This window comes from Equus przewalskii, chromosome 14 (genome assembly GCF_037783145.1).
Source record: "Equus przewalskii isolate Varuska chromosome 14, EquPr2, whole genome shotgun sequence".
Taxonomy (NCBI): Eukaryota; Metazoa; Chordata; class Mammalia; order Perissodactyla; family Equidae; genus Equus; species Equus przewalskii.
Genome location: NC_091844.1, coordinates 35144427 through 35288605, shown reverse-complemented (window position 1 = coordinate 35288605; position 144179 = coordinate 35144427). Strand labels below are relative to the sequence as shown.

The 144179-nt window shown below is 40.8% G+C and overlaps 2 long non-coding RNA genes across 2 annotated transcripts; both read right to left on the bottom strand.

The window, feature by feature from the left end:
- Positions 1–38602: 38602 nt before the first annotated feature.
- LOC139075750 (uncharacterized) lies at positions 38603–107436 on the bottom strand. The gene is made up of 7 exons (XR_011526505.1): positions 107339–107436; positions 46889–46961; positions 46480–46571; positions 44940–45054; positions 41604–41673; positions 40077–40219; positions 38603–38851 (listed from the first exon to the last, which is right to left on the bottom strand). It is a non-coding gene; the product is annotated as an uncharacterized lncRNA (long non-coding RNA).
- On the bottom strand, positions 81676–88122 carry LOC139075749 (uncharacterized). Its single transcript, XR_011526504.1, has 3 exons — positions 88028–88122; positions 86048–86151; positions 81676–81939 (listed from the first exon to the last, which is right to left on the bottom strand). It is a non-coding gene; the product is annotated as an uncharacterized lncRNA (long non-coding RNA).
- Positions 107437–144179: the final 36743 nt, after the last annotated feature.

The following is a 144179-nucleotide window of genomic DNA, read 5'->3' as shown; positions in this document are numbered from 1 at the left end:
GCAATCTCTGTACTTTCCACTCAATTTTGCTGTGATCCTAAAACTGCTCTAAAAAAAAGCCTGTTAAAAAAAACACATAAGTTCCATTGCATATTCAATAACATGGAGTGTTAAGATAGCATTTCACATTAAAGCATAACGTGGAAATATCACGAACAACTTTATGCCAATAAATCTAGAATTTAGGTGAAATAAACAGATTCCTTGAAAAGAAAAACACAATGTACCAAAACTTATACAAGAGGAAGTAAAAGATCTGGATAGCTTTACATCTATTTAATAAATTGAATTCCTTATCAAAAACCACCTCAATGAAAATTCAAAATTTGGATGTTTCACTGGTCAATTATAGCACACATTCAAGGAAGAAATAACACCACATATATGCAAACTCTTTCTGAAAACAGACTGGGGGGGAATACTTCTCAATTTCTCTAATACCAAGTCTGATAAAGACATTAAAATCACAGAAAATCACAGACCAATGTCTCTCACAATCATGGACAAAAAGACTTAACAAAGCATTACTAAATTGAATCCAGCAATATATAAGAAGGATAATACATCATGACCAAGTGTACTTTTTTCCAGGAAGGCAAGGTTATTTTAACCATTCTAAAGTCAATCAATGTAAAGAGTAATTTTAACAAACTAAAGAAGAAAAAAGCATATATCACAACAAATGCAGGAAAAAAAACTGATGAAATTTAGCAACCATTCATAATGAAAACTCTCAGCAAACCAGAAAAGAACTCCTAAAACATCTCATTTAAATTTACATACTGATTTGTAATACTGAGGTCATACTGAGGTTCTTTTATATGTTCATTAGCTTTTTGGATTTTCTCTTCTACAAGTTGCTTATTCAGGGTCTATTAGGAACTTAGTGTTTATTTTATCCATTTGTATTATTTAATATATGTCATAAAGGCTACTAATGTTCACCAATACCTAGTTCTGCTCTTTCCTGGGCACCCAGCTGTATTTCCAAGTCCCCTCCCTACCATCTTTGCATCTAGGTGAGACCATGTACCTGACTTCTGGTCAAAGGAAAGAGAGCAAAAATATGTAGCTCACTTGCAAGCCCGTCCTTGCAAACTTTCATGCAACAATTGTCTATCTGTCTCTATCTCCTGTTTGGTGCAAGTTAAGAATTCTGAGGATATAGATAATGATGGGTGGAAATAGCCTAGATCTCTGAGTTGTGACTTAGAGTAAGGCAGTTCCGAAGACCTGCCCAACTAGAAGCATCCACAATGGACTTTGTACAAATGAGAAATAAACTTTTACATGAAGGCATTGAGATTTGGAGAATTTTGTCCCAAAAGTTAACATTACTTGTAAACTGCCTTGCATAGCACCGATTTGCCATGTTTCTTTTTCTCCCAAATATCTAATCTTATGTGAATAAAAGTATATACACATGTTTTTCTCCTTCATTTTTTCGTTCACTCAACAAATATTTTTTGAGCATCTCCTAAGTTGCAGGCACTGTTCCAGGCACTGAGTATATAACAGCCTGAAATTGAGGCAAAAATCTCTTTCATTGTGCTTATATTTTACTGCAGAGAAACTGACAGCAAATAATTAAGTAAAGTTATAATTTCATATAGAATAAGTGCTATGGACAAAAACAAAGTAGAGAAATAAATAAGGGATATCAGGATGAGGGTTCCAATTTTAAATAGTGTGGTCTGTGAAGGGCTCACTGAGAAGGTGTCGTTAGGCAAAGACTTAAGGGAGATGAGGAACAATGATCCAGGCAAAAGGAAAAACAAATTTAAAAAATCTCCAAGGCAGAGGAGTGTCTGGTATGTTCAAAAACCCCATTCAAAGAGCCCAGTGTAGCTTGAGCAGAGTGAGTAAGACAGAGGTGACTACAAGATGGTGTGAAAGAGGGAAGGTATGGGGGTGGACCAGTTAGGTCTCCCAGCCATATGAGGATCTGAGCTTTCCCCCAAGAGACAAGAAGCCTTTGTTAAAAGTCTGACATGACAGACCCTGGCTGCTATGATGAGCACGGACTGTAGATGTCAAACGCAAAGTCAGGGAGGTCAGTTAGAGACCATTGCAATCATTGAGGTGATTGATCATAGGGGCATGGACCAGGGGAATTGCAATGTAAGTCGTGGGACGTGGTCAGATTATGAATATATTTTGAAGATAATGGCCAGCAGTACTTCCTGCCCAATCGGAGGTGGGGATGAGAAGAAGAGAGGACTGAGCAACTGGAAGAATGGAATTATCATTTTCTGAGATGGGACAGCAGTGCATGTATGAGATCAGGAATTCCATTTGGGACGTGAAAGTCTATGATGTTTATTAGACTTCCAAGTGGAGATGTCAAGTAGGCAGTTGGATATATGAGTCTAGGGTTCAGGGGAAAAGTCTGGGCTGGAGACATACATTTCCAAGTAGTCAGCACTTTCTGGTATTTAGAGCTATAATTCAGGATGAGATCACCAAGGGAGTGAGCAGAGATAGAGAAGAAGATGAAAGATTGGGCCTCCTCGGGCTTACAGCTAACAGTCCCCATGTTAATTTTGTCCCATATTCTGAGTGCTACTCTGTGGTCTTAGCCGATGGAAACTGGTGTGGTGGAATATACTGTATGCCCTGGGAGCCATAATGGGAGCTCTCCCAGTCAGCTCCTGCTCTGGAGTTCTCACTAAATCGAGGGAATTTGCAAAAGCATGGCTGTATCTGTTGTATCCTCTCTACCATTTATTGTGTTCTTCAGACTCTTTGATTTATAATGACCAAAAAAAAAGGGATGTAAGTACTGGCACTGGGCCTGCAGTAAAGAAACAAAGGCAGGATGTCATTTTGGGTATTAAATGCAAATTTTGAGGTCACTACAAATGTCTTCACTGAAGTGACTGAGGAAATGAAATGAAGATAAAAGTTAGCAGGCAAAAGTAGAAAGCCTCTGATATTATGAGATGTGCTATAAATATCATTGCGGGCTGTGAGGATCACCCAATAACTGTAATTGACAGTGGCTCACAGATACTGTAGGAGCACACATTTGTGACCCCAGGAGATTTAAAGAGCAATGAACAGCCATGACCAAAAACAAATTTCCACAGGGATTACGTATGGCTGTTGCAGCTGGTGCTACCACTTCTAAAAGCACGGAGTACCTTTCTTCCCACCCCAAACGAGGTGTTAAAACGTGTGCCTGTGATAGGGATGACAAATCTCTTTACCAGTTGCCTTTGATTTTGTTACATTTTTTCACATACAGATATTTGACATTTTATGTAATAGAATGCATGTTTTCTTTTTTATTTCGTTCCTTGTTCTTATGCTTAAAAATATTTCTCAATTCAATTTACTTCCAGTTTTTTTAATAATATATATATATATATATTTTTTTTTTTCTTTTTGAGGAAGATTAGCCCTGAGCTAACATCTGCTGCCAATCCTCCTCTTTTTGCTGAGGAAGACTGGCCCTGAGCTAACATCTGTGCCCATCTTCCTCTACTTTATATGTGGGACACCTGCCACAGCTGGCTTGACAAGCCATGCCATGTCCACACCCGGGATCTGAACTAACGAACCCCAGGCAGCCGAAGCAGAACGTGTGAACTTAACCGCTGCGCCACTGGGCTGGCCTCTACTTCCAGTTTTTTAAGAATCACCATTATTTTTAGTGATTGTATGATACTCCATGTTCCATCAAATAGATGCACCAGGAAGCACAAAGTTTGGCTGCTATGCTGTCATTTGCTTTTTAGTGTTGACTTCCCACTTTGGCTGTGCAGGGAGTCCTTGCCTTTGTGAGGGACTGGTTGGAGTCCCCACCCTGAACTCAGAATCCCCTATGCTGTGGACTCTCACGTTCTCCAACTGGAATGACTGCTGATATGTTACCACCGTGGAAGGGGACTTCTCACCTCAGGGACAAGTTTGTACACTCATACGCTCTGAAGGGACTGTGGCTCCACGACATACTGACTCACTCACCTTTCACCCAGTTTCCTGTTCTCTCCTAGGAGTCTCACAATTCCCCTGAGGACTTCCTGCTTGCTTGTTCTTCTCAGTGCTGTCAGTGTCCCTCTGAGTTTCAGGGTCCTAAGTGACCTACTTTTCTGAGGTGATAAACTCACCTGTCTGTGGCTAGGACTCATGAACGGGGCCTGCTATCTCCTCCCCTGCAGGGCCCTGGGTGATGGCAGAGCACAGAGTCTTGGCTGTAGCCCCCACAGAACACAGGGAGGTGACAGAACAAACTCCAGTCTTGAGTCGCAAGACCTGAGCTATAATCCTGCTTCAGTGTGTCACTCACAGCAGCTTGGGCCATCGCCCTGGGTCTTAACAGTCCTCACCTGTTAAAAGAGGGCGAGGAGCCACACTGTCTCTAGGCTCCCTCCCAGATTAGAAAGGTCCATCGTTCTTTGATTCAACATCATATGGCACTTTACGTTCTCCTTCAGGGAAGGTAAAGTAAAGTAAGAAAAGATAGTGCCAGAAAAATGGATTATTCTAAAAATATTGCCAGGGCATCAGTGTGCTCTGGTTCCAGGAAAGAATTATGCCCTAATGCCTTAAGGTGTTCATTGCGTGTAATGAATTAACTTCTCTCCTAGGCATCTAGAATTGTACTAAGTACCAGCCTTGAGACAATGAGAAAATTGTCACTCAAAACATTTTCTGGGGTCGGTGATTCACAGAAGGAACCTCAGTTGCAAAATTGTGTTAGACTTTGATGGACCTGGTGTGGCTGGGTTTGTGGGTGCATGTGTCTGTGTTCACGTGTGTGTGCCTGTGTGTATATGTAGTGTTGAAATGGGAGGAAATTGCCTTTGAAATAAGCTAAAGGATTCAGAAAATCTATCCATCCAGTGAAGTTGGCCTCTGTGCTCTCCAGCACCATCAGCTGTGGCCCTAATGTCCTTGTGTCCTGTCCATAGGCAAAGCCTACTCCAGCAATTCAATCTCACACACAGGAGTATGACCCAAAGTTGTTTTCCTGGTTACCGGACGCGAATGAGTGCTCCATTACAGAAAGGGTGGGAAGGAGTATTTTCAGTACTTAGATAAATCTGGAAAATGCAGAATTCAACAAATTTTTTTACTGAAGGACATCTCAGGACATTTACCATACTATATTCATTTCATTATTCAGGAAGGGGCGTTAGCGACATTTGCCAAATTTATACATCTTTGGAAGTCTTTTGTTCAGGGAACCCTCACTAGACTAATATTTCACAAAAAGTGAAAACCAGTACACTTAAGTTCCATGTGAAGTGTCTCTGGAAACTGTATTTTTAGTATGGATTGGAATCTTGAACTCATTCTGAGAGAGTAGGTTTGGAAAATTCTGTTCACCGGCAGAGGTTACCCTGGCTGAAATACCACTACATTAGGGGATTGTCTTCTCTACCTGTAGGTAAGATTGGCCCTGCCTTAGTCACTGAAGGTGCACATTGCCTGCCTTTTAAGGCATGCCCCACTCCTAGTTCCATACACCAACCAGAAGCCAATTTTTCTGTTTGGGCTGGAAGCAAACTCTATGGACAATGCTAAGTGCTTGCCTGCTATTTTCCAAAAGAGTCCTTGACCCTCTCTTCCCCAAAAGTACAAGCAGAAAACAAACATCCTACCAACATCCCAAGAGCTTACCTCTACCCAAGGACCAAAACTTTCTCTTACAGGATGCCTCTGTTAGCTCCAATCATATTGCATTACTCCCAAATCCAATAAAAAAATTACAAAAACAAAAATAATAATGACTACATAGATAAAGTGAGTGCAGACACACAAGCATTTCTATAAGCAAATCAATCAAAACCTTTAAAGAATTCCTTATAAATGCAAAAGCTGGATTTTCATGAATATTATTTCTTTAGGTACTTCCATGATTTTCAAGAAAGTTACAAATATACATCAAGGCCAAAATGAATAGAAAAATTTTACATGAGTGTCTTGAGTAAGAATTTAAAACCTTAATGGTCTTAACATTTTATTCATAAGGAGTTGTTCATACTTGCTTGATCTGTTGACTCAAGTTTCATCTTTGAAATTATTTTACAATAGATTATCAGATTTTTGTAGACCTGTGAGAGCTAAGGTTCAAGAAGCAAAGGGTACCAGTAAACAGAAGCATTTTTTAATAATCTAACACCCCCCTCCCCTGATCAGCCCTGAAGGAGACATTAAAGGGGTCTTTGATGAACAATTGGGGATCTGACCAAAAGGCCCAATTTCAGTTTCAACAAGTCATCAAATATTATATGAGTCAATTACATAAACAGTGGAATTTCCCAACATCTGATTCCAATAGAGGAGAGCAGCCCAGGTTCACAATGGAGATTTCTCAATAGGCAATGCCGTTTTCCAGGTAATTAAAACTGTTTGTATAGGAGAGTAGATTTATCTTCTGAAACCATTTTAGCACTAGTGCTCTCCTGAGTGGTATCAGTTGACACACTGCATAATCTAGAACAGACTAATTGCTGCATGATTTCTAATTTTTCTGCAGCCATGTAAATGAGCTGAAGTCTGCACAGGTGGAGCCCATTAGAGTGAATGATTTCCCTCTCATGTTGTTATCTTCATTTGCCGTTGTCTTATCAACTCCAAGTAGGAAATCCGCTGTCATGAAAAGCAGGCGAGGGAACAATGTCTGGCTGAAAAGTCTTGTTTCATTATTTTTTAATTCATATAGTCCTACCTGCTTAATGCAGTTTTCTGATTAGCATGCTAGGCAGCCAGTAATGCAGTTTTATTTAAATAAGGAGGCAGGGCTTTAATTTAAACTAAGAAATCATCTCCATTTCTTATCAGGGAACAAGGATTCATGATTCAATAATACATGAATTTAATAATGCATAATGGTAGACTTCACAGGTACTAAAGAGCAATACCAGAGTGGGTTAGTATGCCCTATGGGTCATCCTCTCAAAGGCCCAATCTGGTTTATCCACACCCCTTTCCTTCATCTCTTCCATTATTTCCTTTTGGCAAAAGAGTTGCGCCATTTGCCATCCTCTGACGCTGCCAAGAGTCCAAATCAAGAGCTGCATCTTCACTTTACGACCATGTTTAATAGCTGTTAAACTGCTGGACTCTAGCCTTTGCAAGAATTCCAAAATTGGACCCAAAGGAGACTTGAAAGGATTGGGAGGGAGAGAATGAGGAAAGAAAAGTAAGGGGCTTCATTCCCTACCACGAATTGCTTTTTCCACTGAGGTATTTCTCCATCGCCTCATTTTAGCCAGGGGAAACAGTCTATAGTGCATTTGCAGTATCCAGGGCCACATAATCTCTTTATAATTCTGCTTGTGTTTCACAGTTCACAGATACCTAAGCCTGGCACACCAACGATAGTTGAACTCAGCATTCCTTCGTTTTACTGTCTGAGTGGCTCTCTCTGCTGTGGGCTGCCCAGTGGGCGGCATGCCATTCTGCCTGATCGTGAAAGTTAAATGTGCAAGGAATTTCATCCTGCCCAACAGAATTACCTGAGCAGTTTCACCAACAGGAAAGCCAAGTCAATCAGACATGCATTGCTTTTCATCATCCATTGATTTGTTTTTCATTTTATTCAATTTGGAAAATTAGATAAAGCTGGTCCACTCCATTCTCTACTTCTTTCATCTGAATATAGTGGGTTAAGGTCTTTTGGTTTTCTTTGAAGAATTCGGAAAATTTTATTTAGGGAAAAATCAAAATATACATGTGGAATCTTGTTGGCACAAGTACATGAGCAGAAAATGTGCTAAGTTTGTAAGAATGATTAATTAAGCATTTAGAGGGGTTTTTTTTAAGATTTTATTTTTTTCCTTTTTTCCCCAAAGCCCCCCCAGTTCATAGTTGTATATTCTTCGTTGTGGGTCCTTCTAGTTGTGGCATGTGGGATGCTGCCCTAGCGTGGCTTGATGAGCAGTGCCATGTCCGCGCCCAGGATTCGAACCAATGAAACACTGGGCCACCTGCAGTGGAGTGTGCGAACTTAACCACTCGGCCACGGGGCCAGCCCCTAGATGGTTTTTTTTTTTAATATGCTACAAAATGTTTCTTAATAGCACAAATATGTGTTATTGGGTGGCCTAAAGAAAACTACCTAGCTGGCTTCAGTGAATTTGTGAAACCAAATGTATAATGTGATCAGTAATACTATGAATTAAGTCCATTCTGCTTGTTCCAGGTAAGTAAGTACAAACACCACAAGAATATTATAACTTTCTTGCATTCAGGATGGTACCTAAGACCTTGTTTGTAAATCTTACAGAATTATTGATCTACAAAAATATGTTCTGAGGCCTATCACATGTCAGTCATTGCTTGAAACGTTGGGTGTTAAAAAGATAAATGAGATACAGGACTACCCTCTGGAAGCTCACAGTTTGTCAGGACAAATGAGGACAGAGAAAATACACACAAATACTATACAATGCGGTACAGAGACTTGTATGTACAGAGTGTTACAAGAGCACAGAGAAGGAATACTCCAAGAACTAGGCACTGGATAATTCCTCCAGAAAGACTTGTGAAATTGTAATTTCAAGGGCCTGCTCCCTAAGGCGTGATTGAATTGGTGGTGCTCTGTTTGAGTCAAAAATTTTTACTTTCTAGTCAGTTATGCAGCCAGCAGTTGATCTGGTTTTGACATATTTTTTATGGTTCCTTTCGCCAAAATAGCTGAGTACACTGGGCAAAGAAAAGCCCAGCAACAGTAGTTCTCAATGTTTTTAAAATCCAATTCACTGTTCCATAGAGTTTATGGGTTTGTAAATATATGCATGAAAGGAGATTATTCTATGTTTACTTTTATGTCTTTATAATTTATATTCCACAAGAAGCCTTTAAGGTGAATTATAATAAACACACACATACACAAGCACACAAGCACTAGGGTAGTTAAAATAGAAATAAAAAAAGAAAATAGAACCGATAGAGAGAAGGGGAGATTGTATCAGGATCAATGTGTGAGATAATTACGATAACGAAGCTTGAAGCTTCCTGGAAGTTGAATACATTTCTATGTAAATACTTAAGGAAATATAGTTAAAAGTGTAGATCTTTTCGCTGGTTTTTTGCCTGTTTCTCCTGCCTGGGTGAGGTGGGGGAGGGGGCAGTAACAGTACACAACAATCATAAATCAATTCTAACCTCTAATGGCATTTTCCATGCACGGTCTTATAGAAGATCATAGAACGAAATTTCTGCCCTGAACAGAATTTTCCGTCCTCTAATTCCCCCACCTAAGAAGACTGTATCCTGGGAATTTTTCCCAGGGAGTCAAAATGGGATGTCAAATTCATTACCCTGCACCCCGCTTGGAGCACTAATCCAGACTCCTTAGCTACAGAAACTTGCTTCACAGGTGGTTACTGAAGTTATAGTATTTTTCTTTATATTTAGGGTTAATCCAGTTCAGTATCAATAGCAAATCCTCTTAAAACATGTACATAGGAGGCCAAGCCAGTATTTTGACATTCCTGGCTGGGAACTATGCCATTAACACCTTCAATTAATCTCCATGCAAGGTCATTAGGTGGCCCAGATTCAAGACCATATGTTAGGATGTTATTAGTTTTCCTGCAAAGGGAGTGTTTGGCCAGTTACAAGTAGAAACAGATGCCCACCAATAGGATCAGAAGAGAATTGTTGCCTTAGTTGTGACACCTCACATCTCACCTGTCACCAGGATGGGGCAGGGAGCTCCCTAACTAATCACTGAAGTGGGGATTTACCAATTTTAGGCCCTTTATGAAGTTTATCACTGTCAATTATGAGCAACAGAAGAGAGGGAAAAGAATGAAACTCTGTGAAGGAAACTGATCTGGTTGTAAATCTGCATCTTAGGAATTTGTCTAATGTATTTCCTGGAACAGCAGAAAAAACAATGGACTAGGTGTCAGGAGAACGGGATCCCAATGCTCATGCTACTGCTGTCAAGGTGCGTGGCCTAGGAAAACTCAACTAACTTCTCTGGGCTCCACTCTTTCACCCCCGGAAAATGGGAAGGGGGAAGTTGTAGAGTGTCAGGAGAGGGCGCTATCAAGTGAGACGGTGTATGGGAAATGTGTTTTGAAAACTAAAAATCATTTCTTTAAATTCAAAGCATGCTCTATTTTTGTAACTGACAAATTATAATCTCTGTGGAATAGCATATATTTGGGTGTAATCCCATTGTAATGGTTTGGGCTACTGGCCAAATACACTTAAAATAGTCTATTATAGGGATCAAAATCTTTTCATTATAAGCCATTTGTCTAAAACAACCACCGTTTGAATTGTTTCCAAAGTTTGATAGACCTAGAGTTCTCTGCAGTGCTACAGAAGTGTATGGGGTAGAAGAGACCCACGCCCCAGACAGGCCGCGTGCCCTAGAATCTCATGAGATTTGCAGAGGGCAGCCTTGCCATCTACCAAAGCCGAATTTTATTAAGTGAGCCTGCGGTATTCACTGAAAGGCTCTTCAAGGACTGGTTCTTGAGTGAGTATGCATCAGAATCATCTAGAAGGATTTGTGTTAAGGCACAAATGCCTCAACTCCACCACCAGTAGGTGTGGGGTAGACCTGAGAACTTAAATTACTAACTAGCTCCCAGTGAGACTGATGCTGTACTCAGAACACCAGGCTGTAAGAGCGCACCGCCTTATAGTCCTCTCCTATTGGGTGAAAATTAAATTAGACAGATGTGGTTTTCAAAGGTGTTTCAGATCCCAGAGTTTCTCAGAGGGGAATTCTCTTCTCCTCCTCTGATAAAAGTAACTACACTTCTATTGGTTGCATTTATTGGTATCCTGCACAAGAATTTATTTGATAAAACCTGTTCTGCATCCACCCCAGATAAGTTTGAAAGCCAAGATACTAAGAGGATTTCTAAGATCCTTTGGACTCTAACCTTCTACAAATGTCCGTGACTTCTTGGCCCAAAAGAACCGGAACATCTTTTCATCCTGATACCCTGGTATTGTGCAGGCCCAACTGAATGTCAAGGATAATCCAAAAATTGTCAATGTGCCTTAAGTTTAAGCCTGCCTCAGAAGTAAGGGAGCTTTCATAAGTGTAAAGCACCCAAACTCAGCATCATGTGTCATTTCAAAAAGTTGAACAGGAACAGTGCTCTCCGGAAGGAAAAGTCTTGCTTCCAGGAGGGGAGCTGATGTTTTTTGAAATTTAAGTAGCCTCAGCCAGCCTTTCCCCTGGTACTTTGAAGTTAGTTAAGCATTTGCTGCTTCAGGGTCTCCATGCATTTCCTCCTTATTATCCTCCTCAGGTCTAGGTGTTGGACCTGCATTCAATAAACACCAGCAAAACAATCCCTTTGTGATTGTTAATACCATAGGCTCGCAAGAAGCATAAGAGAGTTTTGGGAGGTAGTGAGCCTAAAGCCCATGGCAGTAGAGGTGAGCGGGAGGTGACCTAGTAGACTTCAGATGCCCTCCAGAGCATAGTTTAGGTGTCTGAAGCCCTCACAGCCTTTCCCTGAGAAAATTGCTAGTGGCCTGAATTTGGGGACCTTGTTGAATAGCAATAAATGTTACTATTATTGATATCATTGTCCATCAGGTATTGGTACCAAGCACTCTGCTAGCATCGTGTATCATTTTCCTAAGACACATTTCCTCACATACATTTTCCTAGTTCTCTTCATAATACCCAAGGTAGACTGTTTTTCGCCAGAACAAGAAACTGAGGCTCAGAGTGGTTAAGTGCTATTCCTGAGGACTCTCAGCTAGGAGAAGCATATCTAATTGGGATTTGCACCCCCGTGAGCCTTACTCAAGGATCAGCTCACCATAATGGTTATCAGCTTGCAAACTGCCCACTGGTCCCTCCCTTCTGTAATGGCAATGGTCCCCTTATCTCCTGGGAGTCTGAAGATTTACACTATGAAGACTGGCGGCAGTACTTCACATTTTGAAATCACTCCCTCAGGTTTCTTTTAGCCCTGTCCTAATTTCTCTTAGACTTCAGGCCCAGGGTCCTCGGGCTGCGCCCGGCTGTGGCAGCCTTTCCAAGTGAGTCCAGCTGGACCTCGTCTGATAGACTGCTGCCCGGCAAAGACATAGCTCTTCATAGTCCACAGCACTCAGAAGCAGGAATCAATTAACTTTTAGGACAGGAAAATAGATCACTTGGATTGCTGAAGCAGGAATCGCGTCTGTAGCAGCTAAGAGAAACGAGTCCAGAGAGCGAACTGCTGCATCCACGGCTCAGGAAGGCAGTGGGTTTGCTGAGTAGAGAGTGCTCTTAATGACCAAGGCCTGGGATGTGTATCGACAGGCCTAGCCCATGCAGAACACCATTCAGAACACAGGGCATTGTTCACAATGACTGAAAAAGATGAGCTAGAAAACATCAGGAGATACTCATTTGATTCGGGGCAACTTCCTAATGGCATTAAAAATGCAAAAGAATGCTCTCTGTGAGCTGTCTCTGTGTATTCTTAAGATACCTCAAATACTGCTAATACTGGGGAGCAAAAGAGACACTGATGTAGGACAATTGGTGTTGTTCCCTGAAGATGCCAAAGGAAAGCATCCTGGGACTTCATTTTTAATTAGTTGTGAATGAGGTTAGATCCATGAGGTAGATGGTGTAAGCGGTGTTTACCAATGTGTTACTGAATATGCTAAAACTCCAATAGACATCTGACTTTAGGTGCAGAAGTCAGAAATGCCCTTGCCTATCAAGATGACAGGCTGACGCACTGACGCGTTCCCTGAAGACAGATGGCACATTCTGGGCAACAGAGAAATCAAGGACTGTTTACTGTAAAATACTATTTACTATAGCTGTAAATTGTGGGACGCAGTACGCATTTCCATCTTGCTATAAATCCTCACAAGCTGCTACTTCATTCTAAATAGCCGCCCTAGTTCCCAGGCTGGAATTTTGCAATCATTTCCAAGTAGAAAGCTTACCATACAGCATTGCCAGGCCAGGCAGCTCTAAACTGTTAAAAATGATCATAGATAGCAATGGAAAACGATCAGGTAGCTCTCTAGGTGCAAACAGGGAAACATCTCTGAGTTATAGTACTAAATGAAAAACATACGGTGCGTATATATGTAGATATACTGTTTACATTTTCTGGAAGGCTATACTACAAGCTATTACAATCACTGCCTTTGGGGAGAAGGACTAGAGACAGAGGCTGAAACAGAGAAGAGACTTCTGTTTTTCATTTCACACATTTTCATAGACTTCGAATATTTTGCCCCACGTGTATACTACTTTTACTTTCAAACTTTTTCAGTAAAAATTGCTCTCATTTACTATCAACAATTAATAATAGAAAAGATATTTTAAAACAAAAAAGTAGGAAGGATAGTCTCGTAATAAGGGTTGTCCGTACAATTAAGTTTTAATTAGCAGAAACAAAACAAAAGAGAAAACAAATGTAAATGAATCAGCGTTTTTCCAGAAAAAGTTATCTTAGTGATTGCTTGCATAACCCCAAAATGTCCACTCCAAGATGGCAATGGTTTCGGAGCCTGTCTGGGTATTGGTACAGGTGACAGATGTGGATAGAGTGCAGTGCTGGAATATGGCTTCCATTGGCTGGCATTCCCCCAAGGGAAAGAGGTGGTCCTTCGTCTCCACCAGAGGCAGTGCCCCACCAGAGGGCCTCCTGAGAAGGACAGTTCCCCTCCTATCTGTTTTAGTAAGATTCTGCACCTTCCTTAACACATCACTGCTGGGATGGGATCTTGCATATGTGTGTGTTCATGCACCCACTCATTTCAGAATCCTGCCTGAAAAAGAGCATCAAAGGATGACAAGGGATATGGAGATGCAGAATCAGAGATAAAAGGGATCAAATTTGACTAGCAATCACGGCAAATATCTAACTTGCATAAGTGAAGCCAATTACTGTATTATTGCCTCCTTTTGCACTGTGCACAGTAGGGATGTCACTGGATAATGGTTTGCATGTAGAGTTAATCACTTTGATGCATTTCTGACTGATCCCAGCAAATTATGTTTTGGTTCCACTATATTAAACACAAGAGCCGGGGATTATCATTAATAAATCTAAGGCACAGCATGCATAAATCTTGAATAAATCAAATATCAATTACATAGGCAGTATCTGCTGACATCTGCTTTCATCAAATAATATATTTGAAATAGGTGTTACTCCAATTTGTTGAAGTCAAAAGGATCTTCATTCAGGGAGTGCAGACCCTGGACCCCAAAGAGGAAGGCAGCTGAGCCGTCGCTGGGAGAGCCCCTCTGTGGCACTCAATTTTAATCTGTGAAGACTGCATTTGGATGGCTGCACAGAGATCCAGAGGAAAGCCATCTTGCTGAGGAAAGCACTTCCAGCTATCTGCCATTTCATCCAGATATTTTTAAGTGAAGCCGGAGAGATTGAGGGGAGAAAGGAGGAAAACTTCCTAAGAATCTCGCTCTCAGGTCTGGCCTGAAACAGGCGTTCGAGGCAGGGTAGGGTGACCGTTACAGTCTGAGAAGGCAAGCTCCTTCAGATGTGAGGAAAGAAGGACGGTTTATGAACGTGAAGGCATCTGAAACGGAGAAGTTTTGAGGACAGCATTTAGGATTCCCTCCAGGAGCAACAAAGGTGGGGGGGTGCCGGGGAAGGTGGACTGACGTTTACCTTTACAGAGGGACAGGTATTCCGCGAGATTCTGCGTGAGGAACTTCATCTCCTCTCTTAACCCCACAGTCTCCCATGTGAGGGAACTGTTAGTATTTCTTCTCATCACCTGAGGAAACTGAGGCAGGTGAAGTCAAACAACATTTCTAAGGCCACGCAACTCTCAAATAGCACACCAGGAGTTAAGAGTGGATCTATTCAGTGATGCTGCATGGTGCTGGTGGTGGTGGTCCCGGTAGTAGGGTGTGTGTGTCTGTGTGTGTGTAAACCAGAAAAAAAGCTGTGCATGTGTGGCAGGGGCCAGCAAAGGAGGCATTGAGAATATGTACTTATTTTTAAAAGGCATCTAATGTATTTAAGTCATCCATCAAGATAGAGGAGGGAGTGTCTCTCCTGCTTCACATTCCTTCCTTGTGGCCTTCCATCCACAGGTCAGAATCCCTTCCCTCTGTGGTGGTTTCTCAGGACTCCTTTGGGGCCTCTTCACGGAACTTTCTAGAGTTAAACTCATTCTCAGGGAGGGTGGAGCTGGGTTAGGAAATATTCTCTAGGGCACTGGCTCATCGTAACAGGTAGCAACGATTGCCTCACATAGACTCTCCGGGGCAAAAAAGGAGTTGAGACCAGAAATGAGAGGAGCCAAAGTTGTTCAGCCAAAGCAGTCCTGAGGCCTCTGTGCAGGGTGGGGATGGTGCCTCAGAGGGGCGGGTGGAGGATTTCACAAACTGCTTGTCCCAACCTGAATGTGCCAGCCTATCAAAGAACCCAGAGCTCTTTTATTATTTCTTTTATCATGCTTGGCATCAAAAGAAAGTCAGAAAACCAAAAAGCAGGCAAAGCCCGGCCATCCAGGATCCCTTAGGTTTACATTTTCAAAGCAGAGATAGGTGGGAGTCAAGGCCATCTTTTTTGGTCCACGGATCAGGTGAGATGATTCAGAGGAAGCACTTCAAGCAAGCTGAGTAGAAACAGCTCTCAGATTTCATCGGGCCTCAGCTCCCCTGCATACCGAGCTGCGCCACATCAGACCTGCTGGGCCCCTCGCCACATATTTCCCCTCTCTGCGCTCTGCTTTCTGCATCAGAACCTGCGCTGGGGTATTGAGAACACTGGGTTGTCGACAGATGAGTAAAACCTGATGTGATGTCGCCACAGAGATGAGCATCTATGTTCAGATTTGCAGACACACTTGTATTCCTATGATACATTACGTATAGGAGCAGACACTGAGTCATTTCGTTTGAAATATTTTTAGCATTTCAAATCTAACTCTTGGGGAATGTTTCTTGGTATCCATAGGGATTGTGGGTTTTATTTTGTTCTGGTTTTTTTTCTGTTAGATTTTCTAATTGTCATCGTAGAGGACCACAGGGCATCCCCACACAGTGTGTCTGACACAGATCGTGTAAAAGGCACTCTCTTGGTAAAGAGGCTTTCAGGCTACACAAGCTCAAGTCTACCTCCCTTTTGTTTCAATGTCCCTCCTCAAACACACACATGCACACACGCACGCACACACACATTCTACAAACACTGGGGAGCACGTGGGCTAAGGGGAGGAGGGGCGACTGGAAACCTTCCTCTCCATGGGGCCCACTCTCCCTGCAGTTTTCTCCTCACAGTTTTATTTTACTCTGTTGGAAGCAGCCCATCCCATGCCCTGGACCAATAGGAGACCAAAAGAGAGTTACCAGGGGCAGCTAAAGACTTTCCAGTTCAATTCAGAACAAGTTAGATTCACCGGGGAGTGAGGGAGCTTGGCTCCCTCTCCTTTGACCCCAGCTCCACAGTGCCGAGGGTGCTTCTCCGAGCTCGAAGGGAAAAAAACGGCATTCCTCAGCTTTCTGTCTTAAAACCAGGCCTTTGCAAGTCCACTAGAGAGGAAAGTAAGGCAGGCCCTGGATTCCGGGGTAGCCAGCAGTGGCAGATAATAGTCAGGAGCATCAGAAAGGCAACAGAAGAAGAAGCAGGAAACAATCATGAACTGTTAAAATAACGCAGGGGTTTTAAGGAGAAGAAGAGAAACTGAAAATGGAAGAAGGATTAGAAAACACACTGGCATGTTTTATGCAGTGTGAGACGTGTGTGTGTGTACGGTGTGAGAAGGATAGAAAAGTTCACATAATCTGTGGTGATTCATTTTAGCCACAGCCACAAATAGTAATCCAATCAGAAAGACTACCTTTGGAGAAAATGGATTCTAAGGTCTCCATATGCATGGTACCCAATGAGGCATTATTCGCCGTTTGTAATTGGGCCTCCTGAGAAGCTCACCCTTAGGGGCTGGCCCAGTGGTGCAGCGGTTAAGTTCGCATGTTCTGATTTGGCGGCCCGGTTCAGATCCCAGTGTGGACATGGCACCTCTTGGCACGCCATGCTGTGGTAGGCGTCCCACGTATAAAGTGGAGGAAGATGGGCATGGATGTTAGCTCAGGGTCAGTCTTCCTCTGCGAAAAGAGGAGGATTGGCAGCAGTTAGCTCAGGGCTACTCTTCCTCAAAAAAAAAAAAAAAAAAAGCTGACCCTTAGAATGTAAAACTGAATGTGAATGGCTTAGAATGTAGACTCTGGGGGTGTTAAGGATGAGTCATCATGAGGGTGCCATTGGTGGTGCTATTGCTGATTGCAGTGTGTGTAGAAAATGGAAATTTAAATGGCAGTTTATATTTTTTTAAAATAACAGTTTATATTGAAAAAGAATACAGTGGTGTAAAAAATAGACAGCAAATCTGAAAAGATAATTGACATACAAGACTCATTCATTCATTCATTCATTCCTCAAATATTGTTAGAAATGTTTTCTGACTATTTGCTTTCTTCCAGACCAGGGACTGAGGATGTACGAGACACAAGTTAGAAATATCGTCATCCATGTAAATGTGTCAAGGTTGAATAACCAGGGTGACACAAATCCTGCATAGATGACAAGCAGGGCAAGAGCCAAAGTCGAAAGTGTCAGTCCAGAGCCTTATTCTCAACTTTCTGATTCTGCAATCAACTCACTGCATGTGATTTTTGAACAGGCCACTTTTAGCAATCTTAACCATAGGGTTTGGACTATATGGTCCCCAAATGTCAATAATATGGAAATCCTTTCTTAAGAAGCCTACGGATTCTCAGAAGACCAAGAAATATCAGTTAGTTAGGGAAAAAAAGGATGAAGCCTGCACTAATCAAGGGGGCAAAGTTGGGCACGTTTTTGGTTGTTTACATCTGTGTCTTGTTACAAAAGTCTCCACGTCACCGTATGTTGTTATGTCTCCGTGCAACCCTGAGTGTTTGTCTGCTTTGGAAAGGTCAGAGGATGGCCATCCTGAAAACCCCTTTGATCCCCTATCACCGTATCCAATCAGCCTGCCTCGTCGGCGGGAACTTGGGAGTGGAAAGAGCACAAATTCTGCTGATGTGTGTGGATGTGCATATCATTTACCAAGGATTCCCATATGCAAATCTGTGTTTTGCAATAATTTTCCAGCAATTTTATTTTTCAAAATGTTATTGGCACATTGCCAGTTATCCCGATAGCAAAAGTCATATTGTTCCATCCCATTGTCAACACAAAAATGCACACACACACAATTCACATTTAAAATTTGTGCTTCCTTAGTGTTTTCCCCCTAGGCAGCACAGATTTCATTTCACCATCTTACCACAACCTTAGCAAGCTTTCAATGCAACAGGGTCATTTAAGAATAATTATATAAGCATGTGTGAATGCGCCAAGGGCTCTGGTGATACACACATGGTATGAGAATGAGGATATTCACATTCCACTCATTAGCTTTACTTAGTATATGCTTGAGCTTAGTGGCATTTTGCCTGTTTGAGAAGGAAGCAAATTGGATTCTTGGTTTCCTAAGAAATATTTATGGCAGAAATCCTACCTACCTCCCAGCATCTCAAGAAATCAACTTGGAAGTTTCCGTGGTCTTAGCTCTGTTATGCAGAGATCACATATCTCACCAATTCTTCCTTCCCAATGCTCCCTGCTTCTTACTGGTCTCCCCTGGACAGTTTATTTCCAGGGCTTAGTGAAGATCGCTGACCTCACTTACTTGTTTCCTGCACATCCTCTGGGAAGAAAACAGATTGGAAAACCAGAGCTGTGAGTTCGTAGTCTTGGGTATTTTCAATTGTGGCTAATTTTCTTCTGGGCCCTGTGGGAGCTGGATGATTTTCTAACAATCCAGATTAAAACAAGAATGCCACTGAGAGGCCTTGTAGCACCATTTCATTTTATGAAGATGCCATTTGTTAAGAGGCAGAACCCAGACAAATGGCACCTTGGCCTAGCTAATTCAATAATAAATGGTATCCATATGTCCACTACATCATTTGCTCTCTGAATGGTATTGTTTATTGACGTTTTCCTGTAACAAAAGTATGTGGACTGGATTCTGCAGCCAGGGAGGTGTTCGCCGGGCATGTCCTTGTGGCTGTGAGAGTGTAGTTTGACCAAACAGTGTGACTCTGGGCTTTCATTACCAACCCCTGCAAAATATGGTCACCATTTTGTTGGCATCCTTTACTCTGATGATTAAGAATGATGAGCTACATAGAAACCAATGTTTCCTCTTAACTTACTCATTCCAGGCAGCGCTTCCTGAAGCCTGAGCTAAAGGCTATCTGCGTCAGAATCACATGTGGGGGACACACTTGGTGAAAAATTCAGATTTCCTGCCCCATTCTAAATCTACCAAATTAGAATATCTGGAAAGGACCAAAAATCTGCATTTTAAAAGAATTCTCCCACATAATTCTTTATACTCATTAACGTTTGAGAAATCTTACTGTCAGGAGAATGGACAAACTAGAGTTCTTAAACAAGCAGAGGTCCTAATTTAATGGAAAATGCCAAGAACAGGAGAATTATTGCAAATGCAGTCTCACGTCTTCATAAGTTCTGATTCTTTGCTACTTAAAGTCTGGTCCCTGTACCCGCTGCGTTGTCGTCAACTGGGAACTTAATAGAAATATGGAATCTCAGGCCCTACATAGAACTACTGAATCTGAACCTACAAATTTCAAGATCCCCAGGAGATTTGTGCGCATGTTAGATTTTGACAAGCATCATTCTAAGTGACTTACAGATCCTTGCCATATTCGGGGTTTTTTTTAGAAGTCTCATTCCCCTCTTTTCTAGGTTCCCAAAACCCAACAAAATGAAACAATGCTACACAATAAGATACAGGTACAACAAGTAAAATCTAAGTGATTAATTCCTTTCTGACAGAGGGATTAATGTTTAACAACTTGGAAATATACAGAGAAAAGGGAGCCAAAGATGTCTTCTGGCTCAGCACCTTGCCTTCTAATAAAATCAGCGGGCAGATGCTACAGGAAACGAGCAGAGTTACAATTACACTCAATATGTTGTACTGAAAGGTAGTGAGTCTCCCATCTCTGGAGGAGTTCAATCCAAGGCTAGATAATCATTATTAACGATACTCTGTAGAGGGGACACAAACACAAGATTGGTGATTGATGTAGATGACTTTTATAACTGAGATTATTTGATTCAATACTCATTTCAGTTCCAAATGTTAAATACACACACACACACACACACATGCACACATGCCAGTATGTTTATATATAACTAAGTAGTATTTATTTTTACATTTCTCTAAGATTGTTCATATTAAGAAATTCATTAATCAAGAAATCAATCTTTTGTTGGACTAAGAGTTTGAGAAGAAGAGATGGTCTCTATGTATCTCATAGACAAAACAAAATCATTTAAGCCATTCTTAGGTCGCATTTGTTTCAGGTTCCTTTCCCAGTCCATTCATTCATGGAAAAATCATGTGCAGACTCCCTACTATGTGCTCCAGTAACAGGGAAGACAGACAGAATGCTGAGTTTGTCTGCCAGCAGGCCCAACACTCAGAAGCTGTGTCTCCCTGTTTCTTAATCTTTAAGGAGCTCTTTCACCAGTCTACGTCTCAGTTTTGTCATTTGTAAAACAAGTGGAATAATAGAAGCTGCCTCATAGGGTTGTGAAGATTAACGGGTGAAAATATGTGAACCATTCAGAACCATGGCCCGCTCATAGTAAGTGCTATATCAGTGCTAGCTTTCATCATCATCATCATCATCATCGGTACCATTATTACTCCAGATTTGGGGAACATAGAAATAAGACAAGACCTCTTCCTCTAAATGTGCACAGCCTGGCTAGAGAAAGCATGCAGGTGAACAGCGAAGGAGGAGGCGAGAACTGCTGTAGTGGGAAAGCGCCACGCACTCTGACTGGGAGAGTCTGGAGGGGGCTCCTGGGGAAGGAGGATTTGGAGCTGGGTTTCAGCAACGGAGGGGGTGTTTTCCAGGTGGAGAAGAGAGAAAGTGGTCTCCGGCTGCAGGAAGAGCCCTCTCTGGTTAGCAATCCTGATGCTGCCTTCCTTTAGTTGGCCTCACTCCCTTCTGTTCAGTTGAAACCTGTTCTTTCTGCTCTGCCCTGGCTCTTGGCTGCATGCTAGGGACTCTTCTAGTGAACTCTGTAGTCCTTGAGAGCTCTCCTGGGGGCATCCTGGGGCCATGCAGAGCTCAGAGAGCAGAGCCACATTCCCAGGGAGGGTGGTGCAGCCAAGGGAGGAGGAGAGGCAACTGTGTTTTTCCAAGAAGTGGTGAGACCGATTGCATTAGAGGGTGGGTAAGCTGCTTCCCAGAAAGCAAATGGAAAAAAGCAAACAAACATTTTTCTTTCTCTTATGTCTGCATACCCAGCTCTGCCACCCATGAGCAAAGTGGCTCGTCCTGGTCCTGCTGCCAGGCTTCCTACCAATACTCAGATCTCTCTGAAAATGCTGCCACTTGGTAACTATTGCTTGTCTGAACCTCCTGTGTTTCCGACCATTTTAGTATGGTATATTGCCTATTCATAATTGGCTATTTAGTATAGTTTATTACCTATTCATAACATCTCTGTCTCCACTACCCTTTTCATCATGCCCTCCTGTGGAAAGCAAAAGCAAAGACCTTGCACTGGTTTTACTTGAGGAGGCTCTGTTTAGAAATTGCTGGGGGTTTATATCCCAAATTCTACCTCCAGCCTGCCTCATTTGGTGAGGGTGGAAAATGAGACATTTGGACCAGAGGAGAAGTAGAAGCAAGGGGATGAGTGACAGCACCAAGAACATCCTTGGCTGTCAGTGTGATACCACTAAAACCCTCACTGGAGCCAAGAGACAACAGGTTCCCTTGACCTCCTCATCCACACTTTCTCAACTTCTGTGTCTCCAGTGTCCTAAATAAAACAGGACAGGGGTGTTGGGAAGTGGCAGGTTATTTCCATTTCGATCCATGCGCACAGCAAATCTTTTACTTCCTAACGTTTACAATCATTGTCACAAACTCTTATTTTTGTTAAATATTTGTTGGATTCATTTTTCACTTTCCCCTAGGAGTTAGTTTGGGTTTAATCATGAGTGTCTCTCCACTCTCTCTTCGCTCTGGAGAGGAGTGAGCACTCATTTCATCCAAGATGTTATACAGATGAGAGACTCCCCATTAACATTGCTCTCAAGAAAGTTCCAAACTGAAGCATAAAAAACGTGATGAGTTTGGGCAAAAAGCCCATCCACAGCTATCTGACTACCGTATCTGGGCATATGAGATACCTGATTTTCAGTCCAAGGAAACACCATCTGAGAAACATACAGTATCACAATCTGTCTGTATTTTATGCTCCTGTTCCATCAGTCTGGGATAAATTGTGTGTGTCAAGTTTAGCAAGCGTGGGAGAGCTAAATGGAGCTATTAGTTGTCTTTTCAACATATTTATCTGTTTCATTGCCTGCTCTAGGATGTCTCTGTGATCATTATATAGGGATCACAGATAATAGACCATTTGAAATCTTACTTCAATTAAAACTTAATCCTCTGATGTCAATATAGTGTTTTATACAGAAAGTTATAATGAAAGCAGTATCTTTTGTGTATATCATTACAACAAAAAAAGCAAGAATACAAATGGCCTGAATAGTTTCCATAACAAGATGCTCGACACTGTCTCATGAACCTTTGTCACTGTGATAAAATTATGGTTATATTTCAATATCTTATGCAAATCCACAAAAACGTCACATAAAATGTATTACCTTTCCATTTTAAATTCACTCACTATTATTAGTTTTATTTTATATAAGAGAATTAACTGCAAAAGATGTTTTTATTTTATAAAATTAAGAATATAATCCTAGATTATAAGGGAGTTAGTCTTCTCATCCCTATTGTACACAGGACATCCAAAGATTCCAGAAAATATAAAATAAAAGAATGTGTTTGTTGGTGGAGGGACTGTTGAAGAGGGAGAGATTGGAGTGAAAAAAATTTTTTTTTAGCAGGCCGTGAGCTTGGAGGAACACTCTGTCCATTGCAGCACGTTGGGTAAACCATTTCACCAAAATGAATGTTTGTGAAGGTGATGGTGGTGTTGATGAAATTTCCTCTCTTTCTGCCCATTTTACAGCGTCAATGGGATTGAAGAAGTTCTCTATAGTTTATTCATGAATAGAATACTTTTGCTATTTTTGACATCCATTTTCTCTTCCTCTTGTTAATAGTGCCCCAATTTTGGTCTGGGTTTCTATTCCTCCACCACAAAGTCCAAGCGCTTCAATGCAAGCTGACTCCATCTCCAGGCCAAGAGGTTATACGTGATTAGCATCTGACAATCAATATATCTAATTGCAGAGGCTACAGTGATTGGATCAAGATGGGCATGTGATACAGTTCTCCCAGGGCGATGTCAGGAGTTATTGCTTCTAGGCAAGAATGTCCACAGCCTTCCAATGAGGGTATCTAAAGAGAATTTCTCTTCCTTTTGGTAGTGTACAATGTGTCTGTAAGGTCAAAAATTATTGCAACACCTTACTGCCATGAAGAATGAAGTCTTCAAAGGCAGGAGGGTACAATGGAGTGAATTGCAGAAAAACATACACAGAGTCCCTATCAAAACATGTTTAAGTCACGTCTGGCCTCTGAACTTTTCAGTTACATGAACCAACCAATAAATTCCCTGTATCATGTAAGTCAACTGTCAACTTGAATTGAGTTTTCTTTATTTGCAACCATATCCTAACCAGTAACACATAGTACTTATTGTGTGGTTACTATGAGCAAATCACTATTGCAAGAGCTTTAGATATATTATTTTATTTCTTCTTCACAATAACCCTTTGAATAACCTTAAGGGGCACTGTTATCATCCCCACTCTAAACAGACAAAATTGAGTCACAAACAAATTAAGTAATTTGCCAGAAATTTTGAACAGATGGTAAAGGTTAAAACCAGATTCAAACCTACGCAGTCTGAATCCAGAATCCATGCCTTTAGTCACTGTGCCACAATGCCTCATCCATCTCCCAATATCAGGCAAGACTATAGCAAAACATCCTAGAGATCTTAGTCCTAAAGATTCCTGTAGAGGGGATATCAGCACATTATACTGATAATCAGCAATATCCTCTCCTGAATATTGCAAACTCTTCTTGCCCATGGCTAATTCATCCACTCAACATTTATTTCACAAATACATATTGACTGCCAACTGTGTGCCAGGCACTATTCTAAGTACCAAAGGTATAATCCCTACTCTCATGGAACTTGCATCGAATGGTAGAAGTAGAAAATAAACAAATAAATAAACATAAAATCAAGAAGATATAAATGATATCAAGAAAATTAAAGCAGGTTAAGGAGACTTTCTGAAGAAGGCTGTAAGAAAGATGACTATTATGGGAGCAGTTACTATAAATTCAAAGAATAATTAAGTTAAACTTTCCAAGAATGTAAAGCTAAAGATGAGAGGTGGGCGGATGGAGAATCCCTCCATTTTAATCCACAAACAGACATCACAAGTTCAAGCAGATCAGTGACATCATACCAACTTGATATATTTCCTATCTTCGTCACACCCAAGTGTGGCTATCAGGAGAAATGGAATCCTCAGAATAGGGTAAGGGAAACTGTAAAAGAGCACAATCAATCAAGGATGTAGGCATCTGCATGATCATGGCAAGAGGCCCTCAAATAATCAGTTACCATCTCAGTAGGATGGGTTAGGGGTCCAGACACCAATCAACAACCAGAGCCACAGGTCAGCAGATGACACTGGTTAGGAATTGTCAGAGAAACAAGAAATACCTGGGGATGGGAGTGAGGAGTGGGTACCATGTGTGTGTTGTCCAGGAAAAGTAATAGAAACAAGGCAAGAGCCAACACCGAATGTGGTATGATTTTAAGCAAGACAATATATGCACTTTGTTGTTGTTAGTGCCCTGGAGTCAGTTCCGATCCTTGTGACCCTGTGTACAGCAGAGTGGAACCCTGCCAGGTCTTTTTGCGCCATCCTCCCACCTTCTGGTGCTACATCAGACAATGCTCTGCTGCTAGTCATAGGGTTTTCATGGCCAGTTTTTTCGGAAGTGGGTGGCCAGGTGTTTCTTCCTAGTCTATCTTAGTCTGGAAGCTCTGCTGAAACCTGTCCACCATGGGTGACCCTGCTGGTATTTGAAATACCAGTGGCATATCTTTCAGCATCACAGCAACAGGCAGCCACAACAGTATAACAACCGACAGATGGTTAGTGTGGTTCCCTGACTGGGAAAGGACCCCAGGCCACAGTGGTGAGAGCACTGATTCTTAATCACTAGCCCACCAATATGCACTATGAATTTCTTTTATATCACCAGGATCAGGAACGAATATCTGAACCTATAGGAATATCACCATCAATTGGAGTTTAAGAGAAATACCTCTGGAAAAGCTTTTGATTCTGTTTAAATACAAATGATGGGTTGAAAGAAGCGTTCTACACTGGTTAAAACCATTTATGCTAAGCAACAGTTAGTAAGAGCAAATTAATCAACAATTAGCAAACAGTTTACTAATCAGTAGAACTTACTATATCTTTGAATCTTGTTCTGATTGAATATGCTTTTAAAAAGATCAATAATAGTAGTTACTAATAGATTACTAAGGCTAACTATTAAAAGGGAAGGATAATCAGGGGTTGGCCTGGTGCCACAGTGGTTAAGTGCACACGTTCCGCTTTGGCAGCCCGGGGTTTGCCGGTTCAGATCCCAGGTGCGGACATGGCACTGCTTGGCAAGCCATGCTGTGGCTGGCGTCCCACAAATAAAGTGGAAGATGGGCACAGATATTAGCTCAGGGCCAGTCTTCATCAGCAAAAAGAGGAGGATTGGCAGCAGATGTTAGCTCAGGGCTAATCTTCCTTAAAAGAAAAAATTTTAAAAAATGAAGCATAATCAATTCTCTCCCAATTAACCATATATTTGATGTACTTAACTCTTCAGACCACAAATCCATAAACAAGGCACCAAAGTAACTTCTCCCAGTTCCAAAGTACTCAGACGGACATCAAAATTGGTAAAACCGGCACTCCTAGGAAGTCTGAGTGATCCCACTGACTTCCTTTACATGAAGGTGAATGAGGTTCAATTGCTACCCCAATCTTGTGCCTTATTCCCAATCAAAAATTGGCTTGAACCACAATAAAGCATGTTGAACCATCCATTTCAACTGGATGCCTCTCCCATCGTAAAAGTTAACTATTTTGTGCCTGGGGTTGTTTACACTGACCTACATAAGTCATGGGCCTGAATAATAGGTTCCAGGGTTCTCACAGCCCAGCTCTAATCTGCCACTGTATATTTGGAATGGGCTTCCTTACAAAGGGAGTTTGTGATTTCCTTTCTTTTTTTCTTTTCATTCCCCACTTAGTCAGAAAGCTGCCTTTTGGATCAGCAGTGGCGCCACGAAGTTTGAAGCAACCAGGCCATAAGGCAGAAGAGAGAAGAAGGCCAAGATCTCAGGCATTTGAAGTTTAATCATGAGAAGTCAGAGAAAGGTGCTCTTTAGTAAGTAGAGCTTGAGGACCAGAAGGTCTGGCTCTCCCAAGCCAGTGGGTTGAGCAGGGAGGGAGAGTAGCCAGCAGCAGAATTGGCTCTGAGAGCAAGTCCCATTGTGTGCTCACCTCCTGCTTCCCTCCTTTACACACACACACAAACCTCACACACTGCTTAAGCTGTCAAATCACACTTGTCCAGGGTGACAGAGGAGAGAACTAGAGAAGAGAACTATTGTCCATGCACCACTGGGTCACCCAGAGTCACTTCCCCTCCAATGAAGCTGCCGCAGCAGCAAGCTCAGGAAGCTCAGTTGACCCAGCTGTGCGCATGCACAGGAAGGATGGTCACTGTCTCGGTCCTCTTCCCTGAGCCATTGAGTCTGGCGCTATTTCACAGCTTCAGGGAATAGAAGAAAAGCCACCAGGGATGTGGGCAGAATGGGCCTCAAGAAAAGGGGCTTATGGGTTGTGGTGTCTGACTGCCTGTGTTCAAATCCAGCCTCCATCACTTCCAGCTGTAAGATAAATCCGCAAACCTCACTAGGCCTTTCCTAAAATGGGTGTAATCGTTGTGCCCTCCTCAAACTAGTATTGTAAGGATTAAATGGGATAATAAATTGAAAGTGCTAGGCCGGTAACAACTCAGTTCATTTTAAGTGTTGTCATGACAGAAAGAAAAAGTACAGGGCTCTGTGCTAAGAGGACAGCAGTGGTTCCTAACTGTGTTCACTGTCATTGAATGTCCCCTGGTATGTCCCTTGAATCACACAAAGCCTCCTCTTCCGATTGCCTGAACCGTTGCAATTACGATTTCACTTTAAGAGCACAAGACTTACTTATCTAATGCCGCTTTACTCATTAATTAATTAGGCCCTTCTCCTAATAGGATTACAGGTCTTCCTAGGTAAAGGTCATGAGTTTTGCCTCTGCTGGACCACTCCCGCCCTGCACAGCTCCACCCCTACTCGCATTTCCCTTCCCTCTCTGCCCTGCATGTAACGGACTTATAACACCTTCCACACTATACTGTAATGGTCTATTTTCACATCTCCTTCTCCACTGAAGTACCATCTCTTTAACAGTAAAGACTGTCTTATGGACCAGTTGTATCTCTGACACCTAGCTTGATACCTACAGCACTGTAGATGGTAAACAAATGTTTGCTGAGTGAAAATGAAAAGTAAGTGCTATTATTGCATCAGAAATATTTCTTAGGATATCCTTCCAGGTGGCTCCTGAGCATCCTGATTTCTTGGTCAGGGATAGTCTGAGAATCCACAGGAAAGTCAACCAGAAAGTTCTGTAGTTGTAGTCTGGGTATGGCTCTCTCTACATCTCTCCTCTCTCCTCCTTCCTCTATTTCTTCTCGTGTGTGTGTGTGTGTGTGTCGCTTTTCTAGAATTTGAGAGGTTTCTGTAAAAGGTACAGGTGACTTGGTAGGAGAACTTACAGGTGGCTGTCATTGGTGCTCCACACCTGTCTCACCTTGCCTATCACACAGGCGTAAGAGCTCTTTCCTGCATACTGACTGTCCAGTTGGATGGCAGTCACAAGATCCTGCAATTTGGGTAGACTGAGGACTAAGTAGCATCACTGTCCAAGGCCATTTTCAGACCAAGGGACACATTCTAAGCCAGGCAAAATGGGAAAGCCCACTGACTCTAGGGAATTGAGTAACTTTTTATAGGTATGTGAAAGGGCTTCGTTCCTTGGTGGCCAACCTAATAATCTGACGTACATTGACTTCCTTCCCAAAGCAATGGAATGACTTCAGTCGTTTCTTCCTACCGTGTAAAAAGTGTGTCTAGTCTCACGTCTTGAATCCCAATCAGGTTTTCCTGCAAAATGCTGCCATTGTTCTTTTCTCCAAAGCTATCTTGAGCTTTCATAAGGAGGGTCAAAGGAGATATTACAAATGAAGGTACTATACAAATTACAGTTACATTTCCCCACTGTCAAAGAGACTCGTACAGGTAACACATAAATCAGAGTACGCAAATAAAGCCACGTCTTCTCCATGCCTACCATTGGCTAGCAGGAGCAAGCTATGCAAGGAATTGCCCCGCGTCTTTATATGCCTGAAGCACCTTTACTCATTTAACTCTTCTGCCCCCTCTCCCCAGCACCAATAGGGCCTCCTCTCAACCTGGTGACACTTTAGGGTCTTCTTTGCTTACTAGAGACAAATCCTTGAGAATACCTCCTTTTCCCTCTGATCTTATTGACAACTAATACATTTTAAGGTGCGTGTACTTGACAGATATTTACAAATCTGTCCAGCGGGGAGACCCGGGGTCAGTCCTTACATTCACCTAGAACATCAAATTTTTACTTTTGATATTATCTTCAAAGGACTATATAGTGTCATTTGTCTACATAGTGTCACAGAGATAGGATTGAAAATAATTATACAAACTGAAATCGGATGCATATTACTGGGCCACACTGCCTTTAGGGCATCAGGTATTAATACACATCTTGTTAATAAATCCTATAATTATCTTCTGAATAATAAAATTATATTGCGTGTTTTTCTTAAAAGTGTTAATTTGTTAAATGTAAACATTAAAAAACCTGCTACAATTCTTTGTAAACCTGTTTTGACATATCTTCATTATAGATGAAACCTCAAAGGAATAAGAAAGAAAGGAAAAAGGGTGGCCTCATCTTCTCTCAGACTGTGAGGCCCCCACCTACTTAAGACCCCAGGCCCCTCAGGCTGTGACTGGACTTTGAGAGGTCCCGTGTGCTGTTTGTGGAAGAGACTGCATGCCGACTTGGTCATAGTGGTCCCCCTGAGTAAATAAGAGGCCCCTGGGAGGCATGAGACCTGGTCCTGTTTTTACTTTCCACTTTGTCCCATTCCTGTGCTTCCACTCATGACTTATGGAGAGCAGACAGCTAAACATTTTAAATAAGTAACTTGAAGAATTATGTGATGCTGCGCCACCCTGCTTTTAAAAAAAAAGATAATTCCATAGATTCTAAAAGCAAATGGTGGACTATAATATAGAGAATTAGGCACTAAATTTCTATTAATTCATAAAAACTAAAATAGAATCCATTAAGAGTGGTGGGGTATTGGTGTGAAAGGAGATGTAAATTATCCACGATCATGCTTGAAATGCAAAACCTGATCATGTTTGGCATCGGGCCAGCTACCATTAAAGTAATTATTTTTAATCATCAGCACTTGGTGACATGAATACTCATATTTGTTGATTTACTGAGAAAAGCACTTTATATTGTAAATAAAAAGGATGGAAAAATATACATTTGGATTTTAGAACAAATAATAATGATTATTCTTGCTTTCGGGGGAATCTTTCCTTTTACAAAGCCATTTAAAAAAGCCTGTTTCCACGTGGCTCAGACGTGGCCCCTGTGTAAATGTCAAAAGGGGCAGGTGTGAGCTTATTTTTGTCCTCTTTTTTAATGGGATAGCTGGTTTGATTCTTAAATAAGGATTGGGGAACAGAGGATTTCCGGTGATTGCTTTAATGGTAACCAAAGGAGACGCAGAAAATGGCTATTAACATGCACCCTAAGAATTGCCATGAGCACCTTCAGGAACCTTGGAACAAATGATTACTTTTCTTCTACTTTATTTTGCCAGCTTCTGCTGGGATTTGAAAGGTGAATCATGTTTTCCAGGGAGATGAGGGCCAGAGGGACATTCTAGGCAGGGCAAAGACACAGGCAAAGGAAGCTAGGAAACAAGAGCGTGTGTGGGGAAGAGAGAGAAGTGTCGGCGTAGAGGGAGAGGGGGCTTGAGAGCGGACAGGCTGAAAAGTGTGGGTGACTTTTCGCCCGGTGCAAGGGAGTGGACGTCATCTCCTAAGTCAGCGGTTTCCAAACATAAGTACACTTAAAAAATCACCCCAACTTGCTTAAAAATGCATATTTCTGGGTCTTATCAACTCCTCTTCCCCTAAAGATTCAGATTCCATTTTCCCAGGGAAGAGCCCAGGAACCTGCATTTTAACCAACACAATAGGGCACCACCTCCCCTCACGCCTGCACTGACTTTGAGGCAGGTGGTCTCCCTTTGAGCAGGCCTGCTGTAAGTGATGGGGAGCTCCTGAAGGATTTTGAACAGAGCAATGATCACTTTGTTGGCAACCTGGAAAATGGACTGCAAGGGGCAAGACGGCAGGAAGGGAGAGCAGTTATTGTAATAGCTGAATTACCACAGGAGTGCTGGTGATGGAACTGAAGGAATAAGGTTGAGCGACATTGGATAGGGAAATTGGAGAGGATACGAGGGCTGATTACATAGCGGCTCCGGGAGAAAAGTCCTAGTGACCCGAACACTTCTGGCCCAGGTGACTGGGCAGGTGAGGGGAGAGGTACTGTCAATCAAGATAAGAAGAAGAGAAGAGCTTTTTTCCTTTGATCCTCTGTGGCTGGGTGGGATTAGAAAGGAATTCTTTGGGGACTGAGTGTATTTTCTGGACAAATATCACTTGATTCATCTGGAGGACAACTTGATGGGAGGCATGAGGTAGGAGTGAAGTTCAGAAAGATGGCGTGAACTTGAGGAACAAATTTGAGAATTATCAGTTTATTTATTTTTTGCTGGGGAAGATTCACCCTGAGCTAACATCTGTGCCAATCTTCCTCTATTTTGTATGTGGGTCACTGCCACAGCATGGCTGCTGATGAGTGGTGTAGGTCTGCACCTGGCAGCCAAACCTGGGCCACTGAAGCGAAGTGCGTCAAACTTAACCGATAGGCCATGGTGCCAGCCCCAAGAATCATCAGTTTATAATCAGTAGGTAAATCCATGGCGGAGGGAGAGGCCACCTGGGGAAAAATGTGTAGAGAGGATGGGAAGGGACTTTGTTTTTCATAAAATGAGAAAAAGATTGCAAGAAACCCACTATTTCCTCTTGCCTCAGGAAAATCTCTGCTTTTCAGTTTTTCTCTTCCTATCAGCTTCCCCTTTGTGAGCCCCTAAATGAAGCCTGATATTAGCAATATCAAGAAAAGAAAACCTGGGGCTGGCCCTGTGGCCAAGTGGTTAAGTTCACATGCTCTGCTTCGGCAGCCCAGGGTTTCTCTGGTTCACATCCTGGGCACAGACCTAGCACCACTCATCAAGCCATGCTGAGGCATGAACATAGCAGAACCAGAAGGACCTACAGCTAGAATATGCAACTATGTACTGGGGGGTTTGGGGAGCAGACCAAGGAAGACTGGCAACAGATGTTAGCTCAGGGCCAATCTTTAAAAAAATAAAAAAAAATAAACAGTAAAAAAAGAAAAGAAAATTTGTTCATTTTGATAGCAATGTAATTTAATAAAGAACTATGCCATTAATTTCTCAACCCCTGAAAGTGCCTGGAAATTCCCCTCAAAATCTCCATATAACTCAATCTAAAAATGTTTCTCCAATTTACTCACTTTTTCTTAACTACTCATATTTGAGATAAATGATTGTTGGGATTTCTGTTTTTATATGTTTAATTATTGGTATTTTTTTCTATAATCTTTCTGGTTTTTGTTTCTTCTCTTTCATTGTCATTTTTTCCCAATAATTTCTAAAGTTTTCAGTTTTATTTTTCTTTGACTATTACAAAAGTATTATTATAGACTTTTTTTTCAGTTAATTTGGCACTATGGGCTAACACCATGGCAGTATGGGCTAGCCTGGAAAACTATCACATGTTATAAATTCTATGGGGAACTGTGTTCCAAAATGTTTTTGAAACACACATAAATTCTAATTTGTGACTGCCAGCATTTGGAAGTATCATCATATACTATTTTTAAAATAGCATAATGTTATTGTCCACAAACTAATAGAGTTTGTGTGTTTTTTTAACAAAATATTCTTTTTGAGGAAAAGCAGCTTGATTTCATAGGAATATAATGCCTCATTAGGAAAACATATTTGGACAGAAGTGGCTGAGAAATGCAAGCATATGATTTAACCAGAGGATGTTAAGGTTGGAAAGAAAACTCTACCTGCATTTTCCCATATGTGAAAACAGCATGGCCAAAATCTGGGGAACAGACCCCAGAGACCGAAAGGGGCCCCTATTCTTATGACTGCCACTAAATCCTTATGATGCTGCCCTCAAATCATTCCATTAAAATTACTGGAGTCTTCCTCTTTAATCCCTACTGGAGCTCCTGGGCCCATGTTGAAGAAGAAAGGGGACTTATGCCTAGCAAAGGACATTAAGCTCACTTTTTATTCTTTCATTTTCAAGTTCTTGGGCAAGAAGCCAGAACCTAATGTGAGCGTTCAAAAGAGAGGTTTGGGGTTGGGGGTGGGAGATGGGATGGAGAAGGGATGGATTTTACACAGTGAAGACTTGGCCTTCCTGAAGTCTACTCTTCTCATAATTTAGCCCACCTCTTTCTGTAATAATTACCATTATTTGCCTCAATACCAGTATTTTCGGTTCTGTCTTTGTACTCATGCGTACCAACTGGCCCAAATGTTCTGCAAGCGTGGCTCCCCTTTCTGATTGGAAAATGAATCTAATGCCATATGTGGATTTCAAATGTAATCCTATATATTAATTTTCCTCACACTCTCTAAATGGCAAAAACACAAGTCGCTCCCTCTTTTTTGCTGACCATGGCTTGAACTGGACAATGCCTTTGCACGGCTGTGTCTCTGAAGAAGTTAGTGCTGGGAGCAGAGTTAGCCACTGCTATCTCCTTGGCTTTCAGGGGTGAGGGTGGTGATGACCTCAATATACCTATTTTGTTCTAAGACACCTATGCAGATGCATACAAGCTTTCTGGCCTGAAGGGCATTCACAAAAGAGCTCTGTCATAAGTGGAGAGAAGCACCAATTTTTTGTTTTACTCTGTAATGGCATAACTTTTATTTTAAATATACTTTATTTGCTCTTATTTTGGAGACCTTCTCAGATTTTACGGTAGATCTTTTCTTTCTCTAACACGTCTTTGACATGTAGCTGGCAATTTTAGGCAATTAAGCACCACACTTCTATTATGGTCAACTAGGAATTACATTGCCTTATCAAAGACTCTTAACAAAGTCTCCCTCCGTTTTCCATCATATCAGTCTCTTCTCTTCTCTCCTCTCTTCTCTTGTTTCGTCTCTTCTCTTGTTTTCTGTGAGAGTATGTGTGTGTGTGTAGGTGTGCAGAAAAACAAAGCCCAATCTGCCAGAAGTTTTCAGCTGTCAGGTTTATTAAGGTATAATTTACAAACAACAAAATTCATCCTTTCTGGATATACAGATCATTGTATTTTGAGAAATATATACAGTCATGTCACAATCGAGATACAGAGTATTTAAATCACCCCCAAATTTCCCTCACACCCCTTTGTAGTCCAGCCCCTCTCCCTGCCTCGGCCCCAGCTAATCTGTTTTATGGTTCCAGGTTTGCCTTCCACACAGTGTCATGTAGATGGAATCACAGAGTATACAACCCTTGCAGTCTGACTTCTTTCATGCAGCATAATGTTTTGAGACTCATCCATGTTGTTCCACATATCAGTTCCTTTATCCTGATGAGTACACTTCCATTGTGTGGATATACCATTATTCATTTATTCATTAATGGACATACGGGTGGTTTCCAACTTTTGGAATTTATGAATAAAGCTTCTATAAACACTTGCATCAAATCTTTGCGTGCACAGCTTTTAAAAAAATATTTAATATATTAGCCTGTGAGGATGTAGGAAAGCAAAGAAATATTAAAAGAGGAAAAGCTAATGTATGCTTGTTGGAGAGAGGCTGAGACTGGGAGATGGAGGAGACAGAGAGAATTGGTGCATGAGGATGGAAAGACAAGGACTGTTGGAAAGAATACTGTATTTACAGCCTTTCTCACTGGGAGGAGGGTGGGACTGTAGACACACTGGCAGTAGTCGGTGGGACCGGTTGTCATGCTGTCTCATGGGAACACAATCCTGGTTGTGCACAACGAGGATTGTGTCCGCATCTCCCAATGCTGTGCCTGACACATAGGGAAGTACTGTGATTCACAAATGTTTGTTGAATACACAAAAAGATAAAAAATGAAATCCATGACCCAATTAATATAAGGAATTGGTTTTATTTGAAAGGACTGAATGGCAGGTTCTGATTTTGTGAGGATTCTAACGAAAAGAATTTCAGATACATGGCTTTCTAGTTTTCAAAGACTACGATAAAATAAGTTTAACACGAACATGACACTAAGATCATAAAATCTTTCTTTGTTGAGTCTAAATAATGAACTCAAAGAATACAGTCAGGGATGTAGGTGACATAGATGACATCTGTCCAGCCTTGGAGACTTCTGAGCATCTTTCCACTCATCTCTAGGCTCCCTATAAGGTCCACTTCACTGGTGATACCAATGTCTTCTACTGTCCTCAAGACCCGAGCCCACCTCCACCCCAGGCACCCTGATGACCTAACCTTCTACTTCACTGCGGTGACAGAGCTCACTGACTACTCTAACTGAACACCTCTCCACTTGTTTAATAGAACTTCCTTTCTCCCTTCATTCCTGTTACTGGTGAAGCTCTGTGGAGTGAACACATAAGTTCTCACTCAAACCCGGGACACTTCTGAGAGTGAAAGGGAACCCAATAATCCTGACACAAGGATACAATACACTAGAACTGTAGATGCACAGCATACATCTGGGCAAGCCAGAACCTGTGGTCATCCTGGGAAGAAGCAGCTTTCTTTGCCAAGATGTAGTGCTCTCCTTCTGCTTTTGATTGTACCCCTCGTCTTCTCCAAGACTTGGTCCCACCAATTATTTCCTTTTTGTGTGTGTGAGAAAGATTGGCCCTGAGTTTACATTTGTTGTCAATCTTCCTCTTTTTGTTTGAGGCAGGTTGTCCCTGAGCTGTGCCAATCCTTATCTATTTTGTATGTGGGTCGCTGCCACAGTGTGGCTTAATGAACAGTGTGCAGGTCCATGTCCAGGATCAGAAGCTGTGAGCCCCAGGCTGCAGAATCAGAACGTGCAAACTTAACCACTACATCCCCAGGCCAACCCCCTTATTTTTTTTCATTTTGTTCCTCCATCAATTTATTCACCTAAGATTCAAAAGGTGTCTGCTGTGTCAATGTTGTTTCTGACAACTCAGCCTGAATGGTAGCTTAGGAGCTCACAATTTTATTTAGTACATCCTCTGTCACAGAATGTGGGGTTGTTTCCAAAATTTTTCCCAGTGCGAATCATCTCTGTTACCTCTTCACATCTCCACCATCTCACAAATTCAACCCACCACCACCTCTCTCTGTGACTTTATAATCACCTCCGAAACAATGTTCCTGCTTTTTCACTTGCCCTCCTTAAATCCATTCTCCACCTACTAAGCAAAGAAATGTTTTTAGAGTACAAATGAGGTCCCATCTCTTCGCTCCATAAAAACCTTCAATGGCTTCCCACTGCAGGTAGAACAGAATCCAAACTGTGTATCATGCCCCACAAAGTCCTGTCTGAGAGGCCAATGCCTACTGCACTCCTCACCACTATCAACACACACTAGTACCCCCACCCCTACTTCCCATCCCCTACGATTCCCCCCACCTCACTCCCCAACCTCCAGCCTCGGGGTTACTCTTCTTCAGCTTCCTGGGCTTCTGTCAGTTCTTAAATGTACTAAGCTTTTTCCTGCCAGAGGTTTTTATATTGCTGCTTTCTGTGCCTTGCTCTTTGTATAAATATTTCCTTTATAGCTATCAGTTCTTAGCTTAAATGGCATCTTTTACGAAAAGTCTCCCTTGACTGTGATGCTTTCACGCTTATTTTCTTCACAGCATGTTCAACAATTCCTAATTATTATATTTATTGAGTTAGTTCCGTATTTACTGTCTGTTCTTCCTATGAGAATGCAAGCTCTTTGAGGGCAGGAATTACATCTGTCTTGTTTATTCCTGAGTCTCAGCCCTTAGTTACCGTACCTGGAACCTGGCGGGTGCTCAATAAAGATGCAATGTGTAAGTGAAAGTTACAAATGATTTTATTTATAGTTTTGGGGTATAGTATTACTTTGGGGAGGACAGTTTTCTGGAAATGGGATTTTGTGATTCAGGAAGCTGATAATTTTTAGATATTTTTGAGGCTTTTGACATGTACTATCCTCTAGGGAAGTTTCGGCAATTTATATCACCCCCCTACAGTGTGGATATTAATGAACATTAACTTACCATTTAATGTTGATTTTGTCAGGTAGGCGAGTGAAAATGATATCTTACTATTGATATGATTTGCATTTTTTTGATGACTAGAGAAATTAAACTTTTTCTTACATTGTGAGACATCTGTATTTCTTTTCCTGTATGTGTGTGTATATGTTAATTGCTTATTCTTATCACGCTTTGCTGAGAAAGTTAGTCATTTTAAAGATTTGATTTTTAAGAGCTCTTTATCTATTAGGGATATTAAATTTTGTTTACTATAAATGTTGCAAATATTTTTCTAGATTACCATTTAACTTTTAACCTTATTGTTGTTTTTTAACAAAAATAATTAAAAGTTTACGTAATTGCGTATATCAGTCTTTTCCTTTGAGATTTCTGTCTTTGCTGTCATTATGGAAAGTACTTCCTCCCTCAAAGATCAGATGAATATTTTCTCATAATATCTTAACGGTTTCATTTATACATATTATATATTATAGTATATAGTATATGTAATATATTATATATATTTAAATACTTTTTTAAATGATTTGGGTATAGGTAGAAATTTAATTTCCATTTTTCCACTATTTTTACAGTGTATCAAAATTGTTTATTGAATAATTTATCCTTGCCTCAGTGATTCGAAATATCTTATTTATCATATCCAAAACTTTTATAAATACTAGATCCATTTCTCAATTTTCTCTTGGCTTCAATAGTTTCTTTGGCTGTTCTTACACTGCTTATTATACTGTTTTAATTATTATAGCTTAAAATTATTAATATATAAAAAGACAGCTTCCTCTTCATTGTTTCTTTCTTTTTGTTTTTCAAAGGTGTTTTTGCTTCTCAAACGTTTATTCATCTAGGAGAACTTTAAAATCATTTTGTAAAAATCAACTGAGCACTTTGAAAAGAATTGCCTTACATTTATAGATTAATATAGGTACAATTCACCTTTAATAAGATTGAGGCTTCTCATTAAAGAATATGGTAATTCAAAGATTTATTGAAGTCTTCTTTATAACTTTGCTGTGATTCTTTAAGGTCTTTCATATACTTCTCACTTAGTTTATTCACAATTTTTAAATTTTTTGTTTGCTGTTTTGAATGGGATATTTTTCCCAGGGTATTTTTTCAGTTTGTAGGAAAGCTATGATTTTAGTACACATATTTTTGAAAATGGCCAACTTATTTAACCTTTTTATTCATCCTTAGAGGTTTCTCTCTTGAGTTTTCCTGGTAGGAAAGAACAGAATTTGAAAAGAGTGATACTTTTGCCTCTTCCCTCCTATCCCCTCTTGATCACAGTTGTTCTGAAACACCTGCGCCTCACACAGAGGCAAGGGCTTCCTAATGCTTCTGCGGGCCCCTGTTACTCCTCCCTCCAATCTATCCTACAGACTGCTGACAGATCTAACCGCCTCTCTTTTCAAAAACACCCAGACTGTTTCCCTTTTCATTTATTAGTTAATTCAGAAAATCCGTATGGAGCGCCCAGCATGTACCAGGTGATGCCAGTAGTGAACAAAACCAATATGACCAATATGAACTTTCCATTCACATGGAAGAGTGACAGATGTTAAACTCACCAACCAACAAACAAGCATACTATTATAAACAGCAGTGAGTGCTGTAATGGAAAAGAACAGGCACTATGAGCAGAGAATTCTAGGTTGGGGAAGCCCCTCAGAGGACGTGACCTTTGGACTGTGACAGGCAAATTAATAGGATTTGGTCAGAGGAAGAGTAGAGGAGTCTGCCTGGAAGATGGAAAGCAGGTACTAAGACCCCAAAGCAGAAAACAGTGGTGCTTTTGAGAAACTGGAGAAAGGTCAGCGTGCCTAGAGTGTGGTGAGTCAGGGAGCGGGTGGTAAGAGGCTGGACTGCTGAATCAAGCTTGATGTTGGTCACCTCAAAGATTTGGAGTTTTATTCTACGTGCAATGGAAACGATGGAAGGTTTTAAGAGTGTGCGTAGCATAATATGATTTGCCTTTCAAAAGAGTCTCTCTGCTCCTGAATTAACCCATCATTTAATCAATCACGGACTTGTATTTACAATTTATGCCCAAGGCTGGTGGTCCTCCAGCAAAGGTTCTGTGTATCGGTTAGGGATTAGTCCTTGCTTGTTAAAAACTTATTGACTTGTAACAAGCTTCAGGAATTCTCTGAACATTTATTGAGCACCTAATCTCTGGCAAACATTATGATAGCTTCTAGGGATATAAATATATATATAAGACAGGATCTCTCAGGGAGTTCACACCTAAAGCAGAAAGAGAGAGAACTAAATGTAATTAGAACTGAATGTAATTTGAGACGTACTCTAACAGAATTATATATATAATACAGTCCCGAATCAGAAGAAGGGGGCCTTGACTCTGAGTGTCGGGGGTGCTGGGCAGGGGAAGATAGATTGGGGTGGGACAATGCTACAAAGGCAATGATGCTGAAGTTGAATTTTGACAATTAAGTTCCCTAACTATGAAACCAAGAGATAAAAGGAGAACAGCATGTGCATCTCTCAGAGGCATGAAGGAGAGAATGATTCATTCAAAGCAAAGACAAATACATTAGTAAGACAGACTTTAGGGAGCAAGTGAGAGGATGGAAGGAGATAAGGCTAAACATGCAGGTAGGGGTATAAATGAGAAAGGGGATTGTGTGATTAGAAAGGAGTACTGTATCCATGAGGAAATGGGGCATCACTGGAGGATTCTAAGTAGGGAAGTGACAGGATCAGATTTGTTTTGATAAAAATGTAAATCTGATGTTCATGTAGAGATAACAGATCCTAAGAGGGCTGAGAAATGGGGAGGACCTGAGCCAGGGCTGTGGTGGGAGAAGTGTAGAGGTGGGGAGAGGTATGAGCAATGTCAGGTCTCAGGGACAGGTCTTAGATGAGGGAGGTGAGGTGGAGGAAGGAACCAGGGGATTCCAAAGTAAATGGATGGTTGGGTTGGGGGAGAAGAGGATAAGTTCATTTGGAAATATGTTGGTTTAAGGCAGGGTTTGGCAAACTTTTCCTATAAAGGGTCAGATAGCAAATATTTTAGGCTTTGTTGGCCATTTGGTCTCTGTCACAACTACTCAAGTCTGCCTCTGCAGGGTAAAAGTAGCCATAGATAATATGGAAAGGAATGTGGCTGTGTTCCAATAGGTGGGGCAGGTGTGTGGGTTGGATTTGGCTCATAGGCTATAACTTACCAACCCCTGGTTTAAGATATCTGGGGGACTTCCATGCAGGTGACTATTAGATACTCAGAAAAATCAATCTGAAACTCAGAAGAGCTCAGGCTTAGAAAACAAAGTTTAGGAGAAGTCAGTAGATAGATGATAGATCACCCACTGGCAACCTAAATCCCAGCTAGAAAAGGTGATTTGTTGAGCAAGAACAGTATAAATAAATTTGAATGCCTTTAGGCAGGCAAAAAGTCTTCATTTACCACAAGCCCCATAATTCATTATTGTATCCCATCTATTGGACTTACATTTTTATGTGGCCTTGCCAGTCTTTGTTCTCATTTGAATTTTCAATCCATAACATTGATAGTGTTTGGTTGTGAGTAGAAAAGGAGGATGATCAAGTACAAAACTTGAAGGATACCAACATGTAAGGGGGAAGTAGAAGAATCTGTAAAGAAAGAGTGAGAAATAGCAGTCTTGATCTGAAATGGAAATGGCTTAAAGCGGAAGAATTTTCCATCTAAAATTGGTAAACAATAAAACACTTCAAGACCTAGATCAAATGCCGCCTTCCTATAAAGCCTTCAGCAATTATCCCAAAGTGTCTATTATGAAGAACCCTAGCCTTTGTTGATGCACCCTTTCCCTTAAACTTACCATTTGCCCTTGATTACGTTGCTTGCTTGTATTGCTCTCTTTGAGTCTCTTACTGATCTAAACCCTGGCTCCCCAGTAAGTTTATAAACTCCTTGAGGTCTAGGACTCTTTATTTCTCAGACTTCAATTTTTCTCACAAATCCTAATATAGTAATAAATGTGTAGCAGACACCCAACAAATGATTATTGATTGGATATGACTTGCTTACAAGATAGAAAGAGCTGGTACTGTAAGGAAATATCATGTTTGGTTTTATATTTAAGTTCCTGGAGCTTCAATTGTTTCACCAGGTTCCCATCAATAGCCTACCCATCCTTCCCCCCACTGCCCTCCCCACAAATCTATTTTCCTTTGGCAAGCCTATGTAACCCTAGAACCAATCCATCCTACCACACGTGGAGTTCCTGTCAAGTGTTCCACTTTCTATTCGATGACTTCTCTTATTTCCTTCTTATTTATCCTAATGCATTGTCCTTTTGACCCAAAGAATTATATAATGGTTTTTACAGAAGGTGTGTATAAAAGTAGCCTTCCTCAATTTAACCATAATAGTACTTAGTATATCTTCAAATAGCTTTTCGGACAATAACTAATTCACTGCTTTTGAAAGAACCCCTGCTAAACAGTTAAGCAACTGACTCTCCACTGGGAAGTTAGGGAGACCCAATCCATGCATTAAGCATCGACCAGCGTCTCTGAGGAAGTCACTGCTCCAGACTCTGTGAGGTTCCAAAGGCTAAGCTTCTCCTGTCAGGCTCACATCATCCCTCAACACTTGCAGTCATTTTGACCCACTTCACATTAGATATAAGACGCAATGCATGAGGAAGTAGTGCCAAGAGACTTCTATGAGAAAACTTTCAGTGGAGTAATTCCCTCCATTTTCAATGGTGAATTACCCTTTCCCGAGTATAAAGGTGGCCCTTGCCTAATGAGCTTTCTTAGAAGTAGAATTTCATGTCTCGTGACATGAAAATTAATGCACATGTTGAGGAGTTTACTTACCCTCCTATAATTAATGATCTTCAGACATGCCGATTTGAGAATGGAAAGAAATCTGCTTCATAGAGTTAACATGCTCACAAATTACTACTCCAAATTCTCTACCATTCAAGAAGAGTAGAAGACATCTTCTTGCATAATAAGGTACAGCTCACATGAAACACAAAGATACCTTTTTGGAACACAGTAATCCACCCAGATTTAGACAAAAAGACAGCTCTCCCTCTGAATAATTTGTAAATCTAAAATATAATAGAAAGAGAGACATGTATTAATAAACATAAGCCTAACCTTTCAAATAAGTTCCATTTTACTGTATACTCACAGCAGCTGGTAACCTTCTGACATTCTTATCTCCTAAACTTTTTGTTTTCTATCCATCTGTTAAGTATTAAACAATGTCAATTCTTCCCTCCCAACTCTCGATCTACCCCCATCAAACTAGACTAAATAGAACTAAATTCAATTACTACATTAAGATATATTCTGCCTTACTGAAAAACAAAATATCTCCTTTTTTACCTTAAATCAAAAGGCATGCTTGAGCTATGTCCCTCCTGATAACTGCAGCTTCTGAGATGGAAGAGGGAAAGCAGGAGCCATACGCATTTCTTCTAACTTACTTCCTCTGAAACTTGCTCTTAAGAACTTAAACCCCTCTATCCAAGAGGTCATCAAAGGTAGCCTAAGAATGCTCCTATTTTGGCTACAGTTGCACCACGGAAATCCAAGACAGCAAACGGGATGTGCTGGGATACAGTTTGAAGGTCCCCAAGTAGACATTTGGGAGTAAAAGCTTTGATACAGAAGAATGTCACTCTTCTGGCCAAAGTATGAGAGTTGTTGCATGTTTCAGGAAAGAGTGGGCAGAGCATGTAGAGAGAGGATGAGAAGAATGGACATCAGCTCCAGTGGGCACCCATCAAGCATGAGAAGATAACACTGCACCTGATATGAGCCAAAGTGCCCTACCTGAAAACCTCCCATCCTATTCCGGACAGCCTGTCATTTGAACCATCAGTCATTCCTCCAAGATAAGGCAATACCACACCTATATAATAAAAGTCCTTGACAGGAAGAAGCTATGGCTGCTCATTAGAAATAATAATCTGCCAAATCCATTTCCTACTATTCAGGGTCTGCCAAGCTATCCCACCCCAAATTATGACAGAAGCTACAACTGGACTAGCAGGCGGATGAGGGGTGTTCGTCTGTGGGCTAACGGCTGGGGCTGGGTGCTCTTTGGGGTGGGAAAAACCAACATTTTTAGACATCATTGCTGAAAGGAAGACAAGAAATATTTGTTTTCCATTCAAAGTATGAAATATTTCCCTTAAAATAATTCTTTTAAAATAAACAAGAGGATTGGGCATGGCAAAAATCATGAAAATAGTATATAAATGCCTGAAGTTCAGGAAACACTGACATTAAGGAAATTGATGCACTGGAAGATGGCAGAGATTTGCCTTTAATTTCCTGCCCGATGACCCTATCCCACCTTTCTCCAGGGCCAGCCACAGGTGTCTGAGCTGGAAGCTGGAGCTCCTCACTCACTTATGTGAAAACCCATGAGATGTCTGCCGCGCCCCCCTCAGTCCCAGTTCCAGCACTATCCTGGGTGTGGGCCAGAAGAAAACAGGCTTCCATTGAGCCATAGGGCTCCGCTGTTGTGTGGTTCGGTCCTAAGCTGTGCTAAGATTCCATACCTCCTCACAGAGGAAGTAGGCTACAACCAGAAACATCTTATGTATAAACGCCCATGGGTGAAAATGCCCAGCAAGGACTCCCCTTTAGAAGGAGGCTAAGCGTTATGAGGAGGTCTCAGACTGTGTTTTCCAGGCCCACTGGGATTGCCCTCCTCTTGGAACCACTGACAGGGGGCGTGTGGACCCAGCCTGGCTGTGGGAGGCAGGAGCAGCAGGCACCCCCTGGGTTTCTGAACCACAGCCTCCTGATGGTGATCAGAGCACCAAGAAGGGACTAATTTAAAAACCAAACAATGTGGTAATTGCCCCTGGTCACCAGGTTGCCTTGCTTTTGGAAGGCCGCTGTTTCCGATTAGTGGGGCCTGGATCTGATGAGGACTAACAAAGTGGAACGAATGATCAAAGCGACAGTTACCGCAGTGCGAGTGCCCAGTGATTGATCTGGATGACATAATAATGATAACCAATGAGGTGAGGCGGGTGGTTGTCCCCTCCAGGTAAGGACGGGGGTGGGCCCTGGACAGGTCAGGACTTTTCTCTGTTAAGGGAAAAGAAGGTCATAGGGTGGAAGCAGAGGCACGTGGAAAGGAAAGAATGAGCATTCGCACCCAAAACTTCTGATGGGAGGAAAATGGGTTAGCCATGGCTGAGAATGAAATGCCCGTTAGGATGCAGCTATCAGAGACAGAGAGGAAGATTGCCAGGCCTGGAAGATCGCTAACCCAACTATTTAAGGTACCGAGCAAGGGCATTTATTGTGAAGAAAACTCAGCTCTCTGTAAATAATTTAAACCAAAAAAGGGCTCATTTAAAAGTTATTTTTGATAGTCATGTTTTCTGAATAGGAGAGGAATTACCTCTTTAAAAACTAATAAAAGCCGCATCTCAAAGAGATGTATGCACACCCATGTTCATAACAGCATTATTCACGGTAGCCAAGAGGTGGAAGCAACCCAAATTTCCATCTACAGATGGATGGATAAACGAAACGTGGTATTTATACGCAATGGAATATTATCCAGCCATAAAAATGAAGGAAATCCTGTTACATGCTACAATATGGATGAACCTCAAGGACATTCTGCTGAGTGAAATAGCTAGTCACAAAAAGACAAATACTGTATGATCCCACTTATATGAGGTATCTAAAGTAGTCAAATTCACAGACACAGAAAGTAGAATGGTGCTTACCAGGCGCTGGGAGGGTGGAGAATGAGTTGTTTCACACACTTGGAGGTTCAGTTTTGCAAGATGCAAAAGTTCTGGAGATATGTTTCACAATCATGTGAATACACTTAATGCTACTGAACCGTACACTTAAAAATGACTAAGCCAGTAAATTTTATGTTAAGTGTTTTTCACTACATAAATTAAAAGAAAAAGAGCCTGACAGCTTTATTATCATTTGGATAAAAATAATTTTTCAGTAACACTGTACATTTTCTGTTTCCTCAAAGAGTATCTTCTGAATCTAATTTGACTCCTCCTTTGGAAGTTCAAATATTGTACAGGAGAGTAGAATAGTATTGGCTTCGAAGCCTGTTGAGGTGGGTGATAGTATTTCCCCTTAGACAAATGGCCCCAGAATGATGAATATACATGCTTCTTAAGTCTGTGTCTTGTGGGTTTTATGCTGCTTTTGTTGTCAGGCTCTCAACTCTCTCTTCTTTTCTGTGGGCCAGTCTCTTACCTCCTCCAAATGTGTTGAGGAAATGTGTTCGACACATTACTTCAAGTTGTGCACAAAATAAGGATAACGACACGCAGAATCAGGGACCAAAAGGCCCTCCTAATCACCTGACCTTTCAGATCTGGTCTCCGGCACTCCTGCTTTTCTCTTCTTGGAAGGCTGCTGTGTTTACCAATGCTCATCTTTCCGCAGGGTTGGGCATGGGCAGCATTGCCGGCTCTGGAATCCTGAATGGGAAAGGCAGAGGTTTATTATTGACCCATCTCGAGAACCATAAGCACAAATACTATCAACTATCAACTCTGAGGTTCATCTCTGACCAGAATCAAGAGACTCTGTGAGTAAATATAAATCCATCTTCTAAGAAAAGACTGACCAGCTTTCTTCAACATAGAATCAGCGTTATTAATATCTCTAGAATTTAATGCTACTTTGCTTCTTATTGAATAAGGAAAGAATTTATTCTATCCTTGAAAAAAAAAAAGCTGGTATTTTTAAAGAAGAAGGTATAGTCTCAAGAACTCTTCAGGTCTTCAGTGATGCTCAGTGGAGAAAAATGAGATATCTTCTCATTCCTGACCCAATCGACTGATGGATCTACAGGCGGAGATTTTTCTGTTGACTTTTACATCTTAGAAAGTTTATTCTGAAGCCCAAGGGAAGCACGCTGCCTTTCTGTTGTGAGCCTGAGGACCCCAGGCATCTCATGCCAGAGCTTTTGTATTCTGCTTCTGCTCCTGAGCTGAAGGCATGTCCCTCTTGCTCATTTCCATCTGGAGGTTGCAGACACATGCAGGAGAAAACGGAAAGGAAGGCAGGAAAAGAAATGGACAGCTGCATCCTAACGGGCAGCGGATGTTAGTCACAATCTCACCTCCCCACCCCAGGAGCTCGCTGAGTCGCCCAAGCTCTTTGCTGGAGAGCTGCCCAGCAGCCACACATGGTGTGGGGACAGGGACTGAGTGCAGGGGCAGCACCAGGTGCGAATCCTCGCTCCACCACTTGCAGGCTCTGAGATACATACAAGATCCTCCACTCTCCAACCCACATTTCCCCAACTTTGAAATGGCGACGCCTTCCTTCTTCTCCCAGGTTTGCCATAAGGATCCACTAAACCATAGCTGTGAAAACACGTGGCGAAGTGTTAGGCCCCTACACAAGCAGGAGACTTGTTTGCGGGTTACCATTTGGCAGATGCAAAGCCCTGTTCTGTTGACACAATTGTCCTTTATGGCACTCACTTGGCAATTTGAACTTTGCTGACAAACAGGAGAAAGGTGGCAACATTTGCCTCTAACTTCAGTCTTAAAATAAAGTTTAAAAGGTTTTTCACAAAACTTGACAAATGAGGTTGTCTCTGGTTTTGCATATCTCTCATCCACACTGGCCTGCGTTCCCTGGAGCGCCTTCTCAGGCTGCCTTGACCCCTTTCTGACCTCTCTTTCTACTCCAGCTTCCTTTCAAAATAAACCAATAGATAAGCCAGCATAACTTCTCTTTTTAATAATCCAAATGCAGTTTCCAGGAAACTGGCACATTGTGACAAAAAGCCCTATCACTCTGCCTCCTCTCTCTCTGGAATCCCTCTGTCTAGCCTGGTCAGGGGCTGCAGCACTGGTGCCACACCTTCAGCAACGTGATGCCAGGCTCACCTGCAGTCCCCCAGGTCCCCAGGCAGCCTCTGATGTCAGTTCAGTCGTCCTCCTGAACAGCCTTTCCTTGTCACATTATTTTCCTGAAAGATCTTGGAAAACCATTAGCAGCGACAAAATATTTTCCAGAGCTCCAAGACTTTTCTTCCTGGTGACTTTTAAACCACTCTGAGCCTCCCTGTTCCATCAGTGCCCACCCTTTGGGGCTCCAAACATATTCAACTTAATTAGTTCTAATACTTTAACTGTTTAAATAGTTAATAGCAGAACTTAGACTTCAAACCACCCCCACCCCCACCCACAATTGCCCATGTGTCTGAGGTTGTCAGATCAAGATGGAAAAATACCTCTAATTGTTTCCAGACAATGCACAACGCTCTCACTCTGGGTGAGAATAAGTATAACTTACATTTGCACAAAGGATCTCAGGGAGGCCCGTGGGAGATTCCTGCAAGCCAGTCTTCTTTGTACGTTCCAGTCCACTGGAAAATAAAACCCAGTTTCAAAACTGAACTGGTAGCTTTCACTTCCCCCAGATTATTCCTTGATGAACAGTTATAGCTGGTTTCATTTTTTTTTCCAACAAACAAAATTTCTTTTCAGATCTTAATAGATTTTTGTCTTGGCCTTGCATGTCAGAAAGTAAATACTATGGCCCAGAGGAAAGGACAACTATTAATTGGAATATGACAAACGTGGATTCTTCTGGACCGCATTAAGGCCCAACAAATGGTCTGCGTGGTGCTTTTTTCTATCTCTAGAAATATCTCGCTCCTCAAGAACGTCCTCTCTGGGCCTGAAATTCCATCACTGAGAGATTCATTCATTTGTGTGTAGAAGATATGCTAGTTTTCAGAACTTGCACAATATGAATACAAATACAATTGGTTGACAGTTAACACCCTAGTAAGACTCTATTAATGAAGTTTCAAGACCTAGATTAGGACAGAAAAGGGAATCCTGAGGGAGCAAGAGAAGAAAGTGGAAAAAGCAGAGTCAGACCTACACTTATTCACATCCTGTTACATGCTAGGCACTTTCTCCACTCTGTATCATATAACCTCGTGACATTCCAGTGAGTAGGTATTACTGAGCCCATTTGAAAGACGTAGAGACTGGGATTCAAAAGGCTGAGTAAATTGCTCAGGATCACACAGACTGTACTTACTTTACTTAAGCCTTGGTGATTTTTCTATGTTAATACATTCAGATCCAATTTCTAATATTTTTCTGTCAGTCAACCCATGTCTTTGCATTAGATGTTAAATATCTGTTTTTTTTCCGCAATGAATGTTAAACTAACACATGGTTATTAAACTGAAGAAGGTTTACCTATCTGCCACCTCATCAATTCATCTTGCATACTCCCAGGAACACCAGCCACAATTTAGGAAGCAGTTCCACACTAAAGACCAACAGTTCTTGAGGGCAATAAGGGGTGTGAGCATGCCCTCCCAGGCAGTACACAGACTGGCCCACAGCTAACTCGCTCCCCTTTAGTGCCTCCTACGGGAAGTAGCGGGGTGGGGGCAGCAGGCAGCTCAGTAGACACGGGAAATCAGCTGCCATGGTGTGGAATCCACGGTTATGAGTCTTCTGTTGTTTTCTTTGGAAGTTACTAGATGGCAGACGAGCTCATTTTTGAGGTTAGACTGGAACAGTGGTTCTCCAAATCAGATTCTGGCTCCAGGGCTCATCCCTAATGACGTTTCCACCGATCTGTAGTGAAACATGGTAAGGTTTCCATTGACTCCTTTTTTTCCTATAAGTATGTCCGTTTCAAAATATGTGATTGCCCTTTTATATTTTAGGAAATAGTGGGGGGAGTAAATGCAAATTTACTTTTTATTAAAACGCTTATTTGGAAAAAATGGCAAGCTGCATACATATCTCTGTGCGTATGTGAGAATATTTGTCTAGCACGCCCACACACGTGCAAAAAGAAACCAGATAAACTATGATAGAGTCATATTATGAAATTAGGTACAGCAGTCAAAAATGAATTAAACAGAGCTGCACTGATATAGAAAATCACAGAGATTAGGAAAAGAAAACCTAAAGTAGAATATGATGCTATTTAAACAAAGCATCCAAAGGATTTACTTCTATATGGACCTATGTATGTATATAAATGTGCAGAGAAAGTTCTGGAAGGAGGCATAGCAAACAGATAAGAGTGGTTCCCACTTTGGAAGATACTAAGGTTAGATGGATGTCACCAGAGACTTTTGCTTTATCAATATAGTTTGACATTTTTAAATAAGAAGAATATGTTTAGCCACTACTTATGGAATTTGAAAATAAATTAAAAGTTTTAAAGTTCCAAACCTTATGTCAGTCCCCTTTTATTATTATTACATTTATCATACTTGTTATTATTATCATTTATAATTAATTTTACCAGGCTATGAAAATCTGGGCACACTGGGCTAGATTAGAGTCAAGGCAAAGATTCTATGAGCATGATAAAGTGCACAAAAAGGTCATCTTTAATAATTATCGTCATAATAATCATGCACTCACTCTAAAAGGATAGTGTAAAAACTAGTTTAATATTTTAAGTGCAATACCATGACTTTCATTTACGTCATTTAAATGAATGAAATATTAATTCTTTGAAACTCAGTGTTGTAATATTTCATGTATAATAAAATCTTGCAAACTTGTTTGTTACCACCGTGCGTCTAAGGTTCACCAAAACACCTATGATTATTATCCACATATTGCATTTGAGGATACCACATTTTGCATTAGGTACGAATTTGAAAAGGATGCCTCTGTTGCTCTGTAGCAGTAGCACATGCATTCAAGTTTGCAGGAACGCACACTAGGAATCTGGCATATACTTCATTTGACTTTTTCCCTCACCATCCACTCAGTCCCTCAGACATCTAAAGCCAACCCTCGCCCTCAGCTCTGCCACAGCCGGAAAAAGATCCAAGTTCAGTTTTCAAGCATTTGTCTCTTACATCATCGTCAGCCCCGTCCACTAGACTTGGAATCAACATCAAGGTAAGCCTTGGGGAGAGATCAGATTTGTAGAACTGGAAACTTAAGGCCAGTATGACGACGGTTCCTTGGACATTCAATCCAAAAGCCCCGGGTTGTGGGGGAGGTAGGGGTGCGCTGGCGGATCAGTGCCAGAGACCAGCCTGTCTCTGGAGCTGTTCCAGGCTCTGATGCAACCAACAGCCATGGACTCTGGTAAAGGACAAACGTCTCTGAAGCTCAGCGTGCATCAGTCACTGCCTGTTACCAGACCAGGACCAGGGTCCTGAATTCTTACACAGATGGGACAATCGTTTCCTTTTCTTACAGCCTTTGGATTGCAGATGATGGGGGCATCCTTTTGTTCCCTTGAACCTCAAACTCAGAGCTCCCAGAACTCTGTTATATTACCTCCAAGAAATCAATCAAATTTTCACCCTTTCCCTTCTCTTTATTATCAAGTGTAAAACAGATGTTAGCTAGGTCTCTGATCCCATAGAGTCTACAGAAGACCAGCTCAGATCTCCCTTCCAAACCCCGCAAAGTCCAAAGCCCTCACTAAAAATTCTGTAAATTAGATATGAAGAAGGACCCAGACGGTGGATTCATTTCTGATCCCGCTCTATATTTGAAACCTGGTCTCACCGTCTCACAGCTCTGTGATTTCAGTAAGTTATTTAACCTCTCTGTGCCTCGATTTTCTCTTTTGTGTTGGAGATATGACAATATTATCTCATAAAGCGATTATAAGGATTAAATGAGGAAATTCCTCTGGAGGATTTAGTACAAAACCAAACACAACAATTACTCTGTCAATGTTAGCTATTATTGGTGTCATGAGAGGTCCTTGATGACAAAATAGCTGCAATAAAGTGGTGTCATCAAAATATTCCTCTTGGTTCCCAAACTTCTGACCAGAAAAGAGAAAAAGCCTTAGACTTAATGGTTTGAGCCCTATGGGTGGAATTTCTAGCATCAATCAGTTGGTGGGGAGCCTGGGCGGGTAACCTTTTAAAGCATCTCCGGTTTCATCTCAGCCTTTTCTGACCCCCATAAGGCTAGACTCCAATATTTGGTGACAGGTACTACAAGTCCTTCCTTTAAGAATCATCAGCTGAATATCCAGTGACTACCCCTTAGGATTCCCTCTAGTCCTGGGTGACCATATCTCCTGATGCTCATCTCAGACCCAACATTGCTCCATGTTCACCCACTCTGAATCGTGGTTATGAATCTGCTGCAGGACTTTCACAGGAGATGTTATGAGTCATGTCATGGCCTGGGATATTCCAAGTTAGGTCGTATTTTTATCCTAGGCATCCAAGTACCGTGTAAGTAGGCTGGGGGCTAATATTACTAACGCAAAATGTCTAACAACAGTAATTGCAAATGATCTTTCATTTTCTAAGTTCTGACCTCCAGTTAACAACCAAACTCCCGCTAACTGTGCTAATATTTCCCTCTGTAGTGGTCAAAGTTTCAATTGCATCAGATCAATACTTTCCTACATTAATGTCTTCCTGTACATTTTGCATCTTAAACCATCACACTATGGAGAGGAAGCCACTTAAATATTTGATAAGGGAATAAGCAGTCTCAAGGTAAATTTCAAATTGCATCCCCAAAACCTGGTAGGTATTCTCAGGGCCCTTTATTAACTAAATATAATAACCGATAGTAATACTACTAGTACCCAAATGTCAGTGGAGGTAACTAAATATAATAACCGATAGTAATACTACTAGTACCCAAATGTCAGTGGAGGGTACTTTGCATTGAGACTATAACACGTCTCAATTGCATTACTCAACTGCAGCTTGTTTAAAATAGAAACAAAAACTGGAAAAAGGAGAAAAGGGTGAGAGGATGTGGACTTGTTTTTGGATTCCAGAAGTATAAAAACAACAAAATCATAAAGACAAATTTATTCTTCAGCCATTAAATATTTTTGGTATATGATCATCTATGCTAGGAAAATGCTAAAAGGATAATGATCTGAATAAATTGACTTCTTGGATCTCAAACCAACAGGCCTTGCATTTTGACAATTACAGGTTTAGCTCACTGTCAATGCAAAGGAAAGAAGAGAAAAGAAAAGGCCCCATGGTTCATCAGGAGCATCGTAACCAGAACCATTCTTGGTTCCCTCTTCTGCATCCTGGAGCATCTCTCGGCCATGAGGTTAGTAGCCAAGAAGCAGCTGCTTGGAGGGGAGTTTGAGAGCTCGGACCAGTGAATGAAGATGCCCACACCAGGTGCTTTGTGCTAGGACAGAGGCAGATGGAAAGAAAAGGGGAGTGATGTGGGAAGGAGTCACAATGCAGCATAGAAGTTCAAGGAGTTCAAAAATTCTAAATTTAAACCAGGGGTTTCAGGTCTTTATGAAATCACAAAGATTGAACTTTGAACTTATCAGTTTTCCTAACTTATAAAGATTTAGACATGCGGTGTGTGGGCCTCTAGTGGTACTCTTGCCTCACACCCCACATGACTTAGGGGCAGCCCTCAGCTTGATCTGGCACTTTACAACTTAGAAGCTCTTTCATACATGATGTCATCAAATCCTCCCAATCACCCCAATTCACAGAAAAAAGCAAACAACCGTGTCCCCAGAGGGTTTGATGACATATCCAGAATCACACAGGCAACCAGCAGTGTTGGTTTACCTCTTCCAGGCAGGAGGAACTCCGGATCTGGGTTAGTAAATCAAAATCACAGTGAGGTCATCGCCGTGGGGGATGGAGCTTTGGCCTCTCATGTAAGTGGTGCAGCACAAAAGTCTGGGAGGAGTCCCCTGCTTTTGAGATGCTTTGGTTGTGGGCAGAGAAGAATGAGGGGGGCACGCAGAGGGGGAACCATGGAGGGCTGCACAGGTGGAAGGCCCAGACCCAAGAATTCCTATGACTTAAAGAAAGTCAAACTCTAAATATCAGATCCATCACTTAACATCATTGTCCTTGATTTACTTATCTTTTGTCACTTAAGTAAGTGACCTAACAACTTCTTAGTTGTTTGTGTTTGATATTTATATATTAGGTTTAAAATCATCCCAGAGGCCACATACTAGGTTGAGTCTCAACATAGCCTCTCACCTTCTCTTTGCCTGGAAGAGTACAAAAGGTACAGGTCACTCTACAAGGCCCCAAACAAGAGTCCAGTCACACCTTGAGGCAATGCCACCTTACTCATTAGCACGACTGTTGGAGCACCTGTAGATTTGAGGCCATCAAAAGGAATTAGAGAAGAGAGATTGATGCTCTTATGGGTCCAATGAGTTTAGAGAGCTTAGAGAATGAAATTTATAACAAATATGGCTTACAAGGTATAAGAAGGAATCATATTGCTATTTAAAATAAATCAATCAACCCTTTAGAGATAAAAGTTTTTCTTTAGAAACTTTGGAACAAAAATCGACCTTGCTGAGCCAAGAAATGTCATAGACTTTAAAAGATTTCCCAAGATCAATGATATATTTTTAAATCACTTTCCTTAAGCAAATCAGTCTTACCTTATAAGAAGGAAACCTATGGAAGTCATTCCAAAAAGTGCCATTGTGGTTCAAGGATGAGATCATAGTGGAGAATCAAGTGCTCATTTTCATCAAATTAAAGTCTGAGTGTCCAGAGAGCAAGCATCTAAACTGGACACACGTGATGTCATTTCCAGGTCCCACAATATCTCACCTATGTGCTCGTTTAGTGTTAAAATCGACTTCTAAGTATCAAACACTTGAGACAAGATGCTCTTTGTGCTTTACAGTTGGTTGAAGTTGCTTAATCTAAGAGACCTGAGCAAGTTTTTTTCCTTCAGTCTTGTTTTCACCTTTCTTCATTATCTTAAATAGCTACCTTCACCTGTTACTTTTCTTTCCTCCTCTCCTCTGTCCTCTTACTCCTCTGCCTTGCATTTCATCTTCTTCACTTTTGTTCTCTTTGTTTGTCCAAGGCACTGTTTGCCCTCTCTCTGATTGACCTTTCTAGCTCCCCATGGAATTACCAAACTCTTGCTACCCCCGCCCCTGTTCTTCCCCATCTGGGGTTCAGTGCAAAAAGCTGACCTGCAGCCTATATTTGAAGATTTCTCTAGTCAAGATTACCTTTCCCTGGTACCTCCATTTTATAATTGGAAAATTCCAACCCAGAGTGACTTCTTTAAGGCCATGGCTGACAAAACTCAAGCCCTAGAATGTTATACTGGTGACCACCTTACATGAGTCGAAAGCTCTTTCTATGAACTCCAAGAGCATTTATCATTTTCATCAGTCTTGCGACAAAATGGCTCCCATAGTTGGTTTTAATAAGGATCTCAAGGGTGCCTGGTCTTTGTATCCATTCTTGGAATTCAGAGGTGCCCAGCAGGTTTTACTGGCTCCTTGACTGTGTGAAAGACCCCAAGCTGTTAGGAAGAAATGATGCTGAGTACTTCGAGTACTTTCCTAGATGCTAAGATTAAGAGTCTCAAACTAGCACAGGGATTTTAAAACTATGGCAAAGTCTTGGTAAAAAAAGAAATGATCGTTGGAGAAAAGCAGTTTTCCCAAATGCATGGCCAAGTTGAAGATTGTATGTCCCATCCTGTGAACACAGAGAGTTGGGGAGGAATACCAGGTGACAGAGGACCAGTGGCCCAGACTCAGGGGGAAATATGACAAAGAAAAGGTAAATTAGGCACACATCGAACACCCCAAAACTGCTATATTAGATAATAGTAGCAAACACTTCCTAGTAGCCTACTATGTGCCACCCTAAATGCATGTCATCTCATTTGGTCTTCAAAATGAGGTGGGTACTCATTTATTAGCCCCAATTTTCCCAGCATGGAAATTGAGTCTTAATTATTAATTTGCACAAAGTCATAGTTAGGAGGTTGTGGAAGTTGAATTTGAACCCATGCATTCTGACTCCAAAGTCTAAGCTGGAAATCACTAACATTACTGTCTAAGGATGGTTGAAACAGGTGTCACATGTAGAACCTTCTCCTTGGTGCAGGGGCGAACTAACAGCTCTCAGTGGAGCAGCTGGAGCCCAGGCAGGCTGGAATCCTCAGCCTCCACAGGGATTGGCTGTAGCAAAACTGAGAGTGGATGGAGAGCCAGAGCAGAGCCCGCAGCAGCGGTGGTGTGGGGTGTCTGGGGGAGCTATAATGGTGGTGTTCCCAGCAGCAGCTGAATTACCTGGGGTAAGAGAGGCTACACATGGCCCTACACAAGAGGACTGCAGGGACCAGCTGCCTTAGGGTGGCCGACGGCTTGTTTGGGAGCCTTAATAACCAAATAGATGGGGACAGGACTCAAATGTCTTTATTCCTCATCTCTGAATGTTCAGTTTATGTATGTTGTCTTCCCAGCATCACTGTAATCTCAGGGAGGGCAGGAGTGAGCTTTCCATTTCTTTAGCCCCACATAACGAAGACACCCAACACCAATTTATTTACTTAGAGACTATGCATTCACCCACGTTTTGGGAAGAACTCAATCCCATACACTGATTATTTCAGCCTGCTAGGAACTAGTGCTTCAGAACAAAAGTAGTCAATTCTTTGAAAAAACTCCTTCAAAGTGTTACTCCAGGCGTGTGCACACATGTATCTGAGGAAGGAGAGAAATGTGGCATTTATTGTGCATCTTCTATGAGCCAGGTACCATGCCAGACACACTACAAATGTTAGCTCATTGAATCCTCCACTGGGTGGATAACGTAGGGAAAATTAATATGCATTTTGTACAGATGCAAAAACTTAGCAGCTTGAACTCACACAGTTAATGAATCATGAAAGCCCAGGTCACTCTGGCTCCAAAACCCATCCTTTCCACCTTTTCACTGAAAGACTTGTCAAGTAGAGAATTGGGTTTTTGTAAGATAAGATTTTCCTGCTCCCCTAAGTCCCTGGGGCCACTGGCTTTGGGCCTCCACGAGTGTCTTTCTAAGCTCTAGGTTTCCTACGCTGCTCCTGAGGCTGCTGTCAATGGGACGGACAAACAAATCCTAGGCAACACGACACTGATACAAACACGCACATGGTGGATGAACTGAGCACCCATGGCTCTGGCCCCTCCTTCCATATCAGAACAATGAGCACTCTCAGAGTATGTTTGAACAAGTACTGTCCTACCCAGCAACTGGGTTTTCAAGACAGCTTCAACAGCTCCTTCCCCTTTACATACAGTGTGTCTGATGACTCTCCACACAGCTCCTTCCCTCCTGTGTTCCTCCAAAAGTGCTCAGAGACCTCTTCTGAGCATGGCCCCGTGTCATGCTCCAGGATATCCTCACCATTCACAGAGGAGGAGAATGGAGCTTTCTGTCCATAAAATTACCTCACAGCAATAGAGCTTTCTCTGGAGCCTCTCAGCCTTGACCCCAAGTGCTACAGTAAAAGAAAAAGAAAGCTGGGGCAATAAATAAACCAAGAAGAAAAGAGAGCTCTCTTCCCCAAGTTCAGGAAAACTCTGAGGAAACATTAAACCAAGCTCACTCGGTCTGTTTCTAACATCTTCACCAAAAAACTGCAGTCAGTGAGCCTAACGGAGCTGGCGTTCTACAGCCAGTTGTGTGTGAAGACAGTGACACTCCACTCACAGAGCCCAAGGTGAGATGCTGCCAAATACGCTCTCTTGTGTGCGAAAAGTGAGAGGAGGAAAGGCTGCAGTGGGAAAGAGCCGCAGGAGGTCACCCAAGTCAGCGCTCTGCTTCCAAGAAGCCAAGGCCACACTCCCTCTTTCCCTCCTCGTCCCCTTCAGCAGCAGGAACCCCATGACTCTCAGCAATGACCTGTTTGGAGACCCAACAGCCTCACCAGCCACTTGAGTGTAAAGGGACAACAATCGTTAGCACGTGAGTGTTCCTCGCCTTTCTCTCCGCCGTGCTCCCCAGGGGGACCAGGAGCAATCTGGCTTTCCAGTGTTGGCCCCCTTCAGCCCTCTAAGGTCAGTCCGGTTTTCTGAAGGGACACTCTTGGGCTTCAGATAGAGATGTGGGTAAAAATGAGCAGGAGAAAATGACCAGAGAAGTGTGGGAGGCTGGAGGGACTTGTCGGAGTGCTTCAGAAAGCGGTTGTAGCCTGCGGGAGCCACGGATAGAAGAAGAAAAAGGGAGACTGTGAGACTTGTCAGAGCCCCTGTTTCCCGTTCACACAGGGCATTTGAGAAGTGCAAGGAGAGGGCTTGATTTATTTTGAAATTACTCCTGATTGCATGGACTGTGTTCTTTCAGCCGTAACACTTCTCCAAGACCAAACCTCATGGGGCGTGACTTCATAAGCATGACGCTGGTGTTTCCAAAACTGGGTCTTGTGAGGCTGGGGGGGAGCGTGACGAGGGAGTGGGGGTGGAGGGGCCGAGAGCAAGGACTGAGCTGTACAGAGTGAGAAAGTTCCCGTGCCTCAGTCATCACCAAAACCACCAGATAGCTGTGGCTTTTCAGTGATTTCAAGGCCCAACGCGTTTTCATTTCTTTTTCTTTGAGGAGTGATGAAGAGGTTGTGGGACTCTTTGAGGCAGGGGGTAAAGAGAAAAGAATTAGAGGACAAAGAAAAGGTGTGCTGAATTGAAGCAATTCTAATAAAATGTCTACTTGTTTTTACTTAGAATCTCTGCTTCTAGAACTGAGAGGGGCTTCAGAAAGCAGTGGGGCCAGCCCCGTGACTTTGCATATTGTAATTACCATGTAACAAACACGCTGGTGATACAGGTCACACAGCTGCTGATGCTATGTGAAAACCAAGCCTGGGCCCTGCTGTTGAGGGCCCTCTCACTGCCACTCCTCTGATGCAGGGGTCCTTGACCCTGGCTGCCATCGGAATTCCCTGGGGAGCTTTACACAATACTGATGGGGTGCGGGTCTCACCCTCAGAAATCCTGCAGTCTGGGGTGCAGCCTGGCCATCAGGACTGGAGAAAGTTGCCAGGAGATTTGAAGGCCAGGCAGGAGAATGGAACATTGAAGCCCATACCTGAGTGCTTTCTATGGGGAAGGCGATGAACTGAATGTTTGCGTCCCCCTCAAATTCATATGTTGAAACGCAACCCCCGCCAAGGTGATAGTATCAGGAAATGGGGCCTTTGGAGGGTGATTAGGATTAAAGGAGGTCATGAGGGTGGAGCCCTCATGAATGGGATTAGTGCTCTTATAAGGAGAGTCAAGAGAGATCTTGCTTCCTCTCTCATTCTTCCGTATCAGGCTACAGTGAGAAGTCAGCTAGGTGCAACCCAGAAGACAGTTCTTACCAGCACTCTACCATGTTGGCCCCCAAATCTTGGACCTCCAGCTTCCAAGACTGTGAGAAATAAACTTCTGTTGTTTAAGCCACCCAGTCTAAGCTATTCTGTTAGAGCAGCCCAAACGGACTAAGACTAAAGGAACAACTGGGAAGTAGTGTCCCCTCATTAATAGCACCCACTGCTCAAAGGCATTGATAAGAGAAACAGCAGGAGGCAGTGGAAGGAGCCTCTGAGGGAAGAGCCAGCAGAGCTCTGCTTTGGCTCAGACTGATTCACTGTGTGACCTGGAGGAAGTGACAACTACACCTGGCCACAACTCACTCCTCTATCAAATGAGGGGGTTGAAATGGAAGACCTCTACTGTCCCGTCCAGCCTGCACATTCTATAACTCTGAGTAAACTTTCTCTGCTCCAGGCTCCAATTTCTTAAAGCTTTAGATTTCAATGGCTTCATTTTTTCCCTTTAATCACAGTTTCCCCTCTTCTCAGTTCCCATTCCATTTTCTTCACCTCATTGACTAGGGCGCCGCATATGCAAAAGCCAACAATCCCCAGCTTGACAAGGCTGCGGACAGAAATAAAGTCACATTAATAGTTAAACCCACCTCTCACTGGCAAAAGCCCTGTATGCTCAAACAGGAAGTCTATTCCTTGCGACCCCCCCTAACAAATTTTGTTTCTGGGATCCCCACTTCCCCACTCACCAACCCGGGAGCATCACTGTCACCGCAGGTGTCTGCTCTGTGCGCTTCCCACTGCGCAGCCTCCCTCAGCCCCAGGAAGCTTCGCAGTTTCCACCATGGCCCACACTAACCGTGAAAACAGTCATGTCTAGGCAGAGGTGCTGCCTGCCGAAGCTGTCAGTCCTCAAGGGGCAAGCGTGCAGCAGGGTTCCATGCAGAAGTGGAGAGAATGCCTCTCTCCTCTGCTCTGCTACTCAGGTCTCCCAGGCAGCGCTCCTTGTGCCCACAGGATCACTAAGTCTGCCCGAAAGGAACTCCTCCATCTTCCAGCCTCGCTCCCTCCTCGCTGGAGACCAAAACCAATCCAGGGTGAGTGGGGTGGGGGTGGGAGAGAAGCAGAGATCTCCTCTCTTCTCTCCTTGTTCGATATACATATATACATACACACACATATCTATACACTCTATATATCTGTACACACATTAGTATATATATATATATGTGAGTGTTCATAGATGTAGAGTGTATCCATAGTGTGTACATATATATATATAAACATATTTATTGGGGAAGCAGGGGCTCTGGCCTGCCGGTTCTGCAAGAAGCCACTTCAAACTCCCCAACCCATCTGCTTTGGCCAGCCTTCCCTGCTTTATGTGTCAAGATCTCTCCCTCCACTCTTTCTAGAGAAAGTAAATCCCTCATAATTTCAAAGCATAGCCATCACTTATCAAGAGTCCTTTAAAAGACTTTTTTCTAAAATCCAATAATTCTACCCCAAGGAAATACAAATGCAGACAAAGACATTCACCATGATGTGAAAAACGGAAAAACCTTAATTCCAATAAGAATATCCATATATGGAATGTTATGACGCTCTTTAACATTTTTAGGCCTTTTTAAAATAGTATGTAATGAAGTGAGAAAATGTTTACAAAATAATGTATAGTAAATATTTCGGGTATATAGTAGTGTGCCAATTTAATCATTCCAAACAAAATCATAGAAAAAAGACTCAAAAGAATTATGTCAACATGCAAATAATGGTTATTTCCAGGTAGTAAATTAAAGGATATTCTCATTTGTTTCTTTACTCTCTTCAAAATCTCTAAAATAAACATCAATCATTTTATAATCAGCAAATAAGACCGAATATATTAATATTTTTTTAAATATGACCATCTCAGAGCTGGTGTCATTTGTCCCTAACAGAACAAATTTGTGCTAAGAAAAGTGAAAGCATTTCTGCCTGGCTCCAGGGTGGCGGAAATCACACTGCGGGCTCTCTCCATCCCCATAGCAGCCAACATTTGTTGATCACGTACCGGTCAATGCAGCTCAGGACTGCAGTCCATGCCTTGCTTACATTCACCTGTTTGGTCCTCTCTGCATTATAATGACTCATCAACAGATGAAGAAACCATGGTTTAGAGACACAGAATCGTCTGGGTCATCAGCTGCAGTGGCAGGGCCAGAGGTTCATATCCCGACTCCATGGTACACTAGGCTGTTGGCCACCTCAGTATTTTCCCCAAGAGAAAACGGTTTGATTTTAATAAAATCAAACGGTGCCTCAAAGGTAAAGCCAATCAGGAAAGAGTAGGCAGAGAGCGAATAGTGACCAGAGAAAGCCTGTCTCATAAGAAGAAAGAAAGGGGCCATTTTCCTCTGTGCCTGCTTCTGGTTCCACGGAACAGGTGTCCCCAAGGCTCCTGGCCTGAGCTGCTGACTCCATTAGTTGACCCTTAAGGGATGCTCCGTCTCCTGCTCCCACTACTCAAATAAGGGAGTGAGACAATTACCTCTAGTCCCAAATTAGTGGTAAAAGCTAAAATTGGGAGTTCCTCTCCTTGAATCCTAAAATCAAAACTACAAACCGAATCTCTCAGCGCAGAATGAGAACAAAAAGAGTCCCAACGCCATTGCCAGCTGGAAGCAGCCCTGCAGCCCCACAGCCCCAGGAGCACCATTTCCCCACCATGTTCTCCTCCAATCAAGATGTCCCAGGATTCCCCACAGTTTGAACTGACAGAAGCACAATACTCTCCTTTCCAGACGTCTTGGGTTAATTTCCTTATTTTTGCTGGCCCACATTTTGAAGTCTTTCCAGACTGATGGACTAAAGTGGAAATTACAATTCCATTGGCTCTGTCCAAAACAGATGCCACATAATCACAATCATATTAATAAAGCTGGCAAGAGTGATTATGAAGAATTTAGGGGAGCGTGGGGGGCGGGGGGAGGGGGGAGAAAGAAACTAACAACTTCCAGAGTGTGTCTCAACCAATTGAACGCTCCTGCTTAGAAACAAGTTTTCCTGAGAAATTTGATGTTGGCTTTTCTCTATCTGAACGCCGAGTAATTCCTTTTCTTTTGTTTAATATTTTTTACAGTTTGGATGAAGGAAGAGAAAAAGGGGAATATTTGTTCGAATCTTTTTGGACTTCACAACACCCGAGGTCTTATTTATGCGTGGGTTTCCAGCTGTGCATGACATAAGTTGTTGAAAACTGGCACATCTTTCCATCAGCAAGCACAGCACAACCACAAGTTTGGCAAGCAGTTCATGCTGCCAGATGCCTTCTCTGTTTCTTAAACTATGTATTCAAGTCACTCCACTTTTTCCTTGCTGGAAATACTTTCAAAGAAGAACACAATGTTTTGGGTTGCCTGGCCAACATTTAGCTGTACTTTTGCATCTTTGCCAAACTTCCTGTTTTTAGCAAAACAATTTATTATCTTGCTGGTTCTTTAGACTCAAAAGGATTTCAGGCACAAATAACTACTTGGTTTCCATGTCTTTTCAGAGAAGAAACTCATTTGCTTTCCCATAATTATCCCGTAGATGCAAGAACAGAAACATATTTAACCTTTGGGAGTGCTACTGAGGTGTAGAAAAGGTTTTAATTATTCAAAACCTCTACAGTCTGAACTTTAAAGAACTGACAATTATTTTTTGTGTGCAAGGAAAATAATTATTTTCAGGTGGTTTGGCAAGATCACAGATTTGCCGCACGTGGTATTGTAGAAGCAAGTTTGGAGTGAGTTTGATTTGGAGGCCAAGGTTAGACTAAAGAGATTTAATTAATCAGCAGCAATCAAAGAAAGCATTCGCCCAGACACTTTTATGAATAGTTCATCTCTGATTACTAAGCCACACAGCCACTCTTTGACTTCATCAGAAAACAAAACAAAACCAAACGAAAACTAAACAGTGAGAGCCTTTCCCATCTCCACCTAGCAGCCACCCGGCCTGACTATCAACCAATAAATAGACTGAGAAGAAACAATCTCCCAACTTGATTAGACTGAGGTGGCCACGTATACGCAGTGCCAATTTTCTTCTACAAAATTATACTACCTACAAATAGAACGTATTTTGAGTAACACCATGCACAGACACACATAGCCATTTAGATAGTCTTCTATAGTACAGATGTGCTGTACTGTAGCACAGCAATATTGATAACGGTGCGGTTAATTCTTCAGAGAAATGCATTTCTAAGGTAGAATGTATTTCAACTTAAGCTTCAACCACAATTTCTCCAGGACTTTCAAAAATTACTTCATACTACCTGCAAAGACCCAGGAACTGATAATGTTGATTTCCTGTATGTTCACGCTTCAAAGACCTTAGAATTCTTTGATGGTGACTTAGCAACCACTATAAAAATAATGTCTCCTTAAAACAGAGTCAAAGAGTAAGACACTTTAGAGGAAATGGTTAATATTAATGAGAGGGTACAGTGGAGTCTGACAATAGCCCAGCATCAGCACTTTGGGAGGAATGCTTCTAACTTAGGCAAGAGAGGGCCAACTTCTGTCTTTCCATTTGTGAACTCTTCCCTTGGATTAAAGCAGAGAAAAAGACACTAGCTATTAGATAGATGGATGGAGAGAGAGGGTGTGTGTGTGTTGTCTGTTGTGTGTCTTTTTCTTTTCTTTTTTCCTTTTTTTAAGATTGATGCTTTGATTCTCTTCAGCTAAGACTGGGCCAAGAAAAGAAAAAAGTCCAAGTAACAATTCAGCTGGCTAGAGCACATACATTGAGGAGAGAGTTAAAAGGGGAGGTTTCCATAATGAATTATCACTCAATTCAAGCCGTCTCAGATGTTGTAGCAAAGTATATGGCTCCAGAAGGTGGCTCAAGATTTCTTGCAAACTCTTCTAAAAGGTGAGAAAGTGCCTTTATTATTAACCTTAGGGCATGTAGCTTTAAAGAGTTATTTTTAACATTTAAACATAAACAATATCAGTGCTAAATATAGGATCAAAGAAATATTTTTTCCATGTGGAGTTGCCAAAGCACAGAAGCATGGCTGCAAAGTACAAGTTTCCTTTGAAGGGGATGTTGCTATCGATATTGCTTACTCAGCAGTCTAGTAACGTCAAAATAAAGCACACATATAGATATATATTCATTATATCCTGCCTGGTATGAAAAAGGTTTTACTCCTCTGGTCTTTAAAAATAAAACCCAACATCCCAAACCAAAGCCTTAAGGGCTCCTTCACTAGCCTTTTTCAAAATGAACACATTTAATGTAATGTTTGAAGCCTGTGGTATCAGAATTTATTTCTACAAAGTTAACTCTATTTAATATCCTTGGCTCTAAGCTTAATTTGCTAAATAGTGCTGTTTTTGAAATTTATTGCAAAATTATTGTTCTCCAGGGAAATAATTACCATTCCTCTTACTTCTATGGTATTGCTTTCCTCTGCATGTGAATTTAAGTAAAAAGATTTTAAAAGCAACTCTGTGTTTTGAGTAAGTATCAATCAAGACAGTGTGACTCTGATATTATATTTGAATTTAAGAGAATATATTCTGTTCACTTGAATATCCAGTCTTTTTGAATGAGAACAATAGGATATTAAGAATTAGAAAAGAAGCCTAAGAAATGATTGCATGTATCTATTTATGCACGGCCGTGTTGCAAAAAGAATTCTAGGCAATCTAGGAGCATATATAAAATATAGTTACATAATGTCAATTAGAAGAAGGCATAAAGTAAAAAAGAAAACACCAGGATAAAGACATAAATGGAAGCAGGAATGGATCTAACAGAAGCTCACAGTTATCTATAAATGAAGCACAAATTTGAGTCTTGGGTTTAGTAGTTTTAAGGTGAAAGCGAAAACCTGCACAAGATTATATGCTCATGAATGACAGAGGTTTTCAGAACTTCATGCAAGTTGAAAACATTTTATAAATTACTGATTTGTGAGCCAGATACTTTCTAGTCTCCTCCATTGAATGCTGTGGTGATCATTGGGGAGGCAAAGGTTGACCGCGCTGCATCTACGTTTGAATATTTTGGGAATGCATCCTGATTCCCTTTTGGGGAATTGCCTTCTCCCTATTTTGAAGGGTGCTCTGTCTCTACCCCTCCCAAGTTCGCAGCAATACTAAACCTTAAGCAGACTGTGCCATGGCAGGAGGGGGAAATGGCTCTGACTGCTTCCCTCCCAGCGGTTGTGTGCTACCAACAAAGTGACTGGTTTGCACTAGTGCCCTGTTTCCAGTTCTTCTCAGAGCCTCGTTCTCCCGCTTTCTCATCAGTTCTTTAAGCCATCCAAGAATCATCCAGTAAATTTCTTTTCTGCTCAAGTTAAGTTCAGTGGCCTGCAACTACAGAACACTAAATGAAATACAGATAGGCCAGGCAACTCAAATGCAGATGGGTTAAATGACACGGCTGGGCCCCATTGGGAATTTTTGGTAAAGTTAAGTGTGGAACCCTGAGAATCTAATGCCCAGTTTATGGCCATTGTCATTCTACTCAGTGCAAACTATCTAAAGTGGAAATAGTCATTGGTGAAGAACATTTCTGTCTACAGCAAGAATATCTGCCAAAGAGTATGTATTTTCCCTCTTCATCAAAGCTCTTAGTAGTTCTCTTTCCTCTGCAGGGCATGGATGTATTTAAGAAAAGATTTTGGAGCACTGTACCGCCAGACACCCACTTTCAGTATCAGACCTAAACATTGTTATTAATGTCATGACACCTTCTGTTTGCCCTGATAGGTAATGCCTAACTTCAACATTATTAAAACCCAACACGTGAGTGAATAATGCTTTATATTTTATAAAGAGTTTAGTGTTTCTGATGAGAATTATTTCCCCCTTTAAGAGTTCTGGGCTGAAAAGCTAATGGAATAAGAACTATTGAGTATCCAGAGCAGTGGGGAGGGCCCATGAAGCCACAGGGCATGTGCCCAGTGGTGTCCTGGTAAATGTTTCACAACAGACTCTCCAAAAGAGAAAGAAGAAAAACAAAGCCCTGATTCGTAGTGCTTACACATTTCGGTGGTATGAAGACTCCTACCATGGCCAAGGTCGAGCTACCAGCATGATGTCACTGCACGTGGAATTGGGAAGAGATATGCACCAAGAGCTCTCAAAGCTGGTGCAAACAGGCTCCAGTGCACCACTGGAAGGTTTTTCTAGATACTTCTCCTTCAGCTGAGCCCAAGGAAGGACCTTGAAGGACCCAACCATCTGTTACTTTTATGACATATGTTCTTCTGGAGGCTGCTGTCTGTAAATCAGTCAACTAACCAATGGGCAATAGGAGTCTCTCTCTCTTCTCCTATCTGAGAATCTTCCTCTGGAACATCAGAAGGAACAGAAGTGATTCATCATGAATGAATGTCTTATAGGAAGAACATCTTTAGTTTCCTTTCAAGAGAAAGTTTGCATTTAAAGGCAGTGATCTGCTTTGTCTGTAAACAAAACAAACAAAAATCCAAATGAGTTGAAGAAACGCTATGTTATATTGCAGGAAAAAAATCCCAGCTCAAAGGCAAAGTGTCTGGAAGTGCACTATGAGGCAGTCAAGTGATGGTGAAGAGCATGGGTCCTAACTCCAGCTCTCTGGATATGAACGCCAGCTCTGCTTTTTACCAGGAGCATCTGCCCTTGGGCCAGTAACTTGGGTTTCAAAACCTCAGGTTGCTCCTCTGCAAGATGGAAATGATAATAGAGTCTCCATGAAAACTTAGATAGACAATGCAAATAAAGGACTTAGCACAGGGCCTGACTTGTGGTAACTTGTTCCTGTTACTACTCCGTGATTGTCCAGTCTGCCCTTGTCACTGGCTTGGCGTGTTTGGGTTTCCTTTTCTAAGATGTGGCAGCAGCCATTAGAGTCCATTCACCCCCGAAAAAGGAATGGTAAATGGGTGGTTAGGAGAAAGCCAGTCCTAGCAGAGTGCTTTCCATGGGCAAAAGAACACGATGACAGGCACCAACGAGGCATTCCTCCCCACCTCGTGGGAAAGAGCACATGCCTGGAACAGGTGCAGTCACAGGAGCCCCAGGAGGGGATGGCCAAGAGGATGAAACTTCCATTATCAGGGTTTGGCTGAAAACCATCAGAGCCACATCTCCAGTGGAACTTGTAACTGCTTACTCATCTCAAATAACTTAAAGCATGTCATCACCATTCCCGGCCGCAGGAATGAAGCCTGCCACAGAGTGGGGATCTGTTTTCTTCCTTAAAGCTCTCGGAGTGTTCTGCTTCAATTCCCTGCATGGGATGTAGATATATTAAACACACACAGAAAATGACCATAAAGTGAACATTAAGGCTGAGAAATGGGGTCCAAGGATGCCAAGAAATTCAGAAGTAAGTGTTCCCCCGGCAGTTCTAACTCAGCCATCTTTGCAGTAATGCATCCTTTCCGATTTCTGAATCCTCAGTGGAATGCCCACTTCATATGGACTCTGGATCCTTCCACTAAGCCAGGGGAGGAATATTTGGGGTCTCTCTCGCTCCTTCTCACTTCCCCAGGTCATGGGAAAATCTTGTCTAGGACCCTTCCACTGAGCCCTCGAATGAAGCCAGGCATAGCAATGCACTCTCAAGAGCTGGGAGGGCGGGGGATGGGGGAGTAGCTCAGCCCCAGGAAGCTGGACCAGTTCCCTTCCCTGGCCCCTCCCTGAGAGCCAGGAGGCTACTCCTGGCTCCACACAGCAAATGTATCCACCCAGATATCCAGGATGCATTAGTGGTTCGACACAACTGATGTGCTCAGGCACCTCCGGGGTACATTAGTTGAAGTGGCTACAGCAGCTGGTGGCTCCTCTTCAGGCATAATTTATCTATTGCACTTCACTTAATGTGCAAAATTAAATTTATGCTGAATCCATGTGTATTACCTACTGTGCATGAGCAGCATGAAATATACCATAAAGCAAATCAGCACAGAGCCATGCTCTTAATTGCTAATGGCTTTCAACACACTTCATTGTGGTCTAACCAAACCTGGAGTCCATTCTGCACTGAGAATCCTGCTCATGTCAAGAAGTGAAACTTTCTGGAGCATGTGTTCTTTAGATCACACATTCTGTACTTTCCACTAATATTGCAATCAACATGGTTTCTACGAAGGGCATGATTTTACTGAAAAATAATCAGTGTGAAATGCTTTCTTAAAAGTAGAATATAGGAAATAACCCCAAGATTCAGCCCAAGTTCTGTCACTGCCAGGCTATGGGACGCACTCTTGGTTTCTGGTCCTACACATTAAAACACAGGAATCAGAATGGTTGATTTCCGCCCCTAACAAGGAAAAGAATCTACGCAATCAAGTATAGTGAATTTCACAAAAACAAATCTCTCAAAAGAAGCTTTAAAAAATATGGTGCAAAATATGTTTGCACACACTCTCACACATCTACATTCTCACAGAGTAGAAATTAATTCAAGTTTGAAACTTGATTCGAAAAAGAAATTTGGTGGAGGAATCAGAAACAGAAAGAATAAATACATGTGTAATGCAGAAACTTAAAACACAATTACATCTTCTCCAACAGCAATTATTCAGTGTTTTTCATATTTCTGTTCTTTTTAAAGTATGCTTTGTACAACTAGAGAGACCATTTTCCATGGAAAAAAAATGATCTGCTCTGCAATTTACATTTGTATTAGGAAGTATCCATCTGTGGAAATGTCATGTTCCTCCCTTAAAAATAATTTGTTACTTTCCCCACATAAAGGACAATAGAAAAAATAAAACCAGTGACTGTATTACTTTTTAGATGGTGTCTTTACATATTTTTTCAGTAGGTGACTATTAGTATAAAAATTTAGAAAATATATCAGTCTTTCCAAGCACAGTATTTTTATAAAAATAAGAAAATTCTGTTAGGAAGATATGGTGATAATTTTACTTGTTGTTCTACTCTTCCTCATTTTGTTTCCATGTCAAAATCAGCATATTATTCACCAAGAATTTTAATCTGACGTTTTAAACGTTTTCTTCAATTTTAGTGCTTCTTGATTTTATGTGGTTTGTGGCCGAAAAGCTAAAATGTAGATATGAATTGTTTGCATTCATACATAAACATATGTATATGTATATGTGCATGCATGTATGTGCATTCTTTCAGTCACTGTCATATAGAATTACAATTAATTGAATAAATATGCATGTAGAAATGAGTTTTCCCATCACTTCTATTTTTGAATGCATAAGTTATGTTATTTTACTGAATATTTAATCTAATAAATATATTTCCAGAAGTGAAATGCACTAGTAGCATCTGGATCTGGTTCCTTTTCTAGAAAAGATGTGCTAAATTAAGTCAACTCAGTAGTAAACATGAATCGAGCAACTGCTAGCTATAAGGCTCGGATCTGGAAAAAGTAACTTGACCCCTGTCCTATGGGGACACACAGTTAAGTGGCAAACATGGACATACACACAACTCTAGTGCAAGATAAATAGCCGTAAGTCTTAGCACTGGGTTATAGGGGAGTGGGTGGCACTCCGGGGCTCTGGGGAGATAGAGCGGCCATAGTGGAATGAGAGCTGAGTCTTGGAAAATGAGTCAAACTTTGACTGGAAGACAACTGGGGGAAAGCAGAGTGAGGAACACAGAAGGCAGAGGGGATTGCTTGAAGGACAATTTGGATAAAGAAAAGGAAGGTCAAAGCACCCACCTTGAAGTTCCTTAGTGCGCACCCAGGACCTCTAGCTGGGACTGCCATTGACTGGCTTAGAATAGGGCTTTTAAAAAAAAGGCATCAAAGCAGCGATGCAATGTTTCTCTTTTCTAGCCACAAAGTCTTGTTCAGATCTTCTTAATCACAAATTTGCTGAGCCCAAGAAGAAAAAACTTCCTTCTTAATCCACAAAGGTAATAAGCTTTTACCCCAAAGCTTATCCTCACCTTCCTTGTTTTAGCTAGCTGTTAGCTTCCAGGATGATTAGAAGCAGCAAAGACATCATCAAGCTCATTTTAAAATGTCATCTGTGATATTTTCCTAGGTATCTTTTGGATAATACTTTTCCTGGGTTAATTCCATGCTTTCTAAAAACAGGAATTCGTTTCCTCCCTTCCTCTCTCCCTCTCTGCCTTTCTCTCTCTTTCTTTCAATATCAAGGGGCATGAATTTGAGACACAAAATAAGTTTGGAAGACACTTCTTTTAGCTGAGTATTTGAATGATATGGGTCTTAAAAATCAAAGAGGCTTATTGTTTTATAGCTTCCATGAAATTCTCCCACTTTCCTCTTCTCTGGGATTGAATGCATATTTCCCATTGTGCCCCAGGCTTGGTCTTTCCATCTTTTTCAACACCAAGGCTTTGTCAAGAGATAGATAGAGCCTGGTAATCATTTCCCACAATGGGGTTATCTGCTATCTGCCGGGGTTGTTTTTCTGAATGATATCTGATCAAGCTACCTTTCGGTCTCTAGAAGTACCCAAGGGGGTCTTCTCAGCTCTATCTTCTTTCTCTGCTTTCTATCAATCAACCCAAGCCAAGATAATGCATGATCCAAATATTTTTTAAGTGTCAACATAGACCATGATGATTGTGTCTACATTTAGTAAAAGCTCATTTATATTCTCTAATCCAGCTAATTATCCCAAAAGATTCTACTGATTTCTACTGAGTTGTTCCTAATGTCAGAATCCAACAGAAACTCCTGCAAATTTGCATTCTTTCCTTCCTCTTGCTCTGGCCCAGGCACGATGTTCATGGAAATTCAAGTGATAAGCAAAGGAAACAAACTACCTTGGAATTTGGCTGATTCTCTGGATGTCTGACCTAGTACAGGGAAACTTCACACAGTAATCTTCAAAATGCAAAACTGAAAGCAATGAAATTCCACTAGTTCTGTAAGAAAAAATAAATCACCCACACATCATAAAATTGAAAGACTGTCCGTGAAGAGTATTATTCTCATATTTTCCATTTGGACTTTCTGACGGTCCTTCTGTAGAATTAAGGATTCCATTTTCCCCCCTTTAGAATCATGAGCATTCCATGCCCAAATACCTACGTCTAATATTTGAAATTTTCCAGGTCCCACTTACGCTAACTAAAATCAACCTACCAAATCTCCTTTCTCACTGTTCCTAGACAGTGAGAAAGGTTCAGCAGGGAGCTAGGACCCAATCCTTCTAACTCTGACCTCAAATGGACTTCTCTGGGCATCAGTCATTTTGCTGCATGATCTGGGATTGCCACCAGCCACGAAGCAGGCGAGCCTCTGGCTTTCCCACACAAGACCCATCCTAAGATGAGCAAGTGCATTCCTGTCTCAACTCTTCACTGCAAATCGCCACAGCTCCTTTCATCAAGTTAATTATAGAACCAAGGGGCTGGAAGAGGAGCCCAAGACATCATCTGTTCCATCCCCTCGGCTTTCTGGCACGGCCGCATTTAAATCATCCCAGACAGATGGAAATCTATCCGGTTTTTAAAGACCTCCAGAGGAGGAGATTCCACAGCCGTCAGTCACCCACTCTGCTGTTTAACAACCCCTGTCAGAGAATCCCTCTTTATCTCCAGCTTAAATCGCACACACTGCGCTTCAAGCCAATTTCTTGTTGTTCCGTACATCAACCTTTCACATACCTGAAGATCATTATTAAGGCATCCCTCCAGCTTCTCTTGTCTGGGCTGAGCAATCCTAATTCCTTTCACCTCTTTTTATAAATCTAACTTTCTTAACTTTTAATCACCTCTGTGGCTTTCCACTGAACTTTGGTAGACTCAAAGATTAACTGGAGATATGGGTAGTCATTTGTGTCTTGAAGCCAGTGCTTCTCAAACTTTCTACTCTCAGGACCCCACTCTTAGAAACTGTGGACCCTAAAAAAGCTTTTGCTTCTGTGGGTTATATCTATTGGTATTTGCTATATTAGAAATTAAGACTGAGAAGTCTTTAAGACTACAGAATATGCAAGTATACAGTCCATTATCCATCAGAGCAATGATGTCATCACACAGCACGTGGCCTCTGGAAAACTCCACTGTATGCTCACAAGAGAATGAGAGTGAGAGAGCAAATCACATGTTAGTATTATTATAAAAATAATATAGACACTGCAGACATCCTGAGAGTCTCAGGGCTCCCCATGGTCTCTGGACCACACTGTGAGATTCTCTGTTTTACGGGAAGCACAGCCCTATTCTCAGAGTAAACCTGAATGTACAGGCAGTTGGTAAGCAGTCTAGTCTAGTCTAAGAATGGCCAAATCAAACCATGCTACAGTGTAAGGCGAATTAAAGCCTTTAACCGTCAAAGCGCCCATGCCATCAATCTTAGAAATATGATAGAAGCTCATTTTGAGAATAAGCTGACTTTTGCTGATATTTTTATGAGAAAACATGGTCGTGTCAGAGCAGATGGGCAGAGGAGGTTACTGTTGATTGTGCCTTAATAGGAAAAGCAGATTCTCCAAAATGTGATCCTCCTAATCACACACAAAACCATTCTGGTTATTGGCTGTTGATCTGGCACAAATAAGCTATTTGCTGTGAAATGGCAGAGCTCATGAAATCCCTTGCTTACCACTGTTTTTACAACGGCCCTGTCTCCTGGATCCCACCTAGCCCACCTAGGCCTGCCTATCAATTTGCGAGACTCTGAGGCGATGGTGGGACGTGGGGAAGGGGAAAGGGTCTGTGAAAGCTCCTTCTGCAGGTTCAGGCCCTGAGCGGAGCCAGACGCTCACATGACTTCCTTTACCTTCCCCCTCCCTTCCCCAATTTTATATTGTTTTCTTTTATACCGGAGAAACTGCTTCTTTTTCTCAATAACCTCAAGTTTTAAAACTATTAGCCCAAGTCTTGTTTAACATATTTGTTAGGCATTGTAGGCTTATCGATCAAGCAACAAGTATTTATTATCTACTCTGTATTCAAAATTCTACTAGACATTGTGGGTACATACCACAGAGGCATACATATTATTTTTTATCTCTAGGGACTTACAGTCTAGTTGAGATAAAATAAAATAAAACATATAAAACAACAGCCTACTGTGCATGACAGAATAGAATTAAGTTCTAAACTGCACAGTACAGACTAAGTATTATAGGAGTTGTCAGAAAGAGCGTCTGTTAGGATGTGAAATGCACCACACTAGTTAAAAAATGGAAATATTTCAGTTGTGGCATAAGTGAATTTTGAGTTGGAGCTTGAAATGTATTTCTTCTGAAAACTTGTAGGCTCATTCTTACAAGCAGGCCTGGCCCTAGCGTTTGTAGGGCCAAGGGGTACAATACAAATGCTCCCCACCTCTTCCCCCCAACCCTGGCCCATTGCTGTTCAGCATCTCTTCCCACCCCTGGCTCCATCCTGGACAGGAAAAGCCTTACATGCATGAATAGGGAACCCCAGCAGGCAATGCAAACTCAGTCCTCAATCACACCCTACAAAACAGCCACCCTGGCTCCCTTGAGGACTATCAACGAGCACACCAGAAACCTGGTTAGCCCTGAGGAAGATGAAAGAAGTGCCGAGGAAGAGGCCTGTGCAGGCTCTGGAAGCAGGCTCGGTCCCTCTGGGCAGGGAATTCCAGGTCCCTGGCACCTGAGATGTCCCTGAAGGGGGATGGTATAGTGCAAGCTCAAGTGGGTATTCCACTGACTGCTCAGAATCCTCTGCTTGAAGGGAGGGCAGCACCTGGACTGGGCCAAAGCAGGTCTCTAAAGCGTAGGACCCAAGGCAGCGGCCCCAGTGCCCGGGTCTAAGGCGGTAGCTTTAAAAGAAAGGAATTCCAATATAAAAGTCCTTCAAAATAAATATTCTTCATATTAAAGGTTTTCCAATAGCCCTCAACTTCTTAAGTTACATATTTTCTTCTCTTTGAAGGGAAATTTGTGCTTTGATTAGATTTTTCAAAGTAAGATTATTATAAATTTTATTTTACTTAGATTACTTTATTTTTTAGTATTTATGCATGTAAAATTTTAAAATGCACTTCCCTAGGAATTTTCAGAAATATCTTAATTGAAGAAAAAGATTCAGATCTAGAAAAGTAATCAAGTCAACTAATATTTTGAACGCTCACTAAACCTGAACAAAAGATTCCTTTTATAAAGTCAATTCTCAATTATTCTATTTTTTAAGTGGAGTTAGTCACCACCTAAATGAATTGTATGTTGTATTTAATATTTATACATCAGACTTTCTTGATTGCTCCACAGAAGTCAGACTTCTAATCCAGCTACCTTTCTTTAAAAACATCTTTTCACCTGTGATTTCCTTTGAGGCATCCTGCTCTGCCCTCTCTCTTCCCTTCCTCATTCTGAATTAGTGAGACTTTCCTGTCCCTGGTGAAAAACCAAAAAGGAATATTCCTGGCATACAGACATGGAATACGGAACCAAGAAAAGATATATTAGAAGAAAATGACAGGATGTTTTTTCTTGAGTGCTGCCTTGTGGCCTGTCACAGCGTGGCCAGAATTCACAAGACTTGGAAATCAATTTAATTCATTACTACAGCTTCTCATGAAGTTACCATAGGGAGAGTACAGTCATAACAAAGAGCTAAACCTCTTCACAAGCCCATTTCCTACTAGAAAATGGGCAAATGATTTGAACAGACAGTTCACCAAAGAGGCCATATGGATAACAAATAATACATGCAAAGTTGTTCAATGTCGTTAGCCAATAGAGAGACACAAATTAAAGCTACAAAGACATTTACTGCTACACGCCTAATAAAACGGCTAAAGGAAAAATACTGATAATACCAAATGCTGCTGTGGACACAGGACAACTAAATCTTTCATACATTGCTGGTAGGAATGTAAGATGATAAAGTTTTTCTAGAAAAGAGTTTGGAAGTTTCTTATATAGTTAAACATATACCTGCCATATGACCCAGCCATTGTGCTTCTGCATATTTCTCCTAAGGAAATGAAAACTTGTGTTCATACAAAAACCTGCAAATGAATGTTTACAGCAACTTTATTTATAATAGCCAAAAACTAGAAACAACCCAGTGGTCCTTCGATGAGTTAATGGGTAAACAAATAGTGGTACATCCATACAATGGAAAGCTACTCAGCAATATAAAGGAATAAACTGCTGATACATGCAACAACTTAGATGAACCTTAAAAGCATTATGCTGAGTGAGTGTAAAACCAATCTCAAAGGGTTACATATTGTGTGGTTCTATTTATAGAACATTCTCAAAGTGACAAAATTATAATGATGGAGAATAGATCAGGTTGGCCTTGGATGGAGGGTATGATTATTAAGAAGTAATTTGAGGGAGTTTCTTTGTGGTGCTAGAACAGTTCTGTATCCCAACTGTGGTGGCTGACAAGGCTGTAAAATCTATTGTCAAAAAGAATGGGCCTCTGACACTGACCTGTGCAGAGCCTTTCCCAAAGGGCAGTCATTAGTTGATTACTTGCATTTTAATCATGCAGCTGCTTTTCACAGTGTGTTTATTACACTTTGATTCTTAGTGCAGCCCTCGGAGGGTGGAAGGCAACGCCAGTACTCCTCGTTTACTCAGAGACGTAACCACGACCTGCGTGGTTATTGTAATGAACAGATGGAGAATTCCTGGACTCCTAGATTTTTAGTCTGTTGCTGTTGTCACCACACCACCTCTCAACAAGGCCCCGGGCATGGATGTTGGGGGAGGAAGTGAGCCCTGCTCAGAAGAACCATCTTTGGGTAGCGAAGATAATGATCCTGGACCCCTAGAAGTGGCTCTTCCAATTGGACCTTCATATTGTGACCAGAAGCTGTCAAACTCTTAGAGGGAACTTATGGGTTGGATTTTTCATCCAAACATTAAATATATTCTTATTGCTTTTACATTTACAAAACTTGGGACTCCTTCCCCAAGGGTAAGGACGTAAACTCTTGCCAGACTATAAATCACGTTATATTTTCTCTTGATAGCTTTAATTCATGTGGTATTTCTCCTCCATTCCCGCCGCATATTCCTTAAAGTCCAAACAAAAAGCCATCAACAGATCTGGGTGGCCTCCAGGAAAGAGTGCTTTCTCTTTGTCTATTTAAAGTGCCCTCGTCATTTAGAAAAAAAATTACATTCTATTAATAGCAGATGCCTAGTATCTTACCTCTGTAATATACTGTAATTAACAATGCAAATGTGAAATAAAAACCTCATTATTTATCAGATAGACATGAGCAGATGATTATGTACTTAGAGGTATAAAATGCATAATGAAAATGCACAGTGATAATTCTTCCAGAAGGGCTTCCACTTCTCGGCCACAGACAGAGTTTTTAAAGTTAAATATAAAAACTGTCTGGGCTTCTCCTTTTCTCTAGTCTAGCCTGGTGCATAATATCATTTCTTCTCGATCCATCCAAGCTCAGTTTGAATAATTTAAACTTTATAGCATCTTGTTTAAACTCAAGGCCAACTGCAAAAAAGTGTTAGAAAGCCTGTACAAATGATACATTTCTGTTTTTCCAAAATGCTCATATAACTCAGGAAAATTAGACAGACCAATTTTATTAACCATTTTTTAAAATTCTATTTGAAAGGAAAGCACTCCTGGACAGAGAGCTTGTATATCAAATTTCAGACCTAAGTAAACTTTTATAGCTGAGCTGTAAAAATAGTCATTTATAATGCAAACACTGCCAAATTTTTAACTATGATCCTGCCAGTGGGCGCCTATAACAATCCAACAATAATCATCGTCATTACAACAAATCACCCAAAAGGGAGGACGTTGCCCTCTCTGAATGGGCAAAACCTTTCCCTCCACTGGGCTGTGTTCCTCCAGAGAGACCCTAACCCACAGACACCCAGGTACCCTTCTTTCTCAGCCCTGGCAAACTTCAGGAATAAATTAGGGAGACCACCCTGCCCCCATCCAATATCCTTTTTGCATCCAAGATGACCTAAAAATGTAGTTTATCAAAGGCGATTGTGTTACTCCCTAACCGAATTATCTTCCCCTTTGTCCTGTAACACCATAAAGCTTTAACCCTGAAATAAGAAGGCCAGTTCACTTTTTAACATTTGCAAATGTTCTGTGCGAAGGAAGGGAATCTCTCATCCAGCTTAACTCAAACCAGAACTGAGTCTCCTCCTGGCAGTGCTGCGTTTCAGCTTAGCCTGAATGGGCTTCTGTGCAAGCCAGTCTTAAAGGGCCAGCATCTCGGGCTGGCCATTGCAGGCCCTCCTACCTCCAGTCTCTTAGAGCCTTAGCTAAATGAATAGTTTCATTAAGGAAGGGATGGAGTGGAAACAGACCTCTCCGGGGAACAGGCAGCCCAGTGACAAAAACCATGCAAGGTCCTTGGGTGGCCACATTTCTCTCCCCGTGCCACCAGCCTGGAATTGCTAACTTGGTAATGCATCCCTAGTTCAGGCAAATAGGGAGCCGTACTTGTTGAATTCATTGCTGTTACAATCATGAATTAGAGACTGTTTGAAAGAAATACCGGTCTCTACCTCCAAGAATGTATAGACCCTTAAACAAGTCTCCTGTAGGATAGCCAGGTAGACTCTCTAATGAAAATTTTCATAAGAAAGAAATAAGAAATTATTAATATAGCCATTGTTTTATGCTATTAAAGCAAGTTTAAAAATCCTTGAAATCCTTTTTCCTGCCTTAAATGACTGAAGAGTTTTTTGAGCTAGTAAACATTCTCAAACTTAGTAAAATGTTCTTTTTGAGCTAGCAAATGTTATTTTTGACATTTAAAAAAATTTTGCAATTATTACAATGTGAATTCATGACATTTTACTTTTTACTATCATACATTAAACTCAGTAGAAAGAACTATATTCTTCTATTTATCGTTGGGGAACATATTGCTTACTCCTCATGATTTCACGTGAAGGAGTTTTCACAATTAGTGTTGTTTTATTAGCGTCTCTCTCTCCCTCCCTTGCTCAGATTGGCAAGTTGGAGAGAAGGAACTTAGCAGGATGGCCAGCGCTTGCTGGTTCTGTCTTGCCAGGTGCACCTGCTGTGACTTCTCATGCCGCAGGGACGCCCACAGCCTAGGCTGCCCTGGCAGTGACCTGGAGAGTGTGACTCTAATACAGAGGTAAAACGTTAGCAAGCCCAGGTGCGCCCGGACCTAAGCCTCGTTCTCAAAGCTCATACTTTGATTTCCGTCTGTCTGACTTCTGTATCTCTCTTTCAATTTGTGCTAAACTGGAGCAGGAACAAAAGGGAGAATCGTTTTTTACCTCTTCCAATTGGAACATACATCAAGTGCTATACAATTTGTGGGTGGAAGGAAACCCCACTCTGTGTCTATTCTCCTGGTAGGACACCAGGTGTTTTGATATTTGAGGTCCTGCTTCCTACACAAGAAGTAAATCAAAACCCTCCGGCAAAGTACAAATCCAGGCATTTTGTAGCCCAGGGAAACGTGGCAGAGAGGCTCAAGTGCTAAAGAGAGGCGACAACATCCTTACAGCCTTCATAAGCAGATTCCATAGAAGACCTCCACTCTGGCCCTGCCGGCCTCCCCGCCCCCCCCCCACCCCCGCCCCTCACACCTCCCAACCTCCCATTGCCCACCAAGTGCTGTTCCCACCGGGGGCGCTGCTAAACCAGGCCTCAGGCTCCTCTCCAGCTGTTTTCCTGAGGGTGAAATCTCTTCCCCTCAGAATACTGAGATGTACAGGTGTTGTTAAAAACTTTCTTAAAGATAGATGGTATTCCTTCCTTGGCCGTTTTTCAGAAATGACTAAAGACAGTTTCATGTGCCTCCACATAATCCAAAGTGTTTATGACCCCTAGGCCTATAAGCTCTTAGCAGACAAACATGAACAAAGAGACAGACAATGCTGTTCTCCCAAAAGTCAAATGAGTAAAAACCCAAATTTTAGGAGAAACCACAAATTAAGAAAAATTTGCTGTTATTGAGAACAAGGTTTTTTCAAACTCTAACCAACAAAACCTAACCAATGTTATAGAATGGAGTGTTTTCAAAGACTATAAAAATCATTGAACTTGAATAATGCTTGACAGAGAAATGATGCAACAGAAGGAAAAAGATGAACCCTTGAAATGTCAGTGTGACAGCGAGAAATGACAGTCTGTAGGAGATCCGCTTTAATTTTCTCAGGGTAGGTATTTCTTAAAGAACTTCTGTGAGGTCCTGTTGACCTCAAGTTTTCCTCTCAGAGGATTTTAAAATCTTAGCTTTCCTGATGTGCAATTTGGGACTCAGAAGTCTTCCTTGTTCAAAAATCAAGAATTTCAAGATGGCGACAACAGTGCATTAAACAAGTGTGGGGCCCTTTTGCCTGCTCAGGTCACACACCTGTTGAAGCCAGCCTGGCTTCTGGAGCCTTCAGTGACAAACGCCATCATATGGACTAAATAGGGTATCTCTTTTTTTTGAGGATCCCAAAGCACTGTGCATTCACCACCACTCATCAGCTTTTCCTTTCAACATTCTTGGCACCCATCCACCTCAAAAGCAGGCATTGTCTTTAGGCTCTCACAGGTGGGTAAACTGAAATACGCAGAGATTAAGTAATTTCCCCCAAGCTAGATCCTTCAGTTACAGGTGGTGAAGCCCTGAAGTGGGTATCACAATTAATTCCCAGTTACCACCAAAGCTGCCTGCAACCCTGTCCTTCTACTTAGTAAAGCCTGGCACTTACTAACATCATATAAATAAACGCTCTCCTTGCCAAGTCAGTTCTGCTGCATCTTTGGCACCAGTTTTTAACTGGAAACCATATCATCATGTGATGATAATATCAAAGGAAAACCTGCATACAGAGCTGTATGACTTCCCTTTACACGAGGGGATACATCAATGACCCCGTGAAATATTCTTTGTTGTACCCTAGACTTGGCATTATCATTGATAGTAAGAAAAACCTCCTTTCCAGAAGCCAGGTGTGCTCTGCAAGAGCCGGTCTAGGGATTATGAAGGCTGTAATTTTGCTTTTCTTGAGGCGTTTCTATTTCTCTGACTTGGTGTTTCTTCCCATTTTTATACACACACACACACACACACACACACGCACACGGAGTCTGGCCTCTCTCAAAGCAAGCAGCTAAGCAGAAAACGATTCGGTTTTTGGTCAGTGGTTTTTCCCTCTCTTTGCCCTTAGTTGTTAATAAACATCTTTAAGCTGCCTACAAGCCTTAAATTAAGGATGAAGAAAACATCAATTTAAGAGTAAGTCATTCTAGCCTCGTTGGCTTTGAATCCTCTTTTCCATGGCAATGATACCGTGTTCTGATTCAAAAGCAATTATGAGACCTTCTGTGGATGCAGGTGTGTGAGGTTTAGTTGCATGAATGCACAGGTGGAAACCAAAGACTGTCATGGAGCAAAAGCCCCTGCCTCCACTTCCTCCAGCCATTTCCCCAGATGTGTATTTTAAACTGATCATCATTGAAGACTGGTGATGGGCACACGGGGTTCCTTCCTCATATTATTCTCTCTATTTTTGTGTATGTTTGAAATTCCCCATAATAAAAACTAAATTAAAAAAAAGGACAAAGCTGACAAAATAAAGTACATCAATGCTGCTTCTGATTCCCAGACAGAAATATCCCATGAAGACAGCAGAAGAAAATAGGATGGCAGAATAAAGCCTGCAGTTCCTCGGGCACCTCAAAACTACAGGCTTTTTTCCTTCCTTGTGAGCATTTGACCATCAGGGCTGCACGTGACCCAGGTTTCCCCGCTGGACCGCGTCTTCCCTTCACCCTGACCAGCGTTTGCAAGGCAAGAAGAATTTCACTTAAGTTTATTCATCATTGGCAAACACTGCCTTAAGACCATCTGCCGGGTTCGGGTCTACATAAAGTGGAATAATGGCAGAAAGGAGGAGAAGGACACTCATATTTTTTTGAGCTCTGCTACTGCCAGGCCCTAAGTGAGGTAGCTGGTCCACAATATGCAGGTAACGTATTCAGAGATCGGCACGGATCCCGCTTGGAGCTGGGCAGTGAGAAGGTTGTTGGGAATGAGCCATTGTCCCAGGGCTCACATTCATGAAAGCCTTAAATTTTGACTTTGATAAACATCTGGTCATTGTACTTCTGTGTTTCACAATTACAAATTTATTAAATGTAAATATTTGAAGTACGCCGCAGTTTTCAATCCATATTTGACCGTGCTTGCTTTTTGCTGTAACAAGGGTCTCCAAAGAAAAACAAACAAAAAAACAGCAAGAAAGGCAGCGTCCTGGGCCTCTCTCTCGGCCTCTAAGAGGCCCTGCTCGGAGGAAACGGAGCTGATTTTCTCAGTAACTAGAGGTCGCTAACATTTTCTTCTTCTTGTATCTACCGTCTCCTCCCACTGTTTGTCATCCTTTGTTTTCCTGGGGCTGCAGGACTCTTTCAAAGTAAATAACAGGAAAAGATAGAAGTGACCAGTGAGGACTATGTTATAGTAAAAAAAAAAAAAAAAAATGAAATAAAGAAAACCTGCTTTGGGGAAACTGAGTAATGCCAGGGAAAACAATTTCTAAAATTCCAGAGAAAAGCAAATGAGACCTTAATAGCTTTAATATTTTCCAAATGTGACCCAAAATAAGAGCTTAAGGAGAATGATGCCTCCATAACAACGCTTTAAACACGTTCCATGACTGGCTTGTTTGTCAGCTGCCCCACAGCCCTGTCTTTCAGGTGGCTCCCGTGTAGTAACAGCCTGTGTCTTTTTTTTTTATTTTGACAGAAGGAAGTCTCTTATTTTATTTTTAACTTTTTATTGACATTATGATAGTTGACAACCTTGTGAAATTTCAGTTGTACATTATTGTCTGTCAGTCGTGTTGTAGGTGCACCACTTCACACTTTGTGCCCACCCCCTACCCCCTTTCCCCTGGTAGCCACTAATCTGTTCTCTTTGTCTACATGTTTAACTTCCACATGTGAATGGAGTCATACAGAGTTCGTCTTTCTCTATCTGGCTTATTTCACTTAACATAATTCCCTCAAGGTTCATCCATGTTGTTGTGAATGAGACCATTTATCCTTTTTTATGGCTGAGTAGTATTCTATTGTGTATATATACCATATCTTCTTTATCCAATCATCAGTTGATGGGGATTTAGGTTGCTTCCATGTCTTGGCTATTGTAAATAATGCTGCGATGAACATAGGGGTGCCTGGGACTTTTGGTATTGCTGATTTCAAGTTCTTTGGATAGATACCCAGTAGTGGGATGGCTGGGTCATATGGTATTTCTATTTTTAATTTTTTGAGAAATCTCCATACTGTTTTCCATAGTGGCTGCACCAGTTTCCATTCTCACCAGCAGTGTATGAGGGTTCCTTTTTGTCTACAACCTCTCCCACATTTGTTACTTTTTGTTTTGGTTATTTTTGCCATTCTAACAGGTGTAAGGTGATATCTTAGTGTAGTTTGGATTTGCATTTCCCTAATGATTAGTGATGATGATGAGCATCTTTTCATGTGCCTATTGGCCATCTTCTTTGGAGAAATGTCTGTTCATGTCTCCTGCCCATTTTTTGATTGGTTTGTTTGATTTTTTGTTGTTGAGTTGTGTGACTTCTTTATTTATTATGGAGATTAACCCTTTGTCAGATATGTGACTCGCAAATATTTTTTCCCAATTGGGCTGTTTTTTTGTTTCAATCCTGTTTTCCCTTGCCTTGAAGAAGATCTTTAGTCTGATGAAGTCCCATTTGTTTATTCTTTCTATTGTTTCCCTTGTCTGAGAAGACATAGTGTCCAAAAAGATCCTCTTAATACTGATGTCAAAGAGTGTACTGCCTACATTTTCTTCTAGAAGCCTTATGGTTTCGGGTCTTACCTTTAAGTCTTTGATCCATTTTTAGTTTATTTTTGTGAATGGTGAAAAGGAATGGTCAATTTTCATTCGTTTACATGTGGACAGCCTGTGTCTTTTATGGACCTGCCTCCCCTTCCTTCCTTTTCCCATAGAATGCTTCCTTTACTTCCAAAGTCTCCTGTCATCTTTCTAGTCGCATCAGAGAGTCAAAATAATCATTTAAAAAAATCTAATTTCCAATTACCACAGTTTCGTATAGGAAGGGCTAAGAAAGAGTTTTTATAAAGTCACACACTATCAAATAAGTCACGTTTAAGTTTTCATTTTGTTTAATTGTTTAATCTTTCCTTCCATTGTCAGAGCTGTTTGATCAACAGTCAGTCTTGGTGGGAGAAATGGTCAGGAATTCAGGGGAGCTCCATTACTTCCAATACCTTAGTTGCACCACTTTGCAAATCTTTAAAGGGATACAAATGATTTAGCATCAACCCCAGGATTCTCATTCCTGGGACTGCATCCTAGAATGTTCTGTTCATCTTCAAATGGAGGAGTCAAGGAGCTGGGAAGTAACTAAGAATGAGAAGGCAGAAAGAACAATCAATCAAGATGGTGCACCTTCTTCTCCATCCAGAGGTGTGAGTTGTAAAGTCAATGGTCACACCAGAGGCATGCCCAAACCAAGCCCCCAGCTTTGGGGGTGTGATACTCTACTCCCAGCAAAGATCCTGAGAATCAGACCTAAACTTCAAAATCCAAAGAGACTCTAAGCACCTGATTTGGGCTTCTTGGGTCTTACATATAATGATAAAATGATAACGATCTCTTGTAAAGACAAATTCAAAAACCTATAACCTGTTCTTATATATATATATATATCAGCCTCAAAGCCCTTGAAAACTTGTCCAAAACTATAGTCAAGGAAGAATTTGAATAATTGACACTGAGTTAAAAAAAAATAATAATGAAAATCACCCTCCTCCATTGCTGAGTTATACTCCTCATTATAGGTTAGTAGTTCAGTGAGTTGATGTGGAAATGTTCCTTATTATCACAATTATATTGCCTACCTCAGTACATCAGTTCCACAATTCACATAGAAATGGCCAGACATTTCAATAAACCAGTATGTCTTGGAATTTTCATGTAGTTCCCAATGCACTATAAGTGGGATGGAAAGCTGGTACTTTGAAATTTACAATCACACAGACTGAGCAACATCTGGATATCTGGATAGCTTTGCTCTATTGCTTTCCCTGTTCCTTTAGATTTAGACTCAAGTTATGATTTGGACGAAAGGCCAAAAAACCTTGCGTGTGGCAGGTGTGAGTTCAGGCTGACAAAAACTTAATACTATATTCAATTCACTTTGCTACAGCTTTTTACAAAACACGTGGAACACTGCTTCTGCCCTTTACCAAATAGCTGAACCAACAGGGAGGAGGACTGAGCAAGGGGAAGGGAACTTTCCCTTTGGAACGGAGGGAAAAACTGGGAAAAAGTCGTATTTGTTATCCAAACTAGAGTCCTTGAATTAATTGTCTCCCATCACATCCCTCAATAGTCTGTACAAGACTGTGTGTGTGTGTGTACGTCGGTGTGTATACACAAGACCAATTTCTAACACAAGGAGAGAAACCTCCAGAATTCCCAACTAAAGGACCACTTTCCAATTTGGTCAGCCTCTGCAGTGAATCTTTAGAATTTCATTTCTATCTGCCCATTTAATGAGAGAAAAGGAAGAGGGGAAGAGAAGACAAGAGAGAAGGAGGAAAAAAATGCACTCGAAATGATGTGCATGGGCAAACGTCATCGTAACTAAATGCATACTGATGACAACTTCATGGTTCCTGTGACTCTTTGTAACGCTCCCTGTTAACGCTGCGGACGTCTCTTCCCTCGTGAAGCATGACTGAGTCATGGTGGAGCAGCCTTGCGTTGGTGCTTCGCTTTGGGTTTGAGGTAGGCAAAGTGCTATTTTGTGAGAATAGGTTAGATCAATCTGAATTTTCGACCTGACCTTCCCCTCACCTCTAATAACTTCCTGGTTCCTTGGTCACACAGTGATTTACGAGCAAGAACAAAGAATGATGTGTCTATCCCAGCAGCAAGGGAAACCAGAAAACTTATTAAGGGGGGAGAAAAAGGCAGAAAGAAAGAAAAGGGGAAGAGCCAAAGAGAAAATACTAGTTTCAGAATGAAGTACCTCAGTTTCTAGGCCGCTGTAATTACCCAGTCACTGAAGAAATAAAATGTGGAAATCCATTTTATAAAAAATCAATGTTTGAAACAATGTGAAGAGCTCTCATAATTTTCAATTCGCTTTGGTGTCCGTGTGCAGAAGCCTGATCACCTTTAAAGAGGAGGGCTCCAATAATTTTGAATTGTTCTTTGCTGAGAAGGCTCCAAACCTTCATCCTCTTCTAAATGGAAACAATCTTGAGACTCTGAAGCACACCGATAGTTTTAAATAGCTCTCCCCCGCCCCTGGTGGCTTTATACCCCTTCGTCTTTTCTCAACTTTTTAGACATGACGTTCCCAGCTTTAATTGAAAAATTTCTCAAATTTAGGGGCTGGCCCCGTGGCCGAGTGGTTAAGTTCGCGCGCTCCGCTGCAGGCGGCCCAGTGTTTCGTTGGTTCGAATCCTGGGCGCGGACATGGCACTGCTCATCAAACCACGCTGAGGCAGCGTCCCACATGCCACAACTAGAAGGACCCACAACTAAGAATATGCAACTATGTACCTGGGGGCTTTGGGGAGAAAAAGGAAAAAATAAAATCTTAAAAAAAAAAAAAAAAAAAAAAAAAAAAAAAAATTTTAAATTTACAATTGGAAATTAACCCGCAATAACAACTGATTCTCTTGTGCCTTTTTCTGAAATGAGTAAACACAAGTTTTTCTCAGATTAAGGGTGACAAAAGTCTAGGGCTGTATTTCACAAACACTTCTGAGTGTTTTTATTTAGCACTTGCAAAAAATAATGTAAAATTAATCAATAAGGATTTTATTATTTCTAATCTACAATTCCATAAAGAATTACAATTTTATATTGAATTCTAGTCTCATTTACAAAGACCTTCTATAATTAAAATGCCTCAATCTTCTTCAAATTAGAAAAGCAAATTGTTACATATTCTAAGTAGGTGCTTTTCTGTTTAATGACAGTCACTCGGATGATTTATGACACACATTATTTTATATCAAAGTACAATGAAATAGGCATTACCAAAGGTAATCTCTGTAATGTCTGGAAAGGGATCAGAAACCTCAGTTCAACAATGAACGCAGTATTTAAAATGCAAAACCCAAAGACATTATTATGGTTTTGATTTCTTATGGCACAGCTTCGCCTGATCAGTTATATTACCAGTGCCCCACAAAGGGTGTTTGCGTATGAATGCCGCTAAGATAACAGACGGGAAAAATGAAATATAAAGTCAATTTTCATGCAGAAATTGTTATCAAAGGGATGATAAAGTAAAACTGTATAATCACGAGAAAAAACAATTGATGAAGAACAATCTAAAGCAGACCGAGCCGGCGATGTCTGATTCCGGCTTCTAAACTCTTGTTCTATTAAAATACGTCATAAAGTGTTAAGATAATGTATAAACAAATGCAAGGAGAGCACTATGTTGATTATTATTTAGACACCGCTTCCAAGATGTCTCTTTGCAAATGGGATCAAGCAGCAGCTTAAGTGAGCACATCATGAATTGGGATGGGTTTCCATCAAGCTCAGACTCCTAACTTAAATGAAAGAGAAATAATTGTGAGTTTTAAAACTCATAGTTGCTTCAGTGTGGAATGGAAAACACAGGCACCAAGGGAGGAGGAAACACTTGCACATGCACATGCGCACACAAACACACACACGCACACACACACACCCCCAAAATTCTGTATCAGGCGCAAGTGAAAAGTCATAATGTTGGAGAGACTGTGCCGCTCCTAAACTTTATCTTCCTGGAATAAGATGCGAATAACGCCCATGCATACCCTGCCTTGAAGGACTACCCATCAGAATGAAGGCGTCTCCCGACTAGAATGCTGTTTATCATGCTGTTTGCAAGCAGAAAGGTGGCTTTATCTAATTCTTTTAAAGGCATCTTGCTTGGGCCCTCAGAAATTAAAGCGAGAACAGCAGGGAAGGGGTTTACTATTTAATGCTCTTGGTTGTAATTTTTTAATTAGCCATTAGGAAGATGAAGGTAGGTTCAGACAGGGATGAAAAGAAAGACTTGGAAGAAATATGGCTTTCTGCAAAGAGCCCGTGGAGATTACAGGAAAGAGCCAGGTCTCCAGAGAGTTCCCAATACAGAAGGAGCTGGCAGGCCACTTCCTCATGTCCCTTGGGCAAATCTAAACCTAGTTGTTTGAAAGCTTGGGGTTTAACTGGATTTCCTAAAAGATGTCATGTCTCAGGCTCAGGTTCTTATGACTGAAAAAGAAGAAATGACTGGAAAAAAGACAAAAATGCTGAGAGCACAGATGCGGCTGATCTTGGGGTCTCGGTTCCTCTGGGTGTGTTTACACACTACTTCACACTCTTGGGAGGATTAAAGGCAAGAGAGGACACTGTACTTTGTGTGCCCAAAAAACTTGGCCTGTTTCTTATTTGCTAAGGAGAAGACACCATAAGATAGTGGAGAAAGGCAGAGAGGAAAAACACAAAAGACCTGGAGAGGCTGGAAGGTCAAGGGCATGTGCCTTTGTCAGTAGTGAACCAGGTCAGAGTAACTCAAAGGCAGCCCTGCTGGAATCTCTGAATAAAGACGTATTTCTGGAAAATAGAGCAGAGAAACTGTATTATTTGCATAGAATTCAAGTCTTGAGGTGATCTTAAGTAATAAGAAAAGTGGCAAAAATATTGAAATGCTATTAACAGAGGAGACTCAAATATTTTTAATACTTGGAATAACCAAAACTCTGAATCCTCTAGTTTTCCTTATTCGTATCTGCTCCTTACATATTTCCCATTCATTCAGTCTCCCAAGAGTCACCTTAAACTTCACCTTCTCCATCTAATTAGACACTGGGTCCTGTCTAGTGAACTACAACGTATGTCTCACGTCCCTCCTCCTCTCCCCACCTCCACTGCTGAGATTCAACCCTTCATTGTCTCTCTCCTGCACAATTTCTTGGGCTTTCCAGATGGTCCACATGCCTCCCGCCCGTCTCCCACCATCCTTCAATCCAACATTTACAGCTGATCGTATTACCCAGAGATCGTGATTCAGTAGATCTGGGGTGAGACCCAGGGAATACGCATTTCACTTTTTTAACTTCTTGTTATGAAAATTTCTAAACATTCTCAAAGGTGGAAAATACAAGAAATCAGTTCCCTTATGCCCATCCCTGTCCCCCATCTTCAACAGCCATCAACATTTCCCTATACCCATCCCCATTGTTTCTTCAGGATTCCCACTCTCCCCTCCTTTTTTCTTCTGCTGGAGTATTTCAAGGCCAATCCCAGACATTATATAGTCTGATCCCTATGTGGTTAGTTATACATCTCAAGAAAGAAAAATTAAGGACTTTTTAATTTTTTTTTTTTTTTTGCAAAACTACGAATGTAGTGATGGTTCTTTAATGTAATCAATACTTAGTCCATATTTACATTTCCTTAATTACATAAAAAATTTTTGTGCTTTTTTTGTCTTGGAATAAATCTACATTTAAAACTCTTTCCAAGTTTTCAGATGGTCAGCCAAGTAGGAGTTCCAGTGACCTATAAGATAAAGTTGAAACTCCCCAGCCCTGTGTGATCCAGAAACCACCTCTCCCTCCAGTCAGTCTCTTTTCTTACAGCTCCTCCACCCAGCTTGCTCCCTGCACTTCAGTCATTCTCATGGCCTTACAATTCCCCAAAGGTTTCAATGCTATTCCTCGCTCCTGATCCTTTGCTCTGCTCCACTGTTCCCTCTTCCTGCAACACTCTTCCCCTTTTGCTCAAAATATTTTCTTTGTGAAGCCTTTCCTGTCCCCCTACAGCAACAGAGTTGAATATACCTTTCCTTCTGCTCCTCCCCACTTTGTTCCTCAAATAGTATGGCCCTCCTCACATTGGCCAGCTGGCTAGCAAATGCCCTTTCAAATAGACTGTACCTTAAACTAGCTGAGGATTATAAGCTTTCAATATAAGATAAGGACACAGAAAGCTAGACTTGGAATGTAGTAACTTTTAGTTAGGGTGGCGATACAGTTTATTATCCAATCTGATAGTTAAAAGGAAGGGGCACTATTAATAATGTCAGAATATAAATGTCCAGGATCATCCCAGGCAAGCAGGGTTCTATGGTGAGCCTATTCATTTAGATGTATGTTTTCAAAGGATGAATGTATTCTTTGTAACTAGGCAATCTCCCCTCTCAAGCTTAGCCACCCTCAACAAGAGTCAGGACCACACCCAACTGGCTTCATAGAGAATGACCCCAATGCCCATCTCTCCAGGACAGCCTGGGCCAACCAGATATGGCACCAAGTCTACTGTTGCACCTACCAAAACACATTACCAGAAATAGATCCTTCTCCCAGAAGGGATGGGAAGGATTCAGTGTCCTGGAGCCCTACAGGATGTTAGAAGCATTCCATCCACCCTCCTCAGAAACAATCAGAAACTCTAAACCTTAACTCCCCTCTTTTGATAGGGATCTTACTCTTTCTTCCTACTGCATGTGCAGGGCAGATGTGATGGCAATGAATCCTTGTCTCTGGGTCAAGGCTTAAGTGACAAAAGAACATGATTCTAGATCCACCTCTGGAAGCAGAACATCAGTCTCTAATCATGTTCCTTTTGTGATAAGCTTCCACTGTTGCCGCAGCGCCCGTCACATAGCAGTACCCCTGGCACCTCTTCTGCCTCTGCCTCATCACAGGAAGGCTAGAGGGCCAGGTCTGTGATGGCTGGACTGGAGGTAGCAACATGAAGAAAAGAGACTTTTTGCTCCCTCCCTTGTCCCCTCACGCTCCTACATGGTTCCTCACCCTTCACCACCCATGAGCCCCAGTGTCCTTCTTTCTCCGTTAGTGAAATGCTCCAGGTAGTCGAAGTCCACGTTTCCTTCTAACGTGTGTCTTAGTCTTACCTAGTCCTTCTGGTGATTCAAAGATCTATTGGGATTATCTCTGCCCTTCTCTTTTGGATGTAAGTCAAAAAACAAGAAGGTGAGGGGAGTTGTTTAGTTCCCTGATAGGGCACGGGTAAGATAAATTTTACAATGTTCCTTCAAAATGGATTCAAATGGTCTTGAATTTGATTTGAAGCCTGCTACCTGACATGACATCTAACTAAAAGTAAGTACAATTTTTGAAATTATATATGTGGTAGCTCAAAAATAATGTATTGCATTTGCTAGCATAATTTTGGCCTTCTGCTTGGGAAATATTTTGTTACTAAATAGAAAGGGAAGGACATCCGAAGGCTTGGCCTAAACTAAAGAATTAAGTCCTTTTATTTTTGATAAACAAGGTAATGCCTCCTTCAATGCTGTGGCCAGGCATTCAGAGCACGTGCCACTGTGGGAGTCAGCCAAAGCCCGCTCTCTGTGTGGGGAGGAGGGGAAATGGAAAATCTGGAAAGGAAAAAATGTCTACTCCCCCTCAAAGTCAGTTTGAGAATGTACATGTTAGCATATATAAGCTCTGCAAGAGAGCTCGAATCCACTGGTTCTCATCAGGAAATCTCACATTGGTGCCCGTGCAGATTCATGACCTTCCAACACAGGGGTCAGCAAACTGTGGCCTGAATGCCAAATCCGACCCTCCACGTGCTTTCATATGGCCCCCAAGCTAAAAGTAGTTTTTGCATTTTTAAATGGTTGAAAAGAAAATCAAAAGAAGTATATTATTTCATGACGTGAAAAATACATGAAACTCAAATTTCAACATCTGTAAAGAAAGTTTTATCAAAACACAGCCACACTGATTCATTTCCGTATTGCCTGGGGTTGCTTTTGCACCACCAAGGCAGACCTGAGGGGTTGCCACCTAGGGTCCATGGAGCTAAAATATTTATGAACTGACCTCTTAGAGAGAAAGTTTTCTGACTCTGTTCAAACTGCGATGAGCACTGCCCGGATTGCTGGGGCCGGCAAGGTTGGGGTGGTCATGCGTAGGAACTATCCTGAGTGTTTTCCCCAGGGCTCTCAAATGGCAAGCCCTTCAGTTCCTCCTCCTCTGCCGCATGGTTCTGGAAGTGTAATGATCTGCATTCTTATTCTAACATAACATTAAAATGTCTTTGTATTAGAAGCTGTATATTTTACGGAATTTGAATAGTATTAGTGTCACATACGTACTAGATTTCAATATAACAATATGAAAAGTGCACATGTAATTTTACTTTTGTATCACGTTAATACTAAGCTACATGGTGGCAATATTAAACTAATGTGACAAAATGATGCCAGTGTAAGATGAAAAACTGCTAATATCACAGCAAGTTATTAATGCCTCGCAATGGACTCTGAAGAACAGTATGATTAAACTTTCTCAATCTTTTCCAGCCTCAGTTAGAACTCCAGTGACAAAAGAGGATAAATTACCCCGGCAAAGCTTCGTGCCAGGCTGTAACAAGTTTGGCCTTCTAGTTATGGCTCAGGGACTTTTCAGAGAAGCCAGAGGCATTCCAGGAAAAGAAAATCCAAGACTGAATTAGCGAACCTGGGTTTTGGTCCTGGTTGGGACAACAATTAACTGCTTTATTTCTGAAATCTTAAACTCTGGTATCCCACACGCTGACAACAAACTCCTGTCCTGTTTGTTACTGTTCTTTTCTTACGATTCCCACTTTTTAACCACCCAGCCCAAAGCTTCCAACCCAAACCCCACTCTCTTTCCTCTCAAGCTGACACCCTTCTTGACTCATGTCTGTCTTTTTGAAGCCTAGATCACACCATCTTTCTTTTACCATCTCTCTGGGTTCCCTTGTCTTCTTGGTTTTCCATCAAACCTGTCCTGCATCCTCCAGTCTTTTGGTTTCTCTCCTCCTACATATGGGATGTGGCCTACTGCTGGAGAAATCGAACTACCACGTGAATTGGTGCCACCAGACACCAGTGGTCTTCAGGCTCAGCTGGGCTCTTAAATGGCCCTACAATTCTATGAGTTCCTGTTCAGCCCCCTCTTGGTCCTTGCAGAGTTGTTTGCTTTTTTTTTTTTTTTTTAACATTCCCTTTTCTCTTCAAACTCCTTGCACCATAGCTTCTCCCCTGTTCTCAGCAAACGTTCTTGCTTCCTACTTTCTGGAGAGAAACAACTCTCTCAAACACAAAGCTCTTTCAACTTGCTGAATCTTCAACTACAAACTTATCTTTACTGGCCTCCATCCTTTCCTCCTTCCCTCTTGTTTCCAGGGAAGCATTGTCCCTCATGCTGTGCAAGGCTTATCCTTCCACCTGTGCCCTAGATCTTGTGTTCTCTACCTCCTCAGCAGGCACCCTACTCCATCAGCATCCTTCTTCCTGTATCACTAACTTCTCTTTTCTGGCTCAGTTCATCAACGTGTCGTCTATTCTGCACTAAACAAGTAATCCTTATTTGATCCCACATTCTCTTCACCTTTCTTCCTTTTACAGTTGGAGTCTACCTACTTTCTTCCCTTATTTTCCCTCCCATTTACATCTCAATCCATTGTCATCTTTATTTTGTTCTCACTCCTTTAGGTCTCAAATAACTTCCAGGCTGCTACATTCAATGGATGGTTTTGTGCCCTTTGCTAATATGAACTTTCTTCTGCACTTGACGTTACTGATCATTCTCTTCACCTTGAAATGTCTTCCTCTCTTGCTTCCTCAGGCCCACTCTCCCACTTGCTCCTGAATCTCTTCCATCTCTCCATCCCTTCCTTCTTGGACTCTTGCAGAGGCCCTTCTGCTGGCTCACCCCTCACATACTGGTGGTCCCCAGACTATAACCTTGATCGTCTCTTCTTATCATCTATACTTACCTTGAAAGATCAAACTCCTAGTCTCAACTACTATTGTTATCCTATTCACTCCTCAATCTATCATCCCAAATTTTTTGCTGAGCTCCAAAATCACATATCCAAATGCAATGAAACATCTTCACTTGGATTTCCCACAGATGCCTCAAACTCAGCACATACAAAGGAGAGCCTCTCAGTTTCTTCTCCCAAAACTATGTTTCTGATTTGATTTATCTCAACACTCAAGTCAGAAATTTTGCCTGGACTCCAGCAGCTGCCTTGTGCCCCACAACAAGTCACCAAGTTTTTAATATCTTCCTTGTCTATATTTTTCTTTCTATTTCTACCACTATTCCCTTAGCTGAGATCCTGATGAGTTCTGGCCTGCATTATACCCCAGCCTCTTGACTAGCCTCCGTCCTCTGTTCTTCTGCTCCCTCAAATTTATCTTTGTCCTTGCTGCATAGACGATCTTACAGAGCTGATGACAAATTTGATCAGACATGACTCACCTATGTCAATCTTCAGGAACCTCCAGTGGCTTTCAAGAGATGGTTTAAACTCACTTTGACACGACTGGCCTTTCGCAATTGGCACTGTCTATATCCCAGTGTCGTATATCTGCTTCACAGAACTGTCTATAAGTGTTTGGTAGTTTATTCTGATTGCAAGGACCTGAAACTCACTCCAGTTACCTCTAAGAAAAGAGAGTTTGGTGAAAATTGTTTGCCCATGGAATTGGACTAGACATATAAAGTTTTCAGGAACTGAGTTTCTGTGTGTGCATGTGTGTCTGTACGTGCATGTGTGTGTATGTATGCCCCATTCTTCTCTCCAACCAACTGGCTTCCTCAAAACTTCATAACTTCATTTTTCACTTGGGACCATAATGCCTGCCCTCCCCCTGAGCCTTCACGATCGTCTCTCCTCTCAGACTCTTGGTTAACTAGCCCAAATCTTTGGTTGCCCATTTCTCACTTACTTAATGGCCCTACTTTGATGGCCCAATTTATCCCTTCAAATGCAGACAACATAAGTTATAGGACATTGGCTGCTTGACAAATGCTCCACCCAGGTCAGCTGCCCACTGCCCCTTATGTGATCAACTATGGCCAGGAGACCTAATTCATATGGGTAAGATTATGTTCTATTAATATTAATGATAATAAGTAATATTTATATAACTGTTAAGTGCTAGATGTTGTCTGTAAAAACTTTATATGCATTAATATCCTTTCAAAACAACCATAAGAAGTAAGTTCTATTATTACCTCCATCATTTTACTGTTGGGGAGAATAAATTAGAGAGAAGAAAGTGACCTGCCTGTGATCTTACAGCTATTACAAGGCACAGTCAGGATTCAACCTCAGACAATCTGTCTCCAGACTCTCTGTGCTCTTACCTGCCAGCTTATACTGCCATGGGGCAGGTTCCCTTAGAAGTGGGGGTGAGGGGAGAGGTGACCAGACAGTGATTGGCACCACTTGTTCCCCAAGGCATCATTCTGGTTCCCAACTTTTTACCTTTCCATATGGCTGGTCTCTCTACTTGGAATTCCTTTCTCTGTCTCTAAATGTACAAACATGTGGGAATGAATGAACAAATACATTAGCTGCACAGCCTGGAGCTCACCACCTCCCCTCTCTGGGTCTCAGGGTCCTCAACGGTAAAATGAAGGGGCTGAACTGGATTCTTCAAATTCTACAATTGTGTGACTTTAAGGAAAGAACAAAGGCAGCTCAGAAATCAAAGGTGACTACAGCGCCATTTTGATGCTCCTGTCATCTTACAGCAGTCGGGTTCTCCGTTGTTACACTTAAAGGGAATGTGAACATTTTAGTGAATCCGTAAATGTTTAACGATATGGGTTGCTGCTGAAGTACAATACCCCAGCAAGTGGTAACTACTTGCCCAAACGATGGAACACTGAGTGGGTGCCGATCCCCTTCCCACAGAAGATTTAGATTTTGTCTCCAAGCCTGAAGCATCTCCTTTTAACTCCATAACTTCACAATTCAAATGAGGCCAAATAGCAACTCTATTCAATCAAGACTTGTCTTTTCCTTGTTGAATCAGATCACTCAAGGCTGCCAATAACCATGTATTGTGGTGTGCGGAAAGCCAACATTTACATGGAATTAAATGAAAGTTTACAGGGGCTAGGACTTTAACCGGGAGACTCTCTTTTGTGGCTTTTCTTTTAGTGTATTATTTGTCAGATTTTTATGAGAACATTATTGCTTTAAGAAAAAAAATTAAACCCTGAGAAATTACTCTCAGTCTAACGAGTTCTTTTCACTGACTTCAGACATCATTAGGGGAGGCTATAGCCTAGGGCTGTGCATGAACTTTTTCTTCTAACTGTACACTTTATGTATAATTTAGCTTTCTTGCCTAAATTATTCAAGCAAATAGTGAGTGAAAATAATGGAGTTCACTGAAACCTTCCAGAGTATTAAAATAAAACAGTTTTTTACGTTGGTTTGAATTTTTAAGCTTTTTAATCATGGATTTCAAATGGAATCCACATGTCTGGCTTTTCTTCACTTGTCTCCTGTGTCTTTTTCAGAAGGAGAGAAGAAAGGAAACTCACGTTAGTAAATAATCCATTAATTAATCACTGGTGCTAATAACAGCTCCAAGTTGGAGTAACACTATTTGGAAACAGCATATCGAGTGGCTAAGCATATGATTGGCACATATTTTAAAAGGTAGATACTTCTTTTCCCCATTTCTTATTATCAGAGCAGGGCTGAGGTTGAGTGGTATATTTGAAAAGGAGAGCTAATCTGCTTACTTTAAATAGGAAATTACAGTAGCAGGATTTGTACTCCAATTACCCCGAATTTATTTCTTTTAAAGAACCAAACACATGTTCTAAATAATAATGTTTCATCTTGGATTTGCATGATCTGGAAAGCTTATCTTTATCCTAGGTAACTGTGGAGTAAATTTGGGAATCATTGGAAGAATGTGATTTTCTGGCATATTTAATACAGTTCCCCGAACTGGGAATGGGGCCCAGAATGAGGAATCCGATCAGGATATTTTGGTATTCCCCAATATGAGCTTTTGTCAATCGGAGAACAGAAGCAACATCTCCTTCTGTGGAATATAAGGAAATAGTAGTCATGTCACATTGTCTTCGGAAACAACAAAGGCAATAATCGCGGCCAGGGTTAGGGAAGGGAAATCATCAGTGTGCAGCACCGAGCTGCAGACGTTCGATTCCGAATAGGCAAACAAAAGCTTGAGAGTAATATATGGAAAGAGGCAATGGCTAAAGCTCTTTGTAGGGGAAAGAGAATGACCTAGAATAACAGACCTATAACTTTAATTTATTGACCTGATTAGACACAGGAAAGAATCATCACAAAATCAATTCTTCAACACATAGACTAGAAGAGGGTATTAGGCAGTAAGCACTATGATATTACAAAGACTATTAAAGTCTCTTCCTCTGATGGTATAAAATACAGTAAACTGAGAGAAATTAAGAAATGCAATCTATATTGGTTTTAATAATATGTTTGATTCTCTCCAACATGACGTTTTAACCAATTATTTGGAAAAATTATATTTAGAAATCCTATTATTTTAAACATAGATCAAAGAGTCGTGAGACGTAGGTTCAAATCTTAGCTCCACCATTGAGGAACCATAGGCAAGTTACTTTGCCTCCCTGGGTGCTGGATTCCTGACCTGTAATAGGAGGAAGGTGGACATGTCTAAGGTCTGGAATTATTTTACTATTGACCTAGAAATTTCACTTACTACATGTGTTTGCATAAGGAACAAGTTATTTAACTCTCTAAGACTCAATTTCTTTATCCAAAAAATAAGATGATAATGCTCTCGGGGCCTAGGGTTGTTAACAAGCGTTGAATTAGATAAAGCCTGTGAAGCCCAGTGCCCCGCACCAGTGCTGCCTGTCAGCAGGAGTCAGGACACCTGGGTTCCAGTGTGAAGTCTGCCTCTGACTAGCTGGCTTTGGACAAATCCTCTAACCTCTCTAAGACAAGATCCTTCATCAGGCAAAATAGTTTGGCCTACGCAGTCACCGCGGTTAGCTGAGTGTGACTTCTCTGCATCGTTTTCACATCCCTCATCTTCTAGTCTCTTCCATTCTTTCCTTTGAGGAGGCCTCTCTAACCCATGTTTTATAGTTCTTTTGGTCTCTACTCCATTTCCAAGCCCTTAGCTCACACCCAGATTTGAAAAGTAGCCTGCCACGTTAACATGAATGAAACTCATTTCTCTTAACCATGCCTTCTCTTCTCCTGGTTTTCCATTCATAGCAAATGCAGCCTCTGTCCCCATTTGCTAAAGTCAAAACTCTAGGCATCGTCTCTTTCTCTTAACCACAATTTCTAGTTCATCAGTGGATCCTATTGACTCTAAATCCAAAATATACCCTGAATCAGACCACTTTCTCTGCCAGAACCTTACTCCAAGTCCCCACCTTCTCTCACCTGGTTGACTACAATAGCCTCCTAACTAGTCTTCCTGATTCCACTCCTGGATACCTCCACAAGGCAGCCTAGCGATCCTCTTAAAACATCACACAAGTCCCGTCTCTCCTATGCTGAAAACTCTCCAAAGGCTTCCCCTCGTACTTAGGGAAAAAAAATCCCAAACCCTGTGTTGCAGACAAGAAGATCTTATGGGATGTGGCCTGTAATTACTTCTCCTACTTAATCTTATATACCCTCCCTATTATTCACTGCCCTTCAGCTCACCAGCACTGATGACTATCACAGTCAAAAACTAATCTAGTAAAGAGCAAGGACAAATCAGAGGGAGCCAAGGCGTCCTCATCCTTTCAGATCTCTGTAAAATCAACTTAAGCCCCATATCCCATGTTCAATGGAAGAGGAATGCCCTAAGATTTCTGTGAAATTACAGGGTCTGCAGATTCTCATGTTCATCCATTCTTGGTGCCAACCTTCTGCTTCCACTGAGTTCTTGATCTCCTTTGGGTCTATCTTCCCTTGAATGTTCTCCAAGTCATGCAGACTCCTCTCAGCCTTTTTAATTCCTCCCAAAATGTAATCCCACAAGCTCTACGTGTGTCTTAGCCTTTACTGAAGGTTTGAGTCCACGGAGGGCTTTTACGTTACAGAAAGCACACCAAGTAGAGTTGGATGTTAGCTATCCCCATTCTTAAGAATTCTTTATGCCTCCCTGTCCTGGTCCACTGTGTGCTAAGCTCGTTGCTGGACCCTCTTTCACTGCTCAACCCATTGCAGATGCTTATTCATTTCTTACAGAGCACTGAGTTATGTTCGTTGCCTCCTTCCAACCCATCATCATGGCCTCGCTTTGCATTTCATGTGCTTTATCCAGGAAGATTTCAAGTTTTTGTATTTTCATTTCCTCATTTTTTTATGACTTCTATTTTGCCTTTAATTGTCATTTCTTGCTATTGACATAGTACTTCCCTCCAACATTCATCCCTTACCCTCTAATTTTCTGATTCTAAGCTAATATTGGAAGAAACACCGACTAGGTAAATCAGTTCAAATTTTGCCTGTGACAAATAAGTAAACTCCATATTGGTCTCGGGAATTTCACTGCAGGTACTTGGTGATATCTCTAGAGCCTGCTTCCCTCCCTGGCGCTCGGTAGGTTCCATATCTGCAAATCCCCAAAGTGTTTTTCATGAAACAGCAGTTCTGAAGCACGTTTATATATACTACATAAAAAAGGGGTCTATAGAAAAATAAATTTAGGAAATGCCTGGGGAAGCAAAGTTAAAGGGAGTTTCTTCTTGCAGAATGTCTCAGGGCTATGATATGCTGCTGCATTCACTGCATATCCTTAACAGGGGCATAGATACAGCATCCAGATCCCCAATGGGTCCGATCATCCAAAGATCATATCCTAGTTGGCTCATTTATTAAACACATTCTATATCATTGTGGGAGCCAGCCCCTTGATTTGCTAACGTATGAGATATTGTCATAGGATAATAATACCTCCACATACCACTTGGAGAGGCAGAATAGCAGAGGAATAAGAGCCTAGATTCTAGCACCAGACTGCCTGAGTTAGATTCTCAACTCCCCATTTGCCAGCTGTGGAATCTTGGGCAAGTTGCTTAACCTATCTGTGTCATCACATCTGTAAAATGAGGCTGTTAATAGTATCTACCTCAATGGAGTTGTTGAGAGGATTAAATCAATTAACATACGTAACAGGTTAGAACATTGCCCAGCACTGAGTAAATGCTTTGCAAGCGTAAGCTAGATATTTTTTTTAAAAAATGAGGTACAAATGACATTTAACATTATATTAGTTTCAGGAGTGAAACAGTGATTCGATATTTGTATACACTGCAAAATGATCGCCACTATAAGTTTAGTTACCATCCATCACCTTACAAAGTTGCAAATTTTTTTTCTTGTGATGAGAACTTTTAAGATTTACTCTCTTCACTACTTTCAAATATGCAATGCAATATCACTCACTATAATCACTATGTGGAAACAACTGAAGTGTCCATTGATAGATGAATGGATAAAGAAGATGTGACACGTATATACAGTGGAAAACTACTCAGCCATAAAAAAGAATGAAGTCTTGCCCTTTGTGACAATTTGGATGAAGCTTGAGGGTATTATACTAAGTGAAGTAAGTCAGAGAAAGATGAATATGGTGTGATTTCACTTATTTGTGGAGTCTAAAAGACAAAACAAAACTCATAGATACAGAGAAGAGATTGGTGGTTGTCAAGGGGAGGAGGATTGGGGTGGGCCAAGTGAGTGACAAGGGTCAAGAGGTAAGCCATAATTTTATAATGGTTATTGTTCCAAAGCACAAGCCCAACTTCTTAGAAAAAATCATCATGATTGATCATCCCATTTCATTTCCAGTGGAGATGGTGCAAGGTCTCATCCAACCAAACCAGCCATAAGGAAGTGGATCAAGAGAAGTGAGGATTGATTTCAGTTCTTCTCATTTGACCCTCTCCCCGCTTCCAGGCTTAGCTCCCAGCTTTCTGTTTCTTTCCTTTTCCCAGTTCCTTCCCTCTATCTCTCCCCGTCCTCTCACTGCTCTTCTGTGTAATCCCACCTCCATCTTTACTCTAGATCATGCTGGAACAAAGTCCTTCCCAGGAGCCTCATGACAGCCCTGCATCTTCAGTTTTCCTTCTAAGATTCTTCCCAACTTCCTCCCCTTAACTGACCCCTGACTGCACCAGTTCCCGGGCAAACCTTTCCGGGGGAAAAGCTGTCTTTCCTCCTTCTTCAGGCCAATAGGCGGCAGACAGGGGTTGGCATGCACTTAACTTCCCATTGCCACTTCCAGACCCTTTGAACTTTCACTGTCCCTCACAAACTTCCTTCTAGAAGGTCCACATGATCTATGTATAATTCCTCCCCAATTTTATCTATCATTTTCTACACTTGCTATTCATTCATTCATTACATATCTACTACATGCCAGGTGCGTAGATTTCAACAGCAGGTGTGCAGACCTCCTTCCTAGCCCATCGCCTGTTTTCATCCCCGGGACTTCAGCGTCCCAGTGTAAGCTCTGGAAGTGCCTCACTGACTCTGCTCCTTCAGTCATTTCTCTATTTTGGAAATGGGCAGGCCATAATGACTCTCATCAACACTCAAAAATGTTCCAAAGGACTGAAGCAACAACCATCTTCCCTTTCTTCTTCCTCTCTCTCCCAACTACTGCACCTGCACTTCAGTCTCATCTTTACCCTCACCTCGTCTTTACTCTTTCTGTCTTCTTCCTCAGCCTGGACCCAGCGGTCAATGCTTCTCTCTCTTACTTACATGTTCACCTTTACTTCTGCTACTTTACCTTGCACCTAAAGCAAGTTCTTCCGTTTGGTAGGTACAGTCATCCCTCAGTATCTTCAGGGGATTGGTTCTAGGGTCCCCTTGCAGATACCAAAATCCACAGATGCTCAAGTCCCTTATATAAAACGGCATAATATTTGCATATAACCTACACACATCCTCCCTATACTTTAAATCATCTCTAGATTACTTATAATACCTAATACAATGTAAATACTATGCAACTAGTTATACTGTATTGTTCAGGGAAAAATGATAAGAAGAGAAAGTCTGTAGGTGTTCAGTACGCACGCAACTGTTGTAGACCTTTCAATCTAGGGTTGTTTGAATCTGCGGATGCAGAACTTGGCTATGGAGGGCTGGATGTACTCAGTAAGTATTTGTTTAATTGAACTGAATTGAGTGGAGTTGGAAAAAGAAATCTAATAATAGACACAGCAAGTGGAATACCAATTATAAAACACAGCATCTAACAGTCCTTCTTTGTTGTGTTACACAGCCTATGCCTAGAGTACTTTATTTTGCCCATTTTTTAGTTCCACATTTTAAGAGATGGATTGATCAATTCTGGAGTGAGTAGAAGTCTATTTTAAATACTTCGTATTAGTTTCACTTTCCTTCTCTCTCTCTCTCTCTACTCTCTCTCCTACAAATAAGAACCAGAAACTTCTTTATGCTGTTTTTTTTTCACTTAACACTGCATCAAAGCATTTTACTAAGTCATTAGATATTCTTTGACAGTATGATTTTAACGATCACATGGAGTTCTAGCATAGAGCTATACACAAAATTATTTTGCCAATTTCCATAAAAAAATCATACAGATTATTTCTAATTTTTCAGTGAACACACTTATGCAAAATGTGGGATGAGAGGTTCTAACCATTTGATCATTTATATAGAATATCATATACAAACACTAGGTGAGAGAGTATGAATATTTTTATGGTTATTGATCCATATGGAAAAATACTCTCCAGAACTCCAAGAAGCAGCATGTAAGAATGACTGTTTCACCACGTCTTTGTCAACACTGGTTATTGTCTTTTTTTTAATTGTTAATTTGATTTACCCAAAGCAGCATATCTCATAGGATATTTTTAAAGTAACACCTTTGTTGAGATAAAATTCATGAGCCAAAAAGTTCACTCTTTTAAACTATAATTAAGGAGTTTTTAGTATATTCACAGAGTTGTACAACCATCACCCCTGTATAATTTCATCACCTCCTAAAATAAATTCTGTACACATTGAGTCACTTCTCATATCCTTTTCTTTCTAGCCCCTGGCAACCACTAAACTACATTCTATCTCCACAGATTTTCCCATTTGGGAAATTTCGTATAAGCAGAATCATACAATATTTATCCTTTGGTGTCTGGCTTCTTTCACTTAGTATACTTTCAAGGCTCATTCATGCTGTTGTGTGTATCAGTACTTCATTTATTTTTATATGGCTGTGTAATATTTCATTGTATGGACATACCACATTTTATTGTCTGTTCATCGTTGGGTTGGCATTTGAGTTGTTTGCGTTTTTGGTTATTATGAATAATGCTACTATGAACATTTTGTGCAAGATTTTATGTGGGCATATGTTTTCAACGATCTTGCATATATACTCAAGAGTGGAATTGCCAGGTCATATGCTAACTCTATGTTTAACTCTTTGAGAAACTGCCAAAGTGTTTCCCAAAGTGAATGCACCATTTTACATTCTCACCAACGATGTTCCAATTTATCTACATCCTCATCAATACTTGTTATTGTGTTTCTTTATATGATATTATATTTTTTACTTTATAGCCATCCTAGTGGATGTGAACTGGTATCTCATTGTGATTTTTATTTGCATTTCCCTAATGAAACATGTTGAACATGTGTTTATTGGCCATTTGTATATATTCTTTGAGAAAGATATATTCAAATTCTCGGCCATTTTTAAATGGGTTATTTATTTTTACTGTTGAGTCGTATAAATCCTTTAAAAATTCTTGATACAAATCTGATCAGACATCTGAGTTGTAAATATTTTTTCCCATTCTGTAGATCGTCTTGTCACTTTATGATAATGTCCTTTAAAGCACAAAAATGTTAAGCTTTGATGAAGTCCAGTTTATCTGTGTTTTTCTCTTGTGTGCCTGTGCTTTTGCTGTCATATGTAAAAAATTATTTCCTGGGGCCGACTCCATGGTGTAGCGGTTAAGTTTGCAGGTTCGGCTTCTCGGCGGCCCAGGGTTTGCCAGTTCGGATCCCGGGTGCGGACATAGCACGGCTTGGCAAAAGCCATGCAGTAGTAGGCATCCCACGTACAAAGTAGAGGAAAATGGGCACAGATGTTAGCTCAGGGCCAGTCTTCCTCAGCAAAAAAGAGGAAGATTGGCAGTAGTTAGTGCAGGGCTAATCTTCTTCAAAAAAAACTAAATTAAAAAAATACAAATAAAAAATTATTTCCTAATCCAAGGTCATGAAATTGTATGTCTTTGTTTTCTTCTAAGAGTCTTACAGTTTTATGTCTTACATTTGGGTCTGTGAATTATTTTTTAGGAAACTTTTTTAAGTTCTCATCGAAATATGGTATACATACAGAAAACGCACACAAGTATTCAAGTTGCTAAATTTTCACAAACTAAACATTCCTATGTAACTAGCACCCAAATCAAGAAACATAACATCGCCAGTACCCCAGAATTTTCTCTTCTCATGGTCACTGCCCCCACCCCCACGCACACATACTTTTCAAGGGTACCCTGCCTTCTAAAAGCATAGCTTAACCTTCCATATTTTTGCACTCTATATGAATGCAATCATGCTGTATATTCTCATTACTGCCAATTTTCTTTAGCTTGACTTTATGTTTATGGGATTTATCCACATTGTTGTATCTAGTCATGAGTTATTCATTTTCTTTGCAGTATAGTATACAATTTTGTGATTACACCACAAATTAATTCATCCATTCTACTGTAGATGGACATTTGGATAGTTCCCAATTCGGGGCTATTATGAATAAGGACATTCTAGTTCATGTCTTTTGGTGAATGTAGTATACATTTCTGCTGTGTGTATACATAGGAGTTGAACTTCTGGGTCGTAAGGTATGGTCTATTCAGCTTTAGTAGATGCTGTTAGTGAACAGTTTTCAAACGAGGTTGTACCAGTTGATTTTTTTCTTTTAAAGATTGGCATCTGAGCTAACTACAGTTGCCAATCTTTTTTTTCTTCTTCTTCTCCCCAAAGCCCCACAGTACATAGTTGTATATTCTAATTGTGAGTGTCTCTGGTTGTGCTATGTGGGACTCCGCCTCAGCATGGCCTGATGAGCGGTACCAGGTCGGTGCCCAGGATCCGAACCTGTGAAACCCTGGGCCGCCCGAAGCCGAGCGTGTGATCTTAACCACTTGGCCCCTGGGCCGGCCCCCTTGTTGTTATTTTATGACTATCAGGGTGAGAGATGGCGACAGCTAAGTTAGCGTTGTAGCAGTGCAGATGGGGAGAAGAGGGTCACAGCGCAGGCAGAGTCAATGGGATTCACTGATGGGAGTGTGAGAAAAGAGAGAAATAATTACTCATAGGTCTTTGATCTGAGTAACTGTGTGACTGGTGGTGCCATTTACTGAAACGGAGAAGGAGAAGGGAAGTAAATTTGTTGAAATAGGAATTAATATTTCTTTTTTAGACATGTTAAGGGTTAAATATCTGTTGGATACTAAGTGTGACTGTTTAAGGGAAATCACAGGAGGACCAGGCTAGACATGTACATTTGAGAATCATCAAGATATAGACTGGTATTCAAAGCAGTGAAATTGGATGAGGTCACTCAAAAAGAGAGTGTAGATGGGAAAAAAGAACAACATTTAGTGATGAGGAAGAGAGAAAAAGGAAATTGAAAAACACCAGTCAGTTTAGCATGGTGGGAAAAACGCCAAGTGAGTGGGAATTTCATAAAGATCAAGTAAATAATTGCGAAGAGTCGAGTGTAAACTATAGAACGAACTTGATAAAACTTACTAACAAATAGTTAATAGGCTACAACTACAAATATGCAATTATAACTATAGTTTATACCAGGTTGGTTCTGTTATTAACTCCCTTTCCTGCTAACCAGGCTATTAATGAAGCATAGGGATCAGAGATCCAGGGCTATTCCCCTTCTTTTTTCCCTTATCTGCTTTGCCCAATCCTTTTCAATCCAAGTGAGTTTTACAGTCCAAGTGGGTTCACAGGCAAGGAGTCACTTCTACTAGAACTGATGTAATACTTATATAGAGCTCTCCATCCATCCAAGAGCAACCGCTCCCTGTTTGGTCTCTAAAAAAAGAGATGCTGACTTCATCATTTCAAATGTTCTAGCCATCTCCTTCTCTTGTGTTTCTGCTTTGAAACTGAATATAAAGCTTTCAGGGATAACTTGCCACTTGGATTATGATAACTCGGTACATATACACTAATCAGGAGTTGACTTAAGGTTTATCTATATATTGTATTAACTTCAGGAAAATTCCTTTTTGAATGCTTTTTCTTTATATCTTTTAGACAATAACAATGTAGAAAAATCAAAAAGACACACTGGATGGGTGATTCAGGGAAACGGAGACACAACTACAATGAAATGAAATTTATTCCAACAATTTCCCCCATAATCTTTTTTTAATTCAGTGCTTTTTAGTATAATCACATGTACAACCATCATCACTATCTAATTTCAGAACACTTCAGCACCGCAGAAAGAAGCCCTGTAGACATTAGCAGTCACTCTCCCATTTTGTGGGCTGTCCCCTCACTTTCTTGATGGTATCCTTTGAAAGGCAAAAGTTTTCCATTTTGATGAAGTCCAGTTTACCTGTGTTTTTCTCTTGTTGCTTGCTATTTTGCTGTTATATCTAAGAGACCATTGGTTAATCCAAGCTCATGAGGACTTAAGCCTATATTTTCTTTTAAGAGTTTTACAGTTTTAGCTCTTACATTTAGGACTCATAAATTTTTGTTGAAACTGAACATTTTAACTAACATCATGTGGCAACTCTGGAAATGAGATTCCATCACCCAAAGGTTTGTTGTCACTGCAGTCTGTTGTTAATGTTTGTTTAGAGACTTTGATGAACAAATCCTGTAACGTCTGTATTCTGCATGAGCAGCCACGTTCGCATAGTGGTCAACTAATGATTGGACAAAGATTTTTCAAATGCCTTGAAAGAATAAGTCCCCCAGCCATTGTCATGGGGACATGTGCATGTTGAGGCACGTCTTCAGCACTTGGGCAGTTAACAACTCTGCCTTAGCCTTACTCCCTGCTTGTGCAGGGCCTCAAGGTCAGCCAGAGATGAAAGATCGGGACCTTTTCAGGCCGTTCCTGGGCATGCGCCTTCTCATGCACGTGACCCTCTAGATTCCCAGGAACATACTGGAGCTTTTCAAAGCCCTCTATGGACATCTCATCCTCCCGTTCTTTTTTTTAAGATTTTCAGCTTTAAGTTTTTCAAATTGTTTTCTCTAATTGTTATTGCTGTCCCAGGAAGTTGTTGTGTTAAACTATTACTGCTGATAATTTTTGACAAATGTCCCAGGACAAAGCCTGTTCACACTGAGCTGGTTCTGACAGATTTTTAAGGCTACTGTGATCCTGGGGTGGAGTTCTGGAAACGTTGCTTTTGACAATTTTTTTTACATATGCTCTTAAATTTTTATAGTCAATACCATCAGTCTTTTCCAGAATGATTTAATAAACAAAAATTCTTTTACATCTCAAATTCAGATATTTACCATTCTCTTGCATTCAATTTTTAATCAAATTCTTGCTTATTTTGTAGTATTTTTTCAAATAGTTAATCAACTTTCTGAGAGTCCTTTTGAGAAAAAAAATTTCCTTTCCCTACTTATTCAAAATGCCACCTTTCTTAAATATAGTTTTTGGACTCTTTATTTCCTTCCAGAGATCTTTTTGTCAATTTGTGAACTGGTTTAAAAACCATTTTATTATGGTAAAATTAAAATATTTTCACATTGTGCAATGCAAATGCTCCCCTCCATTACTTTCTGTTTTTCAAAATTTCTTTGAGGATTTTATCCATCTTTGATTCCATTCCAGATAAACTTTAGACTCTTTTGTCAAATCTCACCTCCAGAATAACATGAGAATCATAATCTGTCCTCTTTTTGTAATTACATTCAACTTACATGTTAATTTAAAGAAACTGAAATTTTGTAACATTTAGTCAGCAAGTATATAGCTATACCAATATCATTCTATCTATTCACTTTCCTTTTATGACACTCGGTGAAGTTTTATGGGTTTTTTCCCAAATAGATCCGAGTTACCCTGTAATTTATTCCTAGTTAGTTTATATTTTATTGCTATTATTGTAACCATAATCTTTTTGCTCTATATTTTCTAAGAATTTTTCTATTATAAATGCACTTTATAATATTTTGTATATTTTGCACTTGCTAATTTGTTCCTGGTAGACATTTCTGTAATGCACAAATAATGATGTCTTTTATGCTCCTTTCCAATAAGGACACTCATTCTTTATCACCAATTTCATTTGTCCGAATTTCCAGAACAAGTGTGAGCTATCGATGGTGATGTCAAGCCTGCTTCCTTGTTCCTGACTTTTTTAGTAAGAATGCTTTCCTCATTTTACCCTCACAAGTGGTATTGCCTCTTGGTTTCTGTTCGATTTTCCATATTAAATGAATAAAAATTCCCTTTATTCTTAGGAATTTCTGATACTGGAGAATCACTAATGAATGTTCAATTTTAGCTTTTCAAAACCTGTAGGAATTGTCATATTATATTTTTTCTTCTTTGACCTATTATGTTAGTAGATTGCCTGTATTAAAACGTTTTTAATTTGTTTAACAAACTCTATTTATTCATGGTGAATCATTCTTTAATACACTCCTAGATTTGATTTACTAGTGTTTTATTAAGAATCATTACTTCTTGCTGTTCATGGGTGAGATTGATTTGTGGCTTTTTTCAATGCCATTTTTGTCAGGTTTTGATATCAGGAATATGCCTGCCTTGGAAAATCGATTATAATGGTTTTCTTCCTTTTCTTTAGAACGGTTTTTATATAATGGGAATTTTCATTAAAACTGAGAAAAGTCACTTGCAATAATCATCTGGGCTGAAGTCTTTTTCAAAAGCATTTTTAATTTATTTCTTATTTATTGCTCCATTTTGGTTTACAGCTCTTCTTGAGTCAATTTTAGTTATTTGTATTTTCCGGGAATCAGAGGAATCATAAGATGGTCTCACTCCAGGAATAATAACAACAACTTACCCATAAAATTCCCCTTTCTGATGGACTCCAAAACAACATGAATCAATGGAACTCATAAAATATAGATTTAATCACTTGAATTCTATGTTGATTAGGATGACAGATTGCTGTGTGACTGTGCAATTTCCACTGTCTCTGAGTCTACGTTTCAAGGCTCTCCCTGGTGGCTCAGTGAAGAATATCTAACAAAAATGATTCTAGAGCACTTCGTAAATGCACTGAGCTAAACAACTACCTCATACTAAATAATGCATGGGCACCAAATGTACAGGACATTTTCTTATCCAGAAGAAATTACTAACCTGACAAACCAGCAAATATAGGTATGAACTATGAGGTAAGGAAAGCAAAACACAGACAGTGAACACTTGCCCTGGTTTAGCTCACACCCTTGCTCAAGTCCCAACCTTCCTAGAGATTCACTCAAATGAAATATTAAAGGTTCTATTGAATTTCCGACAAGTACAAATTCTCCATGCCCAAGTATGGCTCTAGGCAACAGGGAAACAAATAACAACAATAAACTGTGTTTTCCCACATAGCCTAGAATGTTCTTTAGAGAGGGGCAGAAAAAAACCTCTCTCTGTTGCTTGAGTTGGCCAGGAAGTCACTTCAAGTTTCAGACACTCACTCATGTGAGCAGCATGCTTTGCTCAAACCCTTGTCCTTTCTCTCTACTTTTCAACTTCAGCTTTTAGAAGGTCCAGGCTCTTTAGTCTCTGTTTCAGTCAAGATATCAAACTCTCTTGTCTGTCTCCGCTCTTTTTGAATAAATGTGGAGGACAAATATGAGGTTGTGGACACTCAAGCGAACGAGGAGTGGAGATACTGAGATTCCAGCCTTGGGTCCCCAGTAACCAGCTGGGACGTGTGCTTTACACACCATGAGCCTCAGTTGCCACATTTTTAAAATTGAAGGGGTTGTTCCTTACCAGGTAAATTTTGAAGTCCTTCCCAGGTGTGTAATCTTTGATGCAAGAAAGAAAGTGCTGCTCCAGTTTCGCAGGGGGGAGTCTACCAGGCACAGAGGCCACCATCTGGAGCACCGGTCCAAGGTCCTGAGGGAAGCCACCCTCCAAGTGTGATTATTCAACAGCCTTGACTTCGCCTGACCCTTCTCTTTGGGTTAAATCAACTCTAAAAGTCATCCACCTGAGTTTACCAACGAGCACAAACTTGTAAGTTTTGCATTTAAGTATTCAGGTAAACTGCCTGGAAGCATTTCTTCCTCTTTAGGAGGCTTGTTTGCTCTGAAAAGCCCAAGGGTTAACAAAAGGTGAGTGCATGTTTGACAGATATAGGCGGGCTCCTGAGGGCACAGGTGGAAGATAGGGAGGATGGGAGAGAAAACAATGCCTGCTTCTCACCCCCACCCACTCCGTGTGACCCAGGATGGAGTTCATTTTGGGGGAAGGGAGCCTTTGCCAAACCTCTCTGTCTGTAGTCAGAGAGTAAAAGACAAGCAGGTGTGCTCTCTCCAGCCTCCAGGGCAGCAAAAGGAGAGGGCTCTCAGAAGCAGGCTTCTCCAGAATGCCCTCCAGAACCACGCTAGGCCAAGAACCAGGAGTTTCCAAAATATTTTTTTCTGCAGTTGCAATCAATTATCTCTTTCGATGGGAACTCAACAGTTAAAAACTCCCAATTGGACAAGAAGGGAGACTATTTGGGAGGTAACATTCATGTATTCACTCATTCCTTCAAGTGTTTATTGAAGGCCTACTGTATACCAGGCACTGTTCTAGGTACTGGGAACACAGAGGCAAGCAAGACAGACAATGTTTCCATCACGATAGTCCCTAAATTACGATAAACAAACAAAAGTGACTTCAGATCCTCTTATATGCTACACTGGAAGTAAAATCAAAAGATAATATGGTAGAGAGTAGAGTGCAGTCAGAAGGGAGACAAATTAAGTGGAGTGATAGCTCAGAGAAGGCTTCTTTTCATAAGAACAGCTACAATTTTTGGAACACTCATTATATGCCAATCAGGTCACATTTGTTATTTCATTTCATGTTTGCAACAGCCTCATGAAGTAAGGACTGTGGTCTCCATTTACAGATCAAAAGTTGAGGTCCAAGGTCCACAGCTAGCAGGCAGCAGAGCCAGGATTCCAACCCAGAAGTGTCTAATTCCAAATCCCCGTGCTCCTGACTCCCGCATTAACCCGCCCTATGGAAGGAAGCTGCCTGTTGCACCAGAGCAGCGGTCCTCAGCCTGCCTGCAAGTGAGAATCACCTGGGGGTGGGAGTGGGAGCTAGAAGATGCTGATGTGTGGACCAAAACCCAAGCAATTCTTATTCATTGGTCTGGAAAACAGTCTGGACATTTCGCTATCTAAAGGCTGCCCAGGGGAGCTAAATTGAGAACCTAGAGGAAGTTCCTGAGGGTGGAGGATCAGCCTATGTGATGGTACAGCCTGGGGCACCAGCCAGTCCATCATATTACTCCAAGAAAGTACTCCATCTTCTATTTCTGCTCTTCTCTCAGGCCTGCCAGGTATCGGCGCAAGGCTACGGGGCTGGGTGGCCATATTACCCATCAATTAGCTGCTGAACACTCTCTATTAGTTAGGCAAGGATGCTCATCCCCACTGTATAGCCAAGAATATCCAGGTCCACGTGGTTTTCCCAAGGTCCTACTGCTCCACTGTACATAGCACAACTGGGCTGTAAATCCAGACCTATCTTCGCCTGCTCTTAACCACTAGCCTCACCTCCTCCCCTTTAGTTCAGTAGCCTGGTTTAAACTCAAAGTTTATGAAGATCTAAAGAAAAGACAGTTGGAATACAACCTGAATCACTTGCAATAAGGTGCCCACAAAACAAGTCCCTTGGCACGCCTGTAACCGCTCTGCTTACCTTTTCCCAGAGGGGAATCAGCCTTTCACTTTCCCCCAAAAGCTGCCTGCTGTACCACGGGATTTCTCTGTATGCCTACAGATTTGTAAGACACCGTTTTCCTCCAACTTTTATCTCAAAAACCACCTCTCCTTCCAAACCCACATTTGCCTGTAGAGAATAACCGCTTCGAACCTGTAATTCTCTGTGACTCCCCCTCATTCAGATGACAAATAAATATTAACGTTACAGAAGATGAAGCTCTGAGCTCCCATTGCATGTGACGTGGCATTTTGCAGTTTATGAAGTGTTTTTCATCATTGTTCCATCTGATGTCTCCAAAACACTAGGAGTAAGCAGAGCTGAGGTTATGATCCGTGTTTTACAGAGAAGGGAACGGAGGTTCATAAAGGCCAAGTAATTGATGGAGTCAAGTTCCAGCCCAAGTTTTCTATCCCAAGACCAGCTACCTGTTCCCTATGTAAAAAAGCATGAGCACCACTTTAGCGGAGGGGTTCAGGTTCTGCTAATTAGAACAAAAACCAAAAATTTCAGCGGCACTTGACAGTTTTCAAAGTACTTCCACCATCATTACTTCACTTTATTCTCATGGAAATACTGGGAGCCAGGCTGAAGGATTGTCTGCATTTTATAACAAGGGCCCTAAGGCCTGGGGTGGTAAAGTCATTTGTCCACAGGTCACCCTCTGAGGAAGTCACAGAGACGGGATTTGGTCTTCTGTCTACAGCCCCTCTGCTACTCCTTCTAAACTAAAGATTCACAATGCAAATTATTTAAGGTAGTTTCTACCCCTATGCTCATATACTATTTAACTAAAGCAATAAAAAGAGACAAGTTTGAATTTCTTGCCCTACACATAAAGTAAATAGGTTACTGTGGTAGCTTATATCATTGCCCAGCAAATAAACACTTCCTCCTATCTCCTCTACCTCCATTCCCCACTCTGTGACTGATTTGACCTCATGATGGGTGGAGTTACATCCATGCAATTTTGGGCTTGGCGATGTTGTTTCCTTGGCCAATGGGATGTTAATAGGTGCAACCCCAAGCACAGACATGAAATATGCTTACAGAGTTGGACTGCTCTTGGTGTGCCTTGGCCAACCACTGGACCAAAGCAGATTAGAAGCATGTGGAACAGACCTAGACCCAATCAGGAGCTTGACACCAAGCCCAGCTAAAGCAAGCATAAATCAGATCAATGCAAGCTCATCCACAGATGCATAAAGGAGAATAAATGCTAATTGTTGGGTGTCTGTGACTCATGTGGTTACCTTGACTAAATAGTTCTTTCTACTGAAGGCTATTTAATTATAGGGCTGGAAACATGGTAAATATTGATAGATTTAAAATAGTCTTTACCATGACAGAGCCCATGAACAATCATCATGATTTCTGGGTCTTCCTCAGTCTGTGCAACTTCTAAAAGAGAAAAGATTCTCTTTCCACAGGGAGCAGCATTGCACGCGCTTTGAACCTTACCGGCCACAGCATCAAGCCTGATTACTCCTTCAGAGAAACAAGAATCAGGAAAAAATACCCCAACTTCAAATTCACCCCAATCTGAGGGGCAAACTCCCCTTGGCTTTAAGGGAAACCAGATGGGATTCGGGGGTGCGGGCAGGTTGTTCAACATGTAATATGGTGTAATATGGTTCTGTGAGTCTTGGCCCCCCCTTTTTCTAGGTCCTTCACGTTTAAGAATTATTGAGTAATCCTTCATTACGAGGCTGTCTAAAGTTGAAAAAAATTTTCTAGGATTCCAAATCCCACAGAGAAAGACCCAAGCCACATGGCCTTTGTCCACATGAGGAGGAGAGGATTGCTGTGGCTTACACGGGAGTTCCCAACCAAGCCCAGTCATTCAAGCTTCACCTGATTGGCCCCTAGGACTTGGCCCTCTGTCATTTTCCAAAGGTAGAAAAACCCAGACAAGAATACAGTCAGAAACACAGGCTACTTTGCAGCCTCAAGTTGGAATTATCCAAGAAGGGAGTTGACCCAATAACACCATGAAGGCTCTCCCCTCCTGTTTTCCAAAACACTGAAGAGAGGCAGAGAGCTGAGTGTTCTCCTGGAAGCCTAAACCTATGGCTTGGATGAGGAGGTACACGCTCTATACAAAAAAGGGACAATTTAAATTGAGTTGGGGATTATTAAATTAATTGCCTAAGTATAATTATAGTAAACCCTATAATTAATTGCATTAAGCTGCATAGCACAATGAAAATTTACTAGAGGATAGCAGGCGTTTAAGTCACTCTCTGTCAGGTGATGAAATGGAAACCCCAATGCCCTGGGAGGCAACATGAAAAGAAAGATCAGTGAGAGAGGGATATCTTTTGTTTTCTTGGTTATGTCCCCAAATATTGACAGCTCAGTTAGGACTTCACAGAGCTCTTGCCTCCCTTTCCTAATAATAGTAACCACTAAATATATACTGAGCCCTTCTGTGTCAGACAGTACTAAGAGCTCTATGTGTGTTGTATCACTAATTTCCCATGACAAAACTGTGAGATGGTGTTATTATTATTGTTGTTGTTATCCCATTTTACAGAAAAGAAAACTGAGGTCTACAGAGATTAAGTAATTTCTCTCTGGTCAGACAATAACTAAAATAGTCTGAGTCCAAATTGTGCCTTCCATTCGTGGCTTTACCCCACACACTGGAGTCTGCAGCTAGGAAGGAGGGGTGAAAGGCTGAAAAAGCCAAGAGAAAGCAGATAGGTGGACTCTGGGAATTGAGGACTGTCCTCTGTGTCCTCTTTGACTGACAAAAATGCCCACCAGTTCCTGGAGAGGAAAGGGAAAATAACAGTTGTTAGGTAGCCTCTGTGCACTGGGCACTTTCTTATAGGTTATCCCAACTCATTCTCATTTCAACCCAGTGAAGTAGGTATAATTAACCTCATTTTACAGATGAAGGAGTGAAGGCACAAGGACGTTAAATGCCTAGTCCAGGTGACATGGAGGGAAAGGGCAGGGCTGGAGTTTGAAGTCTGTTCTCTCTGTGTCCTTGTCCTTCTCCTACAGCAGTGGGAGTCTAGTAGGAAATCAACATAGATACCAATGGTTACCACACACTGAGTAGGCTATTAAGAGGGGAAAGGTTCTAACAAAGGGAAAAATGTTCATTATGCCTAAGGCTTTTGTGTCAAAAACCCTGCCTTATCCCTTACCTTGAACCAACACTATGTAAGTCTCTGAGAGAACCAATGTCCGTTTGTCTCTGCATGCACCATCCGTGTCCAGGCACTGAGGGAGGCATTGGGGGGCAATGGGCTGCAGCCGCTGCCTTGAAGGAAGCCCTCTCCTGTGTGCGGTGGGAAGAGGACCAGTAGGCTCACATACAATGAACCTGGGAAGCACCAGGCCTGGGGCAGGAGCGGTTCACAATGCTGTGGGGACACAGAGGAGGGAGGGTCTCTGGCCAGGAGGGGCTTCCCCTGGCAGGTGAGAGAGCTGCCTTTGGAGCTGATTTTTGAAAAACTGCTCCAGCTCTAATATATGTGCTGCAAGAATGATCCACAGGGCACAGAAAGGGGAGGACTGTATTCCCAAAAGTGGTAAAGGTATCGGGAAGGTACCCAGGCAGGGGGAAAAAACGTCAATGGGAAATCACGATTAGGGATGTGGAACCTGCAAGTGAAAAGCAGCAGCTGACATTTTTAAACTAGGGAATGGCATGACTGGATGTGTGTCTAGAGAGCTCTTCTGGCTGTAGCAGTGTGTCTGATTGGAAGAAGGAAGCCAGGGAGGCAGGGACAAGCCCAGGTGGAGGATAATGAGGGGCCTGCCTGACCTAGGCCAGGCCTTGTGGAAAGAACCAGTCGCTCCAGCTGCGTTTCTTCACCTGGCTGCGCGTCCAGATCCCTCAGAGCTTCATCAAAACATGGATGTGTGGCCCCGCCCTAGACGTACTGAATCACAGTCTCCAGGGAGGGGCCCAGCAAGTTTGTTTCAGAAGCACTCAGGTGACTGTGACATTTCTCATGATAGTAAAGAGGACGAATCTACAAGACACAGTGGAGTAGATCAGTATGCAAGAAGGGCTGGGGGCAAAGGAGGAGGAGAAGACAAAAATGATGTTAAGGTTTCTGACCGGGCCTCCTGAGGGAACAGCTGGGATGTTTGGTGAACCAGCACTCACTACAGGAGGAAAAAGGACAAATCCGGCAGTGGATGGGAAATTCACCACTTCCTGGACATCCAGTGACATGCACGCTCAGTAGACAGAGAGAAGTGAGGGTCGGTCAGAGCTAGAAACAAAAATCTGCTTGAAACCATGGACTAGGGGGTATTGGAAAAGATTGCCCAGCAGAGTGTGTTGAGCCAGACCTGGGAGGTAACCCAAGATTTACCAGGTAACAAAAGAGGAAAAAGAGTGATGAGAGAAGCTGGGGAGGATCTAGCCAGGGGAATGTGGGAGAAATCAACGGGGAGAAGGCTCCAGAAGGGTAGGCTCCATAGAGTCTAGAATGTCACAGAGGTCAAGGGTCAGGACCAAGCAGAGGCTTTGGAGTTGTCTGTGAGGAAGCATGAGTGGAGCAGCTGTGTGTCAAAGCCAGCTGCCCTGGTTACAGAGCGCACGGGGAGGTGAAGGAGAGGAGGAAGCCTTTCACCCTCTCGTCTCAAGTCTCAGTGTTGATGGCACCGATTTCAGAGCTGGTGACAAAACAGGAAGGATGTGTGTGAATTTAGGAGTATTTACTCCCGCCTTGGAGGGTTGGAAGGGGGCTTGTGAGGCATGTGGATGCCCTTATGTAAGGGAATACCTTCCAGAGCTCATCCAGCCAGATGACCAAGCAGCAGAGATAAAACGCATCAGAACTGCAGGAGAGGAAGAAGAAGGGACAACACAAGAGACAAAAGTTTGGCAAGAACAAAAGACTCCAACTGTTTTGATTTTGTTAATATCTGAATGGTAATTGTGGAATCAATTAGGAGCGTTATCTCGAACTCACCACAATCAGGAAACATTAAGTTTACAAGGTTGATTTAACAGTTCTCATAGGAATCCATGCTAGATGTCAACCTGTTGTGTGCACCATCGTCTTTAAATGCTTTCCTATCATTTTCTGATAAATGTTAAAAGCAGCTTGTGTCTCTCAGGAAGACCAACTGCTCCTGTTGGGACTAATTTCAGGGTCCTTGTGTGTGACAAAGAGGGTGCTACTAGAGGATAAGGAGATGGGCTTAATGAATCACAAAGTTACATCATTTATCGAGTAAAAAGACTACGACATTTCAGAGTCAATCCATGGCAAATGAATGCACTCAATGAATCAGGCACTGAGAAGATTTCCTTAGAAACCAAGTCCATATTTTCCGTAAAAAAGAAAGAGAGAGAAAGTACATGAGCGAGAGAGAGAAAGGCTCTGGGATTCAAGTGCACAGTGAATTAACATCTTGTGGTAAAAATGCTGCCTGAGAAATTAAAATGATATTTGAAACATAAATCCCGCGTGCTAACAACTCTCGTTATAAGCACCCGCCAGAGTCAACAGACAGAGTTTGTTTGCTAGGAGGTTGTTTCTAGAGGCCAATTCTTGAGTTCTCAAAAAACATCTGTGCAAATGCAGGGGGAAAAGCCACAGCAATAGAAGCCATCAGCGGTTAGGTGTGTTATAAATACATTATTACTTCATTGTAATGGCACACGGGCCTTGGCTAGACTGCGGAATGACCTCACCAGCTGTCAGCCCTTGAGTTACTCTCCTTGAATGAGCATTCAAGATACAGCAGTGACTCCGAGGCACCGCAGTGTAAACACAGAGGTAATCGTAAGAGAGGAACCAGGCACAAATTCATCAACATCCCACGAAGAAGCGGGGAGCCTTGGCCAAAACCAGAAAGACTGAGGGATTCTTCTGTCACACAAAACCACCGTTCAAGCCAGGCCTGAAGAACATTTTTCATGGAACCTCTGAGCCAGCTATCCCCTGGGCTTTCTCACTCTGTCTTCCCTCTCAGAAAAGAGGCGTCATGGCCCAAAAGAAGCAAGTCTCCTTCCAAGGAATCAATTCCCGTAGTGGAAACTCGGAAATGCCGGCTGGGGCTGGGTGGCAAAGGTCTGAAAGCAGCTGGGCTCCTGGCAAAGCTTCCCTGCACACACAGAAAACCAAGAACTTTATTTAGGGGTAGGCTTCCCCCTGCAAGGCAAAGGAAAACACTTTGAAGATAAGACGACTGCCCGCAACTAAATGGAAAATGATGGGTGGCCAAGAAGTGTCAGGAACCATGGAAAAAAATGTGAAAAAAGAGAAGGAGCACTTGGAGGTGGGCTGTCCTCACCAAGCTCAAGTTTCTGATTGAGCCTTGGGCATCCTGAGAGGTGGCTAAAACAGTTTAGCTTTTAGCCAGAGACAGCACATGGCACATGCACAGACCCGGGAGTCAGGATGTCTGATGTGCGTTTGGGGTCCTTCCACAGCAGTTTAAGTGTGAACCTCTCCTTCAGTCTCCTTGGCTATTCCTTACTGGAAAAGGTGAAGGAGGGGAGACATTTCTAATGAACTTGGACGTGCGTCAGAAATGACTATTAGAGTAGTTCCATGGATGAGGGCTAGTAATAAAACTTGTAAAATCAGGGGATGGTAAGGGTGGGGAAGGGAGAATTAAAAGTGAGATTTTAGTTTCTTAATGCAAAAAGCAAAAGAAGCTTCATCTTCACCTTGTGACTGACAAAAACCCAGAAATTTCATCATATCTTGTGCCCAAGATTCTAAAGGAAACAACTAGATAGTAAGCCCAATGTAGACAGGGAACATGTTGGGGATTTTGATTGTCAGTGTTCCCCAGTGTCCAGTGGAGACCTTGACACATACAGCATACTCAAGTAGTATTTGTTGAATGAACGAGTGACCACAAGAATCATGAGTGCCCCATGTTTTAGGCCACAGACCACACAGCTTAAGGTGTTAAACTCTTCCGGCAGAGCAACCACTGGCAATTTGTCTGCCACCTGTTTGTCTACCTCTAGGTTTAAAGCCTTTTTACAAACTGAGGCATAATGTTTCAAAGATGAGTGTCTTTGCATTGTAATCACTTGAGGGAAAAAAGCAACCATTCGATTAAAACTTTGTACTCAGCATTTGGGAAAATAAATGATAAAAGAAATTTCAGTTTAATAAGTATTTAATTCATTTATTCATCCATTTACTCATTCAAGAAATACTGAACAACCAGGAAACAATTAACAAAATGGCAATAGTAAGTCCATACCTATCAATAATTATTTTAAATATAAAAGGATTAAATTCTCCAGTCAAAAGACATAGAGAGGCCAAATGGGTCAAAAACAAGACCCAACTATATGCGACCTAGAAGAGACTCACTTCAGCTTTAAGGACAGATATAGACTGAAAGTAAAGGAATGGAAAAGATATTTCATTCAAACGGAAATCAAAAGAAACAGAGGTAGCTGTGCTTACATCAGACAAAATAGACTTTAATCCAAAGACTGTAACTAGAGACAAAGAAGGTATTTATAATGATTAAAGGGTCAATTCATCAAGAGGATATAACATTAGTAAATACTTATGCACCCAACATCAGAGCACTTAAATATCTTAGGCAAATACTAACAGATCTGAAGGGAGAAACAGACAATAATACAATAATAGTAGGGGATTCCATATCCTACTTTCAACAATGGATAGATCATCCAGACAGAAAATCAATAAGGAAACACAGGACTTAAACTACTTGTTAGATCAGATGGACCTAACAGACATTTGTAAAACATTCCGTCTAACAGCAGCAGAATACAGGTTTTTCTCAAACACACATGGAACATTCTCCAGCATAGATCATATGTTAGACCACAAAACAAGTCTTAATAAGTTTAAGAAGTCTGAAATCATGTCAAGCATCTTTTCCAACCACAATAATATGAAACTAGAAATAAATTACAAGAAGAAAACTGGAAAATACGCAAATATGTACGGATTAAACAACATGCTCTTGAACAACCAATGGGGCAAGAAAGAAATCAGAAAAGCAATCAAAAAATATCTGAGACAAATGAAAATGGAAACACAACATACCAAAAATTATTGGATGTAGCAAAAGTCATTCTAAGAGGGAAGTTTATACCAATAAATACCTACATTAAGAAAAAAGAAAGATCTTAAGTAAATAACCTAACTTTACACTTCAAAACCTAGGAAAGAAAAATAAAACAAGAAATAAATGAAATACAGACTAAAAAGAAAATATAAAAGATCACGGAAACTAAAAAACTGGGTTTTTTTGGCAGACAGACAAACCTTTTAGCCAGACTTACCAAGAAAAAATGAGAGAAGACTCAGATAAAATTAGTAATGAAAGAGGAGACATTGCAACCGACACCATACAAACACAAAGGATCATAAGAGGCTACTATGAACAATTAATTATATGTCAACAAATTGAGAACCTAGAAGAAATGGATAAATTCCTAAAACATACACCCAACCAAGACTGAATCATGAAGAAACAGAAAATCTTAACAGACCAATTACTAGTTAGGAGATTGAACCAGTAATCAAAAAACCTCCCAACAAAGAAAAGTTCAGGACCAGATAGCTTCAATGGTGAATTTTAGAAAAGATTTAAAGAGAAAGTAATACCAATCCTTCTTAAACTCTTCCAAAAAATAGAAAAGGAGAGAACACTTCCGAACTCACTTTACAAGGCCAACATCACTCTGCTACCAAAGTCAGACAAGGACACTACAAGAAAAGAAAGTTACAGGCCAATATCCCTGGTTAACATAGATGCAAAAATTCTCAACAAAATGTCAGCAAGTCGAATTCACCGATACATTAAAAGATTCATACACCATGATCAAGTGGGATTTATTCCAGGGATGCAAATGTGGGTCAGCATCTACAAATCAATGAGATACACTACATTAACAAAATGAAGAATAAAAATCATATGATCATCTCAAAAGGTGCAGAAAAAGCATTGGATAAAATTCAATATACTTTCATGATAAAAACTCTCAAGAAACTGGAGCAGAAGTAGCATACCTCAACATAATAAAGGCCATATATGACAAGCCCACAGCTAACATCATACACAACAGTGAAAAACTGAAAGCTTTTCCTCTAAGATCAGGAACAAGACGAGGATGTCAATTCTATTTGACGTAGTACTGGAATTCCTAGCCAGAATAACTAGGCAAGAAAAAGAAATAAAAGGCATCCACATTGGAAAGGAAGAAGTAAAGCTGTCTCTATTTGCAGGTGACATGCTGCTATATAGAGAAAATCCTAGAGAATCCACCCCAAAGCTGTCGGAACTGATAAATAAATTCAGTAAAGTTGCAGAACACGAAATCAGTTGTATTTCTATACACTAACAATGAACTATCAGAGAGAGAAATTAAGAAAGCTATCTCAATTACAATAGCATCAAAAAGAATAAAATGCTTGGGAATAAATTTAACCAATCTGAAAATCCTTTTAAAATTCAAAGATCTGTGTGGAAGCATTACCATTATGATTATGATTTTGAATTTAAACAAGAAATTAGTCCTACACATACAAAGATGTTTGTCACTGTTATGAGCAGTCTTAGTCTTTGCAAACATTTATTGCTAAGTATTGTCACTATGGCAGGTCTGGGTTGATGGGCTTTGATGTGGTGCCTTATGGGCTGGAACTGCCAGTTTTCCTGTGGGCCAGTATACTTCAACGTGGAGAATCCAAAGGCGAATAGTTCCCTTGTCTTCACACAACCAACACAACAGAGGAGGTGCAAGAGGCAGTGGGCTCTGAGACAGCCATGGCTGAGGAAAATGGTGGCAGGCCTCTAAGCCACTTAGCATCACAAATGAAACACAACGGTCAAGGTGCACCTCACAGGCCTAGCACCTCTTGGACAATGTGCTGCCAGGGTTGTCTTGGGTTTCAGAGGAAAACTGGAATCCATTCCTACGTGGCATCAGCCACTGAGGGAAAGTCCCTCATACAAAAGGATGGTGACTATATCTTGCTGGTTTTAAAAATCTCGGATATTTAGAAAATCCTCCACAGACCTTTATAAGTAATGCAGGAGACTTTATCCTTTAAAATCATATCTGATTTTAAAGCCTATCCTGTGACAGGAATAATGGGACACAGAGAATTGAGGAAAAGAACGGCTTTCCCCACTTCGTAGAATTTACAGCTACTGTCAACAAGATTTCAGATGTTTGCTTAATCTAATATTTATAGAACACTGTGTATGTCTCAAAATAGACATCTGTTATCTAATTTGAACTCTTATAGAAAGCTTAATGGAGGTGGTAAGGTAGATGCTATCATCTCCATTCTATGGATGCATTAACTGAGGAGGAGGAAGATTGAATGTAGAGCTATGACGAGAAACAGAATATCCGACTCTTCATTCAGTGTTAAGACACTCCTCCACGGTGCTGGATGGAGTGTGCTGGGCGCACTTGAAAGTCCCACTGCCAAAAGTCTAGCACTGCGCTGTCCAAAACGGTGTTCATGGGCCACTTGTGGCTATTAAACACTTGAACTGTGGCTAGTCCAAATTAACGTGGTGTAAAATACACAGCAGATTTCGAGACTTAGTCCAAAAAAAGAATGTAAAATATCTCAATATCTTATACCGATTATATGTAGAAATGGTAATATCTTAGAGTTATTGGATTAAATAAAATATATTATTAAGATTAATTTTACTTGTTTCTTTTTTACTTTATTGAATGTGGCTACTAGAAAATTTAAAGTCTCAAATATGCCTCACATTATGCTTCTAATGGACAGTGCTCGTCTAGACAGAGTACCCTGTCTCTTCTTTGGGGGATTAAGATTGAACCATCCACTTTTTATTGCACTGCAACTTCCCTTTCAATCGTAGATCTTCCTGTCCCGCGCTCTTCCTGTTCTGACACAGCTGTGTGCAGGAAAGTGATGGCACACGTTTTCACGGATGCCCGTGACCTTGCCTATTGAAAGAAATAATAAGCAGAGAGCTGTGGCTACATTTTACTTGAAGAAAATAGACGAAAATTATGACAAAAACAGCTCCATTTTACTTCTCGTTCTTTTATTGTCCATATTTGGACAATCCGAGGATTTTCATTTCAGTCCACTACCAGACTGTCTTCAAGAATGTTCTCCCATTTAATTCATTTTTTCCCCTAAACAAGAGTAGGAATCCCTACTGCCTGCCTCTCAGTCATCCTTGACCCTCCCAAGGCAACTTCTTGGAACACCTCCATCACACAGGCACACAGAATTGAGAACAAGGGGGACCAGTGGATCCTCAGATGTATGTTCAGATGTTAGAGTCGGACTCCCAGCTCTGGCTCGTAACGGGCAGTGGTCTAACATGGTATTTACAGCTGAAGAGAAAAAAATAGAAAGAAAGCAGATTGCTTCCAGAAGCTGTGCATCTGCTGCCCGGTAAGCCTGCTGGTTTGACGCGGTCAGCAAAGTGCATGAAGAACTCTCAAACGTCACAGTGATTTGGTTAATTGGGTAAAGATAAGGGTTTCTGAATAGCAGAGTCAGTTTGCCATATTGGCCTGGCACCCAGGGACGTGTGATGAAAAAACAGCTCGGCTGTCTGGATGCATCTGAATGCTCAGTTATTTCATAAAGCCTGCACTGTGTGTTTGGAATGCACATTTGCTCTTATGAATAACAGTAATTGTTTGGCTTGGCCTGCCTTTGTGTGACCGCCAGCTGGCAATGACTGGAACCGTGACACATGACACTCCAGCTGTGTCCACATGTTTCTGCCTCGCAGTATCCACTTATATAATTTGCTTTTTTGATCAACAGTTGAGCCATTTAAGGGAACTCCTCATATTACACATGCCAGCTACTTCTCTGCAAATACTTCTATTGCAATTTCAAAAGAAGATTTTCGTTATTCCTTGCTGATTATGGTGATGTTGCAACTTCATTAAACATAGTGCAGTAAAAGATACATTCCTAATTGAACTTGAGTATTTTTCCCTTGAATACACATAATTACAAGACAATAGCTTAGCATTTAATCAAATGAGCCATTGAAATAGTAACTAATGATGGTCTTACTCTGACTGACAGACCTGACCCACTATCTTTAACTTTCCCCCCATTTTATTAGGCTTGCAATATTAGTCGTTGTATGTAATTAGGTTTGTATTGGGGAGCTGATAACTACCTGGCGTGTGGTAAAGGATCTTATCTGCTTGGGTGTTAACATTTCTGTTGTGCTACAATCTATTTTCTTCAGAGAGATTTGGAAGAACCAAGCAGAAATTGAACTTGACCCAAAATATACTTGTATTTTTATTACCTTTTCCTGTGAAACTGAAAACATTCACTTAATCCCTCCTTCCTGATACCGAAGAGTAGGGAACACACGCAGTTCTTTCAGCTCTTGGGAAAATTCTCAGTTATGCAACGTTGGTAGCTTATGGCCCAGCCAGTGAAACTAGGCCATTGTTGTTGCCTAAAACTCCTCTTTGACTTCTTCTCTTCCTGCAGCTTAGGCTTCATCAAATTGCTGAGTTGATTAAACATGATGAAACGTCAGAATAGCTGACCAGAGAACCACATGTTGACATTCTTTACAGCCCAGAGAGATAGGTACCTTGCAAAAATGGTTCACACTGGCTGCTAGAGACCTTCTACTTGGAGAAGGAAAGAATTTATTTCATCCATTCTTTTAGTACTTGGACTCTCCTGGGTCGTGTAAGAAGGCAGAACATTAGCAATATTGGAGGAATTAAATACAGTAGCTGTAAAAAAGCTCAATGAGGAGGGGAGGGAGTATGGAAAAGTCAAAGATCTATTAAACTAGCTGTCAGGAGACCTGCATTGTAGCTCAGGATCTGCCACCAACTAGTTGTGTTTCCTTGGGCAAAGAAATATCTTACTTCTTAATGTATCAGATGCCCGATTCTTAAAAAGAAATGAGAGAGAGAGAGAGAGAGAATGGAAAACCTTTTCTTCCTAATAAATAGGGTCATTATAAAGATCCAGTAGGGTAATCATCATGAAAGGGCTTAGAAACTATAAAATATTCTATAAATTCAAGATACTACTAACGTATAAAGTATAATGGAAGTCAAGATTAAGGGATATGTAAATCTTATTTAGGAATATACTTCATCCAAAGCTGGAGAAAAGTGAGAAGTGTTAGCTGAGTGGATACTACTTCCTGACGAGCAATTGAGACAGAAAAACAAGTTGGGAGCTGCTTGAAAAAGTTATCCTTATCCTCCACCAACTTACTGTCAACAAATTTGGGAGATGGAAGGAACCAGAAACCTTATAGCCAATCCCTTTCATTTTACCAACTAGGAAACTGAGTCACAGCAAAGGGAATTGAATTTCCCAAGGCCACAGCCACATAATGATACAGCAAGGAAACCCAGGTTCTGACACACACTGACTCCAGCCTTCACCATCGGACCTTGGGAGAAAGCATTCTGTGAAAAGACATGCAACAAGAATCGAAAGAGTTTCTGCGGAAAATCTTTGTGTTGCTGTGGGAAAATAAGAAGAGGTAAACGGATAAAGTGCCAGACATTGGCATATGAGATCACAAGACAACAAAAACCAGGATTAACAACCAGGAACAAAAGCTGGTCACATCTCTGGAGGGCTTTGATGAGAGGCATGCTGGGACTTAGCAACCGGCTGTCGGGGACCAGGAAGAAGTGGTAAAAGACAGGACTGGTGTTGGAAGCTTTACCCAATCTGAAGAGTTGGTCCCATGGGGGAGTGGCCACCAGCACTAAGAAGTGTAGCAAACAGTCTCTCACCAGGCACTTGCTAACATTCGGGGGGATTTGGAGCTGGAGGACATGGCACGGCAGCAGCAGCATCCAGACAGCAGTGATGCCTGAAGTCAGGAAGCCGACAATGTCATGGTTCTGGGTGGTCCATCTGCTTTGGAATAAGACCCCAGTCGGCAGCTGGAGTTACCAGAAACAGGGTTCAGCTCTTAGGGGAAGAAGCTCGCAAGAACTAGAACTGTCTCTGACATATTTTGGGTACAATAATGAAGAACAAGGTAAGATATCCATCTCTCATCCAAATGAGCTGGGGTTCAGGGCAGACTCTCAACTGAATGGCTGGAGTGCAGATCATGGGACCTGAGCAAGTCCATCTCAGGAGGAAGAAGGCACAGGAAGGCTGGGATTGTCTCTAAGCCCACTTAGGACTCTAGCCTTAGAACTAGAGACTAGTTCCACTGCTGTGATTTGAGTCTCCTGAAGCACTAGCGTCTTCGGTCAGACTGGTTGGATGAAGGACTAGAAGCTTGAAAGTCTATCGTGATTACTACTGGAATATGAGCAATTCAGGGTGTAACACAACTGCAATCAGTGTTCTCAATTATGCAAGGACCGAGTCTTGGATTATTCTCAAGGCTGTAAGTACTATGAGGGCAGAGACTATGTCTATTTGTTTGCCATTTATATGCCAGGCACTCCACGTAAGACCAAATACACAGCAGACATTCAATAAACGTTTGTGGAAAAGAACAAATAAATATTCAGACTGCTCCCTTCCTCTACTAGCCATGCCTATATTATTTCTCTGATATTAAGACCTAACCTAATACTGCTGATGGGCACCCTGCCTGCTTTATAGAGCTGCTCAGGTCTGTAGCCACAGCAGACGCAAAACTGTGGTTGCAACAGAGACTCTTAACTGAAGTGACATGAGGTTGGGAGGGGAGACTGTAGGTCTTGCCTTCACCATCTCCTTGTCCCTTTTCTTACTCAAAGGGTTCACAGAGTGAAAAAGAATTCCAGGAGAAGAGTATAAACTTATAAAAAGGAGAGCAGAACACCAAATGCTTGAAGAAGCCAGTATTTTCTCTTTAGTGTTATCAAGAGGGAGGTATCAGGAAAGAAGGAATAGTTCAGATTCAAAGACTTTCCAAAGCGTCAGTGCCTTCTTTAATGTGGCTGAATTTTTTAGGAAGCAAAATGCATTCATTTATTCACATATTCATTTATTAATTCTTTATGCCTCAATTTCTCCATGGTAAAATCAGGATAAAAATAGTAGCTATCTCCTGGGGTTGTTGTGATGATTTAAAAAGCCTATACATACAAAAGATTAAGAAACATTCTTGGCACAGAGTAAGTACTCAATAAAAGTTAGTTGTGATCATCATCACCATCATCATTTCCATCATCACCATCATCACCATCGCAGACAAATCACTTGTTCAGAGAAGAACATAACTGAACACTGTGGGCTCCCTGAGAGCAAGTGTGGTGGCAGTTACCACTGTATTTCTGTCAGTTAGTATAGAGCTCAGCAGAAAGTGGGCGCTCATGCTCAACAATTGTTTGTTGATTAGCAAATAATATATACATAAAGTCGAGCTGAGCCTTGATGGAGTAAAAAAGGGAAAAAAGGCAGCAGCAATATGGAAAGGCATTCTGAATAAAAGGAAATCAGAGTTAGAAAAGATGCAGGATGGGCATGTTTAAGGAGGGCATCCTGTATGTTCCTGAACATTCCTGTAGAGGACTATGATAATACGGAGCCCTGAAGTGTGGTTAGGGGCCAGGAAAGGAGACCTTTGAAAGCCAGGCTGGGATGTTGGACTTTGTTATGAATCAGGGTGTTCACAGTTCCTCCCCAAACCAGAGAAATAGTAAACCCTTAACAAATGACAGCCAACCTATATCTTAGAAATTGTACAACAGTTACAATTTAGGTGAACTTCGGTCACTAATTTCAGGAAGGGACAAGACATTTGCTTAAAAAATGTTTTGCTTTAAAATTTATTATTATTATTCATTAGAGGAATACGGATCTTCCTCAACTTATGATTGGGTTCTGTCCCAATAAACCCATCCTAAGTTGAAAATATCGTAAGTTGAAAATGCATTTAATTAACACACCCCCAACTCAGTGAACATCATAGCTTGGCCTAGCCTACCTTAAACGTGCTCAGAACACTTACATTAGCCTGCAGTTGGGCAAAATCATCTAACACAGAGCCTATTTTGTAATAAAGTGTTGAATATCTCACGTAATTTGTCGAACACTGTACTGAAAGTGACAGATAGTTGTGTGGGTATAGAATGGTTGTTTACTCTTGCGATCGCGTGACTGACTGGGAGCTGTAGTTCGCTTCCACTGCCCAGCATCATAAGAGAGTATTGTACCAAATATTGCTAACCCAGGAAGAGATCAAAATTCGAAATTTGAAGCATAGTTTCTACTGAATGTGTATCGTTTTTGCATCATTTTAAAGCCAAAAAATTGTAAGTCAAACCACCATAAGTTGGGAACCATCTGTAGTATGCAAATATTCTAAAAGATTATAAAAGAGGGGCATCCAGCTATTGCTTGGGATATAGAAAGCTGGAAAGATTGTTGCTCTTGCTATAACAGGGAATATATGGAATACCTTTAAAATTATAACTTTTCTTGAATCCAAGAGAGAGATGAGGTTGCAGGACAAACATCTAAGGAAAGACAAGTGCTTCCACACAGAAAGTAGGCTACAAAAACTGACTTACCTAGAGCACAGGAGGAAGACAGGACAATCACACAAGTGTGTAAGAAATATTTAACTAATATTTTTAAAGAATTGGTGAAGGTTGAGTGTGGGCTACTGTGAGAATGTAGAGTCACCGTGAGCCATAAAATACAAGGGTAATTCACACCCAATCACAGGATCCTCTCCATCAGTTTCACCCAGGAACTTATCCACGTGCTCATGAGAAAGAATGAGGATAGGGCAAGAGACCAAAGAGAGCCTCCATCCTGGTGCAGACCTGGTAGGGGAGAGTAGAATTCACTGTGAGACGGGCACCAGGCACTGCCCAGACCTCTCTCCTCTATGGAAAAAAAAACCCTTCAACTTTCCTATCATGTAAGAAAGAAACTTTGATCTTCAAAAAGCATTATAGAGTTATGGAAATGGTCAAAATGAAAGTAATTGTGAAATTCATTTTTTTCTAATCAATAAATGCTCCAAAATTAATTGTCTAAAACAAAATGGAAGCAGTGTATAAAAGTATAAAATAGTAGCAATATAATCAAAATAGACTTGTCATGGTGAAAGCATGAACACATAGATCAATGCAACAAGATAGAGAATCCAGAAATATATCCACACATATGTGGTCAATTAATTTTTTAACAAGCTGCAAGGGCAGTTGAATGGTAATGTAAGTCCACCACAAATTCTCACCTAGGATGATTATAGTAGCACCATATTTAGGCTTATCTTAGTATAACTGCCGAAAACCAAAGCCAAAGAGAAAAACTCATACAGCAGCTGGAGGGGAGAAAAAAAGACATTATCTTCCAAGGGACAACAGTAAGACATATGATTGACGAAACAGGAAATATGGAAAATAGAAGATAATGGAATGACATCTTCAATGCGCTCCATGAAAATAACTGAAAATCTAGAATTCTAAATCAACATAAAATATTCTCCAAAAATAAATGCAAGATACTTTTTATCTTGGTTAGGATGTAGAAGGACACAAAAGATTGTTGTTCCAGTAGTAACAATAAGAATAACCCAGATAAAATAAAAATTGTGTTTTATTATTTTAACCAGCTAGCAAAGAATACTACAAACAAGAAACCCTTGATACACTGAGTTCTAGTGGGAAATTGTTCCTTTATAAGTGAGCAGAAAGCTGTGGAATCTTCCATACCTAAAGTATGACCATTTGGGGACAAGTGAATGGAAGAGCTAGCCCCCCAAAATCAGACAGACCTCGCATGGATAAGGAGAAATCAGACAAACGTTAGAATACTATTAAGTTGGCAGGACACACTGGAAACTGGAAAAACCTCAAGTGCAAAAACAAAATTGGTTGACTTGATAAATATTTCCCCTTACCGTGTCCCTGAATTTTTGCCAAGAAGGCAACAATGGAGGGCATTTGGAAGTCTAGTATTGCTCATTTTCACACTAATTGGATTCTGTTGAATCTGAAGGTAAACCAAGTGTATCTTGAACTGCAGCACAAACCCCTCTCAGTTCCAGTAATGAAAAGATCAAAAAGATAGCTACAAAGGAAATTAGGTGTTGAACTATTTACAGGTGAACTGAATATAATTAAAGCCGCCATTCAGTTTGGTTCCAAGAGAAATCCAAATGATCAGCCCTTTACCCTAACTGCCAAACAGAGGAAAGGAATTTCACTCTCTAATAAGTAATAAAACAAAACAATAGTATACTTTTATCTTGACTAATCCTTTGTTCACACGTCTGAAATAAAAGTTAAAAGTCTAAAATTTGCAAAAAAGCAAGAAAATATAACCATAATTAAAAGAAAACATAGTCAATAAAAGCAGAACCAGGTATGACACAATTATCAAAATTAGTAGATAAGAACTTTTTAAATACACATATGTTAAAGAATTTACAGGAAAAGGTGGTTACAATGGGTAAAGAGATGAAGTATTTCAGGAAAGCAATAGAAAGTATAAAAATGAAACAAATGGAAGTTTTTCAACTGAAAAATATAATTGCTGGAATAAAAGATCCACTGAATAAGCTTGTAGCAGATTTGACAGTGCAGAATACAGGTGAAGTGAGATTAAAGGCAGGTCGGTAGAAATTATCCAAACTAAAGAAGGGCAGGATAAAGAATTAGAAAAAGGAAGGGATAGAGTGTCAGTAATCTTTGAGAAAACATCAAGCAGTCTAACATACATATATTATAAGACCCATAAGAAGAGGAGAAAAAGAATAAGGAAGAAAAATATATTTGAAGAAATAATTGCCAAAATTTTCCAAATTTAATAAGAAAAAGACCGAAGAATTTCAATGAACCCCAAGCAGGATGAATAAAAACAAACAAATAAAAGTACACGTAGGCACATCCTTACCAAATAGCTGAATACCAAAGATAAAGAGAAAAGTTGCAAAAGCCAGCCAGAGGAAAAGTATATGCATTACATACTGGAAAACAATGATGAGAAAAAATAGTTGACTTCTCATCAGAAATAACCCAAACCAGAAGATGTCTCCAAAGTACTGAAAAACAAAAACTCTTTAAACCAGAATTATATATCCAGCAAAAATATTCCTCAAAACCAGAAGCAGAATAAAGTCATTGTCAGATTAAGGAAAGCTGGGAGAATTTGTCACCAGAAAACCCAAGAAAGTCCTTGGGCTGAATGAAATACTAAGCGGAGAATCAGCTCTACAGGAAAGGATGGAGAACAGCAGAGACGGGAAAATTGTGGGTAAATAAAAATAAATTGTTTTCTTTAAAATTCTTTAAAAGGTAATCATCTAAAGCGTAACTAATAATTATAATAATAGTAATAGTAATACTTTATGGAGTTTATAATAGTGTCAAAGCAAAATATAACCAAAAAATGAGAGAAAGGTAAATGGATGTATACTGATACAAAGTTATTATATCATACTTGAAGTAGTATAACATTAGTTCAAGGCAAACTGAAAACTTAAGAATGCATATTTAATTCCTAAAGAAATCGTTTTTAAAACTGAAACAAAGATGTATAGCCAAAAGGAGACAGAAAAGGAGGAACAAAGGAATAAGGAACAGATAAAACTAATAGGAAAAAACAGCAAGATGGTAGACGCAACCATAGCAACAATTATAATAAATGTAAATAGAATACACTCTACAATTAATAAGTATAAATTTCTAGACTGGAGCAAAAGGAAACCTCAATCATATGCTGTTTGAAAGAAATGCACTTTAAATACAACAATACAGATGTTTTTAAAGTAAAAGGGAGGGAAAGAACTTCATGCAAATCATAGAAAAGCTAGAATGACTATATCAATATCGGAGAAAGTAGATTCAGAAAAAGGAGTATTACCAAAAACAAAGAGGTATACTTAATAATGATAAGTGGGTTAATTCATCAAGAAGCCATAGATAAGTATGCCCCTAATAACAGAGCTTCAAATCATGAAAGTCAAAAATCGACAGAAATTAAGTGACAAATAGATAAATCCATAATTGTAGTTAGGAATTTTTAACACTTTTTTTCAGTACTTGATAGAATAAGTAGAAAAGTAATCTGGAAGGATATAGAAGACCTGGACAATGCGATGAGCCAGTTTAACCTAACTGATATTGATAGAAAACTATAACCGATAATTGCAGGATCCACGTTCTTTCCAAATGTAAATGGAGCCATCAACAGTATAGATCATACACGGAACTAAAAAATAAATCTCAATAAATTTCAAAGAATTAATGTCACAAGAAGTGTGTTCTCTGTAATTAGAGTGTAATTTAAAATGTGTACATTAGAGTGTAAAGTGTAATTAAATTAGATGTAGACAAAAATCAGATATCTAAAATATTCGCACATATTTGGAAATCAATAAACTTACTTCTAGAAAACCATAGATCAAAGAAAAGATTACAGGAAAAATTATAACATACTTTAACCTGAATAATAATGAAAATAGAATATATTAATATCTGGGGGAATACTAAGGGAAAGTCATAGATTTAAATGTTTGTATTAGGAAAAAAAATAACTTTCATCTCAATAACTTAAGCTTCCCACGTAAGAAGAAGAGCAAATAAAACAGGAGATAAGATAAAAGATAAGAAATCAATGACATAGAAAGTAGACAAAAAACAGCAAAAATCAACGTAGCCAAAAATTAGCTCCTTAAATAATCAAAAAAATTCGTACATCTCTAGCCAAAAATAAAACAAAATAATAAATAAAATAGAGAAAACATAGATTGCCAATTTCAGGAATGAGAAAAGGAGCATTGTTACAGATCTGAGACACACACACACACACACACAAAACTAGGAAATACTATGAAAAACATTTGCCGATGAATAGAGCCAAGTTAGAGGACATGGCCAAATTCCTTAAAAACATAGTTGATGAAAATTGGCTCAGAATAGCCTTGATTTGCCCCATTTCTGTTAAAGAAATTGCATTTGAAATTAAAAGCCTTCCCACAAAGAAAACACTAAGCCCAAATGGCTTAATCAGTAAATTCCATCAAACTTGTAAATAAATACTACCAAGCTTACTAAACTTTTTCATAAAATGGAGGAAAGAATAATTCCAAATTCACTGTATGAATCCAGCATAAACCTGATACCAACGGATGATGAGAACATTACAAGAAAAAAAAAACACACAGGGTATTATTTCTCAGGAACTTAGGTGCAAAAATATTTTTTAAATATTAGCAAAATGAATTCTGTAATATACAAAGAAGATAATATGTCATGACAAGTGGGGTTTATTCCAGGAACACAAGGTTGGCCTAATATTAAAAAATTAGTCACTGTCATTCATCATATTAATAGCATAAAGAAGAAAAACATGTCAATTTCAACAGATGTAGAAAGAGTATTTGACAAGGGTCAACATCCATTCATAACAAAACCTCTCAGAAAACAAGGAGTGGAAGGAAATTTCCTCAGTATGATAAAGACTCTGGTATGTGTGTGTGCGTGTGTATTTGGATATATACACACATTTTAAAACCCATAATTAATGGTAAAACATTGAATATGTTTTCCATAAGAGAGAGAACAAGGTAAGAAAGTCTGTTCTCACCACTGCAAATAAACAAGGACATACATTTTTGAAATAATAAATAAAAAATAATATTAAAATTGAGGAGAAAAAAGTAAAATTATCTTTTTCACAGGTTACAAGATTACTTATGAAGAAAATATTTAAAAATTTCCAAAAAAAAAACTACTAGAACAAAGAAGTGAATTTAGCAATGTCACAGCTTATAAGGTTAATATGTGAAAATAGATTGTATTTGTATTTAGTGGCAACAAATATTTAGAAAATGAAATTCAAAGTACAATGCCACAGTTAATCAAATTTTTTAAAACATGTGAAATTATTTAGGGATAAATTTAACAAAGGGAGTGTAAGCCATTACTTTGAAAGCTATAAACATTGCTAAATGCAATTTAAAAAGATCTAAGTACGTGGCCTAAAACGAAAAAAACAACAGGAGAATGAACAAATAAATTGTGGGATACTCATACAAAGGAATACTACACAGCCATGAAAAAGAATAACCTTCTGCCACTTGTCACAGAAATAGACATAAGGTTAAACTAAAGAAGCCAGACATTAAAGAGTACATGTGCATATATCTTTTTTATATAAAGTTCAGAAAAGGCAACACTAAATTATGATGATAGGGGCTAGCTCCGTGGCCAAGTGGTGAAGTTCACACGATCCACTTTGGCTGCCCAGGGCTTCACAGTTTTGGATCCTGGGCGCAGACATGTCCCTGCCCGTCAGGCCATGCTGAGGCAATGTCCCACATCGCACAACCAGAGGCACTCACAACTAGAGTATACAGCTATGTACTGGGAGGCTTTGGGGAGAAGAAGAAGAAGAAGGAAAAGCAAAAGAAGACTAGCAACAGATGTTAGCTCAGGGGCCAATCTTAAAAAAAACAATTATGGTGATAGACATCATTAGAGTACCTACCTGTGGGGGTAATGACTGAAATGGAGGCACGAGGGGGGCTTCTGTGTTTGCTGACAATGTTCTGTATCTTGATCTTGATCTTGAACTAGATACTACTGATGTATCTAATTACATCACTATAAAATCTCATGTAACTGTACACTTGAGATTTGTGCTCTTAAGGTATGTGTTATAATTAAACTCAAAAGTGTAAAAGAAAATAGCTCTCTAAGGCAATGAGCCAATGCAGAGAACCCACATGGAGAGGCCACGGCCCAGCCCAGGCCCCAACCGACAGACAGTATTGACCACAGACGTGTGAGTGGAGACGCCTCCGGATGATTCCAGACTTCAGCCTTCATGTAGCAAGGGCAAACTGTTACTGTTGTGTCCTTCGTGACTCACAGAAACCGTGAGAGATAATAAAATGATTGTTGTTGTGGGGTGATTGTTTCCCAACAAAAGTACCTGTAGGAACATCACCTGACAGTGCCACTAGCGATGTGTGAAATTGGCTGTTTCACTGTACCTATACCTGAACCCAAGGTCACCATCTGCAAAAATCTTTGCCGATTTGATTACTGAAAAATACTGCATTACTTTCCTATGTTTTGGGGCAGCCAAACTTTTTTTCCTCCGTATAAGTTAACTGGCTGTGTTTCTTCTGTGGGACTTTTAATGGTTCCTATCTATTGCCCCTTTACATTTTAAGAACTTCCAAATTGTGCTTCCAAATTTCTAAGGAAGAAGTAAAACTCTTGCTGTTTGCATATAATATGATTCTATACATAGAAAACACTAAAGAATCCACTAGAAAACTATTAGAAATAATCAACAACTGTAGCAAAGTTGCAGGGTACAAAAATCAACATACAAAAATCAGTTGCATTTCTATATGCTAATAACAAACTAGCAGAAAGAGAAATCACGAATACAATCCCATTTACAATCACAGTAAAAAGAATAAAATATCTAGGAATAAATTTAACCAAGGAGGTGAAAGACCTATATACTAAAAACTATGAGACATTATTGAAAGAAGTTGAAGAAGACATGAAGACATGGAAAGATATTCCATGCTCATGGATTGGAAGATCAAACATAGTTAAAATGTCCATATTATCTAAAGCAATCTACAGATTCAATGTGATCCCAATCAGAATCCCAATGACACTCTTCATGGCAATAGAACAAACAATCCTAAAATTTATATGGCACAGCAAAAGACCCCGAATAGCCAAAGCAATCCTGAGAAAAAAAGAACAAAGCTGGAGATATCACAATCCCAGACTTCAAAATATACTACAAAGCTATGGTAATCAAAATAGCATGGTACTGGCAGAAAAACAGACATACAGATCAATAGAATTGAATTGGAAGCCCAGAAATAAGACTACACATCTAAGGATAGCTAATCTTTGACAAAGGAGCCAAGAACATACAACGGAGAAAGGAAAGTCTCTTCAACAGATGGTGTTTGGGAAAAATGGACAGCCACATGCAAAAGAACAAAAGTAGACCACTGTCTTTCACTATACACGAAAATGAACTCAAAATGATTAAAAACTTGAACATAAGACCTGAAACCATAAAGCTCCTCAAAGAACATATAGGTAGTACACTCTTTGACATTGGTCCTAGCAGTATCTTTTTGAACACCATGTCTACTCAGGCAAGGGAAACAAAAGAAAAAATAAATGGGACATCAGAATAAAAAATGTCTGCAAGGCAAAGGAAACCATGAACAAAACAAAAAGACAACCCACAAATTGGGAAAAAATACTTGCAATTCGTAAATCCAACAAGGGACTAATTTCCAAAATATGTAAAGAACACATACAACTTAACAACAAACAAACAAACAAACCGACCGAAAAATGGCCAGAGGATATGAACAGACATTTTTCCTAAGAAAATACACAGATGGCCAACAGGCACCTGAAAAGATGTTCAACATCACTAATTATTAGGGAAATGCAAATCAAAACTACAGTGAGATACTACCTCACATCCGTCAGAACGGCTATAATTAACAAGACAAGAAGTAAATGTTGGAGAGGATGTGGAGAAAAGGGAACACCTACATACTGCTGGTGGGAATGCAAACTGGTGCATCCACTATAGAAAACAGTATGGAGATTTCTCAAAAAATTAAAAATAGAAATACCATAGGATCCAGCTATCCCTCTACTGGGTATTTATCCGAAGAAGATGAAATCAACAATTCAAAGAGATTTATGCACCCCTGTGTTCATTGCAGCATTAACCACAGCAGTCAAGACATGGAAGTCTCATCAACAGTGCCAACCAAGTGCCCATCAATGGATGAATGGATAAAGATGATGTGGTATACAATGGAATACTACTCATCCATAAAAAAGACAAAATCATGCCATTTGCAACAAGATGGATGGACCTTGAGGGTATTATGCTAAGCAAAATTAGCCAGACAAAGAAAGATAAACACTAGATGACTTCACTCATATGTGGAAGATAAACAAACACATGAATGAGAACAGATTAGTGGTTACCAGAGGGGAAGGGTGTTGGGGGAGGGTGAAAGGGGTAAAGGGGCACTTATGTATGGTGATGGATAAAAACTAGATTATTGGCGGTAAACATGATTCTGTTTATATAGAAATCGATATATAATAATGTACACCTGAAATTTACACAATGTTATAAGCCAATATGATCTTAATAAAATAATTTTAAAAAAGAACTCTGTGCTGTAATTCACGATTTGTATGGATTCCTCATGTAATAAAGATTTTAAAAACCTTGCATTTTTTTCAGATGGGAAAAAGTTAAAGAATCAGACGTGAGTCCTGTATAAGATTCAGAACATTGAGTAGTGGGGGAGCTTGCGTTCTCCTTTACTGATTTACTGAATGGTGTTCAGCCCTTGGCGTGGCCTTGGTTTCCTATAGTAGGAATGTTTCCAAGAGGATACTAAGCTAATTGTTATGATAGGAAGCTCTGTGATCCTTAGGACTGAGAAGAAGATGCTTTGCAAAGTATTTGGGGAACTCAGTGAATGTCTTGAACATAGGGACAACTACTCTGTTGAGACTTTGGCTTAATATTAAAATACTATTCAGCATTTCTCCATATGTTACCATTTAGGGCAGAGGAAATCAAACATATGTGATGGAGGAATCTAGAGCAGAGCTGTTTCTATGATATCTTGGATTTCATCTTTAGGATTCATGCAAAGTTTGTATTCCATTTTTTTCATGTTTGTATTAACGTGAAAGAAATATTTTTTGCCCAAATCTTTGAGAAAATTAGAAACTAAAGGGAGACATGCCATACTTATTCTTGGCTTTGGTATCTCGAGCACACTGCCATAGTCACCTGGGGACACTTGTACCCCAGTTTGAAAGCATGGAATGGGTACACCACACATCATAAACAGCACCACAGTATACAGACAACTATTTTTTTAATCAGATGTGCTATTGCAGTTTCTAATTTGCATATCCAATAATAGTGAAATTGGACCCTCTTGCTCTTTGTTTACAAAATCTTTGTCCATTTATTCGTTAATTACTTTATTCAATAAGTATTTATTGATTGTCTCCTCTGGACCAGGCACTGTTCTCATTACCCAGATATGTAAATGAACTAATCAGATAAATATCCCTGCCCTTGTGGAGTTTACATTCTAGTGGAGAAAGACAGACAATAAGCAATAAGCATAACAGACAAGCAAATTTTAGGCATATCGGAAACCAAAAAGAAAAGAGAATGATGAGAGAGGGGATCAGGAGTGTGGGATGTGTAGGCACTGTTTGGAGGAATGGCAGACTTCGGGGGCAAGGTGACATTTCAGCAAATACGTGAAGGTGCTGAGGGAGTGGATTAGGAGGCAAGTGTGCCTGGAGGAGAACGAGCGAGGAAAAGGAGTAAAATAGGAAACCAAGAGGCAATTTGGGGGCAGATCATATAAATCAATGTAAGGACTTTGACTTTTACTCCGAGTGAAATGGGGAGCTGTTGAGGGCTTTTGAGCAGAAGAGTGACATGATCTGATTTAATGTTTCAAGAAGAACACACCAACTGCTGGGTTAAGAGTAGACTAAAGGGAGAGCCATGGAGGAGCAGGAAAACTGGTTAGGAGAGTATTGAAATATTCCAAGCAAGAAATGATGGTGACATAGAACAAAATGGTGGGAAGGGGTCAGATTCTGCTTATATTTTGAAGGTAGAACAAATCCGATTTGCTCACAATTTCGTGTTGGCTTGGAGAGAAAGAGAAAGAGTGAAGTCAAGATGAGCTGAGGTGGGGAAGGCTACAAGTGACACACGTTTTAGTGGTAACATCAGGAATTCAGTCTTGAACATGTTGAGTTTGAGAAGTCTGTTAGACATCCCAGTGGAAATTTTAGGTAGGCAGTTGAGTACGTGTGTCTGGAGTTTAAGAGAGAGGTCTGGACTTAAGATATAATTTGGGGAGTCACCTGCATATGCATAGTGTTTAAAACCATGAGATTGGAAGAAATCCCCACGGGAATGAGTACAGAGAGAGGAGAGGAGCAGAGACTAAACCCCAAGGCACTCCAGCAGTGAAACGTTGGGAATAACAGGAGAAACTAACAGAAAATGAGAAAGAAAAATCAGTGAGATAGAGGGAAAACCAAGAGAGAGTGTTGTATTGGAAACCAAGTAAAGAAAGGAAGAGAGAGTGACGTCGGGATCAACTGAGTTCTTGAATGAGACCCAACAGCATTGTTTCATCTGTCTAAGAAAACGGACTCCATCCTCTTGCTGCTCTTCCTTTCTTCTCCCCATCCTGGTGAGGAGCACAGAGGTGAGTAAAACCATCCTAGCAGGATCTGTCTAAAGGTGAGACACCAGTCAGTCCAAGAAAACTTAGTAATGAGAGATAAGCTCCTAGCCTTCAGGATTTACAGCAAAATTTGGGGTTTGTTTCATGGGAAGCAAAAAATAAATTAGTCAAGTATATGGAAAGATCATGCTAGTGTCTTTTTAAGGCTACGCCTACTCTCTTAAGCATTTCTCTCCTGTGTGTGGTGTGGAAAAGAACAGAGGCCCTATAAGGTCTTTCTTGGGGGAACAATGATAGTGAGACTAAGTGGAAGCATGCTCCCATACCAAGTGGACGTCCTTGCTGGTCAGAGATTCCGTGGGGGCTTGTTTACTACAGGCATCTTTCTTCCGCAGTATCAGGGAATAGTATAAACCAAAACCATTTCCACTGCGTTCAAGGAAAATTTCTACGCGACTTTGGATATTACTTGAGAAGGAGACTTATTAGCCAGGTGTGAACTTCGTCCTATTAGAGGGAAAAGCCCTGGAGCTGGAATTGAAAGGTCGAGTCTTCCAGGGAAGCACGAATTACAGACGCCCTTGCTCAAGTCACTTAGCTTTGATGAGCTCAAGGGAACAGACTGTGGAACAGCAGCGGTGGTGGTGCTAATTTGGAGTACCTTCCCATCCAGTAGGCTGCACAGGTATCCTCGAGCAGTGTGCTCACTTCTGGGCGCCACATAAAATGAGGGACATTTAAGTGCAAGTGTGCATTTTTCTGATTCCCCACCAAAAAAACCAAAAAACTACCACAAACAAAGGGGTACTCCATCCAACTTGAGACAGAGATGTTGACAGGATTTCCTAAATTGTCTTCAAATATTGGGGAGCAACACTGTATAAAAGGGTTAGACCTAACTGGAGCAATGCGTTCTCATAGAGCAAGACAGACCTGGGTTCAAATGCTAGCTTTGCCACCAGTTTTGTGTCTTTTTACCTTAATTTAACCTCTTTGGTCATCCTTTTCCTTATTTTTAAAAACTGGAAGATAATACCCAACTTGAGAGAGGTTATAAGAATTGGAAGCAATGTATGCGATACTTGGCACATAGTCAACCCTTTCCTCGTCGTAGCTAGTATTATTACCCCGCATAACACTCAACGCCTGACCGATGAGTAAGAGCCACAAAGAGCTAGAGTTGAGGTCAAATTTTTTAAAAACTTTAAAAATTGAACTATGTTTTAAGTGGAATGACCTGCTTTGCAGGATTCTGAGCGACCCTCATGTTCGGACTAGATGTCTGCAGCTGTCAGAGACGTTGTGAAGCAATCACTGTTACTGCTGGGGTTCAGGGGTTTTTAACCAAACAATTTATGAGGTCTTTTCCAAAAGTAAAAATCTTACCATTCTAGGCTTCAGCCTCTGACATGTGCCTCTTGTATTTCGGATAAATGTTTCTTGGACTTCTATGTGCCACTTACATCCCTAGAAACATCCTCACCCCATTCTAAGGACTGAAGAGACCATAAAGCGTCTTCTAAACTGTAAAGGATCATGTACGTATAAGGGATTGTTTTCTGAATTTAAATTCAGCGGTCCATGTAATCTCTTGCGGTGGGTCTTCGCTCCCTCCAGAAGATCCATATCCCTTCTTTTCAGTTAGAGAGAGAATTGGGAGCCTTCCAAGCACAGATTATCTCAACACGGCTTGTTTTGCATATTTAAAGGATTCAACTCCGTAAACTGAAGAGTTGAAATCAAGGCTGTCTGCTGTACCTGATTCATCCAGAGGCATTTTTCTCTCTTTCTTTCTGCATCATTTAAATGGAAAATCTTTATAGTCCAATTGTACCAGGTGAGTGCCACGCTATTCTTCAATGCCTCAGATCCCGGTCCTACTCATGAGATGGGTCTGAATGTACAATTTAGATTCCATTGTAAAGAGGAACAAATAGCCCAAATGTGAATAATCAGAAGAGAATTAAATTAGGTGAGTATTAGAGATCCAAGCTTGGGTGAATAGCCACTGATTCTTGTTGGATAATTGAGCAGGCCAGTCACCTAGGAAAAAACTTTGATTCTAGCTATTTGTGTAACTGATATGTAAGTCAATAGCCAGGGCCATGACTGAGTGGCGTGATAATGTCAGCAGCTAGGCCTGGAGTCGCTCAGCTCTGAAATGACCAAGCACCTGTGGAATCTTGGCTTTGCTTCTCCAACTCCTGTGCCCTTCAAGGTCTTCGGCTCAAAGACAAAGATTGGAAGAGATGAGTTAAAGGCACTTCTGATCTTCAATATATTTTGCCTTCTGATAGTACACGTGGTTATTTCTGCTCAAATTTATGGATTTGACCTGAACTATCACAACTTGTTAATCTAACCTTTTTGTGATAAATCATCATGGAATATGGGCAATTGCCTCAGGCTCCAAACATTGGGGACCTCATACAAGGCAGTAGCTTAGAAACACAGTCCTTAGTAAAAAGGAGAGCTATCTATATGGTGACACCTGAGGCTGCTGTATCTTCAGCCTGAAATCACTGTCGACTTCCTCTGGTCTCCAGGGCAAAGCAGATGGACCAGCTCCCCTGTTCTAATCATATGTACTCATCGTGCACGTGATCTTTATACACTGCAGTTTTGCTCTCAAGTCTGTCTTTCATTTATAAAAATGTCTGCTGGGTGGTAGGTGTGGAGGTGGGGCTCACAGAATATGATTTTCTCTGAGCTCTACATGCCCCAGAGATGGCTCCAACAGTTCTTTCTTTCTGTGTGTCGCTTATTACTTCCTGACATTATATTATATATTTGTTTCTTTGTCTATTGTCTGTCTCACCCACTAGGATGTAAACTCCTTCAAGTTATGGATTTTATGTCTCTCATTCACCAATATACACCCAGGGCCTAGAAATTATGCATAAAACTGTTGCAGATTATAGCATTATAGGATCCAGAACCTTCTGTCTGCTCATTTCCTTTCCTCCATCCTCCAAGGACTCTATGGAATGCTAAAAACTGCTCACAGGTGCTATCTTTTCCTCTCACAGAGGACAAAACCGAAGGTCAGAAATGTTTAGCGTTGGTCTAAGGCCACAAAGCCAGTTAGTGGCAAGGATACCAGGGCTCTGTTTCTGGTGTTCTTTCCACTCTGCCAAACCACCAAGAGGCCTTCACCAGCAGATGAATCCATTCCTCAGGGACTCTTTCTATTTCCTAATGCGTCAAACAGGAAATTAGTTCCTTTTTAACATGCTTGTCCCTGGCGCCCAGCCCCCAGGTCCATTATTTCCAGTCTCATATAAAGATATGGTATCAGGTGCCTTTCCGAGGTCTCCACCCAGAACCATTTATTTCCCAAAGGAGCTGGAGACCAACTACTCCACTCCTGTTCTCCAGACTGGGACAGAAATTCTCTGTCCTCCGCCATTGTCTCTGGCTCTCTTTGGGCCACCAGGGGACAGGGGATGACAGGGAAGAGCCTGTGGCATCGCTGCTGATGAAGAAATCTCCCAGATTGCAAGGCCAGCTGTTAACGCGAATAACAGTCAACAAGGAGGAATCACAGAAACAGATGCCTCAAGCTCCCAGTTATGGCGACTGTGAAGGGGGTTCAGTGCCAAGGCCCGCAATTCACCCTTTGCTTTGCTGAGGAAGCCTACAGTCTGAAGACTTAATGGAGATTGACAAGAGTGGAGCTATTTACCTCAGAAAAGTGCCAGAGATCCAAAAAAGACCGCTTAAGAAGAGACGGTCTTCAAGAGGAAGGGAGAGGGAGGAAAGAAAGAGGATTGCTGGGTTCTTACCACACAAGCTGGTTCCTATTTAAAAGCATAAAAGATGAGAAACATGGGCATGACAACAATGACAGCTGTGACTGTTTTAATTAGAGGAAAACCAAGAATATGTGATATAGATGAAAGATGGTTTGGCTGTGTTTACTTCCATTGTCTGTTGCTTGTAAACATGCGTACACAGCCCTGTCAGTCCATCTTGCACAGCCTCCATGTCATTTATTGATAGGCCAACCAGGGTGCAGAGCGTGGGGACTATGGCAAGGATGGGAAGGAACACTGACGCACCTCGGAGGACAGAGCTGGGGGGAAGAAGTGCAATGCCTTTCCTACCACCCACTGGAACACTCCTTTCAGCTTCCACTTTAAAGAGGTGATATAAAGAGAAGAATAATTGGGGGCGAGGGGTAGAAAATGCAGAAAGAAAAAGAAAACTTGGGAACAGAAAGAATGAGAACAGCAAAAGAGGAAGAAAACAACACGAACTCACAGGCATTACGATGAGACTTCCACACGTAGCAGTTTGCCACCGCTTGGACATTTTGGAGCTCAAAGCATGTTAACCTTATCAAAAGAGATAATTTGGGTTATTCATGGATGGTGGTATTATGGTTGATTTTTATTGCAATCCTTACTTTTTTCCCTCCATTTTCCAATTTTTCTGTAATCAGCATGTGTTACTTATATTAGTCCAAAAAAATAAAAAAGGTCCTGTCACTTATCAGTTGTGCTTTCTTTGTGCCTTAGTTGCTTCATCTGTAGGAGGGGGATTAATATACCGTCAGAGTTCTATAGCAGTTATAAAGAAACAGGCACACTTTTAAGCATATAGTAAACAACAAATGGTTATTGTTGTAGTATCATAAAAATGACCTCTTAGTTTTCAAGAAGCTAGGGAGAAGAAATAGGTTCACTAAAAGACCAAGCATGCCATCAGAGAGGTCCTTCTTCTCACTTTGGTCTTCCTTCCAACCTTTGCCACTTTCTCAAACTTTACTTCCTAGGTGTTTTTTCTGAGAGAAGTAAAAAGAGGGGCCAGCCCCGTGGCGTAGCAGTTAAGTTTGCGCATTCTGCTTCAGCAGCCCGCAGTTTGTGGGTTTGGATCCCAGGTATGGACCTAGCACTGCTCATCAAGCCACACTGTGGCGGCATCCCACATAAAGTGGAGGAAGATTGGCACAGATGTTAGCTCAGGGACAATCTTCCTCACCAAAAATAAAGAAGAAGAAGAAAAGGAATTACCAGCCACCCATACTTCTCCTGGCATCAGTGAGTTTGGAAACTGGATCCACGTCCTCTGATGTACTGACTCTGTCCTCACAGTTGGGCAGTCTCCCCTTCACCACTCACAGCTTTTCTCAAGCAAACCTTGGCTAAGGTTTCAGTCGACCATCTCATTCCAGGAATTTGAACTACCGCTAGGGCTTGAATTCTTGTGGGCCCCCTCTGAACTTATATCTTTCTCTTTCATCTAACTCTCTTCGAAAACATTGTCTGTTAGCCAGATAACAACAGTAACGGAGGGCGCAGCATACTCCAGTTCCCGGGGCCGCATTTCCTCGGGTGAAACCAGGGCTTGGAGGATGTAATGTTACTTCCTCCTGGAATATTCTATGTGGTGGTTGAAGTTATTCTGTTTTTCCCTCTAAGCCAACATACTACCTCTCTAAGGTAATGTTTTAAGCCTGTATTTTAAGGCTGATCTTTTACTATGGAAGAGGCTTTGCGCTTTATGAGTAATTTCAGTCATCATCAACATATGAGAGATGAAATGTTGGTCCTCATTCCCTTTCTAGGAGGACGAGTACACAAATTCTGGAGACACAAATGACGTGACAGAAACAAAGCCAAGACGCCCTTGAGGTCTGTCCATGAGCAATCCAATGGAGACCCAGAACACGGTGGAGCATGTATGGCACATTTTTACAGGACGTGATGTGACACATAGCCAGGAAATTTTTGCTAAGTTCAGCATAGACAGTGGGATATACCCAGTTTGTCTGACAATAGAGAGAGCAGAAAATAGTATTATAGTAAAAACATTACAACATAGTTCATTCCCAAACAACCATCAGTATGTCTGCAGGCTCCTAGTGACCAACACCAGTAATGTTTCTTTGAAGCCATTCAGGGAAGCAACCTGAGTGTGGTGTTAGAAAAAAATTGGGGCATGTATTTTTCAAATAATAGAAAGTCAACTGCTCTTGAAGCTACTCCTTAACAAATATCACTTTAGAATTATAAGAAGACAAAAAGAACCTCTAGTGAGGAAGTATTGTGTGGTTGTAAAATTTTAAAGGGTCAAAGACATTTTTTTAATGATATACTAAAGATAATATGTTTGGAGATGTATTCAAGGTTTAGGTCTAAAGACTTTCCAGGGAAGCAGAGAAGGAGTGAAAGGTCTGGGCCTGAATGTCAGGCTCATTGAGAAGGCTAGTAGCAAGTTGGAGGACTCACACTTCTCGATTTCAAAACTTATTACAAAACTTATTACAAAGCTAGAGTGATCAAAAAAGTGTGATACTAGCATAAAGGTAGACATATAGACCAATGGAATAGAATTGAGACTCTTTACATGTATGGCCAATTGATTTTCAACAGCAGTGTCAAAACCGTTTAGTGGGAAAATAACCGAACTTTCAACAAAGGGTGCTGGGACAGCTAGATATCCACACACAATAGAATAAAGCAGGACCCCTATCTCAGACAAGGTACAAAGTTTAACTCAAAATGGATCAAAGATCTAAGTAGAAGAGCTAAAATTATCAAACACTTAGAAGAAACCATAGGGGTAAATTTTCATGACCTTGGATATGGCAACAGATTCTTACATATGACATCTCCAAAGCAGGAGCAGAAATAAGTAAATTGGACTTACTCAAAATTAAGAATTTTGTGCATCAAAGGATATTCTCAAGAAAGTGAAAGGTCAACCTGCTGTATGGAAGAAAATATCATACATCTGATAAGGCTCTAGTATCCAGAATATATAACTCTTGCAACTCAACAACAAGAAGACAAACAACTTTTTTCAAACATGGGCAAAGGACTTGAATAGACATTTCTCCAGAGAAGATATACAAATGGCCAACAAGCATGTGAAAAGATGCTCAACATTATTAGTCACTAGGAAAATGCGAATCCAAACCACTGTGAGATACCACTTCATGTCCTCTGGGATGGCTATAATAAAAAAAGAAAAAGAAAGAAAAGTAACAAGTGTTGGTGAGGGTGTAGAGGAATTGCGTGTTGCTGGTGGGAATATAAAACGGTTCAGCCACCGTGGGAAACATTTTGGCAGCTCCTCAAAAAGTGAAACATGGGATCAATGACCTAGCAATTCTACTTCTAGGTATATCCCAAAAAGAATTGAAAACATCTATTTTCAATTTGTTCTCAAATAAATATTTGTACGTGAATGTTCATAGGAATGCTGTTCACGATAGCCAGCCTAAATGTTCATTACTGAGTGAAGGGATAAACAAATTGTGGTATACGCATGCAATGGAATATTAATTCTGCTATAAAAAGGAATGAAGTACTGATGCAAGCTACAATGTGGACAAGCCTCAAAAACATTATGCTAAGTGAAAGAAACCAGACATGAAAGGTTAGACACTGTATGATTCTATCCATAGGAAATATCTAGAATAGATAAATCCATAGACATAGAAAGTGGACTGGTGTTGCCAGGGGCTGGGGTAGGGGGAAATAGGGATTAACTGCTTAATAGGTACAAGGTTTTATTTTGGGGTGATGAAAATATTTCAGAACTAGATAGAGGTGGTATTTGCACACCATTACGAATTATACTAAATGTCATTGAATGCTTCACTCTAAAATGTTAATTTTATGTTATGCAAATTTCACCTCAATACAAACAATAATTAAATAAATAAAAATCAATTTAGAAACAACTAATAATAATAATAACAAAAAGG